Below are 102661 nucleotides of genomic sequence, written 5' to 3' on the forward strand. Positions count from 1 at the left end.
ATGGGGAAGGGAGTTGCTTCAAGGCTTCACAAACTGTTGACAGAAGGCAGACATGAAATGCCTCACTGAACCAACTCCAGGCCAAATAAATGCAAACAATTCAAAGCTAGAACTATCTGGCAGCTGCAGCTGATTTGAGAAAATTTTTTGTTGTGCCAGGAAAATCTTTTCCTTCAACAAGGTCGTCCCTGGAATACATTAGGAGCAAAAACACAGAACAATATCCTTGGTAAAGAGATTATTTTCTTGTCTGTAGTATCACTTAAGGTACTTTGGAAAATTCCTATCATTCAGGAAGGCTGAGGGAAGCCTAAGATGCTAGTTTGGGTTTGCTTGCCAGGCATCACCTGAAGGTGTTGGTCTGAACAGGTGAAGATCTACATCTACAGGTAAACATGGAATTCCATGGGGGAACATGAACATGAAAGCAGCAGGCGGAAAAGGGAAAAAGGCTACGATGTGCTCAGAAAGTATAAACACCCCTTAATCTTGCTGGGATTAGGGAACAGCCATAACCTCCTGGGCTAGGGTAGCTAAAGAGGCTGCAGCACATACAACTGTGCAGTCATAAATGCCCCTGGAAGAGTAGCATGGTGCTCATACTTCACCACAGTCTGTTCCAACAGAAAGTCCACCCATGAGACACCATGAGGTAAAGTCAGTCACTACTTGACACTGATATTTTTATTCACAATCCTGTTATGGAAGAGTTTTGCTGCCACACACTCTTTCTTAAAGTTACCACGCTGGCACAAAACAAAAATCCTCTATGGATTTTTGTGACTTGTACCCTTCTCAGAAACAGCTACTTCCTTGAAATCAAGTGTGACAAAAGTAGTTTACCTCCCATCACTGATGAAGGCTGTAATGCTGCTAATCTAGCTCTGGTTGGGCAGCTGCCTACACTCCCCAGGCTTTTAAGAGGGAAGCTGGTGGACAACAGACTTCTGTGTTGAGTGCTGCATCTGCACAGATCTTCATGTACCCTCAGTTCCATAACTACACATCTCCACAGTGCCCCTTTTCAAAGTGGTCTGACCTACATGTGAGAAGCAGTAGTGATTTTCTTGGAAGTGAATTTCTTGGTACAACTGAATGGTGCACTTTTATATTTTTAAGAAATATCTCTAATGAAGTTAGCAAAGTTGACTTTTAACTCTGCTATGGAGAGCCCAACAGTACACATTTACCAAAATGAAGTGAGTAAAGCAGCAAAATAGGTGAGGCTTTGATTTGAACAGCACATTCTAATTTGGGTGGGTGGCAGGGGAACAGTATCATCCCTTCTGGCAATCATACCTGTCCCACTTGAAGCTTCTATGCAGTTAAAAACAAAGTTTCACGAGTTATTTAATTTTCTCCATCTGCTTGGTGTACAAGACGCTGAGGTAATAAACCAGTTTAAAGTACAGATTAGTGCCAACAGCTATGCAGTTACCATTCTGTTTTGCTTTATTTTCAAACAGGCCACATAAAAGTGATGGTGAAGCCTCCCAGAAACCAACTAAACCCAGCTGTATTTCACCTGTGGACAGTCATTTTCAGGGGAGTTCTGGCTCAGCAGCAAGGATGGCATCTGCTTTGAAAGGCAAGACTGCATGGGCCCTGGGCTCACAGAGCAGAAAGGAGAGGCCGCTGCCTGTTCTCCCTGTGAGCCCTTTCCTGCTGCACTTCCCTTGTTTTAACAACACCTGTGACCAGCCTGACAGAAACCAAGGCCTGTGAAAGAGGAAGAAAACTGTTACCATGGAACCCAGGAACACTACATGTAGGGAGGAAGCAGCAGGTATAAAATGTGAGGAGAGAAAAGCCTTAGGTAACAAACAGATCTCTTAGAAAAAGAGGAGAGCTACAGTGGCTTGGGTGGGTATTTATGAATCACTGTAGTGTCCAGCTCAGACAGCACCATTCTCTGAGCACCTCTCTGAGAGATTATAATCCAACTATACTATTCCTGCTCAGCTGTTTACTCCACCAGATGAGAAAATCTACATCCAAACAGCAGAAACATGAGTATTAACACTGCCTTATAAAAAGTCCTGCCTCACAAGCTTAATTAGGTTTATTCCCACCACAAAATAAATTTAATACTTGATTTTACGTGATTAATTTTGTAGAATGCAGCATTTCTGTTAACCTTTACACAGTATGACATACAAATACAAGTGCTTTTGTAGAGTGATTTTAGAGATTATAGAAGCATTGAGTGTCTTGAAATTTATGAACGAACTTCCACCGAAAAATAGTTCAGTAGTGTAGTCAAAAGGTTAATCAAAACTGGCTTGAAAATTCCCAGTTATCAAAAATTGTTACTTACAGAAAGCAAAGCTTTTCCAATTTATCATCTATTTTGACTGAAATGTAGTCCAAACCTTGAATACAAAATCTAACATTTTTCTCTTTGAAACAGTGGGAGTTTATCAATATATTATTCCTCAGTGGCCTTGTAAGATTCAACGATTTTTAAGATGCTTCTGTTCTACTGCTCTGCTGCTGTCTGTGGAATAGGAGAAAAACATGAAACCAGGCAACTGGAACAAAACCATTCTTGTAACAATAAACTTGACATATCTGTAGACTCTCTTTAGTTTGATATTGAAATTATTAAAAAGCAGGCACTATATTAAATCAGAACCATTATGATTCAAGATTTAAGGGACATGACATGGATCACATTGCTACAGAAGTATCAAGTTCTTTGGCAATGATGATTCTGATGCCTGCAAGGCAAACACCTTTGTGTTGTTATAAGCTAAAATCACTTCAAAGAGCTCACTGATGTGTCCTCAAATGGTAAAAGCTATCAGTTAAAATGAAACTAGCAGAGAAGTTCCCATTATCCAGCACTTGCATTGCTTGGTCTGCATTGACCTAATATGAAACACATTAACTGCAAATGCTTACGACATTTTAAAAAGGCTATCACACTGTGTTGATTCCAGCCATCCCAGAAAACAGTACTTGGAGCTGAATATTTCAGCCCTGAGAAATGTGGTGTGACTGATAAAAAAAATAGAAAGAAGCTTGACTGAAAAAGTTGTAGATCATCTTAGGAGAATCAGTCCAGTCCAGAAGCATAGTTCACATAACATCGAAATTCATTGGCTAAATTTCGTGAGTGCTTTGGAATAAACTTGCACACCTTCACACCAAGATACTTTGCTGCCTGTTCCTCCATGACTGCACCTGCAGCAAAAACAAGTGGTATTCAATAAGAAAACAGTGACAGAATGTTTGAACTTTTTTAATAGCTTTTCCCAAATGCAATACATAAAGAGCCTGTTTTTTTTAAGGAAGGCAAGCTTAAAGCAGCTGTACTCTCAGCCTTCCTTAACAACAGAATCTCCTGGGAAACTTAAAATAAATCTAGAAGAACGGACGACATCCCAAGGAAATGAGTGTCCAAGAAATTTCATAAAAATAAGTAAAGGGTATCAGTGCCCTTTTTACAGAAAGCAAACTTGAACTCAGTCTGCTTGTTACATTCCAAGGACGTTAAATGGTAGGGAGCCATGGGAAATGCAAACAGATTACATCTACTCTTTCACTTACATAAACCACGGTGTGATATTTGCAGCTACACACTGAGAAATCACTGCTTTGAGCAGTAAGCTGAAGGACCACCTATCCATTCCAGGGAAAAACTTCTGGGAACCACCCTCGTGTGAGACTGCCATGTGCACTAACCAAGGAGCAGGCTTTCTACGGCCACATCATTTTAATTTTTCTTTATTTTGCCTGCATGGTTTCCTTCCCTCAAACTGCACATACAGAAGGGTTTTGTCCTTTGCCTTTTGGAAAGCTTCCCAGTTGTCTTCAGATAACAATGCAGTAATAACAATACAGTTTAAGAAAAGCCATGACTTGGGTAGATACGCATCACTTCTCAAACCAGCAAGTGCATCTTCCTAAAGAAGGACCCACAAATACAGATATCCACTTATCTGGATTCTGCTTTTATCACTGTTTTTTAATTCCTCCTGCTGTAATTCAGTGCCCAAGATATAAACAATAACTTGCACCTATGTTTGCCAATCTGAAATCATTCAGACTCCAATCACTGCTATTATACAGAGTGGCCCTTCTACAAGAAAAATTATATTTCTGGAATTTTGCTGGATGATCTTATAATTCTTCAAAAATTCAGTGAAATTCATAATGGCATAGGAAGAAAGTACTGACCTGAACCGTTAAAACCAACTTCCCTTCTGTTTAAAATAAAGGTTGAACTCAAGTACTCAAATAAAAAACTTAGGATACATATTCCTGCTTAAATTTATGTTAATTCAGCATAATTGAGTCAGCATTTGTCTCATGTAAGTTTGTCATTAGAAAAAGGTACTGAAGGGGACCCAATATTTTTATTAATTATACCTGTGCAAAGCAGAATCTTCCCTTTGGTGAGATATTTGATGGTCTCTGCAGTCTTTTGAAGACACTCCTCAGACAGATAGGGTGGATCTGCTATTACAATGTCAAAACTGTGTGGCAGGAGATTTTCAGGTAAGTCCAAAGGGTGGTTGTAATCATAGAAGATAAATTCTTCTCCATACACAGAAAACCTTCTGTCATACTCCAGTATACACACAGAAAAATCTTCACCATCCTGTTCTTTCAGTTTCTGGTATACACTTGGTGCACTAATGCATGCTATCCTGAAAAAACACACAGTAACCTGAAATTGTGATTTTAAAAGGCAAACAACAGCAGCAAAACTCTACAGCAGTCCCCAGAGAGGCTTTGGGAAAACGTTTTAAACATTAGTCCCAAAAATGTATTCTCCCTCCATTCTAACAATTAATTACTTTAGTAACAAAGTCTTAAGTATGAAAGTCATTACCTGTTTAACCCCATGATACAGAAAGACCCCAAAGCTTTACTACAGAGCAAGTCTTGTTTCAGAAAAGCATGGAAGTACACTCAAAAACTGAAAAATTACTGTTTATAGAAGTAGGAAGAAAAACAAGTTTCTTCCATCTGTTCTACAGAAACATAATATAAAAACTAAGAAAATTGTAACTAAGCCAATAATACACTCTGAAGCACTTTCTCAAAAAATTAAAAAGATTCATAGTAAACTTTTACAAGGTACAGCTTACAGCATTCAATGAAATGATTAACAGGAAGATCAGTATAAAGTATTAACTAAATAATAACAAAGCAGTTCTGCAGTATCTCAGTTGAACAAAACTGAAGCACAATGAGTAATGAATTAAACTGCGTGCTCTTGCCTACATATCAGAAACAAAATATTTGCAGAAACGACATGTTAAATCTACAACACAATTACTGAAACCTACCTGCCACTTTTTCCAGCTGCCAGAATAGCTTCCTTAGCCAGACATGATGCAGTTTCATCACTGTACCAAAACTGGCTCAGTTGCTGAGAAAGATAATGCACAATTACAAAAAACCATCAAATCTTCTGGCTGTGTTATGCAGAGTGTGGTGAGTCATAACTGAAGAAAACGACACTCCATAGCAACTTTTCAGTTCACAAACTGTAAAGCTGGAAAGGTGACTGTTTTCCTGACAGCCCTCCTACTTCTGTAATCTAGTGTTATGCAGCAGGTACCTTACACCCTGTGTTTCCAAAGCATGAACTTCAGTATCAGGAAAAGCAAGTAACCAAACCACTGACAAGGTATTTCGAAGCCAATGTGCAGATGCACATTATTTATGTGCTCTTAAATTGAGTTACTTCAGCAGACGAGGAAAAAAGGACCTTAAAAAGTGACAGTATAGGAAGAAAGAAAAGGATAAAAAAACTAAATCAGAATGGATCAGAAAAAGGAAGACCAAAAAACCCCAATGCAGCGACAAATCAGAAATCACTCCGTCACAACTAAAAACAAGCAGCAAAACAGCCATGCACAAAAATAAAGAAATAAAACACAAAACACATAAAAATAAAGATGCGAAAAGAAAGATCACTTGGTCTTGTTACACTATGTTTCTCTGTTTCTCTCAGACTCAGGGAAGAGTCTTTACTACTATCACATGCCAGGCTGGAGTTAAAATTTCCAGAAGGGACAGATGCTTCGCTTAGCAGCTTTATTATTCCTTCTACAAGTACTTTCAGTTTGTATCCCCCATGCACATGCAGAGCAAACAACCATACCCACATTTAATCCTAAAGCAAATCTCCCTACATGGATGTTGCCATCCATTAATAGGAACATCTTGAGTGTTCCCCTCTTTCATTTAATTTCATTATCCAGCCACAAAAGAAACTCAGTCAGGGCTACTCCTCTGTCTGTGCTTCATTCACTGAAATTTATAGCTTCTTACCCAGTCTTCTTCTATTGAGCCAATGGAATATTGATTAAACTCTTGGGAGGTCTTCATGCCCTCTCTCTGCTGCTGTTCCAAATAGAACTCCTGGAGGGCAGCCAACGTATGGGATGAAAGCTGGGGAACGTCATCATCATCATCCATTTTCTTAGATGGCAACAAGAAAAAAGAAAAAAATTAAATTAACCCTTTTCAGTGGTGAACGTTTTTCATAACAGCATAATCTTGTGAGGTAAAACAACTTCCACCAAGAATGCAGCTAACTAGGAAAACCTAACAAAAGGAAACTTATTGCCTCTACCTAAGTGCTCTTAAATCAGTGAGAGGCCGATTGGAAATAACAAGTCTCCACAGAGAATTCAGGAAGAGCAGCAACACTGTTCCCTTTGTATACAACATGGATTTGGCTTGTGTTCTTACAGGGAAGTTGACATTACAGTTGTTGGTTTCCTGTGGATTTGGAAAATCCTATAGAAATTATTCCCTTCCTTCCCAGAAATAATGATAGCTATTGGTCATTTCTCCCCATGTTCAAAAGCCACACGATATTGACTCCAAATGAAATAAACCAGCATTCTAGCTCAGCACCACTTGGTTTTAACTTCCATGCCATTAAAAAATTCCTCTAAATGCCACAAATGGAAAAGGAAAAGGAGTCATCAAGAAGCTCCAAAAGGACACGGTATGTACCAATGTAAAAGTACAGCCATTTTCAGAAAGGTCCTGAAGTGGGTTCTCCCGCCCAGCATCCCTGAGCCCTTTGACCCCAGGCAGCGCAGCGCCTCTCCCAGGGAACGGCGCCACCTCGTGGAACGGAGGTGCTGGGAAGGACTCGGCACGGGAAAAGTACTGGAGAAAACGGAGAAAGATCCTTCTCTCAGAAACCCGGCCTGAGATCCAGCACACGAGCAAAGTCTGTAACAGAGCCTGGAGTCAGGGATCCGCCTGCATCCCGCAGAGGCCACCGAGAACCCCCGGCCACCTGAACAGTGAGTGAACGTTTTGAGTCATTTCAAGGGGAGCTGCTCATGATTTTTCTTCTCCTCATTCCCTGCATTACAAGGAGAGCTCCAGAACTGGGAGTCTCCTCCTTTTCCCTTCCTTCTGCTCTAGCAGAGCTTTCAAGATGAAGTTTCCTGAAGCAGCTTCTTCCTGCTTGCTGGAAAACTGGTGCCTTATCCTGGCACAGTGAGATAACTCTGGCACAGTACACACCTAAGGAAAGCTCTGATCTCCACGACCTGGCTGTCCCAGAGTATCATCTACTGACCTGCTGGCTTTCCAGGCCAGGCTGGCCAAGCAGGGAATTGCTCACAGCCCAAAGACCCACCTATGGCATCAGCCTCGCACAAGAGAATTCCAGAGTCAAGCTACCTAGTAAAACCAAAATGATTATTGTCCCCCTAGTTTTTCATTCAACAAAACACAAACGCTTTAAGAATATTTACATTATTAGATTACATATAATTTAAGTATAATAAATATATTATCTAAATATATTTACATATTATTTATTATAGAAATGACTGTATGTCCAGAGAGACAACACAGTTTCTGGCCATAATGCTCTAACAATACACAACATTATGACCCATTTTAGGTCCTGTACAACAGTTTATTTTTGTTAGAACATGGTAGAAATTTATAATCACTTCTTAGCTCACAACATTTTTTTTTATTAACTGAATGATACATACAGTAATCTGGTTTGCTATTACCCCCTAAGCAAGAACACATCTATGCTTTGACACTAAGAAACTGAAACAGGTGCAAAGTTTCAGTTTTTAAGTCAAAAGTTGAAAATTTTTGATTTTCTGTTCACTGAGCACATACTGGCATTGGCAAGGATGAAATCCATGCCCATGAAATGAAACCCTCACAGATGAAGCTGATGAAGAATTTGCCATTGTTTCAGAAGATAAAAGGCATACTGCCATAGACATTTTTTATCTATTATTAATTTTTAGTTGATTTTCTTAATAGCCTTCCTTTTGGTTTGTAAATTAAAGCCTCAGGAATCAAGAATTAATTAACTGTGAGGTTTTGCAAGGAGAGGTAACTCAGAATATATGGTAGAAATATTACATACGTCTACTACATACAAATGCCTCCAAAATTCAATATATTTTTCTGAATGCACATACTGACTGAGGTTATTAGCATGGAGACATTCTTGTGCTTAAGAACCACGTCAGAAAATTCTTGAAGTGAGTTTATGTGTATAAGACTTGCAAATTCCTTTAAGAGAGACAGCTGGACTGTCTGAAATCCCGTAATTATCCCTTTCAGAAAGTTAATTTCTCTCAAGTGCAGAAGCAACCTTTAAAGTTCTGCAGGAGGATGGGAAGAAGCACAGAAACCCACAGCTCCTCTGACACTTCGGGAATCTTTATACTCTTGATTCCCAAGGCCCCTGGGGCTCCAGCTGACCAAGCCCTGCTTGCCCCAGGCCCTGGGTCCCTCCACATGCAGACCATGCTCTGTGCTCACAGACGCTCTCTGAAAGCTACAGAGGGAAATCAGAGCTCCAAGAACAGCTCAAGAACACTGCGTAAGGTTTAGAAAAGAAAGCCTCGTGGTGAAGTCCAAGTTCACCTAAAGGAAAACACCAGAAAAGGAGGTAAGCTCCCTCAGATAGTGAAACAGGAACGGGCAGGGCTGCGTTCATAGGATAAGTTGGAAAATCCGAATGCTGCTGGTCCCTATAGGGCCAGATCTACCCATAAAACAGGAAAAGTGAGGTGACAAATTGCACCATGTGGCCAGCAGGTAGGATGAAGGGGGTGGAGGTCCCTGCAGACTGCTTAGTCCCTTCTCCTATGCACAGCTCAATCTCTCTCTTATTAGCTGATGCACTGCTCACTAAAATGTCATCACTACAGAGCCAACACTCTCCAAAGAAAATAAAAAATTAAGAGATAAGAGCAGCACAGGAGACTGCAAGGCCTTGTCCACATAAGAAAGTTGTATGTATTTAACAAGAGTTTCTGGTGGTCATGTATGAAAAGTCTATTTTTATATTGCCAAATTCTAAAACAGAGGAAAAAAAATACTCAAAGTTGGAAGAAACACTATGGAAAAATAAACAGTCTTTGGTCCCTAGTACATTTATTTTACCTGTAGTTATGACCACGTGGAGAAAAGGCGATAAGAAACCAATAGGAAAGAGTGCTAAAAGGCCATGGAATAGAAATTCAACTGGAAAGCCATGCTGTTCATCGCTGGAAAGGAGGAAGAAGAGGACAGCGCTAGCTAGCCCTTTAGATATTTCACCAAGAATATAAAAAGCAACTTCAGAAAAGATCTTATTCTAAGAATAACCTTGATCAAAAGACAGAGAGCAGGAAATTGAGTTAAATCCAGTTGTCTGCGTATTCTCCAAGCTGCCCAAGTCAGTCTTTGAGACAAGCAGCTCATCATCCACTGGTGTTTGTGGCACACACCGAGAAGAGCTGGCCAGTGGTGTGACCCCGTAATGAAAATCACCTGCCTGGAGGTAGAGTTCTGATCTGACAGACTGGAAAGCCACTAAATGTCTGGACTTGTGCCCTGCTACCTCAACCGCTGGAATTTTACAGTGTGTCAAAGTGACACAGAAAATTCATGGAAAAGAAGCTCTCAAGAGGATTACCAAATACGCAGAAACTGCACTGGGCTGGTAAAGTCAGGAGGCCCGGTGGCTGCTTCACGCGAAAGGAAAATATTATTTGTCCCAGCTCCATTCCTATCCTTTTCAATAAGCAAGGCGGGGGCTCCGGCAGAGCTCGGGACCGCCGGTCTCCCCTACACGTGGCTGACGGGACACCGACGGATCCCGGAGAAGGCCCTTTCCTGCTGCTCTCCCCCGCATGTATCGATCGCTTCGAGGGCACCCTGCACCCACCCAGAACCGCCGGGGGAACGGCGGGACCCCGGCCAGCCCGCCCGCGCCTCGCGGTGACGGGTCGATGATGGGTCGATGATGGGCCGGCGACGGGCGCTGAGGGGGCGGTGAGGGGGCGGTGACGGGGCGGTGACGGGGCGCTGAGGGGGCGCTGAGGGGGCGCTGAGGGGGCTGTGACGGGGCGCTGAGGGGGCTCCGCGCCGCCCCAGCCCCGCCGTCCCTGTGCGGGAGCGCCGCCGCCCTCACGGCGGTCACGGGACACGCGCGCGGGAATCCCGGCCCGCGCCCCCGCCCCGCGCGCGCCCCTCGCGCCACTCACCGCCCGCCGGCTCTCTCCGCGCGCGCGCCGCTCGCCCCAGGCCCCGCCCCCGTCCCGCGCGCGCGCGCCGCCGCCGGCCTGGGCCGCGCGCCCCCTGCTGGGCGCTGCGGAAGGGGGCGGGGCCAGAGGGCTCCTGGCCCCGCCCCCTCGTCCCCGCCCGCGCCGGCGAATTCCCGGTGTGCCGGGGACGGGAACAGGAGCCTGAGCTGGGGGCGAGACGGTGACCGGCGCCCGGCCTGTCAGACTGGGCATCCAGACTGTCAGACACAGGCATCCCTCGAGTTAGGTGTCAACTGCTCAAAAGCCACGAGCTTCTGCCTTGCACCGCAGCCCAGCGCCCCAAACTGCTTTTCTACATTTGGCTTTCCTTTCCAGGCTTTCCGTTCCTATTAGGCATTAGCGGGCTGGAACAATTTCCCTTTCTTGCATCAAACGGAAATCGAGCTGACTCTTACATGCTTTCAAAAGATAGCAAGTTTTAAAATACCTTCCTTGCTTAACTTCATAAAACCATAGAACGGTTCGAGTTGGAAGGAACCTTAAAGACCATCGAATTTCAACCCCACTGCCATGGGCAGGAACACCTTCTGCTATCTCAGGCTGTTTCAAGCCCCATCCAACCTGACTTTGAACACTTTCAGGGATGATCCACAGCTTCACTGGGCAATCTGTTACAGTGCCTCACCGCTGTCACAGTAAAGAATTTCTTTCTAACATCCCATCTAAACTTGCTTTCGGTTTGAAGCCATTCCTCCTTATTCTGTCAACTTTTTATCCGTGCAAAAAGTCTCTCTCCATCGTTTGTGTAGGCTCCCTTCAGGTACTGGAAGACCATAATTAGGTCACCCCAAATCCTCCTCTTTTCCAGGCTGAACAACCCCAATTCTCTTAACCTTCCTCATGTGAGAGGTATTCCCTGCCTCTTATCATCCTGATGTCCCTCCCAGACTTGCTCCAACCGGGCAATGTCCCTGTGCTGGGGACCCCAGAGCTGGAAGCAGTATTCCAGGTGGAGTCTTACTAAAGCAAAGGGGAAGAATTTAATTCTCTGTATCTTTCCTTTGGTCTTAAAAACTCCCCATTTTCCTGTGTCGCATGTGTAGGCACGTTTGTCTGGCACCTCTCGTAACCTCATTGCCCCAAGACAAAAAGCTGACCCATTTTTCTTATTCCTTCTTTATAGTCTGGTGTTTGTAAAAAACACATACATAGTGTTGTCTTTCTATCATACGACTCTCCTATAAACCAGTTCATAGGAGGTTGTCCATCAGATTATTTAAGCCAACAGCAGACTTTCCTCATGTTCTCCAGAGCAAGAAGTTGTATCAGCAGTGAGCTGAGTAAGAAACTGCTGTTTTACCTACAACCTGCTCAGTCTTCATCTGCCACGTTTCACTGTGGCTGAACAGAAAGTCAGAGGCTCAGCACTGGCCATTAATGAACAGAACTATTGCTTTGGAAGACAGAAATACCAAGTTAATGATAAAATATTTTTGCAGCACAGCTTATATAAGCAGCAGACAATCAAATTTTCTTGCCACCACAGAATATGGGGATAGGGTTATTTTTCTTCAGATCTCCATATTTTTTAACCTCTCTCATGTGGAAACAAGGCTTTTCATAACAGTAGAGAACTGTGGATATTTTAATTTGGTTTAAAAGACTTCTTTGCAGTCTGGATCTGGCATTCAGTGCATCATTACCCACTTGGTCTTTGAAAGCTCTTGCGAAAAAAGTCTTCATCCCAGCATGGAAGACTGCCACATATGGAGGGCATCCATATCTGTTCAAGCTACCACCACTGCTGTTATTTAAGATTAACAAACCAACCCCTTTTCCCTGTGTTGTGCCAAGTGGCAATTGTCTTGATATTGATACCTGCATAGCATTACTGAGTGCAGCAAGAAATGTGGTTTAGGTACTACGGTGAAGTGACACTTCAGTAATTCTCCTATTTCATGCATGTTTGTAAGGCATTTTACATAAAAAACATTCTGCACAGGGCTGATAATGAAAGTAGAAATGAGACTGGGATGACACACACACTCAGTCCAGATTTCCCAGAGCAGCAGACTGCTCCTTGGCAAGCAATTCCTCCTCACCAGAAAGGTTAGACAGATCATGTAAGGACACATGGCTGTGTGGGGGCTTGGGGGTGGGCAGGATGACATTATTTAGGTTATGATATCAGATACTACTTGGCAGCAAACACAGCTCAAGGCCTTGCTTGAATGCTGTTACAAGACAGTTCTAGAAGCAAAGCTCCAAAGGAGCTCAAATGATCCTGTAGGAAGGAAAGAAAGAGGTTATCTTTTGCTGCAATTTCTTTGGATGCGAGGACAAATGAATCACAAGCACAGGAATACCTGTAAAGTGCACCCTGAAAGAAATTTCTTATTAATAATTGGGTTTTATTGTTCCCTAATATTTTTTGCAGACACATACTTCCAGTTAAGTTATCTCCCCTGTCCTTTTACTGACAGACTCATGTCACACAGCAGTGATACTGGTGTCCTTAAGACAAACCTGATGACATTGACCACTAATGCATTTGCTAGATCAGAAACAGTGCTTAAAAACACAGTTGTACCCTGGAAAGCAATAGCAACTTTTTACTCACAAGGCTTTTCTGTTTTGGGGGTTGAGTTTTTATTTTTACTGTTGTATTTTTTCTCTACTAATGAAATTTAGTTTTGTTCTCACTGTAGCACAAGCCATAGCCACATGAAAAAGTATAATCAGCTTTAATTAATATGAAAATAGATTATTAAATCCTAATTGTACAATCCTTCCTGTTGCCATTAAGTCTAAAAATCTTCGAATACTTTTTTCCAAAAAAATACCCCCACAAAACAAACCTCAACGTGTTTAGGGCTGGCAAATCAACTGCAACTGATTTGGAAGACAGCAAAGCACGCAATGCTTTACAGCCATACAAGGATTATTTCTAGTTAATGACACATAATCCTACCTTGGATGATGGAAAATAGCAAAGTGGAAATATTCTACTTGGAAAACAACCTGCAACACCTCCTCTTTGTAAGCAAAGCTTGCTGCACCTTTACTTTCACTCCCAAGCTGTTCCCCCTACAGATGGAGAATCAAATGTGTGTTGGAGCCCCGTGGAGTAGCTGTGTGGGCCAGGTGCACCACAGCTTCCCAAGACCTTGTGGCACAATGGGAGGACAGACTGTCAGTCAGCCTCTGAAAAGTCAGTCCATGAATTCAAGTGCAATAGTAAGCTTTCATCTTTAAGTAGTTCCAGGAGTCCCAACTCCTTCTCTATGGAGATTGAAATCTTAGAAGCATGTCAGTGATACAGGATCCCCACTACTTCTTTCCATTTTTCAAGGCTTTGTGTATCCCTTGGGAAAGATTCAGGATCCACAGAGGGCTACAGCTTTCAGATAGAAAAATGCTCTACATAAGTGACCGACCACTAGTCACTTAATACCACCTAGTGGTATTGACATTTTTAAACAGACTTTACAAATATTTGAAAAAAAACCCAAACCACCCAACCCTTCATCAGAATTACCAGTATCTATACTTCTGTACGTTTTCACATCCCCATAGATTTTACCACGGCTTCTAACTTACACAGTTTTCACAAAAAATGTCCCAAGATACATGGTAACAACCAATCTTCAACAGCATTTTCTGGCCCCAAAGCCTTGTCCTGGTTGTTTTTGCTTTTTCCCCCAAAAAGATGTAAGCACTCTCTCATCACAAGAAGCAGGAAGGAAAATATATAAAATATATTTAGCAAAACCAGTAAAATTAAAGTGGAACAGAAAATGCAGTCAAGTAGCAAACATGTACAGCAGCAGATTTTACATTTTTTCCTACACATACCTCCACACTTATTTCACACACACTCTTTAAGGAGAAGGAAGAAAATAGAAATCAGATAGTGAGTGCTATGAAAAAAACCATTTCTTTTCCTGAACAGTAAATGGGGTTTATTACTGCTTCCTGCTTTTGAAACTCCAATTCAGACTATATATATACCTCTAAGAAAAAATAAGAGAAGGACACCCTCTTCTCTGTCCCTAAAGCAAAATTACACTGTCCTCCTTTTACAGACTATACTGGTATCTTAAATAGTTACACTCGCAGGATCTAGACATTATCTGGCCATCTTAAGGGATGCAGGTAACAAACATTTTAACCAAGATACAAAACAGGTATCCAATTTTTCCAGCTTTCCTGAGGCTGAGTGAATTGTTTAAATACATGTGCGCTCATCAAAATCCATGTTACAGTACATTTTAACAGTAGTTTGTTAAGAAATCATGAAAGTGCATAACAGCCTAAAAGCAGGCAAAAAGTACTTCAGAAGAACAGTCTTTCCTTAAAGTGGCAGAAGAATATAAGCCTTCCCCAAAGTAGTGTTGATCTTGTGTGAGGACATCAGTGATCTTCCTAGAGACTCCACAGTGTGGTGGTGGGCTTTTGGCTTTGGGGTTTTTTTGTGAGTTACAACAATCATTTCAATGAACAGAAGACCAGTAGTAGTATTGGTGCAGTTCCAAAACTAAAGCAAATGTCCTGACAGCTTATTAAACCAAGTTACCAGTGAGGCTTTCAAATCAGTACTTGTCTTAGAACCCAGTGATGACTTTCACTCAGGGAACACCAAACACAGAGACGGGAAGCAGTCTGAACATGCCACAAATGTTAGCTGCAGCATCCAAAACAATAAGTTAAAGGAAATCAAACATATTTGTCTTTATGACCATTAAAAGTAGGCTAGACAGAGAGAGGAAGAAAAAGGGAAGAACATCACACCCACAGCTTTGCTTTACTCTAACTTGCAAAGGCAACAGCATGTCAGGAAAATCAAATCTGATACCATCTCATAGATGTTAAAGTGAAAACAGCTGTTCCACAAGATTCTGATATTGACAGCAGAAAAACTAGTACTGAATTATGTATCCATCAGAGTGGGTAGCTTCTTTGTTCTCTTTGGATATATAGATTTGTCTGGAATGTTTTCAATTAGAAAGAGGAACTTATTATTTAATTAAAACTTACATTGATAGCATCACATTTCATTTCAGGATTCTAACACAGTACTTTATCTTTCTCCCAACAAACTTGTTGATAAAATGGCAGGCTTTTATTAATCCCTTTCAAGATGTCATGGGCTAAACGTTATGGAACAACACTTGTATCTTGTGGATTGATTTATTTTTCTTTTTCTGGATAAGATTGCAAAGTTATCACTTTCTTCTCCTCCTCATTCCCTCTTCCAGTTCATGTACAAGCTGCTGCTTGGTTGGCTGTCCAGACAAATTCCACTTAGATAGGCCTGTGCCTTCCTACTTTTCTGCTTGTAAGACATGATAAATCACTGAAAGAAAAAATCCACCACCAACTCCAGCACTCACAATTGAAGTCAATATAAGTTTCAAAAAGGCAAAATTGATGGGGGTTGTGTATATTTGTGTATACACAGACAAAAAAAGTGTGAATAAAGGCTTTGTGCCCAAATAGTTCAAGTTTATTCCAGAACTCATATTTAATGTAAAGCAGAATAGTTCCATTTTCTACATGAGAGGCTCTTGGATACGCTGCTGTTAGTCTTACCAATTGCTTTCAGGAATTTCCTCAAAATTACCTTCGATGTTTCTGACCTTCCCCAAAATATTCACTGAACTAAACCATGCTGATATAAATATATAACTGCATAATCTTACTTTGAAACCAGCAAAATTCTAGTGATACATACAGCCAAGATATACAGCAAGCTGTCACCACCATAGTTGTTGCGTAGTTTTACTTTCAGGATTTGTGAAGCTTTTTTTTTGTTTCCTTTTCTACATGATGTGGGTGCATGGAAGTAAGAGGGGAACAGTAGAAAATAGCTGTAGGTTTATCTACATGTAATTGTACTATAGCACATTAGGAACTGCTGCCTGTAATTGAACTTTTCTGATATCCATGAAGTAACATGCCATTAGATGTTCCTTACATAGGAACAGATTATGAGCTTGGAGAACATTTCTGTGCCAGATACCATCATAAAAACTGTTTGGATTAAATACACACACACAAATTTAAGACCAAGAAAACAGGATTCCTTTTAAGTAGACAAATGCCACCACTAATAGTGACCTGAAAAGTCACTGTTAAAACTTCCTTTGGGAGATGGGGGAAAAGATTAATCTGATTACATATTCACAGTAATTTCTGGCAATTGCAGTCAGTGTGAGATACTGCTGTTGCACTCTGATCACACTTTTTTCTGCTGATGGACAAACTCGTGCCTTAAGTGCTGATCTAAACTATAGTTACTCCACCAACTTATAACCTAATTACTGTGTATTCACTGTAGCCAAAGAGCAAAAGGTGTAGCCTAAGGTTTCATAATGTTGCTATTTATGTTTCCACTGTAAGGAAGTATAACAAATGCTTTTTCAGGGCTTCAACACAAGTGAGATTTTAGAAAAATATTAAACAAGAATAAACACAAATCACACATGGCGAAAACAAAATAAAAAAAAAAAAAGTCTTTAGTGGAAAACAATTTTATCCTTTTCCTGCTTATGGACCTTAAAAATACACAAAGTGATCATTTCAAAATTGAAAATTCAGTCATGATAAGGCTCGATTACACAGCCATTTCCCAAGTCTTATTGCAATAAACTGTGAAATACTTTTATGCAACTTCATATCTTCAACTGTACAGATAAAACAATACTTGAAATCAACTAGCACTTCAATCCCTGTGTTTTTAATATATAAACTCAACACAGTATTGAATGACACATTTAAAATATTTACACATTTGACCAACAGCAGTACTTAGCATTTATTGCCTTAAAACTGCATGTTCACTGCATGGAGGTTTCTTACTTTGCACAAAGAGAACAAATAATACAGTTGTTTTCTTTTTCCCCAATTAAAAACTCCACAATGGTTTTATGGGAGATTGACATGTGTGGCAAATGCTGTTAGAGAGGTTTTTATCAATTTCAAGTATCAAGCTGTAACAGATTGGGAAATCACATGGGTAGTAGTATCTGCCTCTTGAGGTTGCAAGGGCCTTCCAATTCTGCTTAAGAACAGCTTAAAAGGACAGGAAAAGCAGGGTAGGGAATGCGAAGAAATGAAAAAGCAGAATCAATTTTAACTCACTGAAGAGAAGGGAAAGCCAGAGGTATGTTACTTCTCAGTTTCTAGGGCCTCAAGAAATCTCATACTAAAAAAAGAGTTCTATAAGATAGCTGAGAGTCTGAGACTCTAGAGGAAAACACACTTCATTATTTGCTTCATGATCAGTGCTAGCAAACATTAATCTAATGTACTGAAAACAGAGCACAATCTACTCAAATGCAAATTTATGGGGGGCAGGGAAGCAGGGCTGGCTCTTTAAATTCTAATTGTTATCATTAGGCTTTGGTTATACTTAGTGACTGGAACAGACATGGGAGAAATGAGTGGTGCTTGTTCCTTGCAGAAAAAAGTAAAAAACCCAAAAGTAAACCAAACGAAAAAGCCTACCACCACAAGCAGCACTTGTCACAAGCAGAGGCACCAAAGCCTGAATAATCAGTAACTGTCCTCTCCCTTTGTAGATCAGAACTGAGGCACACTGGTGAGGAATCTCACCTTATCTACGAAGAAGCCGCCATTTCAACTGGCTGTAATTGAAAGAATGACCATTTACAGCAAGCATTACTGTACTGCAGTAGATCAGTCATGGGAAGACTGCACCACTACTGCCTCTACTGGGCTTTACAATTATGAAAATCTTCTGTTTTCATTACAGTAAATCTTACACCTCACAAAACTAAAATTAAAGTATATAATATTTACATAGCATCTCAGATCCTCAATGCATTTTATAGGCATAAGCTAATCCTCACAACATCCCTGTGAGGTAGGTAGGTGTTAATGCTATTTTAACAACAACATAGTTCTAGTGACTTGCCAATGGCCACAGAAGATCTTGTGGAAAAACATTACAAAATTAAAGGAGCCTGGCTCCTACTCCTGCGCTTATATTCATCAAGCTACTTCCATAAAAAAAACACCCCTTCTTATGTAATTACTTAACCAAACCTGAAATCACTTGAAATGTTTTACAAGCAAAATGCTGCAAATTTGTATTTTTCAATAGTTTTACAGATCCCAAATTAGAATTAGCTTTCCCTTTTAAAGAACTAGATTTTAAATGGACAACTGACTGCTCTGAGCAAGCTTATTCTCTAGAACTACATGGCTTAAATATAAAGGGATTTGCCCAGGTAAACACTGGGGCTTTAGTGAGTTCTACTCACTATGAAAGGGATGACTCCAATTCAACCCCCTCTCTTTCAACTAGTAGGATTTGGACATGCTGAGAAAACAAGTTTCTCATTCCTGAGAAAAAAGGTGAGCCCTTTACCATTAAATTGTGAAACACAAACCTCTGGGCAAAAAAGTAGCAGATTCTGGTGGTAATTCAGTGAAGCTAATTAAGGCATAAATGCACATGAAAGTGGAAGTTTCATGCATCTAGTCCACTTCTCCCTGTCCCTGTGTATCTGTGCTTTCAACAAGGTTTTGAATTTTATGACTGAACTCGTCATGGTCATGCTTGTCAGCATTGAAAATTATAGGTTGAACAAAATTATTATGCCAGCATTAGAACTATTACAATGAGGAAGGAGCTGGCAAAACGGAAAAGAAGGTAATCTCAGAATGAAAACACTGGTCCAATAATATGTTTCTCAAGAAAAGTCTAGACAAATATATTTGTTACAATTATATCATGCAGCATTTATAATTGGTTTGAATTTCCTTTTTTCTTCCTTCAAAAACCAGGTGCATTTTTAGAACCATTATTCACTTTCCACTGTGAATGCAAAATCAATGCAATGATGCTATAAAACTTTCAGAATGCTTATGTGGAGTCAGCTCTCAGTGTTCACTACAAACAGTCTGAGTCTTTCCTGTGGACCTCAGTGTGCTTTCACATCCCAATTAACAGCAACTGGATGTGCAGAAGATGACAGAAGATTCTTTTTTTCTATTTTTTTTTTTTTCATAGAGATAGTGAAGTCAAATAGCTCAGGTAGAAGCAGTCACCAACCCCGCAGGAATATGAATGAACAGGACTTATTTCCAGAAGCCTTTGCAACCATTTCATGGATGTCACTAAGCAGAGACATCTTAGCAATGCTCTAAAAGAAACAAAATGTCATGAAAAGATCCCTGTTAAATATATGAGAATGAGAGGAAAATTAAAAAACACGAAAGTGTAACATCAAGCAGGAAATTACAAAAAACCCTGAAGCCTTACTAGGACAGTTTTCCTTTAACATATAATATTATTCTTAAATTAAGGACAAAGGAAATTTTTAAACCACCTTTAAAACTAGTCTTTGAAAGTGTGTGTTCATAATTGAGCTAAAGTCTTGATACTCAAACACACGGTGTCTCCACTTGTTACAACACAATGGGCCCGACAAGAAAAAGAAGGGGTATGCACATTACTTTTCCCAGAATACAAACTTAATTTGTGCTCCTGTTCATCACAATATGCAAGAGGATTTCAAAACTTTAAAGTTAATAAATATTTTAAAATAGTGAGCCAGCTTTAGGATTAATAAAACAATAATGACAGAGATAGTTATAAAAGAAAGGATGACTGAGTGTATCAGTCACTCAGTCAGACCCAAAACATGGAGTATTTGCTATGATCTCTTTGAAGATTTCGGTTTGGATACCTGACATTGAGCACATCATAACCAACCAGCAGCCCCTACTGCTGCTGATGTTCCCAGACTTCAATGCCCTCGATCTGAAAAAATGAGGTTTCAGAACTTCAGCCCCATCCAATGTACAAACTCAGAAAAACTCCAGAAGCAGTTTCAAAAACAGCAAACTCCAATTTAAAAATAAAAACTCAGCCATCACAACAGTTTGAAACAGACTGATCTGCCAGGATCATTGTATTTTGTGCAAGTGCACAGTCAAGAAATCCTTTAAAGAAAAGCACTAGAGTTTCAAGAAAAAAATGAGAGCAATACCCTTGTTCTAAAATACTATGCAAGTTATCTTAGAAATAAAGTACTATCTGGGAAGGTACACTATTATCTAAGAAGTTTCATGGTCACCTTGTAATGTGTAAATATGCCCTTGCCCAGTTTTCATATAAATTCAAAGAGAAAAGTATAATAAAGAGATGGCATTTTTTGCCTTGTGGATCCATGCTTGAGACACTTACGGATTTAACTTAAAAAAAAAAAAAAAAAAAAAAAAGGCTTAGATCACTTACAGCACAGTATTAGAGATTTGTGTCTGTTGTGAGATTCTGGCTATTGTGACTATTTTTGAGATGAACAGCTGCAGAATGGCACAGAATTGCAAACACGAAGTTATAAATAGCCATATAAAGGTGTATACCAGACTTTTTATATAAATTGTAAAAACACATGGGAAATATTTAACAGCATAATCTAGCAGAGATCTTAAACAGGAGGGCCCACTTCTGCCTCTGTGTATTTCCACAAAAATAATTTTACTAGACACGCAGCATTTGTGTTTGCTTCAGTTTCCTCTGGCTCATGACAGAAGACAAAGCAGGCCTTGCTTTCATATTCATGTGCTGCACTCCCTTGTTGGTTCTATATACTCAGGGCACTATATTCTGCTATGATAAAGTGCTGATATAAAAAACCAAGCAAGAGGAGAGCAGCTGGGAGAGCTCTGCAGAAGTGGGACCGGATTCAGCGAAAACAAAAATCTCCTACAGCACAGACTTCCCAATTACCCTTCCCCACTGGAGTCAGACATGCTTGAGTAAAAGGGTTTGATGCCCCTGTGCTAGCATAATTGTTTTAGCTAATGCCCCAACTTTATGAAGTTTGCCAGTAATTCACACCTTTTGGGTTGTTATTGCTTAAGCAAACAGTTCAGTGAAGAAATACATTGCAGTTGCATGCAACCCAGGTGAGAATTAAAACAGATACTGAAAGTAAAACTACACATGAACCTTGCATTAGACACTCATTCCAAAACAACACATCAACATGAAGGGCTGCAACAGATAACACAGCAGCTCAGTGCCAACATCCTAAACCAACTCTCAAGAGTCAAATCTTGCCTTAAATTTCTTACCTAAAGTATATGAGCTTTTTTTTCTTTTAAATTAAGGCAATGAAATGGCTACATTTCCTAAAGTTCATTTTAGGGGAACAAAAATATACACCTTTTTTTTTTTTTCTCTGAACTTTAGGCAGCAGAACATAATGTAAAAACCTGCATTGCATTAAACCTGCAATGTCAGGTTGATGTAGAAAAACAGAACTAAGTTAAAATACCATTTGGTTTTTCTTCCCCATTGGAACACAAACTCAAACTTTAAGAGAGGAAAAATAAAGCTTAAAATCAGCTAAACTGTTTAGAGCTTTATATGTATCTGCATCACACTCTAACATGATTTTGGGTAGAAAAGAAATCTGTATGTTCATATGACCACTCATATTTTAAACCAGTGCAGGGGGAAAGGCACTGCATTTATTTCATTGTGCCCATATCTGTTTGCGCATAAATGGAAAAAAATTCAATTCAGATTTTCTGTTCATTCTCTTCCACACCCAAGTATGACAGATTGCAGCTAACACATAATAGCAGAAGCTGATTCAAAGTTGACCTCTCCTATTCCATGATGTTACGTTCAAACTTCCAGGCTCTTTAGAATCTGAGATGGCTGCAAAGAACCCAGAGACAGGTACAAGATTTAGTCAGCATTCAGCATTTCTCAGTGCATTTTGCAGAAAGGGTCTAAATTAGGCATAGAGTTTTGTTGTTTATTTTACACAGAGAAGTCCACCAACATTTGCCATAAATTCTTCTAAACTCTTTAAGAAGGCCATCTTCTGCTTACGGTCCAGTGTAGGAGGAGTGCTGCTTGCAGTAAGCTTGTTGAAGGCATCTGCTAATCGCTGGTAAATTACTGGATCTTGTTGAGTTGATAGCAACGTTTCAACTAACTCTGAATATTCAGCCTGTTAAACAAACATATAAAAAAGATAGAGATATACAATATATACAACTTCTCTCATCAGGAAAAGATCCAGAATAAAGGCTGTGACAGAAAACCATCAGTATCCTCTTTACCTGTCCTCACAGCCTTTCACTTACCTCTAAACCAGATAAAATCCTTCATCCAGGATGGTATTTTAGTAAAGCTAAAGAAGTTTTCAAACCAAGGTACAATGCTTTGCAGTGCAGAGTAAGATGAGAATTTTAAGGCAAAGGGCCTTCTGGCTCTTTCTTAGCATAGGCTTATTCCTGCAAACTGGACTGCTTTTCCTTGATGCCTGTCCCATGTTTCATACCAATCAGCTCCTCTCACAGGTTCTCCATTTTCTAGGGTTCCTTCCCTGGGAGAGAGCTTAGACTCCTTTCTAAGAGTTTCCTACTTACTCTCATGCTTATTTAGACAGAAACAAAAGACAAAGAAACATGTCAAACACGACTAGAAAGACACTGCCAAGGGGCACACACCTGAAGCATGCCCAAAGGGACTGAGCTCTGGGAGCACAGGTGAAGGACACAGGAGTCAGAACGGCAGTTCCCTGCATTTTGCCCATGAGGGGTTGGGTGAGGGTAGACACAACAATATTTGCCACCTGTGGGTGGTATCACAGGGTCCTTTTCTCTTACATGTTCAGGAGTCTCTCTTTGAGGGTAAAGGGCTGCCAACAAAAGAAAGGATCTATAGGACAAAATGGCTTAGCACCATCTTTGCCAAAGACTTGCCAATCTGGCAGGAAGGGGCATGTTGAGGGATGGTGGTGCCAACTTGTAGATAAGTAAAGAAACAGAGACCACAAAGAAAGTGTGATGGGTTTAAGAGTGCTCCTCAGAAAAGATGAAACAGGCTGAAAGGAGGCCAACCTGAAATGCCTGTGCAGAAGTATGTTCAGCTTTGGAAAAAGAATGAGCTAGAGCTCCACGTGCAGGTTCAGAGCTGCAACGTAACTGCAGGCACTGATATGTGGTGGGACAGGTGGCATGACTGGAGTGTTCCAAGGGACAGGTGGAAGTTTGTTAGAGCTCTTCAGGACAGAAGATGACAGAAGATTGACACTTCTGTGAAAAGGCAGCTCAAATTAAAGGTGGTTTTCTACAGACTGGGCAGCAATCTAGTTGAGTGATCAGAGAAGAAGCAGTAAAGATGACATCATCTTCTGGGGTGAGATCTCATTACAAATCCCCAGAATAGGGCTTTTAGTCATCTTAAAGCAACTTGAGGAAGTTTCCAGATCAGACTTAGAAGAGATTATCTCCCTGACATTTGCTCACACACCAAATGGGCTACCCAAGGGTATGACTTTGCATCTGCTATTCACAGCTAGTAAGAGCTGGTCAGGGATGTGGTAATTACTGCCAGCCTTTCAGTCATCATTAAATAATGGAGTTAAGGATTCCCAGGAAAGCAGGAAAGAGGGCAGCCAGCCTTGGAATCAGAGAACCTAGACATTGTGTGAGCACTGTCACCTTCTCCAGGACTGGTGGGTGAGATGTGTGGGAGCAAGCTCTGAAAACAAAAAGCTCCAGAGGTGTGACGGGTCTTTAAGGATAACCTCTTCCAAGCAAAAGAATGGTCTGTCCAGATACGAGGAAAACAATGAGGACATTGATTCAGCTAAGCAGGGACTTAATGACTGAACTCCAGCACAAGAACAACACATGCAGGAAATAGAAGCAGGAACAGCTAGAAAAGAGGAAAGCAGAAACAATCTGTACAAGAACAACAGCAGAAAAATGAAGTTCAGCTAAAGCTCAATTTAGCAAAGGCCATCAAAGACAATAAAAGTAGCTTTTACCAGTACTTTAAGAGTAAAAGAAGAAACTGGGAAAATCTGGGTTCTACCGCTGAATGGAATAGATAATTTAATGATAGTAGACAAGAGGCAAGGATAAAACAATCAATGCTTTCTTTTGCCTTGGTCTTCACTGACAAGTTTTTCCAGACCTTTGTGACTGGAGACAGGGTCCATGGAGGAGACAAACTATGCATAGTAAAGAGGACCAACCCAGGGACCTCTTCAGAAATGTTGATGCATGCAAGCTCATAAGACCTGACAGAATCTATCCAAGGGTTCAGAAAGCTGGCTCGTGTTATTCATTACTGGTTGCTGTCTGTCATCTTCAAATGACTAAGAAAATCATGAGGCAAGTACTCCTGGAAGTTATTTCTGGGCATGTGATCATCAAAGGACCCAAGGGAATGGCCTGAAGTTGTGCCAGGGGAAGTTTATGTTGAGTATTAGAAAAGGTTCTTCACCCAGAGGGTGGTTGGGCACTGGAACAGGCTCCCCAGGGAAGTAGTCACAGCACCAGCCTGACAGAGTTCAAGTATTTGGACAACGCACTCAGGCACATGATGGGACTCTTGGGGATGGTCCTCTGCAGGGCCAGGAGTTGGACTCGATGATCCTCATGGGTCCTTTCCAACTCAGTATATTCTGTGATTCTGAGAACAGCTAGTATGGATTTACCCGGGGTAAATCATGCTTTACCAACCTGTCTTCTTTGACAAAACTACTTACATCTATGGCTAAGACAAATGCAGTGGATGCCTAAGGTAAGCACGTCTTTAGCAGCCGTGTACTGCACCCTTGCAACTAAGCTTGAATTTTATTGTTTAAATGGGTGAACTACTATATGTATAAAAACACACCTGTACCATCAGCCTATAAAGGATTGAGGCTAATGGCTCATGTTCCACCTGGAAACCGGTTCCAAATGGCGCTAAGAGCTCTCATCTGGACCTTATCTGTTAAATATTTTAGTCAGTGACCTGGAGAAGGAGGGGAGATACACTGTTCTCAAGCCTGGGAATGAAACCAAACTGGGGGATGCAGTCAGTGTGTTCAAGGGCAGGACTGATATTTAGAGACACTTATTCAGGCTGGAGCAATATGCTGACTGGAGACTAATGAAACTCAGCAAGGACAAATGCAAAGACCTGCAGCTGAAATAGGCAGACCTCCTGAGGATGCCCCTCTTTCAACCCAAATGATTCAATGATTTATCAGGCGCACAAGAAATAACCACTCTCCTTTAACAAAAGACTTCTTTTCAGGGTGTATCTGAATGCCATACCTGATGCAAACACACTAATGTGTAGAATGCTTCACCTGCTGCAGTTGTCATTTCTGTATTGTGCTTCTGAAGTACCAGCATATCAAAAACCATCTGAAATCGCAAAACAGGAGTAGCTGTGTAAGTGTAAACTTAACTTTCTACTTTATCAACATTTGCTGCTGAAGCTCATCTTTACTTCTGATAATAACAATGAACATGTATTACAAACATCCAAGGTTGCTGTCTGCTTTGTTGCCCCCTTTTTTTTTATTTTTGAATTTAGGTACCAGAAATTTAGAAGCCAAGTTCTTTAAGGACTTGAGTCTTGGCTTAACAGCATAAATTCACATCTCAAAGCACTGGAACCTGTTCATGATTTGTATTAACTGTTCTTCAGAGAAATATGACATCACTTGTATTTTTCTCCAAAACCTGCAGATATGCCAGAGAAATAATGCAAAAAGCCTTTCCTCTTCAAGAATAAAATACAGAACTTTTTCTCGAGTTTTGGAGACTCCTATAGCTCACAGAAAGTCAAACAGGGAACAGATCAGTAAAGAGTAATATAATAATTTTAAGTGGAAATTCAAAAATAAGGAATGAAACTATGTTAACTTAGAAGATACATAAAGACAAAATTATGCAAGTTTCTCTCTCAGCTTGTCTGATGGAAGCATTTAATGAGCAATTCTCTGAAATCCCAATGTCAGTTTGGTAAGAAAAGATGTCTTAAGTAAAACAAGCACACAGATTCCACAATTCCTTTGTTGCCAGTTAGTGGGAATCTGGTTGCTACCAGGTCACCAGGTCCAAAATTCATTAAAGTGGATGGTCCTAGAAGTAATGTACTGAATGTGATATTGAATTAAGAAAATGCTTAATTCATTAGATAATTGAATAAATGACAGCATTTCCTTTCTAGTTCCCAGCTATGCTCTTTTTAATGCCTTTTCTTTTAGTACTCTACCCAGCCTACAGTTCACAGAATTCTGGAAGCCTTCTGTTCACAGCTTCACCAGTAACTGCTAAGTCTGTCAATATCAAATGCAGAGCATGGATATAAAAATTACATTCCTAGAGGCTCAGGTCTTTTGTTTACTGGCAATAATGGACTGGTTCCCTCTACATCTCCATCATCTTTTGTACTCTAGTCTGATATCTTCAGTTCTTCATGCCCTCTTCTTAAGCTGCTGGGTTGTTTGGTTTGGGGTTTTTTTGGTTTTTTTTAGTAACAGGCTGTTTCTTACTATATATGTTATCCTGATTAATCTGGATATGATCACTGTTTGGCCTCTGGATGCTACCTTTATGCAAAAAACCAAAGTAACAAGAAACAGATGCCTTACCTTAAGAAAGTGCCTCGTTGCTAGAAAAAGGGTTGAATCTGTTTCTTGTGCTTTTGCACACTGTTCTGCTAACGGTGTTACAGCCTCCAGACAGAGCTGGCAAACCTCTGAGCTCATTCTGATAATGAGTGTTAAAGAATTGAAGTCAGATTTCAATTAAATTGTGGTCAAAATACCCAGCTGTGACACTAGAAAATATCCGAAACACTTGTATGTTTCAAGGTTTCTTTCACTACAAAGATGCTAATTAAAAAAATCAAATTTAAAAAAATGCTAGAAAAAGGGAGGGAAAAAAGGATTCCAACTTCATTACCTTCTTTTATTAGCTACATGCCATAAGGTAACATAAGCCACTCTGACATAACATTTTCAGAAAGAGTCCCTTATGGTCAAGCTCATCTGTTTCTGACACGTGCCACAGATTAGTGAAAATGGTACTCCCGTTATGAGAGGGAGAGCCCATTGGCACCCTGACAGGAAATGCTCTGGAGCCAGCCCAGTAGAACAGCAGCATGTTTTGTATTACCAGCTGAGAGACTAATTCAGGAATGGCTTTGGGATACCAGCTGAAGGCTTATGAAGTTACACACTCTGAAATGAAGTAATGGAGGAGGCAGGAATGGCTGCCAGAAAAAACTTATATGCTAAGCTACTTAAAGGCTGCACCCCAGCACCACAAGTCAGAGGCAATTCAGCTAATGCTGGAATCTCAATGGACACTACAGTGAAACTTTCAATCCCCAGAGAGTAGAGTAAGAGTCAAGAGTCAATTACCAATATATAATTATACAGGCATTTGATAATAGATATTGATAAATAGATACTGATAAAAAAAGAAAAAAAAGATATTTTCAACAGGTCCTTTTAAAAGCAACTTATATTTTTTTTAAACATTCCCAAGCTCTATAAAGGATACGATGACATCCCTAACTCCAGTGAGTACATTAGGCTCTTAAAGAGGTCCTCTGGAAGTTGTGGAATTTTCTCAGGGAATATCTCACATATGAAAGTGATTAATTTGTAATATTGATTACACAGGGATGGAAACTGTCAAAAGAAAAACATTGTATTTTTAGAATCAATCACCTAACTATTTTGACATAATTTTCAATTATACAAAGAGACAGGACTGATGATTTGCACTGAAAAAAAGAATTTTAGTAAGAAACTTGAGTCATTGGAATGGCTACAAACACTGTGGTACAATAAAAGATTACTAAAGACGAACAGTAGATGGTGGCAGTCTGGTATGTGCTCTATACAAATTACAGGAGTTTTATTTCAGACAGAGACAGATCTAGTCCCGTGGGGTAAACGCCTCATGAGCAACTGGAGCACAATGGAGGGGCTCCCAGGGTACATCCCTTGCCTGGCTTTGATCTACAGTGGACGCAGCCCCGGCGCTCAGCACGTGCTACTGGATGAGAGGCACGTGCAGAGGGGGACAGCTGAGACACCCTCCAGAAGTGTTCCCCTGCTTCAAACTAAAACATGAGCACAGTGCAACAATGAAATGCTACTGTCTCACTGCTTTGTATTTTACTGTTCCACTGACAAGCTGCTGATGCCTTCAATCGACAGCCATCTGTTTGCAGAAATAAATAGTTACTTATAACTCATGCTGTTATTTATGCTTCTTGTCACTTTTCTGGCACTATCAGAAAAAGGACTCTGTGAGCCACATTTCAGGTTTGGCTGTTGATCTGCACAGACTTGCTTTTAGAAGAAAAGTTTTGTTTAGGACCTTCAGAAATACATTTTCTCAGCTTAGAGTATTTCTTTTCAAAGAGCATTTAGAACTATGGAACAGTTATTTACATTTATGAAATCTAGAAAATTCGGCTTATGGAGGTGGAATACATACAGGAACAAATTCTGGGAATTCATTACTATAGAGCTTTCATATTCTAGCAGCTCCATGTAAAAAATATACTTACCTTCAGCAGATCTTGTGACATTAGAGGCAAAACTAAATTAACCCCATACAAGACAACATCTGCTGCTGATACAGATCTATTTGTAACTTGCCCAGGCTCATGTCCTCTAAATACTTCATCTGCAGAAAAGAAAAAATAATTTGTATAAAAGGAAGATTAAACATATTGAAGGAATAGTCCCATTTCTTTATAATACAGACATTTTTAAAAATAGGACTAGTCCCCTCTCTCCAAACAAAACCATGAGGCTCTGTATTAAAATAGAAACTTAGTGAGTGGAGGCTGTCACATCACTCTATATTTATATTCATTAGGACTAAGCATTTCATAATCACTTGTACCAGATGGCATGCTAAACCAGAACCCTTCAGATACTGAGGGCTCCCTTCCATTACAGAACATTGCTTTGTTTCTAGTGATAGCTGCTTCATGCTTGCACACATAAACACATAGTGAGTAAAATATTACTGCATTTTTATGCTTTTTAAATACATATTATATATTTACATACACTTTAATATCTTTTATGAACAGAAGGAGAAAAAAATGGGAGAACTAACAGAAAAAGTTCTGTAGTTTGGATGTTGCCAAGTTTTCTCCAGTTACAGGTTAAGGCCTACATTTCCCATCAACTGACAGTGACCTTACTTTTATAATCCCTGCATTGAGTCAGCAGCAGTATGTAGAAAACTCGCCATAGATTTGATCTCTGGGCATTGCATCTAGGTTTTATTCACACTACTTTGTTTCATGGTGTTTTCCACACAACTAACATCCAGATCTTGAAGAAAATACTTCACTATGCACCAGGTTGTCCATTCAATGGAAAAAGTCTAAATCTGGTTCTGTACTTGTGTGGTGCATGTATGATACAAAAAGTAAAATTATGTTCTGCATTTCAGAGTACAAGGTTCTCTCTTTCAACACATGCCTCAGAAAAGCAATGAATATCAAAACATGCTTGGTATCAAATTAAATCTGCTTGGGTTGTTATCTGTGCAAAGTGTATAGAACATGGTGAGATACAAATCATGCAAATGTGTTTTGGCTTATTCAAAGGCAATGCACCACAGCTAACTGCCAGAACACACTCAGGACAACTGCAGTTTTAAGTGGCAAACACATGAAAGAAAGTAACAGGTTGGGATACAAGAAGGAGCCCTTAACTACACCCACAAACCCTAAAGCATGTTGTAAAAGAGGAATACAGAAGGTGGAATTTTAATGACTTAGTATTTCACAGAAGTTGAATCCTGTATTAAGAAGACAACTCATCTGTTCTCTTGCACTACTTTACTACTACAACTTCTCTATGTGCTTTTTGTTATAAAACTGCTGGTACAACATATTCAGACTTGCAACATTCAGATTTCAAGCTGTTTCATACATCCATAATTTATTTTATGACAGTAATAATAATTTCAGATGTCAGAATACTGTGAAAAGATCTTCTTTGCTACTTTAAAAAACAATGTCCATATCCTGACCCAGACAAGCCTAAACTTCAGCTTTTACTTGACATGGACTGAACACAAGCCTCAAAATGGTTCTTACAGTTCAGAAAACAACATGTGGTTCATCAATTACCAATTCCTTAATACCTGTATCACTGAAATCTATGAATTCTTTAGATAGAAGATTAGTGAGAAGCTCCATAATAAGAAGGAGATCCTGGTACTGGTCTTCTTCTGCTGTAACATCTATCCGTTGGCGACCCAGATTATTCTTGGAATACACCTGGAGCAGAGTTAGGCAGGCCTCATACAAGTTCATGGCTTTGGCCTATAAAACAATGTTACATAATAAGAAAACTTCCATATGCTAAAAGTGAAACACTTCATTTTAAGATGGCATTAAGATGGACACACTTTAGTTATAGAAGTTCAGAGGCACAATACACTATTTGTGCATACTCATACTCCTCCAGATGAGAAAACAAAATTAGCCAATGGTGCAAAGATACAAGTGCACTGCACAAACTCAAAATTTTAACTGTTAACTTCTTGGGATCTATTAAATGCCTTGTCTAGAACTAAGTGTCTCTATGGTATATATTTGCCACACAGAACACTGCTGCAATTTTAGACTAGACTTCAGAGAAGTTTGATATTGTCATAAAAAAGTACTCAACAGCCTGTCCTCTTCTGTCACCAATGCATAGAGTTAGACTAGTGATGAACTGTGGTTAAATTTATTGGGGGAAAAAACCAAAACAGTCTAGATGTGCTGCTTTTAATCTTTCCAAGTGTATGTTTTAAAACAAAGGAATTCCTTAACGGATGTGTCCACACAGTCTTTCTTTCTCTCTATAAAAAATCACTAAATTTTATTTTATTTTGTTTAAGGAATAGCGCTGTATACACATTTACACACATGCACATGCAAACTCTGACCCCTCCTTCCCTTTCTACTTGCATTTACCTCTCCAAGATAGCAAATTTGTTTATGTGCAACTTCAACAAAGACTTCTATTATGAGATTAACAGTCTCTGGTGTGTTTTTATATACTTCCATTAATCCAATGCAATTCTTAAGAAAGTCCATTAGGAAATTGAAGAGAATTGCTACGTTATCGATCTGGGTAGCCTCAGCAATGCCGCAGAGTGCTTCTAATGTGGCAGTGATTTCCTGCTTCACTTCCTCCTCCTGACAGATCTGCTGAAAGTTTTCTTGGTTTATCACATTCAAGAATCGCTGCTGAAGTGGCTGAAGAACCTTGAAAATTTTCAGAAAAGTCACATTAAGATAAGCATACTATTACATGAGATGTGAGGTTTAAATAATTTAGCAAACTCATTGCTTTTAGCATGGCAGTACAAGAATCATTCACTTCCAGTTTCCAATGGCCCATTCATATCATTATCTGTCACATTAATGCGAACAGAAGTGGTAGTGGGTAGTGCTTCTCACTGTCCATCACAGCCTGCAGGCAGCTGTCAAAATGAGCACCTCCATAAATATTTTATACAATTTTGTAGTATTTAAACAAATGACAATGACTTTCTCTGGCTCAAAGCATTTGATTTCCTTCAGATTCAGCATTAGGGGAAAAGACTTTTACAGCTTATGAATGAAACCATTCAGATTAAGTTATCTTTGCCACATTATAATTCTCAATAGTGAAATCACTTTTGTCATCATCTGTATTTGGAAGCAATTTAGAAACTTCCACAAAACCAGTTAATTTTTTCTCCAGTTATTTCCATTGCCTTACAGTCTTACCTAAAAACACTAATTTTCTAGCTCTGCCAAAAAAAGCACATTTTGCTCGATGTGAAGGTTGATGCTTTACAAAGTCACATGGTGCTTCCTGATGCCAGTTCAGGTACTTTCTAGCATCAACCTCTCTAGTATTAAATATCCAATCTTTAATGGAGCCAGGGCACAAAGAGCTGGTCAAGACTCTACATTATGTTACACATTAGCTTTTTACTTACTGTCATTACCATTAAGTGATAACAGAATAATTCATAACACCATAAAATTAAAATGAAAGCAAGAAATGTCCCAGTGCAAGGGAAATTTTTAATCTTCTACAATAGTGTTTTTCAAACATATTGCTCTACTGTCTGCTTCACAAATCCTCCAATTAATTATTAGTGGTTTCTCTTTGGATTCAGATATTTAGATACAAGTAATGTCTACCAAGGAGAGAATAACTTTAAAAAATCATCAGTATTAAATATCAAAACATGTTATACAAATTGATTTTGTGTCACTAATAAAATTTCCTAAACTAACTTGTTGTATTGCTTGCTTACATGGAGGTAATAGAAGTATCAAAATAGCTTACCTCTGTCCAGTATTGTTGCTTTGTTTCTGTATCCATATGAGCAAAACCTCCTAGAACTAAAGCTTTCATTAGTGTTCTCTGCACAGAGCTAGACAGATAGTGAAGAGGAGGGCTTCGCCTTGCAAACTGTTTGGCTAAATTCCACCAGTTTTCACACTGAATAACTAAGTTTGCCCTAAAAGAGGGGAAAAAATTCATTAAAGACTTCACAAACTGTATGAACAGAGCACATCAGGTTTCTAGCAGTTGCCAGAAGTTTTTTGTTGCTATATTTTTTAAAAATTCCTTTATTCTGAGGCTAAATTACCTTTTGATTTTCATCTTACTAATGCCTCAGCTCTCAGAATTCTACAGTGTATACTCTGAAAATAGATCAATTCATCCAGAAGAAAAGCAGGAAAGTGCTTTAGTTTTACACACATATACACACAAGAGTTAATGGACATATTGCATGGATTAAAAGCTTAGTCTCATTATGTCATAATAAAATAAGCAATTTAATCCAAAACTAATTCCTGTGGGGTTTAATTTTTTTAAAAGGAAAAGTCCTCAAGCATTCAAAATCCTCATACTTCGGAACAGTCTTTCAGTAGACTGTGAATGCATGATTGCATGTATAATTGCATGTCAATTAACAGAAATAAAGCATTCAAGAACTTCCTGCTTCACAGTTTGCAATATCAAAGAAAACTTATTGAAATTTGACTGAATCCATAAATTCCTGTATTTAAAACAAAACTTAGGTTTACAAAACATATTTTAGACTGGCTTAGCCAGTATCTGAACTCCTAATCAACAAAAATTAACAACAGCATAAAAACCCTTACAATAAGAGTGGAGACCAGTTGTTTTCCTTTCTCACTGTTATAAGAGTGAGACACAAAAGTAGGGAAGGAGAGTGCACTTCTAAACAGTAATAAAAATCAGGTGATGTTTTGTCAAATACAGGTCTCACTCCTCAGCTTTTCAGACAAGTTTGCGGTGTTTTTTCCAGTTACAGTATGTTACTAAAGTAATTTGACTTACAGAGACATGAATATGAAGCGCCCTATATCTGGATTACGGTGGCCAAAAAACTTTAAAGGAAGCAAAAGAAACTTTTTGACTTCCAGAGGTATAGCAACTTACCGCTCTCTCCTTTCCACTAATGTTACTAGTAGTTGTACAGTATCATTTGCAAGGTCCTGCTCTGAACTCCACACTGCCAGGTTACTGATCACTTTTTCTAAAAGGTAACCCACAATCCACTGGGAACCCTCTGTATCAGCACCAAATGCTGTACTAAATGGCAGACTTATCTATAAGAAAAGCATTAAAATGAGTGAGTTTTACAGCAGCCAGAACCCAAAAGTGTATGGCAATCATTGTCAGCAAATTCTTTTTAGGCTATCACTTCTTTCCTACTTAAATTACACAAATGTTACATAGACAAAGGCAAAGAACACCTGTAATAGAAAAATCTTTGCCAAATTTATTGATTTTAAGCACAACATCTAAAACAAAGAAAAGTTTCAACCTTGTTACAAAAAAGGTTTGAATATGTATAGCTTTTAAGGCCAATGAAAGTTCAAAAGCTTTAATAATTAAAAGAAAGATCCCAAAATCACCTCCCGAAGTGTTTCCATAAATTTAAGACATAATTCCTCAAAATTCAGTGGCAAAAATTATTAGAAATAAACCTAGTTCTTGATCTATATAGAAATTTGGAGAAATTTTCACCTCAATTTTTCTGCATCTGCTTTCTGCAGATGGTTCCTTCAATCTACACATTTCTTAGGAAACATGTCACACTCTGGTCCTGGCACATTAAAATATGCTTCCTTGAAATTGCCTGTTCTCCTACCTTTAAATGCAAGTTTTTCAAGAGTGAAACCAAAAACTTTGTAGTAATTGTGCAGGGGCTTCCTGTCAGCACACCACTTACGCTTCCACCTTTAAGAACTCATGACTGAGCATAAGGTTTAAACAGAGGTTTCAATCACTTTCACATGTCAACACAAACTAAATGTGTGCATTTCCTAGACAATCTGTTCTGTTTCTTCACATTGTTTTTCACATGGATCTCCTTCTAACATGACCTCAAATTCTTGCCCAACTGGTACCTTTATGAATTCTTAGCTGTGCTATATGTATGAACTGAATCATATGACTCCAAATATTTACAAGTCTGTGTGATACTTATTATTGTTAAGGAGAGGCCTCCTGAAGCGTTAGTATCCTTAGTTGGTTCAATAGTGGAAATAAAGGGGAGGAGGAGGACACTTTTCAAAAATTAGAGCGAACAGGACCTCCTCAGGATGGGTGGCCTCTGTGAGCTAGCTGGATTACAGTTAGTTCGATAAGCAGAATCAAGATCAAGTTCTAATCATGATTAGTGCTGTCCAAGCACGGTAAGAAGTTGCCCTTTAGAAAAAAAAAAAACAATGTTGAAATTATGATATATACAATGAGAATGAGGAGAGAAAGTAGCATGACATTAGCTAATGTATATTACCTTGTGATGGTGTTAAATATCTAACTCAGAATCATGATCAAGAGCAATCACTGTATTAGGGATGAAATGTAAAATCTGATGGACAATCACAATTTACAATTTCACCGCAGTCAGTGAGTTTCACTCACTATGCAGCCCAGGAGCACTATATTATTTTGATATGGCAATGCCTTCAAAAAAATCACATTTACAGCGAAATGTGCAAGAGTTCCCTAAAAACTTACATTTCTAATTAGCAAATGAAAATCAACTTTCAAACAAATTCCAAAATAACAACCATATAACATTCAAAATACTTCAGCATTGCACCTTTAAATAGCTACACTGAATTCTACATTCACAGGATAATATTATTGCTAATACTCACAAATAAATTCATAAAAGTTATATCCTTACCTGATCATACAACTTTTCATCTACTAGGAGGTAAGTCTTTGCCCAGCGCTTGAGGAACCATACAATATCTTTGCCCATCTGGGGGCTCAGGAGGTGTGTGAGATTTGCCCTTATTGCTCTAGATTCTACTTCTGACACTCTTAAAATAGCAGATAGCAACCTGCAGATTTAAAATGCAAGGAGAATGCTAAGAGTGGTTTCTGGAGAAGGAATGCAACTACCAAAGCCACTTTAATTTTTCACAAAATACAACAGAAGGATCAGGATAATACAAAGCACTTCAAGTCTAATCAAGTAAAAAGCACCTGAATTTAATGTTTTTGAAATGCAAGGTGAGAGAGATAGGGAGAGGGAGAGAGAGAGAGAAAATAGAGCAATACACTCTAAAAAGTAAAAATTATGCTTTAAAAGATAAGATTTAAAAGAATCCCCACAAACATCATGACAAATGGACTACTTGGGAGTGCCTGAAAAGCTGTTTTCAAAAACTGCTTTTTCCTTCCTTGCACCATAAAGTTTAGAGATCAAATGGGTTCTAACTGTGGAGTGCGACACATACAAAAAAACAAATACAGGAATGACCAGTTATTTTTCTCTTATTCATTACTGCTAGGAAATAGTCTGAAATAGTAAATCATGAGGAGATTGCATTAATACAATCAGTCCATATAACTGCATTAAATACTAGACTTTGTGGTACATAAACTGAATTTCCTAAGAATGTGATTGCACACAAGAAATTTAGGGGCTGACAGTGGCCTATTTATTGAAGACATTTCAGAGTTATTGCCAAAGAGCCTCCAATCTCTCCTTATTTTGATCTGCTTTTATTCCCACCAGAGAATTAAGAAATCCTCTTAGTGGCCACTTCTTGAAGTGGCCAATAGTATAAGTGAGCAGTATTCAACCTTCTAAACACTAGGCACATATATCATTCCTAATGAAGGTCCGGTCCATTTTTTCTACCTTCTTCCCAGGAGAAAACATTTAAAGAACACAACAACTAATCAACTAATCATGTCAACTAAGAGTAGGATGCGGTCTTCTGAAGGGTAAGGATTCAAACTGAGGAGACCTTTGTGAACATCAGCCTTGCAAGAAGAGAAGGGAAATCTCTCCTGCCTCTTTTACAGGTTGACAGTGATGTGTGTACATAACTGACAATTCCTCATGCTCTGAAGATCAATTCTGCTGCTACTGCCAAGCTTGGGCAGTAACCCATATTCAAAGTAGAGAAGCTCACTGATGTTCTGAAAAGCATTTGCTTAAGCTGTATATGTGCTGAATGAATGTTAAAGTATATATTATCTAAAGATTTTGATCTGCCAACTTTTTTTACTTCAGTAGTTTTAAGGATTTTCTGTAAAAAAATTGATCAAAGGTAGGTTTTCAGCAGAAATATAAAAAACATTTCTGTATAATTCTAAGTCTTTGGCTCATGATGTCTGTTAAGACTATCAGGTCAGTCTTTCCTTTTTCAATGTTCAGTGTTTACATATTGCTTGCTTTTCACATTCATAGAAGTCTACTCACATCCTAGGTCTTTTTTCTCTGACAAAGCACTTAACACAATTCATAATACAGGATGCATCCTTACCTAATTACAGAATCGGTTCTGTTGTACCCTGGGATGGAAGAGGCCTTTTCTCCTGGAGATCCCAGAATCTGAAGCGTTGTATTGATGTCAACCTCAGCTGAATGTTTAATGGAATATTCCATTACTTCTGGAGGTATTAGCGGAGTCTCTCCCTGAGTATCATTAGCCAAGAGGTAGCCTTACATTAAAAAAGAAAGAGTGATCACAACTTTCTACCCTAGGTTAACTTATGGCTTTCTGATTGAAGAATCCATAGGCTTAACTGCAGACGTCACAGCAGAATCAAATGTTTATACAGACCTTGACTAACACTGCTTAAATGCATACAAGTTAATTAGAATCCTTACAGCCATTCAGTAGGTAAAGTCCTAAATTGGGAAGAAACCGAGACTGGAAAAAAAGCCCATCAATTTAAAAACCAATAAAAGGAGACAAGTTTTGCTTCATGTAAAAGTGCTACAGTCAATTTATCTACTTGGGGGAGGGACAAGACAACATTTTGTCGTCATTTTTTTCTTCTTCTGCTATGTGGTAGAAAAGCCTTGTTTTACAGCTCCCCTGCTGAGTCCATATCATTCAGGACTTCTGTTTTGCTAACATCTCAAATCTGTCAGTCTTTCAGACCTGAAGTACCCATGCTGTAACACAGTTTTCCTCACCTAGCAACTGCAGATCAGATGAAGTATGGGTTTTCTTACAAAACTCTAGTATCTAGATAACAATCATTCCAGTTTTAGTTGTAGTTTTCAATATCTGATTTCATAACCATCTGTGAGCTACAAACACCATCTCAGTGTTACAAATATATTATAAATTCATTCATGTCAACATCTGAGAGTAACTAAAACACCAGATCTGCAAAAAAGTCCCACAAATATTTCATACATTATGCATTTCTCCAAGCAAAGTACAGGCTTGGTTCTTAATAGGTTTGCAAACTTAAGCAATATACCACCATACAAAAATCAAACCCAAAAAGGCCTTAAATTCAAGAGGCTCTAAATTTAGAGTAAAAAGACTCTAAATTCCCCGAAACATAACATAAGGTCACAGATCATCAGCATTGAGAAGGTCTAGAACTTAATTCTCTGTCACCATTACCCTGATCTCATGTTGGTTCCCTTATTAAATCATGTGCACCCAGCCAACACCACTGATACCATAAACAGACTAATTTCTTGAATACGCTGACTGGTAAGACAACTCAAAAAATCTGTAACAAAATTAGTTGTAGGAATTTCCAACAGACATTGATGAAACCTTTACACGAGGTAATCATTGCAGATAACATTCCTGTTACTCAAGACAGATGACAGTAAGACAAGGACTTTGCAAGTCCTGTATCTAAGATGAAATCATCCTAAGGGATAAAATGTACAGTCAATCAAGAGTAGTTGATATACAGGGATTTTTTTTCTGAGGTGTTCCAGCTGCAATAAGACTACGAGAACAAATACTATTTAAAGTTTTCACTAACCTGTGACTAAAATAAGCCAATGAATATCCTCATACAGGTCATCAAGCACTTTATTGTCAATTGAACCTGATGCTGGTGAGGCAAGTAACTGCTGCTGATGTCTTTGCAACTGTCCATGGAGCCTTGTCACTCGGTCTTCTAACAAACTGTGGACAAATAACAAAGTAGCTTCACTGTTTTTACACTATTTTGGCAAAGTTAGGTTTTTCCCATGTGACAACTTTATTGATTTGCCTTCACGACTTTTTTTTTTTTGGGGGGGGGGGGGGGGGTGGTACTTACCTTGTGAGAAGAGGTATGCAGTGTTCTGCAGCAATCCTCCCCAGCATGCCTACACTGGCCAACTGGTCACAGAACTGGTCTCTGTCATCTTCCTGCAGCTCACTTATTTCTTCTTCTTCTCGAGAGGCCACACCATTGGCAGTCTTTGGTTATTTCAACAAAATTAGAAGCAACCAGTTAGGGTCATACTTATTAAATTCATTACCACCACAATTTTCTGCCTTATTTTGGCTCCTTCTTGCAAGGTAATTTGCATGTATGAACAACAGACTTGTACTAAATTAGACACGAGAATTAAAGAGTCAACATGGTTCATATTGTTTTAAAATCAGCATTTCACAAATTCACTGCCAAAATGCCACATTCAGTTCATCTGCTAATATTTTGATAGTTCTCAGTTGTCTGAGATCTTACACAAATCACGTAATAGGCAGTATTTTTCATGATGAACTGAATGTTAGCCCATTCATTAAAAGTTCTCCCTAACCTACTGTTTGAGGGGAAATAGAAGTTTAAAAACTACTACTAAATTAAAAAAAAGTACATTGAAAGTAAATGCTATAGACTCAGAAAACAGCAGACTAATAATCTTGACGATCTCAGTTTTATTTCTTGCTGATGCAGGAGTTGCACTGTTCAATTTCTCAAAGCTTATCTTGGTTGCATTATAAAACTATTTAAATGATAATCAGATCTTATTCCTTGAAGAGATGAACCATGATATGAAGAAACCAAGTATAAATATTAAAAGTGTTTCTTTCTTATCTCTTTAACATAAAATTTATGCAAGTAACTAAGTAAAATACAAGAGGCAGAGAAAGCCATCAGTCTGCTTTGTTTCTATAGAGGCTCTGAGAAACTGAATCCACACACAGGTCCTCATGCAAACTGCTTTTAACTCATCTTTTCTTTATGTAACCTAGCAAATCATTCTCTTTTGGCAACTTCAAAGTTGCAGCTGTTTACTGAAGGGTGAGCCTCTGCTCTTAAAGCAGAGACTGAAAGTTCCTGTTACTGCTTTGATATAGAACAAGAAGCATTCTAAAATGCCAGCTGTGGCTTTTAAAGGTTACCCATGGGATAAATTACTTATCTCACAGAATGACATGAATCAACCTGTGTACATAAGTTATGTAAAGACCGCCTGATATGAATTCAAAGCTCTCTCGTGAAATATTTCTCTCAGTTTTGGCACTGTTATTACCATCTGTTACATATTGAGATAGCAGAATTATGTTTTACATAGTGCTTTTCAGGATGAGGTATCTCTTGAGATCTTTGCACAGCATCAAATTAAAGGGAGATTTTATACAGTTATTGAATAGAATCTGTGCAATAACTAACTCATCCAACAACTTCATCCAACTTTCTGTATAAGAATCTATTTTAGTAAGATCCAGATTCCTGGCAAATAGACTAATCATCTTTCTTTCTCAATGGCTCAAGAGATACTTGATGTACCTTTACATTTTCTCTAGACAGTCAACGGTTCAAAAACTCAACTGGGAATTTATTTTATCCGAAAGGACCACATGATATTCCAAGTTTCTTCTACTTAGAGCACAGTCAGTCTACATTTTTTCAGATATTTATGCATGTCAGTTATATTTTGGAGACAGTGCACGGGAGGCAACAAGCATAAAAAAGGCCCCCAATTTCACCAAGAATTTTAACTAGAATTCTAATCCAGAAGGAAGGCCAAAATTTTAGTCACTGTATGCACTGATTTGAGTTACAAGTTTACTTTTTCCTAAGTGATTTTTAACTTTGCATTCTTTTAGTTCCTCTCCAGAATAAGTGCAATGGACTGGGAAATCACAACAGAGTAACAAGTTCAGCAATTTCTTTCATTTCCAAAGTCAGAAATGGAAATTCTATACTAGCTGCCTTGAGCTACATAATATATATGAACCAAAAGACATGGGCTAGTTACTGTATGTTATCATCCAAAACTACTACAATGAAGGCTTACCAAATTCCTCGTGCCATCAGGAGCAGCTAGATGGCACTGAATGTAGGAATTAAAGACTTGAACAGCATGTTGGGTAAAGAAACCTTTATGGAAATGTTTGTCATCTTGGACCAAAGTAAGCCAAGATTCCAGCAACTTATCATATGCCTCCATATATACCATGTCATCTTTGTCAAGCTGTAAGAGATGAAAAAAAAATCTTATTACTAAACTAAACCAGAGAAACATACTTATATTTATCATTGTTTTACAGATGTTCTTCTACTGTTGAAACAAACAAATAAACAAAAAAAAAGGATGTAAGGATAGCTAAGAAAATATCAGAATGAACTGAAGCAATGCATTGAAAAGGTCACTGCAGCTTTCATGCCTGCTAAGCTTTAAGAACCTGTCAATGTGTTTAGCTATTTCTCCTCATCTGATGTTTCATAGAGATTTATAGGTATTCCACTGCCTCTGAAATAAAAAGAGAAAAAACAATGATTCCAGAGGAAATCACTGCAAAATTGCAAGTGTTCAAAAAACCTTGTAACAGGTAGCCCATTTTGATGATGAATCACAACTTCTCATTCTATAAGCAAACCAAAACCCAATGAATTAGAACAGAGTAAGCCTGCACCTATAATTACTTAGTGCATTTCAACTGATGCTTCTTGCTTTTAATTATTCATGTGCTTCTATATAGTACATAAATTGCAAAAGGAAATAACTTCTCTGAAAAACAAAGTCCTGAGTTGCAGGCAAACTAAAGAATACAAAGAGCAGACTTTTTTTTTTTTGATGCAAGAATTGAACATTTGTAAGTACCTCCAACTTCAAAAAAACTTCCACATGACTGTGCAGATAAACAGCCTACTAAAATGTTGTCTTATCAAGTTTTAACCAACAGGATGGCTTACAGAAGTTACTCTGAGACAGAAGAGGTTAGTAAAATGGTTCAATGATGAAATAAAGAGATATTAAGGCCTTAATCATGCTCCAGACACAAGAATTCCTGACTTCCAGTGAAGTTACAAACACAGTTGGATGAACAGGCAAGGAAAAGAAAACACTGGCTGGATGACTGATTAAGAGGAAAAACTGATATCACATTGGAAGCATTCCAAGATAGCTTCACAGCATCCTTTTGTAACTGCAAAGCTGTCTTATTTCCAGAAGTTAACATATGGGACATACTGATGCAATTGTGAAAACAAAACCTGACGATGACAAGGAGAGAGGCATTCAACACTAACGCAAGCAATAAATTTAGGAAGGACACGTCTTTTAAAAACTTGGCTAAAGGACACATGAATTTATAGACAGTTATTCAGTCCTGAAGTATTTTGGCATGTATGTAATATATTTACAACTATAACTTATATATATTACATTTAATAATTTTTAATAATTGGGAGCATAAACAAATAGACATGTCTTTATGAACAACAAAATACCCTCAAATATAGCCAATCCATTTATTTGAAAAGGTAATAAGGAAGTGAATGCCATAATGAAAAATAATTTCACCACCTGGAGATATTCTCATAAGCAATCTAGGACTAATAAGTGCCTCCATAAAACAAATGCCCAAACAGTAGAAAGATTTTATCAATATTGAAACAATATGGTTCCAAAGAAACCCTACTAAAATATCTCAGTCCTTATTTCAGATTACCTACTGCTGGGCTACCAAAGATGTCATACAGGCAAATGCTGTGCTGTAGACTGGGAGCTGAATAATATTGATGGATCAAAACTCAGACCTTCAGGACAGGCAAAATAAGCCCAGTAAATTTAAAGCAAAGATGCTTAATTCCTCTTAATTTCCTCTATGGGAAACAAAAGAAATTTGGTCCTTCCTTCCTAGTTTGCTGACCCTTTGAAAAAAGAACACATTGAAAGTTTGTCAAGCAGCAACAAGCTGCAAAGAGTGGGAAGCCCAGCAGATTGGACTAAATTGAGAATGATCTCTGCTATCACATGATATTGGAAAAAATACCATGAAGGAGGAACAGTACATCATTATTAGTTTCTAGAAAAATAAGCCTTTGATACATTTTTTTATTGTGTCTTTTCATCCAACATCCTGTTCATACTCTTCACTAATTCAGGTGGACTATTTGATTCTACTTCTGCATAAGCATTAGTGTTGAGCAAGGCAGAGCATAGCTGTGGATGAGCATCCTCTCACACACCCAGTGCCATTAAGGGGAGAGATTACTGGTCCACTTTGACCTATAAAGGGCTGAAGCTTACTGTCCTCCCTCCACCAGTGTAGCTGGTTGAGGCAAATGTTTCAACTTCCTTCAGCCAATCTCACCAGCCCAAATTGCAGGCTAATGTGAAACAGCATTTAAACCTAATACTTGGATTGTGGGGTTTTCCCCATGGTTGAAAATCAGTACTAGATGCTTTGAAGTGGTTTGCAGAGTTTGATTTAGGATCCCCATATTTGACAGTTTTCATAGCAGGTCTTCAGCTAAGTGGATTCTTTGTGCCTGATGGGGTTTCTGCCATGTTCATATGGTATATTCTGCTGGCATATGAACTAGCAGAAGTACGGGAAAAACGGTTTTACCAACTGACAAAGCTTAAGGAGTACACCTGCCTGCATTCTGCTGCATTTCACACTTCTGAAAAGCCCCAGGAATATTATCTGAGGAATCTACTCAGCCCAACATACATGGTATTTTATATGTCAGAAAGCTCTTAATTTACAGACAGCACATGATCTTGCAGAAAGTATCACTGCATGCATTCTAAAAGAAATTCGGGGAACACATTAGCCATGGCCAGGACATTTCTAAGCCAAAAGATTGTTTTCAGGGATGCAAAGTAATACTTCTATAGGCACAGCACACAGTATCATTGCACCAGATAGTGGTACAAGCTAGTGTAAGCTCCTGCTAAGAAATTGTTTTAAGTGGCATAATGTTGAGCACTCTTTTCATTAATTATGACTCTGTATTCCAGTTCTCAAGTAACAAGATGCTGAGGAAACGACATCCCTCTAGTTCCTTTGAATTTAAATGATAGCTGCCTATGGTTTTGATGAATCTTATAAAGGCTTCATGAGCATTTCTATATATATTGGTAAATGCCGAATTACGTATTCAATATTCTACTAGAAAATCTCGAAAACACACAAATTTTGACCAATGAAGTTTGGAAATGAGCTTTATTTTAGTTTCTAAATTTAAACACCAATTTTTTGATTAAGACATAAAAAAAGTTTAAGTGAGCACTGGGCCAAATATAATACATTTTAATCTTGCAGAGAAGATGATCTAATGTTCTGCAATGAATGCTAGTTAATACACCTGCACTCTCTGGTGAAGAAACACGTCCATCAGCTTTGTAACCAAATAATTCTGTAATTATTTTCAAACTCATTCTGTCCCTACACCAAATTGTCCAAATAAATAATATATCGTTCCTCATGATAGTGGGTAAATATTAGTTAGTATCTTGATAGTCTCATTTTAAATCTAATAGCCACTGCACATAAAGAGCTGAAATGCAAGATTATTTGCCTTAATTCTTGTGTAATTTTCCTTAAGCTTTGTGTCCTTGGTAGTTTTTATTTTAATGCAACTTTTAGGAGCAGAACACTCGGGTTATGCCAGCTGCTCTTTAACGTTACAGATGAAATTTGAAAGAAAAAAAATCCTCTTAATTCCTGTGCTAGATTTGTATGCACAATTACCATTTGAACTGTGTCAGTAATGAAGGTATGATCTGAACAACTTAGATGTATGATGTTAACCACAGATCTTAATGGCTACACTCACTTAAAACAAACTCTTGACTCAGAACTCTAGGCAGCAGTTAAGTTTCAGTCTGTCCATATGTTCATGCAGTCATTTTAAACTTTCAGGACTGCAGCTTGTTCATTATCTACAACAGCAAGTCAGCAATACTTTAAGACTTTAACATTTTCAATTAATCCTTACACCTCACTTAAAAAACTGAGATGCACTTTAAATCGAAAGAAAGTCTGAAAGATGCACGCAGTGTGTAATTAAGTATTACACTGCATGAAATAAAATCTTCTCATATGTGATTTCAGAAATGTCTAGGACAAAACTACTGACTTCACAACAGTTATTCAGTTATTAATAAAACAGCCGAATTCTCATGTCACTTACGCTTATCATAAATACAAGTGAAAAGGGCTACCCACTTTCTTGAGAGCAGCTACTTACCACTTCTTCCAAGGCAGCGCTTCTTCCAAAAGAACAGGTGAGGTGTGCGAGGCAGTTAACAAATGAAGAGAAAAGTTCATTTGGAATGGCCGTTAAAATATTGCGAGGAAATACAGTTATCAGATTGCTGATAATACTGGAAATTCCCACTGCTTCAGAGTCTTCTATTTCAATTCTATAGATAGAAATAGCAGTTTTTTGCCATTAAGAAAATTGCTAAAAGGGAATTGGTTCTGTTGATAAATTTTCAATCAATAAATCTATTTCATAATGAGCACCACCTACTTTAAGCTGCCCTTTTTCAATTTAAGCAATCCAACAGTCAGCACAAATTATATCCAGAAATAAGCAAGCCATACCATTTCTCCACACAGATATGCTACAGTCCAAACTAAATATTGAAAGATGCCATCTAAATTTAGAGAGCAGGCATACATACCCATTGATAGTATTCAGTAATCCCTCAATGAAGTGTGCCAGGTAATCAACTTGTGAACCTTCATCAGGAAAGACTGGCCCGTGCAAAGATGCCAGCTGTGCCAGGCACTGTAATGAATCTTGGGCCATATCTGTATCTTCTCTGATTTTTCGATGTACCTTTCAGGAAGTGAGGTAGTTAATAATACATGAAAACAGGGTGTTCTTACAACAGTCACATGGCTCTCAATCCAAAAGAGCACACACCAAAAAAAGCTTACTATAACTTCCACTCAGTCTGAAACACAACAGTTTCTGCAACTCCCTAAACCATAGCAAACATCAAGATCGTGACTCAGCTCACACAGTCTCAAGCCTTAAATTAACTCACTGAAACTAACATTTAGTTAAAGCTCACCTACATGCTGAAAATTGAACTATCTATTGAATGTTATGTCTTAAAGAGAGAAACAGATGCCAGCCAGTCAGACATGCTGCTCCTTCTAAAAACAGCAATAATGACAGTCATCTCTATTATGCTAACTATGCCTAGGCTATAGAGTCTTGCTAAAGTTAGTCAACAAGTTCAATCAAGATTATATAGATGCTTCTTTAGCAGAGGTAAACACTGAAGACATATACAAAAACGAATGCATCACTTCCTTGGCAACACCCTTATATTATATAAGGCCAATAGTAATCTTCCCACATTTGTGCAAACTGTTACGTCATTATTTGGGTTGTTGAGATTGTCCAGATTTGAATCTTACGACTTCAGTAAACATAGTCTCACATACTTATTTTCATCAGTCAAGTATGGATTTAAAAAAATTATAGGCTCATGCCTATTTTTTCACAGAAGATATATTGAGTAAATAAACAAATGAATATAGAGTAGCTTTTTCATCCAGAAGTGAAATTTAGCTAAATTATTTCAGCAATGTTGTATCAAAAAGTACAGTTAAAACACTAACCATTTTTCTGTGGTGTTACAGTTGCAAGTTCACCCAAACTCATAACTAGTTGGATTAGCTGCACAGTTAATCTCTGAAAGATCAAACTAGCAGGAGAAACAAACCCTGCAACATAAATACGCCTCCTAATATATGTCCCACGTGAGGCTGAGATTAGAAATGAAGGCTCTCACTCTTAACACAGCAGTCCTGCCAACTTTTGCAAGGTTATTAAAATTTCTCAGATCAGATAAAAATTACTACCATTTACTTACATTACTTCAAAGAGCAAACTACCACAGCAAGCCTCAACCACTGCAAATCAGGAATCTAAAACCAGAATTGACAGCATACCGCCCTGGCTAGCTTTCATTCAAAAATAATAAAATACAGGCAAGCGTTTACTAGTAAGTAAAATGCAAATGTATTAAAACAAATCTGCATATTATTAAAAATATTTTTCTTATCACAAATAAGTAATTGTAAACCAATCAAGGAAACAGATATGGAACTCTGACAACTTCATACTATTAAATGCAGAAGGGTTAACATGTAAGCCAAAAAGTTATTTGCATGTGGAGGTTCACAGCTGACAGTAGCAACTGTCTGGATAGTCTAGACAGCTGTTCAGATTGTGTGTAGCTGCTGAGAGTTCTGCCACTGATTTTTTTCACCTTTTCAAAACTGCTGGATAAACTTGCAGTAAAAAAAAATAAAAATTTAAACTTCTTGAAAATACTATCAAGTAAGGACATGTATCCAAACACATACTGTCAAGCAGCACTGGAGAGTTACATTTACATTGTCTTATAACAACTTCATCCAAGTTTTGAGCATATTTCTCTGCTTTGCAAAAATGAAAAAAAAGCCTGAGAATGCCGAGTTCTCAGATCCCAAGAGACGTAACCTAAGTTAAATTGCATAGCAAATGAATTTATAAGCCAATATATGTTGCTGCTGCAGTAAGTCCTAGCTGAGCGATGACTACAAATTTCTCCCAACAGTTGTAAAAACAAAACAAGTCCTATCAATTTAACATAGTGGGGCTTTTAAGTTACAGAAATTGTGTACTATATTCCCCTCTCCCAACACTCCTTCCTCCTTATCCCTTCTAAAATATTCTACTTTAATTTTCGTGGATTTCCTTTGTGCTGAGGAAAGAGATGCAGAATTCTGTACGCTAAAAGTGGCTAGAAAACTACAACTACATTACTTATTTTCAGCTGTTCTGTCGAGCAAATGCTTTAGTATCAGTGAACACACACTGCTTGTTTGATCTTTTCTGAGCGCTGTTACACCTTATCTGAAAGATTATTACTCTGCTACTGCTCATCGTGCTTGCTTTTGTCTGATGAGTACATGTCCAGAAGTATTAAACATATAAAAGTTGAGATAACTATAAACCTTTTTCTGTTGCTAGTGATCATCAGTTTAAAGCAATTAAAAGGCAAAATACAAATTCAGCACCCTAGGAAAAAGACAACTCTGTCTGCTTCGATAAGCAAGCTGAAGTGAACAGAATCAGTCCTACCTGATGCAAAAGGAAGAGTCCGACAATACAGTTTTAGAACAGGAAGGAGCTGCTTTCCCTGTGGTCTGGACTATGAAAGTTGAAGAAAGAAACTTACTGTAAAGAAAAGCTCCATAACTCTGCTGTCCAGGAGGGTCTCGCGCCAGGATTCTGTTGGCTTTAGCATCACATTTTGTGAGGATTCAAACATAGCTATATAATGTCTGCCCAGTTATCTGGTGTCAAGGTCAACAATAACATTCCTACTTGGCTTTAAAAAAATCCTAGATACAACAGGATCCATTCACAAAGAATGTAATGGAAACAAACTTTAAGCCTCTTCACATACACAGCATAATTCATGCATGAGGCCAAGGAATAAAAGGTATTAAGTATTGAAAAAAAGAATGCTCCAGGAATGTTAGATAACAGTTTGATCATAATTATGAGACATACCATAGCGATACGATCACTTTGATAACCAGGGTGTCTAATGTGACACAGCGAGAAGGGAAAAAAGCAACCGCAATAAACAGGTGTTAAAATTTATGCAAAATAGGAAATAATTTCCTAAAAAATTTTCCTGGCAGCTTTTAAAAAGGCCTTACCATAGCTAAAGATAGCTCATTGAAATCTATATCCTATTTTTCTAAATAGCCAGATATGTGTCACAGAATGCAGATATGTTAGCCCTGCCTTTATCTACATTTTCTAATCATACTGAGAAGAACAATAGCACAAGTCAGCACAAGGCATCATCGTATTCAACATGAAAAATGTGCATGGTGTAAAGACACAATTTTACTGCACTCATTTCAGCTCTCACTGTATTTTGTATTTTGGCATAACTCAATTTACAAAATTCTGCAAATGTTCTAGTACAGAAAAAAACAGAGACATGAGCAAAACCATTTAGACAAACAGGTTCAATTATTTGTCAGTCTGATCACACAACAGTTTTTATCAAAAATTTTTGGAAGTATTTCCCTTTGTGACACCACTCATTTGAAGTAGTAGTTGCTAAGTTAAAGTAGTTTTACTAATGTTCTATTTGTCTTACTTAAACCCTACATTATCCTCTTTGATCCCTTTCTAACCCAACCGTCAGAGTAAGTAATAGCATGTTCAGCTGCATATAATTTACTTACTGATAATTAACAGCATTACCTTTTGTAGTATAAGTAATCCAGTACCATAAAATGTGTATAAGAAACTATTTCTATGTCTAGAATGAAATAAATTTTACAATGGCATAATTCAAGGCAGTGGATCCCTTAACTTATGATGGGTTTTGTTTAAGGGAACAATATTTAAAGCAATCAAGTAGTTCAATACAAAAAATTGTGCCACAAAGTAGGATGCATAATTTCAGTTTGTTTATACTTGCCTTCTGAATTCCATCACAAAACAAAATTCCTAATGACACTGTGCAAAACCACATTCCAAAAAAAATGGACTTTTTCCACAGTACAGTAACAAGTGCACCTTTACCAGTGGTATGTGTCCAGGACTGTTATACTGCACTTTATACTGCATAAAAACAATATCAGGGGTTTTCACATTAGTGCAAAATAAAAGCAGTTTCACAATTTTCAAGATTACCAATGTGTGTCGAACTATACCAGATCTGAATTATTTCAGATGGGGAAAAATAGAAGTCACAGAATTTTCTACTTTAGTTCCACCTGAAACACTGATGTAATTTAATTGGTCAAATATGCTTTGGTTTTACCCACTAAAAAAAAAAAAAGAAAAATGTGCATGAAATTATCACATGCAAGCATCCTTAATCAAGAGTAATATTCAAAATTAAAACTAATCTGGCAAATTAAGCTATGCCTTTTCCCCCTTCTATTTGGAATGCTTTAGTCAAAAATAGTATTTTAAAATTGCTTACTGACAAGAATGTCCTTTACCTTTGTGGGTAAAATATCTGTTCATTGAACATCACAAATTATGACTCCACCTATCATGGACATCTTGCAGCCATTTTCCAGTGTGTACTACATATAGGCAGGCATTAGCAGAAGCTGACTGTGGAGATGCTGACTGCCACAAAGTACTCCAGCTTATGTTGTGCTACAGTTTGGTCTTAGTAACAGCAGTCTAGTTAGGCCAAACCTGAAAAAAATGGCACTAAATTACCTCGTACATAGGTGTACACAAGACAAATGCATTCTTCATCAACCAAAGATGAAGAATGCAGGTTCTTTGCCAAGACTTACAAAGAAACAAAAAGTACAGAATAAGCAAAACAGGTTTTTTTCTAAGCACTCAAGCTTATGATTTAGACTTACAACACATCTAAATGATCAGCATAGATTAGTCTGTTATGACATCCTGGAGAGTTTGGTGGGGGTTTTTTTGTTTCCAGAATGAAAAACAATCATAAACAACTTCTGGTAATAATACAAATGTTTCTAACATTCTTAGGTCTACTGAGGAATGATTAACTTTTAATAAAATTCACTTTGAATGATACGGAAATCCAGGTTAAAAAATAGCTTCCAGAAGTATGTCAACATTTCACTCATTTTGCAAGACTTAAGGCACTGATTCCTTCTGAGAATTGAATCTTCTGCATGAATCAGGTTATTCAGTGACTGTGAACCAAACTCTACTAAAAATCATAAGAACATAATTAGATGCCTTAATGTATGATAAGGTCTATATGCTGGCTATTACTGCCTAGAGAGGAAGACAAGAAGACCATAATGTTAAAAGAGATTTTCTTTCACCTTTGACTCTTTTTATGCATATAGACATTAGCTCTATGCTTGGTTTTGTTTCACAAGTTCGAGAAATACAAGTAGTTTTTTCAAAATTATAAATTTTTTATTTTAAAACTAATTTAGAAAAAATAGTTTGAAGTTTTATGTGCTTCTTGGAACACAAAAATAAAAAACTAATAAACGTGTAGTTTTCCTCTCACTCACAGCATCTGCCCCAGGAAGGGACTGAAGATGAATATCAAAATATTTCACATCCTAGTAATCAGGGATTAGAATATTGTACTTCAATACTTCAACAAATTCCAGTATCTGAGAATGAATCCCATAATCTTTTTCCCAAAAGAGGCAAGGCTTATTCTTCCATAACACACTAAGTCTGGAACTCAAAAATCAAAGCAAAGATTTCCTCTATCAGAAAGTAGTATTTGTAAGTTTGTGCACAGAAGTGAAGTTTCCCTCCATCTCAGAAATGGAGGGAAAACTCCTGGAGTGTTAAGGTCTGAATATCTTTCTTAAAAGTTATTTTAATCACTTTACTTTTGTTGTTTGAAATATTCCTGTACTTCGTGCCAGTCATAAACTTGCATTTTAAAAATAAAAAACTGCATTAGAAACTCCATTGCCCTCCAGTGTTATTGTCAAATACTCATTTTATCTGGATTTTTAAGACCTCTGGCTTTTTAGCTAGTGAGCCATGCACATGGGATGAGTCTAAGGAGCAACTGCCTAAAACTGCTGCAGAGGCTTGCTGCCCCCTACGGAGAAATCCTTCACAGACCTTTCCATACCTCACACTCCTGGTAAACACATCCAGCATCCAGGACAAGGAGCATATGCTTTAATAGTATTAAACACAAGTATTCCTAACAGTCACGAGAATGAAACAATACTTTGTGTTGGAGACACTGGACTCAGATTGCAGGAACAGGAGTAGGAAGTGCAGGAACACCCATGCTAATTTTAAACCTGGCCAATTCCAGAGCCATGCCAGTACCAAGGCTCATGACCACCCATGCGGATTCTGCAGTTCTTGGTACATTCTGCTGCTACAGTTATGAGCTTATGATATGCAAGCTGATAATTTCCAGCCTAACTGGCACTTAAAGCACCCATGCACAAGTGACTGCCACACAGATGTGGCTCAGGAGTCACACCTTTCCACCACACACCAGCTGCCACCCAGGGTGCTGTAACCATCACTGCCAAACTGGAAACTTAAAAACCACTGGGGTGAGAAAATAGAACATAAGCTCCCCTTCCCAAAAAGGGTCATTCCTGGTCTCTTTTCCTCTTATGATATTAATGATGTTATGATGTTCCTACATTGTTAATTGATGACAAAATTCATTCAAGAAAAGTTAAATGATAAAAGATTAATTGTTAAAAAGTTCAATATCAATACAAATACGTTTAGTGCAATTATGACAGAATTCAGGGGATCTTCCAATCTTCTTGGGTTTGCCCAAAGTTGCTAGAAAGGACTGACAAGAAAACACAGTGTCCTAAAAATAATTTCTAAACATCAGGGATTACCAAGCCATGTCAGTTTCCCCCTAAAAATGAGTGGTAGGTAATTAAATCTGATATGCAGCTCTCTTAAATACAGCTGTGTCATTTACATCGAATTTTGCTCTATATCTCAAACAGCAGACAGGACAGCATCTCAATGCTTCATTTTTCAGGTAAGAACAGACTGATTCAGGGTAATTCCAGGCTGCTAACAAACACAAGGCCTATGGAAAGCAGCTGAAGAAATCTATGTCGTTCTCCTTGGTACAGGTAGAATTATTTCTGTTGCTGTGCAACAAATCAAACCAGGGGCCAAATCCTACTAAAAAAAACCCCACCACATTTTTAGCCAGGTGGTTCCCTGCTCAGCATCATCCTCATGGCAGGTTATAAGGCAGGATGCCTTTTCAGCAGCAATGCCAACTTGGACCATTCCTCAAAACCAGCCTTGAGCCTTGAGTTTTCTGTGTGGTTTTCATGCACTTCCATTATGCACAACAGATGCTACCAATCTGGGTTGGACTGAGTTCAAATCTTAAAAGTCTGCAGAACTGTATGGTTCATAGAACCTCACAGACAGGTGTCTCATTCTGGCTTGAGGTTTAAAAGACATTTTCAAAACAGAGACATTAAGAGCTTTCTTCCCTTAACTGCATGACCAAGGAACACAAAAATGTTCAGATCAGAAAAAAGCTTCAGTCAGTTAATACAACTGTCATGGCATCAGCGATTCCAATGGAACAGCAATGATGTGTATAAGTAGAGTTCAAACCACTAGGTCTACATAACCTGCATTTCAAATCCTCTATTCTACATTCACTTGAAAATTTGCCAGCTTGCCTCCGAGCAAGTACAGGCACTAAAACCAAAACAAGAACTAAAGCTCAAGTATCTCTTTATTCATGTACTATAATCCATACACTGAAGAATAAGGGATAAGTACTTCTATGACAGGTCCTAAAGACAGATAATAGACACCTTTCTGTAGATGGGAGACAGCTGCACACCATTCTTATGTTCTGTTAAAGAACTTCTACATTTGAGGACGTTCAGCCAAAGTGCATTAGAACATGGCTGCCAGGAACAGAAAAAATCCCAAGGTAGACAAAAGAAACATCTTGAAGTAAAATGACAGAAATTGTAATTACATCCTGACTTCACAAGATGTGTATGTTCATGCCAAGGTGTATTAAAACCCAACAACATTCAGCTTCTTAACTGGAGACTTTGGGTACTTGCAATGTACTAAAAGTCAGATTCTTGAAGGAACTTTCGTAAAGGAAAGACCCGTACTTTTTAGTACTGATCAACTGTATTTCCTTAATTGGTTGAAACATTCATTTAAGTTAAAACTAGTTCCATCTGAGTAAATAATGTTTAACAATACCGTAACAGCACTGAAAAAAGAAACTGTGCAGAAGCCAACATGCCATGAGATACTATCTCTGAAGCCTCCACAAACACCGGGTAAACTAATATCTCAAGGTGGCAGACAAAAATAACAATAGATGATTGCTGGAAAATGAAATGGGAGAAACTGGACATGACTGAAGGGAGGCTTCCTAGGTCACTGTGCTGTGTCCCTCCTACTGCAGGCACAACTAAAAATACTGAGTTGCAATCTGAAATTAAGTAGGTTCCAGAGTTTCTTCCTTTATTACTCCAATGAGGTGAGTATTCCAGAATGCATTTTTCATGGTAGCAATTGACAATGCAGACTTACTACAGCTTTTCTTACAATTGGTGGCAATGCTGTCCAAAACTGCATTTAACAGGGCAACACTTATAAAGTTGTTCTATAACAGCACAGAACTCTGAAGAAGTGGAATGTTTTGATTCAATTTAACAACCTGGGGATTTGAAAAACATGCCACTTTGCAATAGCCACCATACAGTAAATGCACATGTATGCTATTTCCTTTTTTGGAGATTCAAGAATCTTGCTAAATATTACATAAATATACTGCAGATTACTGTGAGGCTGCAGGGAATACTGAGAATCAATACTATCTTGCCAGGGGAAATACCAACTAAAGGAAAAAAGATCTATCTGAGAATACAATGGATCATTTTACTCCATGCTTCAAGTATTAAATTTATGCCCATTGCTGTCAAGATTTGGAAAGAGGACACCAAAAGGACTCCAACCAATCAATCAACACAGCAATTCTTACATTCTTATGTAATATGCTATCTATTTAGAAACTACAGCCAAGCTGTTTCACTGCCCCTGAGCTAACAATCAACAGTTAAAGAGGTCATCTTAAGGAAAAGATATATACCACAATACAATCAACATGGCACTGTAAACCCCAAGGTTACTGAATCTTTGGCAGCTAAGACCACCTTTTCTCAAGGATGACTGAAGATGTTCCAACTTCTGTGAAAACAAGTTGATACATAAATAATGTAATTCTTACAGCAAAATGAAACATCTGATGGTAGAAAACAAGAAGATGGTATCAGGTGGATCAGAAATTACAAAAATATTCAAAATGGATCCATTAAGAGCACTTAGTCCATCCAATCTCCAGAAATGGCCAGAACTTGTTCAACAGCTGTAGTATCTAAAGTAGGCCAAATAGCAGTAAATATGATTAACCTTAAGCAGTAGTATGGCTTGCTTTGGTATTTCTAGTAACATTTATTTACTAGCACCTAAATCACTTCCTATTATATAGATGCGTAAAGGAAAGCTCAAATTCCAAGGCTCCACATGTTGAATGTGTCTATCTCTCTATCTGGGTCCATAAGTGCAAACCTTAACCAAGGATAAAGAGCTCATGAAGAACTACAGCCTTCATTTTTGAAGATCCCAGACATACCAACAGGTTAGAAGTGATTAAGAGCAGCATTGCAGAGAAGGAGGTAGGACTGATGATTGATGAAAATCTCAACACAAGCCACCAATGTGCACTCACAGCCCAGAAAGACAACTGCATCCTGGGCTGCATCAATGAAGAAGGAGATTTCTCCCTCTACTCCACTCCTCTGAGACCCCATCTGGAGCACTAACTACAGTTCTGGCATCCCCAACACAAGAAGGACATGGAATTGATGGAGTCCAGAGGAGGCCACGTAGTTGACTGGAGACTGGAGCACCTGCCCTACAAAGACAGCCTGAGAAGGTTGGGGCTGCTGAGCCTGCAGAAGAGAAGGTTGTGTGGAGACCCCGTAGCAACCTTCTAGTGTCTGAAGGGAGCCTGCAGGGAAGCTGGAGAGGGGTTCCTTCTCTGGAACTGCAGTGATAGGACAAGGAGTAATGGGCATAAACTGAGAGGAAATTAAGGTAAGACAGTAGGAAGAAATTCCTTCCTGTGAGGATGGTGAGGCTTCCTTCCTGTGAGGATGGTGAGGCACTGGAACAGGTTGACCAGAGAAGCTGGAAGTGTTCAAGGCTGGGTTAGATGGGGCTCTGAGTGGCCTGGTCTAGGGGAAGGTGTCTTTGTCTATGGCAGAGGGGCTGGAAATGGATGATCCTTAAGGTCCCTTCCAACCCCTCAACATTCTGGGATTCTGTATTTAGGACTACATCGGAAGTTTGTGCAGAGACAGACTAAAATTCAGAGGGAACCACCACTGCACAATACAAGAGCATTTCCTTCCTATTTGAAATCCCAAATCCACTTCCAAAGACTTTTATAAGGTGCAATAATTTGACTACAGTCTCCATTTTACAGGCACCAGCGCTAAATTCCTCTCTGAACCCTTGCCAAATCTTCAGGGATGAACAGAAGTGGGATATTTACTTTTAATCCACGGAACCTTTCTTAAAGCAAATAAAACTGGCACTCTGCTTTACAGATGTGAATCAAGGAATATCCAGTTTCAAATAAATTTATTTTTGCTGCCTGCTGCATAATGAACTGACTAAAAGAAAACAAAAACACACAGGTATCACCTTCTGACTGTCACACCAGAAAAGCAAATAAAATCCTTCAAAGTGAATTTGAGAGCAACATCAAGATTCTTGAAGTATGTGTAACTTGGTAGCAATTTCAGAAGTTTTAAGAAAAAAGTTTATAAACCAGCTTAAAAATTTGGCTCTTGGAAAGTTTGCTAAATTTCTTAATGGCAGTCTGGCTATTAGAACAGGTACTATAATGATTTACTACACATGCTGTCTAAAACCTCTGTTAAATACAGAGTGTGATTGAGTATTTCTACAATCTTTTCCTAGCCTCTTTTTTGGATTGAACATTTTAATATATTTTTTTCTTCTCTCCTTCACAAAGAGCCTTTATCTTTGATTCCCATTTCCTCCTCTACTTTCCAACTCCACATTCTCTGGACTAATGATCAGATATCACAAAAATATCAAAATGGAAGCAATGGCATCTGCGTAAAAGGAAGCTGACATTTCTTTTCTCAGCCATCAAACACTTTTTTTCAGGTTGAAGAGATTGCACATTCCAGTATATACCATGTTCTTTCACAGGGAGTTGGTTCATCTGCATGCATATTCCTACATGATGGGGCATTTGCCTGTCTCTACCTCTCCTCTGAGGGAGAAAAGTAGAAGAGATCAGATCTCTGCATAAAAATTGAACAGGGCTCAGATTCTCCATCATATGGTTCCACACTGAAGTAGCATACTGCACATTCTCCGTTCCCTGCACCAACCAGACAGACCATAAACCTGTAAAAGGTGGGTGCTCTGTATGCTTTCTCTTTTATGTAAAACCGTTTTAAAGACCAACAGCAGCTTCCGTATGTAAGCATCTCTTAGCAAGCATGGTGGAGACAAAAAGCACTAATAGAAGAAAACATCAATCAAGAACTAAACACAAAGCTTGTAAGTTTTATGTTTTACTCTCCTTGCAAAGACTTGACTCCTCACCCAAGAAGTTATCCAAGCCAAGAGAAACAAAGAGTCTGACATGAAAAGGATATAATTTGGAGGAAGGAAGTTCCAGCTTAAGACCTGATTGGCTAGTGCAAGATAACGCTGAAACACTGAAGACATCTGAGCATTGAGGTTTTCACGCCTGCTGAATTCCTGAAGTACCTCTACTGTGAGCATGAAGATCTGCCGCAGATCGTCCTCCTACAGTCAGGATGAACACAATACATTCAGTATCTTGGTCATTAAGGAAAAGCTTACCAACAAGAAGTACTTTTCTAGAGAGAAGAAAAATTTCCAGTTTAACCCTATTTTTATTAAAATACAGGAAATACTCTGAAATTGCTGGTGAGAACCCCCCCCCTTTAGTCAAAATTATTTGATTACATTCGCAAAGACTATGAAAAAAATGCTCACATAAATACTAGTCAAAAGATAAAAAAAACAATATGTTCTTAAGAAGTGGTGGAGAAAAGAGTTGGTCTTTGGCATGAAAGAAGTTGGTAAGTTGTCCCACAACAGTCAGTTTAAAGCAATGCCTTCACATAAACATTTCTGACTGGCCAAACAATACATCTGAGACAACCAGACTACACCATCTGCAATAATATTTTTAAATACATACATAGCTCTCCTTGGCTTTAAACCAAAGCTATATTTAAGACTAACATTGTTCCACAGAGTATTCGTTTTGTTTGCAATTGGTAGCCAAGGAATTAAAGAGTCCAATGGCATAAAGATCTGTAGCTCTACATTCATAAAATGGGCACAAATGGATCACACTTTTTTGATACAAGTTTTTAAAAAATACATTACCAATTCTCCTGGAGTACCCAGTATCTGCATTATTTGCAGCATCTGCCCTATTAAATGCTTTAAGGCACACAGTGTACCTGACCGCACCTGGCACAATAAAGTATTTTTGCTTCTCAATATTTAAATTTTAGAAAGAGAGGTAGCATATATCAGTACAGAACTAGTTTACCTGAAATATACGTTTACAGTTACCATGGAACTCCATGCTTAGTCCAATGTTGCTGGTTTTACTTGAACTTGAGAACTCGCTCAACAACGCCGTTAGAATGGAACAGGCCAAAGTTTGCTATAAAAAAGGAAGGGGAAATAATATAACTAAAAGATGTCCAAAAATGCAGTAGCACCTACAGTGTCCTTTATCTTTTTATTAGCATGTTAATACAACTATTACTTCAGTTCCTTCTAACACAAACTAGAACAAGTCAAACTTTCAGAAAAATGGATCCTTGGATGAACCATTTCTGGAATCATCAGGGCTCCATCCTTAGAAAAGAAATTCAAGCAATATAAAAGCTGACATCTGTGTGATCATCATTACAAATGCAACTAACTTATTGCAAACCATTTCCTAGCCTTGCCATTTACTTTCCCAAGATTCCCTGTCCATTCATTTCTATTGATCTCTAATAGTTCAGGTCACTCTGAAGTTTGTTTTGCCCCTTCTTTGCATTTGCTACACTTACCATGTTGGTATTTGATCATGATTAACTTCATAGCACCAAAAGTGATACAAGTTGGTCAAAAACAACACCTGCAATAACACTGTCTACTACATCTTTTCCCTCTCTCATCATAAGAAAAAAGAAAAGAAAAAAAACAAAAGAGAGAGAGAGAAGAATTTGCAGAAAGCTCTTATACTTGAAAGGTCTTGGATACATCCCTCCAAAGCACCACATCAACAAGCTTCAAAAATAACCCTTAAAACTACTCTATTAAAATTATATCTCTGAAGTGATATAAAAATTGGTGACAAAAAGGCATGTTAATTTTAGAGACACGGATTCATGAAGACTAAAGGTTTAAGTACCTTTTGCATTCTCAAAATTTAAGATAAGGTAAATTAAATGCCCATCTAAAACATTACTTAAAAGCTAACTTCCTGTACGAAACACATGGCTCCAGCCTTTGTCGCTGTCTTTGAAATATAAAAAAGAGCTCTTTTTCCTGATGCCAAAGTGCAGAAACCATCATCACCAGTTTAAATACCTTTTAACTGATCCTTGCACACAAAGGGGAGCAAGCATTGCACAGTGGAGATGCAAGCAGTACTTCAGACTTGTGCTGTACACTACTGTAACAAGCACAATAGAAAGTGTATACCGCTGAAATGAAACTACTTTTTGTTAGAGATGTTCTTTACAAAAAGCTCCAAAATTACTGGCTATCCTCCCAGACTGTTTGGAGCCAAGGTGCCAGGGATGGACAGAGGGATAGGAATTGTTAAAGGGTCATGCATGCCAGCAAGTGTCCAGGGGTTAAACAGAAATATGCACACTACCTCTGAACACCCGAAAGATTAAAGTGGAGATGATACTATTTATGCAAGCTCATACAACAGCTGAGACCAGTGCCATCCACCCACCAACTGCAACATCTTTGTTCAGAAATGCCTCTGAAGTCAGTACCTTGACCCCCCCAGACAACTAGTTATCTTAGTCAGTAAACACTAAATTAACATTCTTACTTGCTAAAATGTTCCAGACAGATCAAACATAGTAGCTTTGTGATAATACACAGGTTTTCTCTTCCACTATGCAATAAAGCTGCATAAGTACAGCTGACGAGCATATTGCTTATCAGTTTCTAAGTAAAAGCTTTCCCATTTTAAGAAAATAATTTATTTCAAGTGGATGATTTCTCATTTACAGTCAGCTGTCAAATAACACATATGACTAAAGAAGCATTTAGCCAGTGAAAACCAGCATCCCAATTCAAACTACTCCAGTAAAAGTGCAACTTCGTCACTTCTATACTAGAAGTATTTCTAATTAGCTCAAATACTTCAGTATTTTATTTCCAAATCTCTGTGCAAGGTATTCACACAATAAGTATTTTTTTAGTTAGAGAAAATACAGATTTGATCTAATATTAAGAAACCTCAAAACAGTAAAAACTAGTATTGAGTATTAAATCCAACATTAAAAGTTCCACATGAAAAGAATTAACCCGGGTAAAAAAAAAAAAAAAAAAAAAAAAAAAAAAAAAAAAAAAAACCCCAAAACCCTATCTGAAAAAAAAAAAAAGAAGAAACTTACCCAGAAAACCTAAGAAAAACCCCTCAAATCTGACTTTAGAATAATGCTTCAGATCAGAACACATGTAAAGTTCTAACATGACTCTCTAAATAGTTTTAAAATATAAGTTTTTATTTGATGTTTAAATTATTGACTCCATCACATTTTTCAGCTTGAAGCAGCCACAATGTAAGGACATCACGAGCTGCAATTACAAATCTATACACCCGGATGCTCTGTAACATACCCTGGTTACCAAGTGGTATCAGTGGCTCCAATAGTACAACAACCAGGCTAAAACTACACTGCTTCTGCTTTAGCATGCTAAGATCTTGACATGAAGCCACCATGCAGACCACCAGAGGACAAGCAGGGCAGTGAGGCAGACTACCCAGCATTTGCAGCTGGTTGGCAATTACGGGAAAATTAATCACCAAGTTCTAATGGGCAGAACAATAGGAAAAAAAGTTTGTTCCCACTGTGATTACAAATACTTGATATTAGCTGTAATATAAGCAACTTCTTTTTTCTCCAGTTTTTTATATGTATATAATAATTTATCCTTTCTCTTTACAGAGTCATGTGTTACTGCATGGTAAAAGTGTGCCACAGATTTTTTTGCGTGCTTTTCTCCTGATTTCAGGAGAAATTTAAAAGGAAGAAGGAAGGTTAAATTTTATGACTGATGGTAAAGATATCTCTTTGAAAGTGGAAAGAGCAATGGGTACAGGTAGGCTGACTGAATCTGCTAAGGGCCCAGTAAAGCAGCTTGAGCAGTGACATATCCCTGATTTGAATGAGAGCTAGTTCAGACAGTTCTGGGACATCAGTACCCACTTTGAACATGACAGGAGAAAAGTGATGTTACTAGATTTACACACCTTATTCCATCCAGCAGGCTAGCTCACAGCAAATACCAGGGCACACTGCATCTCTCTGCTCTACTCCCTCTTACTTAATTTCCAGCATCCCATCAACTTCCTTAACTTGGTATTTCAGTACATAGGGTGCAAATCCTGCTCCATTCTCTCACCATCCCAAGGGCCTCATATGCAATATTTGCACATCCATACGCTTCTTTTTCCATCTGTACCTGCACTTACCCCTTGCATCCATAAGGAATTGTAAGCACTCTCCTACATCCAGGTCACCAGGGCAGAAGACTAAAGAGAAGATACTGGACAGTAATTTAAAATTTACTGCAGCAACAGGCTGAGGTGACATGGCTTGAGACTGATTTCCTAGAAGGCAGGTGCCAGCCTCCATGAGTTTATCTTTCAGACAAGAGCAGAGGAACAGATCAAGACAGTAACCTGTCTTGTATGTCAATGTCAAGTATTTGCACAGAGCATTGCCAAACCACCACTGCTTCCCAGAACTGCCATAGTTAGGAACTTATACAGGCTGCTTTGCATAGCAGTAAGAGCCGTTTTTGTAAGTATTAACAAATTATTAGCTTAGGAGACTAATTGCCCTGCCATCTATTAAACTTCACTGAATACACAATAATATTTCAGAAACTCTGGAATAAAGCTCAAGTAAATTTTACTAAAACAGAACTTGATTTTCATAAAGTAATTTTACTGAAAGTTAACTAGTAATATTTTGAATTACATTATTTTAATATACAGATATGTTTGGTGTGAAGACACTAAGTACCTCAATATAGGCATTATCAAAACAAATATTTCAAAACTTTGAAAACCAACAATTTCAGAGAAACAAATACCAGTGTGATATGTGAACTAAAATTTCTTCCCCTTACATATAAGAAAATTGAATGCACCTAACACGTATAAAATTCTAGGCTGGAGGGTTCTGGGGTTTTAGTGTTTTGCTTTTGGAGGTGTGGTTTGTTTTTTTTTTGTTTGTTTGTTTGTTTTTTTTTTTTTTTTTTTTGTTAGTTTGGTTGGTTTTTTGTTGTTGTTTTTGGTGTGGTTTTGGTTGGTTGGTTTGTTCATTTGTTTTCTAGTGGGGATTTTTTGGTTCCTCTTTAAAAAGTTTTTTTTTGAGATTTTTGCCACAGCACAGAAGAGATTAACAATGCAAGTTAGTAACACCACACTGTAATAAGTAGAAAATGCACATGACTCTGGGCATCATATTAAAAGCCAGATCTGAATGTCTATTGTGCAGCAATGCCATTAACTTCATACCAGTAAGAGTACACCTCTGAACCTAGTTTGACTCACTCCCTAGCAATTTCACTAGTTCTGCCACAAGTACATACCCAAACAATAAAGCCCATCTAACAAAATAAAATCCTTCTCTTGTTGAGACAGAGGATTGCCTCTGAGAATAGCTTGGCACTCACCCCAGTTAGCTTTATTACCAGGAATAAACTTTATGAAAGATCGCTATACATAAAATAGACTCTCAGCTGCTCAAACAGAAGATCAATGGGACTTGTGATAAGAGATTAACTTGGCAATCAGACACCCAGTAGTAACATCGTTTTAGTGGTTTTCTTTTTAAATTACTTTAATAAAACACAGACACTACAGAAAGACCATGTGTCATTTTTACAGTAAACAACATTATGTATCATTCATAAAACTCAGATGCAAAAGGTAAATACAACTTATTCCTCCAAATGGAATGTCCCCTGTAAAAGAAGCTAAAGCCGTAATGTTTGAAGGGATTTCACACTTGTGCCTGGGCTGTCCATGGAATAAATGAAGTGCTTCATTTGAGGGTAGTTAGGTTACAAAGCATCTGAAAGGAAGAAGAGTTCAAATACAGCCTAGGAAAAAATCGACATGTGGTACACCAGCTCTGCAGTAATAAAGCCAACAGACAAAGCAGAATGAACTCCAATACTAAAATTGTTTCCTTGTTTTGAATTCAGAGCAGAGATACAATTAGGTTGTCAGAGGTTTGATTAAATAATTCACTTTACTACAAAACCTAAACTATCATGCAGTCCCTTCTGCAAGTATCATTTATACCTACAGAAAAAGCAGTAACCATATTTAAAAGAAAGGTCTTTCCTGAACAGAGTAAAAATCGTAACATCTACCCTGTTACATTAGATCATTGCCAGCCTGAATATGCATTTAGAGGACTTTTTGCTTCCACACGTATAATGTAAACTCTGTTACTGAAACCAAAGAGAAGCCATGTGAAGATTTAAGAGTATCCTCAAACTATCTAAATGTAACTTGCACAAGAGCAGGAAAAATCAAAGAGAAAATGTATCAGAAGCAGAATTTGCTGTGTTGTTCCTAGGTGATAGAAATCTGTAATGAGAATGTATCAAAATCAGTTTTACTAAATAAGTTGATAAAGCAAGGTTTTCTTTATAAAGGCAATAATAGACTTCTTCTCTAATTTCCTTGAAATAAGCACAGCTGTTTTTGCTAACATTTTCAGAGTATCTAAATCTCCAAAACAAAAGTTGCAACTCCAAATTGAAAGGTTAACAGGATGAGGAGAGGGCCAAAAGAAACATCTTTATTTACACAGAATAACTGGGACCACTCCAACTTTTCAGCTTGGGAGTATTGCAAGGTGGGTGGAGGACCCAGTGGCTGAAGTAGTGGCTCCCAACCAAAGAAAGCAGAATATATTCGAAGAAATGTAAGTAAGCACCAGGACCCACTGATTTTTGCCTTTTCCTTCCCAAATGAGCCAACTGGTGGAAAAAAGAACAAGGATGGAATGATAGGAATAGGACCCACAGCTGCAGCTCTGTGCAGTCAGCAGTAAGGGACTGGCTGGGAAGTGCACTCCTTTCCTCTCATTCTCTTTTCTGCCACTGTGCAAAGACAGATGAGCAGCACTAGGTTAACACATTAGAGCTACAGCAGCACAATAGGGGAGACCTTGCTTCCCTTCCTTCGGGGGAACCAGCCAAACCAAGGGAAACCCCCAGGGGTGAGCTGTGAAAGAAAATCAATTCCCCTGTGAGTCACCATGGGCCAGAGGAAGATGATCTTGTGGCATGTGAAGCATGCAGGCTTTGAACAAAGAGAAAAGGGAAGTAGCAGTCTTTCCTAATAATGGAAGAGGTCCAGGCAGAGCTTGCTGGAGCACAGGGTGTAAAACATGCTTTTCTTTGTTTCTCTGGAGACAGGCAAAGTTGTGAAGCAGAAATCAAGAGGAAAAAAAAAAAAAAAAAAAAAAAAAGTAAAATTCCCTTTAAAGAATAGAAACAAGAATTGTAAATGCTAAATAAATTTAACTAGTTATCCAGACAGCCATTATAATGGATAGATTAACCTCAATGAAGATGAATGCCTAGAGTTTTGCTTATTAATATTTCCCACTGCTCACATGAAATCCATTCACAGCACATCCCTCAGAAGCTTTAGGTAATCTGAGGCAGCTGGATCTTCCCTCATACTCAACTAGGAACACTGGAAACCAGAACAACAGATTTACAAATTTTCCAAGAGAAGGAACTGTTACAATTCCAGAGTTTTTCCAGTCAATCTTGAAAAAAAAATGTAGGCTTCAGATATGGAGCTTTATATTAAAATACATTCTACTGTATGCGCTGCAGGTTTTAAAAAACACAGCATCTGTTAGTTCCCAGTCCCACATCAAGTCTATAGCAGCTGGACCCCTCTACATCTGCCTACACACATACCAGAAGAAATCAATATGTCATCCATATCTTGGTCTGGTTTTAAACAAAATCTATCTGATTGTGTTCACATGCAGACCAGATCCTCCCCCTGGGAGTCAGTCACTTAGCTGCCAGGATTCCTGTCTTTCTGGCAGGGATGAAGGACAAATTAAATCCTTCAGCTGTGCAAAAGCAGAATATTTTAACACAAGAAGAAAAGGCCAAGAAATTGAAGGCATTTATAGTTGAGAAGAACTTGGCCCCCACAGTTCTCCAAAATCTTGAAACTGGTGATAAAAACACGTATTTAGAATTTTAGGATTGGCTCATGATACTGTGTCTGCTGCCAGAAGCTCTGTGCCCCAGAGAGATGAAGATTTTGCAAAGAGATACTGAATTTGCTGTGAAAGAGAGATTACAGATTCTCCTTCACAAGTAGAGGGATGGCTTGTATCGATAATACAGGAGGAACCAGGAAAAGCAAAACCAAGAACTCCAAAGCTAATCTTCATCCTCCTAGAGGATTACTACCTAAACTCAGTTATAAATAAATAGGCAGCCAGACTAAAAGTTTGCTTTTCCTTCTCAGACAAGGTTTCTTCTGTGAGTTTCATAAAGCACCAAATGGCAGAGAACCAGCAGCAGAAGCCAATACTCCAGTTCTAAACCTGGCTCTAACCATACATCCTTCCCATCCCTGAAGTATTAACTCTCCTTAGTGTCCTGTTATTTCCTTAACACGTACACTGTGTTCCACTATTAAAAGATTACTCAATACTAAAGCCATTTTATTACTCCCATTGCAATTCCTCTCCTTATCTTCCTTCCAACCTCATTTTTTCATTCTCAACAGTTCATCCATCAGTCTTGCTCACATATCAATTTGCCACTACATACCTTCAAGTCCTAGACTTCTGTGAAGATCTTTTTAACAAATACTTGAGAAATTGAGTTATTAAGCACATCATTACTAATCCTCCAAAGGACACACACAACAGACGCTACCATCTACATTCACTGCCCTCCTTATTACCCCAACTATCAAGTTGTGATCCCGACAAGATATTACTCAAAAGTCCCAAAGATTTCATATAGCAGGACTGTCTGATGATCACAAAGTTAGTACAGACATCTGACAGAAACTGGGTGGAGAGCTCCAGGGAGTGGAAAAGGTTAAGTACCTATGTGATTCTTGTAAGGTAAAGATCTATCAAGAAGCTTCACAGCTAACAGGGAGGGTAAAGTAAGCAAGAGTAGACAAGAGAATGCTTTGCTTTTTTAAAATGAACTTTCCCTCAATTACAAACTGCTGTAGAAAGCCATTACCTCAGAATACTCTGAGTTGGAAGAGATCCACAAGAATCATGTCCAACTCTTAAGTGAATGGTCCATATGGGGATCCAATCCACAAACTTGGTGTTATTAGTACCTTGCTCTAACCAATTATCAGCAGCTAAGAGCTGCTGATAGCTCTTGTTTGAGAGCTTTAAACATATTTAAATATGAAGTGACCTGCTGCTGACTTCATGTATAGAGAACCTCAGGCAGGACAACACAAATGGGTACATCAAAAGATGGTCAAAAAAGTGGAATGATTCCTTCCACAGGGAAGCACAGAGGACTAGAAAACACCTGCTGATGTCTTTCAATACCTACATCCTAGCCTCTTCCCTGATTTGAATGGAGGCCTATATTTACAACTAACTAATATAAATGAACCTCCAGAAACATCTGTGACAATGCATGGCACTGTCCTGACAGCACATCTTGGATCTTGTAAGCACCACTCCCTTCAGCATGTGGGCTTCACAAAACACCCTGAAGCACCCTTAGCTGAAACTCCTCACAGCAGTAAGGCAACTGCACCACTGGGGTCCCAAAGGTATGTCCCTGTAGCATACCAAAATATGGTATGCTACAGGGACAGTAGTAAAGAAACAAAACCACCCAGCTATATTTGAAAAGATAATACAACTAATTATTTATTATTTTAGTTAATTGTTCCATACAACCTTTCAAAGTTATATAAATATATAAGAGGCATGCCCTAACTCCCTTCGGAAAGCACTTCTGGCAGGTACCATGCTAAAACACCATTTTATTACTGCTTATTATTGCACATGCCAGTCCTGGGTGCCAGTACCAGAGTCTCTCTTGCAGCTAAGTCTCAGAAGATTACAAGAACATTTTCATGAATGAAAAGTGGTTTGTAATATAAAGTGTCACACATACATGGGAGCATGTGCTTATAAGCAGTTTGCCAAAGACTAACAACCATACAGAATGCCATACAGAAAAGACATTTCAGCAGCATCTTTTTTTTTTTTTTTTTTTTGGCGGCTAATAAGTCTTATTAGCACACCAGAATAGAAAGCATCATTATGTATCCTACACAATTTCAATACCATTCTTAAAACTTGAGGAAAAACCATGGAGAAATTAATACTTGTGAAGAGGGGGAAATAAACGGAAAATGAAATAAAGAGAAATGAAAAACTGAGGTCAATTTGGCAGTGAGCTGAACTTGGAGAAGAGTACCGCTTCCCCCAGCCAGAGCTCCTCTGCAACGTGCTCTGCCCTGCAGCATGCCCAGGATGATATGCTTGGAGCAGGCAGTCTTAGCGTGCTGTATGCTGTAGTCAGTGCAGTGTGTCTGTGGACAGTGCATGCACAGAATACAACCGCACAAGCTGAACTACGCATTACTTAGTTCAAAGGCCACGTTTCTATTTACACCACTTTTGTATCTTTATGTTAACATCCTACAAATTACATGAACATACACAGTGTCATGCATAAAACTTGAAAACCTCAGCTGTAACTCTGTTTTAATAACCAGACTATGTTTCGTAGAAAAAGGCATTAACTCAGTTCTTCTTAACAAAATACCCATTTCAATCCCAATTATGCAGAATCAAAAGGCTAAAATGGTTTCCTTAAGGTAAATAACTGTGAAATTAGGTTTTACAAGACTGGAATTTCCATACCCTGAAGCAATATTACTTGTTGCTCAGAGGTGACATACTATTTTTAGGACCATGACATGAGCTGGATTACTTCTAGTACACTTTGATTGAATTTTCAGTTAAACTTTTGCCACTCCCATCTATCTAGTACAACTGCTGCTCTAAACACTCAGCAGTGTCATGAGCCAGTTCTCTCAAGGCTTCCTCTCAAGGTTTTCTCTTTGAGAAAAGCTTCAGTTAAAGTTTCAGCATGGAATCTATATACTCTTTGATTTTCATTTGGTAGGAGAAAAAAATCACCTCTCTTTAAGCTCTAGTTACATGCCTCTATTATGACCTATTCTAAACTTATCCCCTGGCATAGCAAACGGAATTTCACTAAATGCATAGATAGATATTGGACACCTTGTTTCCACTTTGAGCTCAGTATCGAAGGTAACACTTACCCCTAGTAGTATGACATTAAATCAAGTTTTGTATTTCCATTCCATGTTTTACTTCCTCACACCCCTTTCTCTCCACCTACTTGTCTCCCAAAGAATAGCAGAGGCCTATCTCCTGCTCACAGTCTATTTTGACAGCTGAGCCGCAGCAGAGTGCAGCATTGCACAGATGGAAGGGGAACAGTGTGCAATGAACCTCTCAGCTAATGGAAAATGGGTTTTAGATCTTACTATTACATTAAAGAAAACCAGAGGAAAAAAGAAAACAAACAAATAATAATTTAAAAAAAACCACACCAAAAAAACCCCAAAACAAACCACCAACCCACAACTAGGATACTTAAAGCAGCTATTCAGAAAAACATTCCTTAAAAATATGGTCTCCTTGCATACCAAAGAACTACACATACTACCCCTAGCCCCAAAACATTAAAAAATCACCGATTTGATAAATGAGTGAAGAGTTATCAACTTAATGACTAATTGGATAAGCAACGTATAAAATATTTTATAGCCACTAAGTATATACCATAAGCTGCTGATACAGATTGCTTAACCTTTGAAGAAAAATAGGAAGTACTTACCACAGTGGGGTTACCGCTGCTGATCAGCTGGCTGACTTCATGAAAAATGCTTTTGCAGTCGATTGATTTGTCTAATGATCCCCGTTTCACTATCACCGCTACTGCTAATAAAATCTGCTCCCGAACGTACTTTTGAAGGCTGCAAACAACATTGCACAAATGTATTTGCAAGGTAATTCTGGACATCAAGGCGCAATAAAATTTTAAACACATTTCTTTTTCAAATACTTTGTGTGAATTTGTAAGGGAAAGCTGACAGAAGTTAAGACTAGAAGACAAATTATTCTTAAAACGATCTTGCACTGCTACCCAGGGAAAATGATAACCCGGACTTTATGCAGAATCCTACACGTTCAGAGGTGCGTCTTCTATACTTACTTAGGCCTTTGTAAGACATAGGTTAGAAGGAATGTTCGCAGCGACTCAATGCTAGCTTTTTCCAAGAGAATCCATTCTCTTACAACTGCTTCCATTATCGCTGTAGCAGCTTGAAAAAGGACATAGTCCACTTTACTAGTTTCTGTGGGGAAAAAACAAAGGCAACTTCAGTATTAGAAGACGTATTCAGCTTGAATGTGTTTCCAACAAAAAGAAAAGCAATTTACTATCATTTTATTATTACACAGAATACCGATGCTATGAAAACAGAGAAGGAAATTACATCTCAAAAGGTGGAGAAATAATCAAGAACACAATTATCAAATTGTCCAGTATTATTCAAGTCAATGACCTAGGAGCAAAGTTGTCTGCACTAGGAGGCTGGTTCAAAGAACCAGGAATAAGAAGGAATGAGAATGCTAATGCAACAGAGGAATAAAATAAACAAGATGACAGATCTAGTTTCAATACATTAATTAATAAAAGTGATTAACCTTACAGACATGTCAAAGTTGGATATTTCTGTGCTTGCCTTTGAAACCAATAGTGCATAAAAGTACATGTATTTCATGGGTAATAAAAAAGAAGCAAATCCACTTACACTTAAAGATAACATTTGTGCTTAATTATCCAAGCAAAAATTTTACACCATGCTGTATTTAAAGTGTTCTGCATCACATTCAAGTTTCCAAATTTATTCTGAGATAATCAAAATGTAGTTTCTGACCACAGTGTAGGAATCATTTGCCATTATTATCTGACTATGGCATTATTACGTATACGGATGCACTAAGGAAAGTATAAAAGTATATTAGAGAAAGATAACAGTTTGGGTGACTAAAAAGTAGAGAAACAGTTTGGTGACTACACCTAAACAGTTTGGGTGACTACAATTTAAAGAGAAACGCCAGAACAGTAATATAATTTCTATGATGCTAGAAAGCTACAGAGATATTTTTGTTGTTGTTCCTTTGCTTTTAAAATTTTTAACTTGGAAGGAGCAGGTAATATCTCAGAAGCTAGTTTCAAAACATTCTGAGTTCTGCAGAAAGAACTTTCAGAAAGGGTGCAGCCACAGGGTGGCAAAAGCATAAAATATGAAATGATGAAATAACATTCACAAACAAGAAGTAGAGTTTGATTTATAGTGGTTGACCTGCCAGGACTAGAAAAACTGTGTTTGTTTGGAAAAAACCTCAGTCATGAGATTAAGGGCTTTAAATTACTACAAAACAAACTTTCTTCCCCCAATTACATCCACATAAATTTATTATATACATTTCCTTTATATGCAAGTTCTATATCAAAGATAGCAGCCAATATGCTAAAATATTTTAAAGCAATTTAATCAGGGTCCAAATCTAAATCCACACAGGTAAACATGCTTAAATCAAAATAAACCACATTTAAATCTACTTAGCTTAATTTGGAAAGCTAAGTAACTGCTTAAGTAAAAGACTAATGTGTATGTCTAACACACATAAAAACAAACTGAATTATTCCTGCATTAGGGAATTTTAATTCTGGCACTTGTTACCATGGGTATTCAGCTTTTCTAACTGTGCAAAGCTCAAACACACATACACCAAAAAAAGATAATGTAATTAAAAAAGGACAGAGTTTCCCTTTTGTGCCGAGTCCCGCAGCCGCACAACTGCCACTGCTGACAGCACAGAGCTGCAGCCCCAGCCTAAGCCTCTAATCAGCCAGAGCATCACAGGAACTCACTAAAGAAAGGATGGACAAGCTTTGCCAGTGCACTAAACAGCTATAAGCTTACAGCAGAATGCAGAGCCTTGCGCTTCCTGGGTTCAACTCCAGGTTTCTAAAGAACAACATAGTAGTGGCTGCTCCCTTTTTCCAAATGCTCACCTTCTCCATTTTTCCGCCTGTGTTATTCACACACTCTTCTTTCCACAAATGACATCCTTATTATATCTCTACCTCCACTCCTGTTCCTGCCTTGACCATTTTTTTTCCTGCTTCTTCTTAAAGCCATCTACTTGGTCCTCTGGTTCCAGACCATCCCTGCTGCACACATCCCTTCAGTAAACTTCAACCCTTTTATTCTTCATAATGAACAGCTTGTTTCCCTTCCCTAGTTCCTGATATCACAATCCCTACCTCTTCCTCATCTTCCAAACCTTAACTACCTGTTTCTTTCTGTCCAGACTCTACAGATACTTACTGAGGAAGCACAGTTTTGAAAAAGTCTCAGTATCCTAACTGCCTACATTCCCACGAAAAACCTGCCCCAGGTGGAAACATGCCAGCTTCTCAACAGTGGTAGCATATGAACCACATATGAAAGTTTAAGGAAGTAATATTTCTAGACATCCAAAAGGTATTAAAATCAGCATCATATTCCTTGCAGCCAGCCACATTTAGGATTTCATTAAATTTCATTATTGATTTCTGATTTATGCTGAATGTATCACTTAGATCCAAATTGACTGCAAAGTTACTTAAGGATGTTTTTGCCCACTTAATTTTCTCTAAAAATCACTGTGAAAACAAGAAGCATCTATTTTGCTGACCCATCAAGCAGAAAGTGTGATTGCAGTCTTCCAAACAGATGACATTCTACTATAATACACTAAACCCAGAAGAAACTCATTTGTAGAGAAAAATCTTGTTTGCAGAGTGGATGTAGGAAAGGAAGCACATGCTAGTCTACGTATCACAGTATAATATAGGAGTAGGTCTGCAATACTGGCATCATTATATGCATGAAATGTAAGTCTCCAATCCAGTAAATTTAGAAATAACTGTTAAAAATTACTGCAGAATGAATTAAGTACAAACCAAATATTTTCAACATAATTCCAATATTTCTCTGTTCATTCTGGTAAATTCTTTAAAAAGAAAAGTTGATTTTTGTGGTTTTGGCATGTGTTCTTCTGTGTAAACTTTGAGGCTTCCCCCCTCAGGTCTCAGAGTCAGCTTTCACTGAAATTCCCCCTAACCTGTCCCCAGCACTCACATCTGGTCAACACCACAGGGCCAAGCAGCAATCTCACATCTTTACTGCTCCTGGAATTTTTTGATTTAGCTGCCAAACTCTAATAAGTCTCTATAGCACCTGTAAAAACATTTATCTTTTATAACTTGCTACACAACCCCATTTAGAGCATGTCCATTAAAATCAAAGAAATTTCTGATGAAGGGTGGTATCTGCCTCTTTCCTTTCTCCACAGGTATAACCACACAAAATTTCAAATCAATACTGTCTTCCTTCTACCAGGTAGACAGAAACTTTTCTAGCTTTTTCCTCTTTTCGTCCAGCTGGGCTGTAAACAGCAACTAAGTTGTTCAACAGGAAATAAACACTCATTTCAGCACCCATGCAAAATCTGGTAGAAGTGCATAAAATTGCATCGTTAGCTGATTTATTTGGAAGCAAGCACAAAGCCAAGTAACCACACTACTGACAGCTGCACAAGCTGCACAGATTAGACCGTATTATAATAACCATGTTGCAGAGGAAATATATTAAATCAGTTCAGAAACTTAGCTACACGATGTTACACCTTACAGCTTTGAAACTGAGAGAAATAAAACGAAGGACAGTAATAGGCTTCACTCTCCATCAAAAAGTACCTTTCATTAAAATCAAAGCTAATGGTCACAGTCCCAGCTGCAAAAGAACAGCACAGTTCCAGTTATAAAAGAATGTGCACGCCTAACTTCATTTATTGAAACTTACCCAAAATATGTTTGCAAACAGCAAATGGTGATTTTGATTTTCTAAATGATAAGAATATGTGCTCAGCATGTTGGCGTTGTTCATTGTTGACCATGGAAGGTGGTGCCTGAAAGAAAAAAAACAACTATTGAAGCATACTAAAGCTCAAAAGCATACTAAAAACAATGTCATGAACTTATAAATGTTTGTTTTGTTAAACACCAAAACCAAGTATCTCTTGGCAAAATTGCTTGCTCTCAGGCATTATCTCTTCTAATACACCACTCTGTATTTACATTGCATGCACACAGGTGTGAATATCAAGATATGAGGCAGAGAGTGAATAACTTAAAGTATAGTTTCCTAATGATGTTTCTGAAGAAAGTTAGAAGTCAGATATAAATTCAAACCAATCCTTTTTCTATTCAGACCAAAAATACCACTGCTCATCACTAAAAGCTGATAAGCATGCTCACAGTCCTGGAAGCAAAGCACTATTTTTTCTTTAGTTCTACATTTGTTTTAAAATATTTAGCTGTGTAATAAATTCAAGGGATTTAAGATATGTTCTAAAATAAAGTATTACCAGGAACATACTACCCTCTAGTGTTTAATATTAAATTTGACATCCTGAGGGTGTGATTGAAGAGGCAAGTAAGCCCATTGGGGAGTACTGTGGTGATTCCTCAGCTTACACCCATACCTATATACACCCATCCCATTATATCCTGGGCACCTTGGCTGCTCAGGTAACATCTGCTGCTCTCCTGTTGAAAGCCAGCTCCAAGGTTGCTCCTACCTGAAAATGAACTAGAGGCAAAGCATGAAACCATGCAATAACCTGAACCCCTGTGAGGTACCTATGGAACACTGCACTGCAGCCTCACCTCACCAAGCAACCCAAATACCCCCCACCACCCTACAAGGTAAAAAGAACCATGCAGAAAGTATCAGCAACTCACAGCACCACGCTGCTCTCCACTTCTGCCACTAATATTCTCTGACTTCTGCTACTGGGGATTTATCTGAACACACACACGGCATGAGATACTCTTGCAGGGGTTGATACCACAAACAGGGTAAGCAACACTGATTCTAACCTTTGAGGAAAGAAGCATGCACACATGTAGGAAGATCACATCCAAACTGCAGAGCAGGATCAAGGTGACAGTGCAGGTCATTGAACTTCAGCTGAGCTTCCAAACTGCACATTCCAGCCCTGTCCCTAGCAGTCTGAGAAGAACATGTGTGCCACCTATCTTTCAGTCATGATTTATATCCAACGCTTCGGGAATAAAAGCATCAAGACCTTAGCATCAAGACCAATGCTTTTAACATAAGTGAAATATTTTCCAGTACATAAACCACAAGAAATCTGATTTAACAGACATTTCTGTGATGTACCCTCAAGTCTCCTGCATGCAGCAGGAGCTGTTCCTATTGGGAAGAGCTGTTCACGTTTTCTGCAGTGTGAAGGACTGTCCTCCTCTACACGGACGCTAGCTACATTCACTGCAACAGAACCAGAACGTCAGAAGAATGTTTGGAGCGGGTTATCAAACATGCAGGAATGACCTACACAACAACAGCTTAATACACACTTCAGTCAGAGCTATGGCAAATAAACCAAATCAATTGAAAAAAAGGCAGTTCCCACTTTTCCCTCCTCCCATTGTATGGGCAAGAATTTGTGCAAATGCACAAAGAACCGGAGTGGGAAAGTGATTACCAAAATCATCCAAGATGTTTTTATCTGGATCAGTTCTCCAGTCTGGTTCACCACAACCCAATACAAAAGCCTAAACCAGCTTTGGTTTAGGGACATATTGGATGGTGACAGGCTGCTTTTTTCCCAGCACCAGTTATCATTTAACATGCATTTAATCTACAGCCTCTGTTGCTGTGCAATGCCTGGGAATAATTTTAAGTCTCAATAAACATGCAGCTCTGCCCAACAATATTTCACGAGAATTAAGAACAAAATTTCTTGAGACAAGTGACTGATTTTAGAAACTTCCTGTTACCAAAAGGAGAGGTCCTACTCCTTTCTTGGTCTCACCTGCATGGTCTTGTTACCTCTTTGCATGATACTGTCCATCAACTAGTCCACAAAAGAAAAGAGGATAGAGGGGAAATCCATGGGCAAGGGGAGTGAACATTTGTCACCCTAATAAGTATCAAAAAGCCAGACCAGAGCCAGAGCAATGATGGGGAGAAAAGGAGTGGAGTGACATTTCCCTTTCAACACTACTGACCTTGCAGCTCACAGCCCTGCAGTCTCATGAAGCATCACCAATTATAGCCATGATAGAATGAATCCTTCGGGTGTAACAAAGCATAACTTTTTGCAAGTACAGAGTCATTTACATTCACATCCTTAGAGCAAGAAGGCCAATACAGGGCTACTTGATCCAAAACCAATTTTGCATTAACACATTATATTTAAGTTTACAGAGATGCTACCTATTTTCACTGTTTTGTTATCCTTAAGAGCATTTCAGTGATATCAGCTGCAAACTATGGCAGCACCAGAAAAAACAACAGAGAAGTTTTATGGGAAATATCTCCTTTATGCTTTTAACAACTAGAAAGTAGACCTCTTGCTTTATATTGTATTAGCTCTTCTACTTCTCTGTAGTCCAGTTATAGAAGACCTTTGACACCTTGGAAAGGCATATGGTACACCATATTCCTGTATTAATTTTTAAAATTACAATAACTTAATAACACATTACAAACTTTGACTCTCAGAACTGTCCAGAGCAGACAAGTGCAACAGTTAAGGTTTGAACCGTACTGTAAAGCCACCAGAGGGAGCTTAAAGCTCACAATCTACTGCCTTCACTGCGTTCAGACAATATTTATCTGTACAATGAAAGTAAGTCCAGCTGGTTTTGCTTCAAAGAAAAAGCCACTATATACACATTCTGTGCAAATTTCACATTATAAGAATACTGGCTTAGGGAGCTCAAGAGCCCTGTACCCTGCTGCCCAGCACCTTCTTGGCACAATAGGGTTAGAAACATACCCAACGTATTCATCATGTTTGGAAGGTCCCCTAGAGCACACATGCCCATTCACTGTGTTCTTTCTAATTGTCTCCTTCAAACTCTGCCCTACTATCCAACTTACAAGGAATTAAACCACAGCAAGGTAAAGAGCAAGTTCTTTTGGCATATTGAAACCATTTGCAGCTATATCACTTTCCTTTCTGTACTGTCTGAGATTACCTCTAACCATCTGTTCTCTCTTTCATCCTGCAAGTTACCTATAAAAACTTCTCCAGAACAATGATCATCTTTCTGATTTTAGCATAACAAGCTACTGCCCCGTAAGAAGAGACTTCCTATATGACATAGTATTATAAACAAAATTACAACCTTTTTAACTACCAAAGCTGTCTGGATACAGCTGGGAAACTGAAAAAAGACAAGTCTAGAATCACTGAAACAGACTAGCGCTAACACTTGCAGGACCACTAAACTTATCTGAAAGCCTGGACAACTTCTAGGAAAGTAAAGTAACTGCAGAAGATTGGAGACCAACTGTCATGGAAAGTACACATACAACCAGGAAACATCTGTTGGTGTACATGTGTAGAGAATAAGGGCTTTGGGATTTTCTTTAATTTTCAACAGGAGTAGTTAGATGTATACAGAGGAACTGAACCTACACATACGTATTCAGAAACATCTGCTTTATAAAAGCACTTCCTACCTCAGTAACATACCTTTTAAAAATAGAATATAATTATGACTGACTTGCCAGGATGGAAAGTGCCAAGAAGTTAAAGTAATGGATACAAACAACAGATACAAATAGATACAAAGAAAGCAAACAGGTTGCAAACACAAAATATTCATTAAAACTAAAGTTGAAGTCACCATGTATTTTTCTCTTAACTGGCTGAAGAAGTAACACCACATCCACATTTGAAGTCTGTTTTTTTAGCTTCTCTTATCTGAAAACACCCTTTGCTTTAAAAAAATAAATGCATCAAATTCCACCTTCCCAAGTGAGTCTTTTCAGGCAGTTTCATGTAAATTATCACAGATATACAAAATACAACTTTTTTTGATCATATGTTAGAAGTTATATTATTTTCCTAATGGTTTTAGACCACAGAATATAATTGAAGAATCACGTAATAGTTGGAGGGGACCTTTAAAGGCCATCTAATCCAACCTACCACAGGCAGAGACACTTTCACCTTCCACACAACCAGGATGCTCAGAGCCACATCCAGTTTGGCTTGAACATTTCCAGGCATGGGGCACCTACAACTTCTCTGGGCAACCTGTGCCAGTTCTTCACCACCCTCACTGTAAAAAATTTCTATCTTCTTACAAGGCCAATAAAAAAAAAACCACTGAATTGGCTTCTGATTATGAATCTTGACCTCTTCAATACCCTCAACACCTTGTTGAAGTTGATTGTTTAGTAGTTTCTTCTAATATCAATGTGGATTCCAGAGAATATTACTTATTGCTTATTTAAGACACTGATAGTATCTTAAAACTAACAACTTCTACCATTCAAGTGACAACATTATTTAATAAAAATCTACTCCATTATTTATATTAATAATAATATTTAGCTGACCAGCTTGTATTAGTACTTCTGCATTATAATTTTGCTAAGAAAAATCCTGGCCATGATCAAATATACACATAACTAAGGATGATGGGGTGAGTAGCATTCATTCCTTGCAGGGAAAAAACTTGCTAAGACAAATTTTGATGTTTCACTTTTGCTATGGCAAGACAGCACTGAATACAACCAAAGTCAGCATCTTCCTACAATTACACTGGGGGAAATCTGCAAATTAGCATGTCACAAAGAACAGTCACGCACTCCTCCAGACTTCACTGCTTGGGAGAACACAGAGAGAGTACACTGGAGTGTTTTAAGCTGACACCCACAGTATTCCCACCTACAAAAAAGGTCCCCTATGAACAGGGCAGCCTAAACACTAGCAGGATTATGGAAAGGCAAACATGCCTACTAAGAGAATTTTCTTGGTTAAAAAAAAAAAAAAAAAGAAAAGAAAAAAAGGATAAAATTGCTTGTACCTGCTAGTACTAAAGCCAAGTAGGAGCCCCTCTTGCCAAAGGCAATGTTTATGTCTGCAATAGAAATACATTACAAACTTGACAACGGCAGAAATGAAGATGATAATTCTACTGAAGAGTGACTTCATAAAATTCATCACAAACTCTCCAAACTGAGCTTCCCAGTATGTAGGGGAATTATCCCTTCCTTGCAGTCAAAAGGTACAATAAAACTGTTCCCAAACTCTGGTCTGTGGGTCACTCTTGGCTGATGAAAACCCAAGACAATCCTGCCCTTCAGAATGGTGTCTAGACTCTGTGCTGCGGAGAGCCTAGAAACCCAACAGGGAAGAGCTTAGGAAACAGATCTCTATCAATATACAAGGATAAGCAAAAGCCACCACAGATGGCAACGGCACTGCTGGGTCTGGACTTTGCTGACAGCCACCATCAGGCAAGACACGCTCAGAGAAGCAGGGAATAAAGGAAGCCCAGATGGCTTGCCAACATGTCCCAGCAGGCAGGGAAGCCAAGGAATCGTGAGGCATATGCAAAGGAGAAAGATCATAAGTGAACTTGAGAAGCACATGCAGGGGAACACCATGTGATGGTGATAACATAGCTGAGGAGTACAGGCAAAAATAGAAGGAGAAAGAGGAAAAAAAGGGAGAAATAACACAAGGGCACATACTGCGTTTAAGAGAGCTAAATATATTACTCCACCCATGTAAGCAATTGTTACAGCTGCAACATAATGAAATAATCAAAAAGTCATTCAATTTTAAATTAGTGCTCTTCTACTAAGATGACCAAAACCCACTAAAAATAGATATCTGTACCTTAAATAACAAAAATACTTTCAAATAATTACTCCCCAAAAGAGTTCTGCTGTATAAGCAATTTATACAAAAGAATCACTCTCAGAGTAAGCAGATTTCCAAGTTTAACTCTACCAAAGTCATATCAAGCAGCATGCCCCAAGACTGAATTACCTGACTTCTGTGGAGTCAAGCCATAACAAGTTTCCATTCCAGTTTTAGCAGTAACACTTTTCAAGTGTTTCAAATATTTTGTCCTACAATATATCACAGCACACTCTAAAACTGTCACTTGTCTTATTAAAGTAGCTAATCAAAGAGATTAAATATAGGGGTGAGGCACAGAACTGGACAATTAGCCCCACTTGTTCTTAGATTTTCACTCTACTTCTCTTGCAGACACTGATACCTAATGATGCAAGGATGTCTTGTCCTCTCATGAAGCAGATGCCACAAGCTAACAATTCAGACTAGATGAAGATGCTCAGCTCTGCAACTGCTTTTCAAGTAGATCAGATGTTCCAGCCTTGGGCACAAGGCCAGAAGGAATTCAGACAACTGGTATCAAAAGCAGTTTCTGCTGTCCCAGTCAGATCTGTCACGACATGACTGCCTAGCTTTGAGTAATAGCTACTACAGAAAACTCAGCTAAGCACAAAAGACATCTCAAATTACAGTCCAATGACTTCCTTTACACTTAGTATTTTGAACAATCATTTAAATTACAGCAGTAGCTCATCCTCCAATTCAAAAGATCCTCAAGATTATTCGTAAAGATTGATAAGAAAGATGCAACAAAAAACTTCCAAACAGACCTGCACTAGAGACAACATGGTGGAGATTTAAGACTTTCTGAACAAAAACTCCCTTTGATTAAAAAAAGAAAAAAACAAAAGTAATTACAATTTGAATTACTTAAACCCCAGAATGCCCAGTATTTTTCAGCATATATTTGGAACAAATGTGTGACTGCTGGAAGAATTACCTCCTACACACCTACTCACTCACATCTTGCTTTCATGCAGAAACCTAACAATAGGGGAAAAAAGACAATTTTTTTCTTATGAACTTTTGCTTTGTATTTTGAAGCTGGAATACATTATTAAGTCTTTCGCAAGTAAAAAACAGGAGACAAATTGTGGTTTGTAATAAGAGCTAATCTCAGTTTAGTCATGTTCTTGTATAAGATACTATATATATATATGTCAATTCACTAAGGAGCCAACGTAAAGCATTACCATTAATAACAAAACATTTTCTGAGATAAGACTTCTCTCCAAGGCAAGCAACGAACACTACTGAACTTTTACTTCTCTGCTAACAATCTGATCCACAAATATAGACTATTACAGGCTCTCCACTGAAATTACCCTTCATTTATGTACACAACCCAGCTAAATCTGAGAAATATCTGATAATGGGTATTTAGCCTACAGTAGTCTGGCTGTGGACAGTGAGAAGATGAATGCTGACATGAGGCTACTGTTCTAACATTTCAAAGCACAAATGCGGTCTGACCTGCAGTTCTGTTTGGCAAAATAACTTTTCTAAAACATCTGATTGACTGATGGCAGTGGGAAAACCCACATGGTCCCTTGAAGTCTGTAAGATCCAACAAAGAAACAAGAACTCAATCCACGTATGCCCGAGAAAGCTCCATCAATACAGAAAGTGTGACTCACTATGTAAAAGAAGGACAAAGATAAGAAAAACATCATAACTACACAAAACAGTTACAGAAAACCCCATTGTTCCAAATCCAAACTTTTTCAAAGCATTTAACGTTAAATAAAATCAACTCACTTTGACTTCAGTAAAAATGGCACATCACTACTATAGTAGCACAGGAACCCTAAAAATACATTACTGAAGGATACAAAAAGTCAAAGTGCCCTTGTAACAACTGCACTCACACTATCTTCAAGTCCTGCCCTCCTGTTTCCTTTCATTGTGTAAAGGCATAATCTTCCTATTAAGAGACAGGAGATTTAGCAGAAAACAATCCCCCATGCATTCTAGCTACTCCTAAGGTATCACAGGGCTGCTGGTGGCTGGCCTTAAATTCTGAGAGATAGCCAATTTGGCAACACCATGATCCTCTGAGTCCATCTCCTAGAGCTGGAGTGAGCTTGGCCTCCTTTTCCTGAAGCAAAAAAAAGAAGAGTTGGTGGAAATGAACAAAACTTCTCCCTCAGCTCCCACCAAGCTGCTTCTCTCTTTCCCCACAAGGAGGCATGGAAGATACACAGGTAATAGGTGGAAAGGAGTCTCAGCATCAATACACACCACAAACCTCATTGCAGGGTGGACTATCCCCATGACAGGTCCTGGTTCTCCAGCAAGAGATAGGATCCTAGCCTATCCACAACTTCTGAAATCTTGATTGCAATTTGATCATAAGATTCAAGTAGCTCACCTCTGTATTGCTCACTTCTGTGCCTATAAGACAGCACAGACACCACTTAAAAAAAATGTGCCAGAATAGTGACAGTGAATTTCAGTACTAAGTTTGAAGTAAAGAAAGTAGAGAGATCATAATGGTTCTACTAGACAGGATATCGTAATAATTCTCGTATTGGCAATACTCATTTTCCAAAGTTTATAACTTGATATGTACATAATATATGACCCATTTATCAGGCTGACTATACATCAAAAACAGTCAGCATCTGCTCTCCTTCAGCAAATAAAGTTTCATATTGTGTGTGAAATAGATCTTATACTACCTATTTTTTCCTATTGTCCAATTTCAAATTATACCTGCTGAAAGAACAGCTATAACCACCCACTGCTGTAAGGGTGGCATTACTTTTCCTTGCATGTATAGACTTCTACAGTAAGCACGTGCAGTGGAACATTACAGACATCAAGTCAAAAAGCCATCACTACATGAAATATTTAAACTGAGACAGTGATAAATTTTGATTTCTGAATGTTTTAAGCTTTGACTCCTATCTAAAAGGCATTTCCTCCCACCAAGCTAATGAAGAAAGGCAGGCACACAGGGCAGCCAGTTCCCCTGCCAAAATTCAGACTTCAGCACTTCCTCCACCATCAATCTTGTTAAAATGTCAAAACCATTTTGTGCTCTAATAGTTGTTTAGGAAGAGTTGATTAAAAGCAAGATAAGGAAGTTTTTACAGTTTATCTAAATTTGATGTGGAAAACTCCTTTGGTTTATTGTACTTTCAAAATGGCACGGCCTAAAAGGCCTACCTTTATTAATGACTTTTAACTGTTAGGGAATTAATGAAAAATTACAGACACAAGTCAAACACACAAGAAGTACAATATCTGAATCATGTAAGAAAACAGGTAAGATACAGACAGATACAAAGTACAAACAAGAGGTCAAGGTTTAGCAAAAAAGAGGAGCAGAATAGAGGCCAGGGAAGAAAGTGCATAACCTGCATTAACTGGAAAAGAAGAAAGCCAAGAGAAATTGTGAAACTGAAATTAATTTTGTGAAGAGAATAAAATCTTTCACTCAAACCCAGGAAAGATTATGAACTTTCACTGAACACACCTCAAAAAAGATCCTCCCCCAGTTTGCCCATACTGGGAAACAGCAGAAATCCATCTAGAATGGTATATAATTGAGACAGTAAGATATCTGCTACTTTTACCTTGTTTCATCACTTTGTTCCGCCCTTGGAAATACAGCCTGAACCACGATACTGAATAAGCTACACATGTCTGTATTCATCCTCTGACATATAGGAGAGCAGACACATGACTCATATTTTGAGAAAACCTCTTCTAAACATGAGTTTTCATTACAAAGTTGGGGGGGTTTAATTCCATATAGAAATATTTTGGGATTTCATTTAGAAGATGCAATTTTCAGGACTCCATTAAAGTGTGTGTTGAGTTCACCCTAAGAAACCTGCACAGATTAGCCAAGTGTCAAGTTCTGAACAGTCACAGGGCTCCACATACTCACGCCCCACTGAAAAATTATCATGAAGAAATGTGGTCATAATCATATATTTTAGTCTCAGCACTATTAGGGGGAATATTCCTGTAAAATGAACAGGAGACTAGCTCCAGAAACAATACTGTCATTTCCCTTGATATTAGAATTTAATATTTATATATTCCCCACTAAACAATTCATTATCCTGAAGCTATCCAACATCTGTTCCAAATCCCACTTAAGAAAACCTCACAAAATAAAGGGTTTGCAGCTTACCCTCCCTAATTCTCTCAGGAAGAAGCACATTTGTTTTTGTGCTTGGGCTTTGGTGGCTGTTGTTGACAGGTGAGGAAAGCACTATTCATACTCTCCTCACCAGAGAGGAGTGTGCCTGTTTTGTAAACTAATTTGCACATTTCCTCAATAACAAGACAAGATGTAGCCATCTGGGAAGCTACCAAGACTATGGTTCAAAGAGAAGTCAAACAGCAGCAACATTATTAGCAAAATAAACAGTAAAAGCTGGTGGCCCAAGAGATGAAAAAGCTAAACTAAATGTGAACAGTTAAGACCTTGATGAAAAACAAAAAGCAAAACAAAATGCTGATGCAGAAAAAATGCAGAGCTCTCTTTGTACTTAAGATCACTGAAGGTTAAGGTAATGCTTTTCAGCCACAGCCTCAACAACACACAATTCAACTTTAAGGTACCCAGTATCAAGTCAGAAGCTAGCTGCACAGGGGGAACATATTCCTTCTCCCCCCATAGGGCTGCAGTCCTGTGCAACACAGACACAGGTTCCCACGTGGGGATTTCCAGTTCCGGTACACACACATACACAGAGATGCTGTGGAGATGTCCTCCTGAAATCTATCAGTGACAAATGTCTCTTAGATGAGGGTTCCTCATAAGAGGAAACCAACTGAGTTGTAAGGTGAAACCCAGAGCAGGCAGGGTCTGCCAGCACCAACAGTGACTGTGTGAAGCCATGGCAAGAAAAGCAGCTGACTTAAGGGACCAAATGAATGCCATGACCACCAAATACAAGACCAAGCTGCGGCAGATCAGTTTTCGGGAAGTTCATAACATAACCCTGAAGACCACTTCCTTGCAGAACCAAACGAAATAATCAAAAGAAGAGCCTTTGCTGCTTGCCCAGTGGAGAGAAGTGACACATGTAGATGCTAGACCAGAGAGGACTGACACTTAATCCCACATCACCAGCTTGGATACCTTCCACCTGTCCCCAGACAGGCAGTGCACAGAGATATGACTTTTCTTGTGCTGCGACAAGACACAGGTTCTGCTGTAACTCATCAAGGAGCCAGAGGGGTTTGCGCCGGTACATTTGTTTCTGCTGCTTATTAGCTCTGATACTGTTTGCACACCATCACTAATGCCACAATTAACGATAGTTGGAACATTGTTTCACAGTAATAAAGAAAGTATAACTGAGTGTTGGTTGTCATCCAATTGCACTACTGATCTTTGCGCAAACCAATGCTTAAGTCCCAGAGCCCCAGACGCTCTGTGGCACAGGTCAATGCACCAGCCTCTGGAGTACACACAGCTACTGGATTTTTACACTCCATGTTAATGATGCTGCAACACATTTTTTGAATTCTGCAAACTGTCCCTGCCCTCTTTCACACACTGCTGGAGCAAAAACCTATGCAGCCAGGATATTGACTTGTGATGTGAAAGAGTCAAACTCGAGGTCCTTTCAAAGCAGCCTGAAGAAGTGATACAACATAGCTCAATCACTTCCCTGTGTCTCAAAAACTATCAGATTCCCCATTTCCGAAAAACTTAAAGAGTTGAGGAACATACCACTCACTCCAATGCAATACCACATACCTTTTCTGCAGCTCTTCAAATTAACAGATTTCAAAACACATTTGTGAAAAATCTAGTATTATTTTCCATCATTACGACAGGATCCTAGTCCAAGTTGACAGTAAGGAAGAGGGGCTGCCTCTCCAGAACTCCGAGGCTGTGGTGCTTGGAGATCTTCCATTCCTTCCAGCCATGTTAATTCCTCTCTGCTCCTAGACACACACTATTATCCTGTGCTAGCTTTGGCAACTGGCAAGTCCTTCTGACAGCCAGCCCAGGTCACTAACCTAGCAGATAATCAATCCAGCAAAAAGACAAGTAATGCTTTTCCTCTGCCACTCGGTGTTAGGCTGGTTTACGCTCCTGTGAAAATATAGCCTATGTCACACTTACAAGCCTGGGACTGCAGATGTTCTTCACGCTATCCAAGGCTTTTGAAATCCCAGGGAATGCCATCATAAACTTTAAAATTCCATGGCAAAACACCTTTCTGCACTTCATTGATTTCACAGCCACAGATTAATTATACAAAGCCTTCAAGAGACCCTGGCATAAGGCAGATTTTCAACACTACCACAGCTGTGCCTCTAGCATTTTGCACAGCTGCACTTAACACAGCTGGCCTGAGCAAGACAGAGTGAAACTCATAATTTCAGCAAAAATCATGATATACCTTTAGCCCTTCTCCAGATTCACATTTGTAGTTTTGTAAATTTTGAATTTAGTAGGCACCACTAAACCAACTTCTTTGACTTACAAAGTAACAACAGCAAAAACAACTATTCACTTGCTCCTACATTAACTTAAATAACTTTAAATGTATTTTTCCATTAAAAAAAGAAATCAGCCTTGATTTGAAAAGAAAGAGAATTATATATGCTACTTCCAAAGTGGTTTAACATCATTTGACCAAATTTCTTCCAGGAGCATAGGCAAACTTTCTCATCTCAGTCAAGGCAGAATTGTCTTTAGTGGAACACAGTGAAAATTACTTTAATTAAAAGACTCTTTCCCCCTGAATTCACTATCCAATCTGGTAGTTCATTATGTAACCACTCAGGTGGGTGCACTATTATCCTGTCTTTTGGCAGAGCCAAAGACAGCACTGTAGAGCAGCCACTTATTGTTATGTCTCTGAAGTAGGAAAGTTTAGAGTTTTTCTTTTTGGGAGACAGGAAAAGAGGAAGAAGTGGGACTATTTAAAGTATATCCTCCTGTCAGTTTTTCTTCATTCCCTAAAATCCCTATGTAACAACTACTCCCTGTTCAACAAGATGTTTTTGAACTTCAAAGTCCAAAGGATCAATGTCTCCTAGAGCTCAGATCTGACACTTCCCTTGTACACCACATCTCCCAGCACATATGTGGGTTTATGTCACTCATACACCCCACTACACATCAAAATTGCAGAGATTTTATGTACACCTAATTCAGACAGAGTTTTTAGAATCAAAACACTGTCAGAAACTGATGAAAAGAAATTATTTTACTTATCTGCTTGTGACAGGATCAGCTCAACTTAATAATCAAGAGGATTTCTTCCACCTCTCCATAGGGAAAGCTGTTAATTAACTGATGAACACAGATTAACATAACAACGATAAGACTCTCAGGAAGCAGGTTAAAGGGAAAACAGCAGTAGGGAGTACCTGAAGAAGAATAATCCAGATGGAGTTATGAACTAACGAAGCTCCCCAGCAGATGAATGTAGAAGCAAGTACACAGTACTTATATCGATTACTCAGAACAAAATATAGAAATATGCCAGTGCAATGATGACTCGTCAAATGGGTGTGAAACATATTCAAAAAGACAAATACTCCCTCTGTGAAACAGTCAGGAGAAGTAAACCCTAAGCACGCATAATCCCATTTCACTAGATTTTAATCTCATCAAACATGCTGTTTACTTTTCAAAGATATCAGAATCTATCAGTTCTCACTTCTCCAATCTCAACTCTTCACTTTAGTACAGATAAGCTCCATGCACATTTGTTCTCGGCTCCCAGATAGGAGTTTCACTAGCACGGTGCACACTGCATGTACTTATCCCCCAGGCTGTAATCTGAACTGTGTGCCTGTAAAATGCACCAACTATATAAGCTCTTAAGCAAAAGAAGAAAAAACTATACATATATATGACAGACTCTTAAGTTACTCGGTACTGTAAAATGATCTGGACAGCTCGGGTATGGTTCTCTGAAAACACCACCTTGCTGCTCTGAAGCAATAAAGAAAAGTACAATGTTAAGTACTATTAGGAAAGGAATACAGAAGAATATAAAAAGCTTACAACCATCTAAAATCCTCAAGTACCTACATCACAGAATTCTGGTCAGTTCATTCAAAAACAGTATGATAAATCTAAAAAATTACAGAGGGATGATTTGATGTATGGCGGAACAGCCCCTATGAAGAAATGGCAGAACCCTTCAATTTAGCTGAGAGATGACTGGAAGATGCAATATGATAGAGAATTATAAAAACCACAAAGGATACTGTAGAAGAAAAATCAAAACATTTTACAGTTATTTCTCATAACTTGAGAGTTAATTAAATTATCAAACAGTTGCCTTCACTCAAACAACCATACAGGTTTTTTTTCCAAAAACACTCGTAAACCCCATTACATTCTGACAAGAGCGTAATATATATACATACATATACTAAATAATATATTAAAAAACTAAAAGAGAAAAAAACATTCCAAAAAGAACTGGACACATCTATGAGAGAAAAACAATGATAACATCTCAAGCTTTTGAAATTTCTAATTCAAATAACGTTAAGTGTCCACTAGTGGATCCTCCTTATTTTTCAGACCTCTCTAAATCAGCAGCTTGAGGTGGCCACTGGAAAAAACCATCAGAGCAGAAGTTTTGTCTATTCTACCCATAATATAGCACACATCCTGCTTGTTTTATGGGTGATGACTTGGAGGACTTGAACAAATCTTCTAGCACTGGAATGATTCATTTGTCTGATTTCTTCCAACAGGCAATCTGCCATAACAAAAGCAGAGCTAGTCCATCTTTCCCATTCAACATTACTATGAGCCTGCTTCACAGTCTGAAAAATTGCCTTGCAATGAAGACATATTGCAACAAGAAACTGAACTTCCTTGCGGACTAAGGATTGCCATGGCCTTTGTGGAGAACAGACTGGCTGGTTATGTCAAGATGTGAGACACTGGAGAATTGATGAAGCTGATTGAGCAAATCCACAAGCCAGGCCACTTGTTCATCTTGCACCTGGGCTTGAGCAAGGCTTAGTACAGAATGGTGCCTGGGCTGAAGCAGAGGCCCCACAGCCCAGTGTGGTCACAGTGAAGAGCAGCAGAGCACCCACATCTCTGTGCCAGCCCTCAGCCTCACTGCCCCTTCACTGTGCACAACAAGCCTTGGTTTAGATCTGCTCCTCTGGGGAGACGATGATGGGAGTAAAGAGCTGGTGAAGGTCTGATGGCCACCACTGCTGCCTCAGCCGTGTGGGGGAGCACACAGGAGTACCACAGGTCTGTGCTGTCTTTTTTTAGCCACAAGACAGGTAGCTTGGCTTGAGGAAGGTAACCAAGGTTTACCTCAGATGAGGCAAACCTCATTAACCCCTTGTTTAGATATTAAAAACCACACCCACCAATATGAAAACAAGAAAACAGATGTGTCCCCACCCCTATGATGGCAGCAACAGGCAGCCAAAGATTTTTAACCACAGTTATTCATCCATTTGTCCAAGAAGTATAAAATTGATATTTGAAATCCTCCACTATGGAAGGACAAGAATGCAACCCCACTCTACAGAGAAGTGGATAGGCTTGCTCCTCTCCCCAAAGCAGGGACAACTCTGTGGTAAGATTTGTGTCTCTGGTTGCATTGGAACTTACCTGGGAGCACTTGTACACAGAGCTATGCACTTATACTTTGTAGGTCTAGTGCAGTTATCAGCAATCTAACAAGAACTATAATCTGCTGCTTCAACAAAACAGAGTATTCATGACTCCACAACCATGGAAGTTCTTATTCAATGTGATCAGACTTTAGTGCCTAACTGGTTATAAATAAGAAATTAAGCCTATCTGCATCCAGCCCCTCTGACCTCTGAGATCTAGTTAGAAGGGAAGGGGGCTTATTTCTTGACAATTTCATGCACTTACCACAACAGGCCTGATTTCCAAGAAAGGTAGGTCAAAAAGAGCCAACCATACAAACTGTCATGGTTGATGATAAAAACAATCTGGTCTTACTAATGTGCTCCCATATGCTCTTATTCTGTAAGCTTATTCGAACATCTGAAGGTGAAGTTTGTAGGACTACTATCAGAATACCCAACTCGAGCCTGAAATCACCCTCAGAATAGCAGTACACATCACCAGGTGGTACCCTGAGAAGGTGGTGATGTGAGAATCCACATTACCCTCCCTCCCCACACACAATACCCACACTTTGAAACAGACCACAGTCAAAGCAGAACATTTACAAACTTTTAAATAAATAATGGGATTCTTCTGCAAAAGCCTTTGCTCAAATGTTCTTTGAACTTTCTAAGAGCCACACCACATGAATAGCCTAACACGGACCTCTGGACCTAATTTGCTCAATCCCCTGCACAAGAAAGAACTCGTTTCAAAGTTAGATCAGGTTGTTCAGGGACTTGTCCAGTCAAGTATTAAAAATCTCCACTGATGGGAGATCCCATAGCCTCCCTCTACACAGTCTCCTCCACTGCCTTCACCAATCACACTTACTGTGATTTTTTTTTTTTTTTTGTCTTCTCTCCAGTTGGAATGCACCCTTCTGAAACTTGTAATCTCTTCTCTATTCAGTGTGCAGCTCTAAGTGAAATCTGGCATTTCTAATACCAGGAGAGTCTGAGTTAACAAGTTAATTGTACAGTGAAGGTGTATTATACACTTGAGCCAACCTGACAACACACCACTAGCAGGGGCAGACCAGCTCTGTACGTGTCCAACACTCTAATTTCAGTGCCTCTGTGCTACCTCTGCAACCTAAATGGCTGCACAGATAGCCAATACATCTTGCTAACCTGACAGAAATCCATTCCCTTGTTTAATTCCTATGTCATCTCAGCAATATTAATATCTTCTGCACAGGGTCACAAGGGAGAAAGCGGAGCTGCAGGTAAGAACGGAGCACCTCTTTCTGGAGGGAGGTGGGGTGGACAAGCAATAACCTGTGAATTTATATTTAGGTGTCAGAGAATATCACATGCTAGAAAATTTCAACCTGCTTTAATTAACTCTCAGCAATAACCAGACAGTGTTAGGCATATTTCCTACTTCATCCTCTCACTTCTGGGATGAAATTTACTTTTTTTTTTCCTTAATAATATAACCAGTGTCTTCTCTAATCCATGAAGACAGCTATTAGAACAGTGCTTATCTAATACTAATTATATCTGGCAATAATTACTATCTGAGCTAAACAGAACATAATAGATAGGTGATACATGGTCAGAGGACACCAAACCAGTAGGAAATGGAGGAGGAGTAAATTAATTCAGTTCATACAGATGATGGTGTATGGTCTTCACCAAGCTACAGTCACACAGGCCAAAGGTGGATACCAGCCTGTGGCATGGAGTCACTTCACAGGAAAGCACTAATAGGGGTCTTACTTCAGGTAAACACCATGCAGCTTTACTAGAAAGGAATTACGTACCAAATTTTTATACAGCAAATACTTTTACACACATTAAAGAAAATAGTCACAGCACCAGCCTTCAAAGCCGTATTTGGAGCTAATGACAACATAACTTTCCTCTTTTATAACAATTCATCAATTTATACCAAATTCCAACCCCTTCTCAAATTAAGCCTTTTGAATGTGAGCTACCTAGAACCTGTTGAAAGGCATTACTGGTAACAAAGGAAAAGCATTTCCATGCAGCTGTAGAAGAGCTTGGTGAGAGAAAAGATTGAATGTTTCCAGTTTTCAAACATGGCACATCATGGTTTGTAAGGTCCATAAAGATTAGCAATTTAAGAGATCAGGACTTGGGCATACTTTATCTGATATCTAAAAAGTAATTTTCCAAAGGCAAACTCAACTAACCCAAAGCAATGAAAAAAAATGATGAAAATACTTATCAAAGATTTAGAGAGCTCACAGTAATCCATGCTTATCCTTAAGGAAAGTTAATTAAACACATTCAGGTTTTTTTATTAGCACGCCATTATTCTCCTCAAGGCTCAATATTTCAATTTGAAATCAAGACAAATATCAAGTAAACCACCACCACTCCCTGCTCTGTGTTTTGAAATGCTGAAACACCTTTGATGCATCCCTAGCCATCTGTATTTTGCAAGGATTGCCACTGTCTCAGCTGCAACAGACTGGCACAAGAAAACTTTGCTGAATCCCTCTGCAGCTCCCTGCCCAGTTAAAACCTTCTGCCATCTACTGTCAGACCATTCACAGCTCTGCCCTTTCCCATTGCTTCAGGTATGGCTCCACTGCCAGGTGCCGACCTTGACGCAGTGACTTCAACACTAGCACTAGGTTCATCACCCTTCACCCCACAAGTCCTCAGATTTTTACATAAATACCTAAGTGATCCCAGCAGTTTCCTTGATCAGTTCACCCCTCCCATCTGCCACACAGAGATAACTTCCTGCCCTCAGCACCAAGCAGACCTTTCACCAAACAGTGCAGCCCTCTGGCTAAATGAAATTCAGACCATCACTGTCCAGGCGCACTCCTAAAACACAATCAGGCCCCTCTTCTCGCACAGTTGCTAATGAGACAGAACAGGGTCAGAGATCATAACTCTTTCAGTCTCTCGAGTCTCATGTCCACCTTTGTGAAGCACCTGCTGAGCTGCACTCCTCTCCTGCATCCCTCCAAAGACTCGATTTCTGAGAAGGAACATAGGGCAATAACCCTAAACAGTTCTCATGGCTCTCCCACATCCAAAAGCCTGCTTAAAGCCTGATTCTGGGTTCTCACCCTCATGGACAGCTTTACTGAATATCTCTTTTTTGTGCAGCTTCCTTGGTGAGAGCCATCTAACTAGTTCTTCTCAGTTTGGTGTTGTCTACGAAAGTTCTAAAATCAGCTGTGAAAAAAATAATACAAGAAAAAGCTAAATACCACAATAAGTCAGGTTTCATATTGTCAGAGGCTGTAGGGAGGAACGCAGAAATTCAGTAAGGATCCTAACATCCATGTGCTTGCAGACCCAAGACATATTTTTACCAGCAAGTTCAGCAACTATTCTTCAGCAGAAGCACAAACACTACCATAAGAAACCTGCACCTTTTCACCGTATGAAGGTTTTTATTTACTCTACAGTTACTTGCTTTTCCCTCTCAGTGCTAGCAGGGATATGCTAGGGAAACAATGCCCACACAAGTCACATTTAGTCTTCAAGCACAGATGCAAGACATTGGAGATGCCACTGCACATGCTATTGGTTTGATACTGAAAACTACTTAACTACCATGCTTCATTCCACACACGTGTTCTACTACGCAGTAATACTTACTACTGAGTTTCCGTACGCAGACAAACTCTCCTAGTAATTACTGCATTTGTGTTATTTTTAAAACAGAGATACATAGACCTTACCAGAACATCTAACAATCTACACAGGCATGTTTTGTAAAGCATGCACAAATCAAAAGCGGCTTAAAGCCTGAAACCCATCACTGGGAGCATACTTTGTGAAGTATTTTTCTAAAAGGACGAATGCTTGCTGCCAAGCTATTTACCTTTACTACCCTGCCTGGAAACACAGTCAGGATTTTCAGGCTTTGACCTGACAAGGAGTAACATGCCTATGCTGATGGGACAGCCACGAGTAAAGCTGATCACCTCTCACTTTACAGTCAGGCTACTTCAGCGAGACATTAAAACACATTCATTCAGGCTCTGGACACTGATTAATTATTGGAATCAGAAAAATTTTGCTACTATTTCTTTGGTTCTTTTGAAATCCCATTAATAGCAACTCCTTACAAACTTCTATCAGAATCACTTTTTGGTAAGAGAAATTCTGTGAGGAAGGCTTTCAGACATATACAGAAGATCTGCAACAAAGAACCTGTAAACTATACCAGACAACACAGAGCTTTTCATTCAAACAAGTCTTTTACAGGGATGCAAACCTAGGATACTTCAATACCAATGGTCACTCCCGGTATCCAGCTCCTTTGCGTTTCTGATCTTTGCCAATTATGAAAACAGGATAACACACAGTCAGCAGGGACAGTTAACTGATAATTAAACAGACCAAGTGCGAAGCTCCACTAATGGCTTTGCTTCAAGGCGGCAGCACCGTGAGCCTCTGGCTCCTCGGTGCCCCTCCGCTTAAAGGAAAACTCCGGAACCGGATCGCGCCACTCCCGAGGCCGCCCCACGCCGCGCAGGGTGCCTCGCTGTCCCCGCCGGGCTGGGGACGGGCGCGACCTCCCGCCGCTCGCCCGCCGCGGGACGTGCCCGGGGCCGCGGCCCCCGAGACAGGAAGGGAGAGCTGGCCAGCGGCAACTTCGGCGAGGGTCTGGGCGGCGGACGGTGGCGGTGCGGGTGCCCGGGGCCGGACACCCCGCAGCCGGGGCGGGCAGCGCGGGGCGCGGGCAGAGCCTGCCCGGGGCGACGGGGAGCGGGCGGCACATGGAGGAGCGGCGCGGCGTGGCCGGCCCGGCTGCGGGGCCACAGGCACCAGCGGGCGCGGCGGCGGAGGGACAGGAAGGGAGGGAGGGGGCCCGGCCGAAAGGGGAGCGGGACGGGGCGGCGGAGGCGGCGCGCCCCGACGGGCTGCGCCCCGAGCCCCGCGCCCGAGGGGCGAGGGCAGCGGGAACGGAGGCGGGGAGGGGAGAGGGGGCCGGCGCGGGCGCCCCTTCGGGGGAGAGGCGGCGCTCCAAGCGCGGCGGTGCCGCCGCCCGCCTCACCATGAGCACTTTGGCCGCGTTCTCCAGCTGGGCGATCACCTCGGGGGCGCCCCCCGCCGCCGCGGCCGCCGCCGCCATCATGGTCTCTCTTCAATGACGCGCCATGCGCTGCATTCTGGGGCGAGGCGGCGGCGCGGCCAATCCCGGCCCGGCCCGGCCCCGCCGCGGAAGCGAAGCGGCGGCGCCGCCGCAGCGCCGCAAGCGCCGGGCGGGGACAGCGCCGGCCCCTCGGGAGGGACAGCGCCGGCCCCTCAGGCCCCTCAGGCCCCGCCCGGCCGCCTCCGCGGCGGGCCCGCCCCGCTGGGCAGCGTGCGCCGGGACCCCCGAGCCGCCGCCGCTCCCCGGTCACCGCACTCGCCCGGCCCGCGGTAACTTAGGGGTGGAAGGGGCCTCTGGAGATCATCCGGTCCAACCCCCTGCCAAGCCGGGGTCACCCAGAGCAGGCTGCGCAGGAACGCGTCCGGGTGGGTTTGGATTGTCTCCAGAGAGGAAGGCTCCCAACCGCCCCGGGCAGCCTGTTCCAGTTCTCTGCCACCCTCCATGGAAGGAAGTTCTTCCTCATGTTGAGGCGGAACCCTTGTGTTCAAGTGCGGCCATTGCTTCTCGTCGCGTGGCCGGGCTCCACTGGAAAGAGCCGGGCACCATCCTCTTGGCACCCTCCCTGGAGAGTTACCTGCAGTTCCTTGTGCTTCCCCATGAGCCCAGGTGCCAGCGCGGCAGCAGGCGCTGGTTGCTGGCAGTCCCTTGTGCATTGCAGTGCTTGCAGGTCTGTGGTGGGATGAGAAGCTGAGTTTATAAAATACAGCTCAGAAAGTGGTGTGGAGGGCAGAGGGTGGTCAGCATCTTTACAAATAAAGTGGTTTACAGCAGACAAAAAACCAAACAAAAAAACCCCACCAAACCCACACCAAGCGAACAAATAAAACAACCCAACAATGTTTAAAACTGTGCTAAAATGCCCTTTCCTCCACATAAATCCGCCTGGAGCTCCTTTCATGTGGTTGGTTGTGAGTCACAAGGTAGTGTCAACTCTGAAAGATTTGCTGAAGTGAACGCTCTTGTGCACCTATAAAAACAAAAAGATTCTCAGACTATGCCTTCACTGGCATTTCATTTTGGTTAAAGAGTTGGTCTTTTAAACGAATCGGATGGTGTCCACTTGAGCTTGCACGCTGGAGCAGACTTGGAGCTTTGATACCTTCAAGTGATGCCAAAATGGAAGATCTGCAATTGCCAAGGAGCGTTCAGGCCAGATGCCCTTCAGAGCACGTCCATCCCAGTGCGGAGCACTGAGCACCATCAGCTGTTGTGTTCCCCTGAACTCGCTGGACCTCTCTGCTCTTAACAGAGTCAGGTGTTTCCAGCCATAGTTCTCTCAGCCTTGGGCAGGCATTAGCTGACCTCAAGAGCTGAATTTATGCAAAGTTTGGAATTTATCAGCTAACTGAGCCGGCTGATAGCAGTGTTGAATGCTTGTTGGTTGTTCACATAATCTGAGTGTCAATGGACAATGTTTCCATGCAGATGTATTACAATGTAATAGCCAAAGGTGGAAGAAGGAGTCAAGGAAACCAATGACAGCAAGAAATTCATCTTTCCTGTTCCAAAGAAAAATGCAAGTATTTTTCTCCGAATAAATTACAGCTTTCAATGCTGAAGAGGGCATGGCAGTGCTTATTACTAGACAATTTTAAAAGTAGCAATGGAACCATGTAAATTATTGCTTTTGGGGTTTACCTAGGAGGTAGAACTAGAACATTGCATTTCAATGTAACATTCAAAGCTGAAGAATGTGGGAAGATCAGCAGGGCTGCACTGAAAGGAGGGATAAATATACAGAAAATTGAACAACAGTCAGAGATGGAGCAGTTCAAGGGCAGTGAGAGTGTGACAGCACACTCAAGTCCTGGAGTGTTTTTATTGGGCAAACAGCACAATGTACAATGAGTTTCACTCTAAAGAACAGACACCAGAGTTAAAGACTTGGAAGTCTGTGTACAAAGAGGTAAAATATCAAAAAATCCCAGAAAGGTAGGAAAAAAAGGTATTTTAAAGAATTATGTGTTCAGCAAAGGACTACTTCAGTTTAGTATTTCTGTACTTGTAATGTGTATTCAAAATGAGATTCTTCAACAACTTTTTCAGCATGCTCAAAGGTCCTTCATTCTCCTGTAGACTTGTATGTTTAGCAGCGCACTTGAAAAGCCATGACAGCAATAGACATAGAATAGTATTTTCGAGTTGGGAGGACTCAAGATGTCTCTACACACACCTTCTGTTCCTTCAGCCTTCTGACCAAGTTACTTAGGGCTTTGTTCAGCAGGGTCTTGAAAACCTCCAAGAATGGAGACTGCACAACTCTCTGGGTAACTGTGTCAGTACTTGATTGGTGTCAGAACAACCTCTTTTTTCCTCTTAAATCAGAATGTCCACATATGTCTGTAACTTCTCATCCTGCAGCTGTGCACCTCAGGAGAGAGTGTTACTGTATTTTCTTGGAGGAAAACTTCTGGGTTCTCTTTCAAGCCTTCTGACTGGATGCAGTTCCCTCAGCCTTTCTTCACAGAGCATGTGCTCCCACACTAACTTGACTGCCCTCAGCTGTGCTCACTGCAATTTGTCAACTTCTTTCTCATAGTGCAGGCCCCAGAGTGCAATGTGGTTTTTCAGACATGACGTAACAAGTGCTGAGTAAAGAGGATTCCTACTTCTTTTGATCTATTGGCTGCATGCCTGTAAAAACAACCTAATATGTCTCTATAAAGGTAGACTTGCTTATTGCTGTGGTGTTCTGCTCACCTATGTTTAACCTGGTTCCTGTCAGGCCAAGTAAAGTGCATGGCTGGGCCTTAGCTGCCCTGACACCCTCACCTGGGACTTCAGCATGTGCAGTGCTGTAGGTTTGCCTGTGCCAAGCCCAGTCTCCTCTCATCGTGGCTCATCAGTTGTCCTTCCTCAATGGTCCTGTGTAATATATAGCCTTGTCTCCAACCCTTTCTCCTGCACGGATCTTTACTATGACTGTGTCTTCTACTGTTTCTGGTTTCTCTCTCTGTCTGGACTCTGGACATGACTCAATATCTTGCCTTGGCTTGGGCTCTCAGTAAGAACTGTCACCACTCCAGCCCCACCCAAATCCTATGGAACTGCACCCTGATTGGTTAGAGCACTGCCCTGCCTGTCCTGTGGTCAACCTCAGCTTATTTATCCTCCTTTATGGAGTGGCTCTGCTCATGTTGTCCTTGCCACAGTCCACCAGGATTTCCAGATCACTACTTTGGTCAGACTTCAGTCTATACTGCTGTGGTGGTTATTCCATTTTAGGTGAGGTATGACACCACAGGATCCATGTGCCAGTTCCCTGAATAGGAATAGTGGTTTGATCAATCTGTACCTATCCCTTCTGCCCTGAAGTTGTCTATTTGGGCACACTCTAGCATGCTCATTAAATCCACTCCTCTTTCACAAGTGGTATGGTTTGTGCAGACAAAATCATGCATTTTACCATATCATCATCAGGTATATCTTGTTCTCATTTTGAGTGGGAGGACTGAGTGGAGTAATCTCCAGTAAAAATTACATGTTCAAGTAGTCACATTTTCTCTCAGCTATATTACAATCTTAATGTTCTCTTGGCTAGTCTTAGAAAAGCTGATTGTTCATTTATCTTGTCAGAGTGAATGCTGAAGCTATTTCTGCTGTTGGCTAAAAAAGATGTATCACATTGTTCCTTCATGCTTTCCTCTTTTGTGGTGCTAATCCTCTTAAAATAGTTCAAAGTTTTGGACTCATTGCCAGAAAGAGTGTTGTTGGTAGTGGAGCCTGGGCTTCCTGCTTTAGCAATCCTTCTCTATCTTGTTTTCTCCCACAGCTGAAACCAGCCAACTACTGCCAGTTTGGGTGAAAGATTAAAATGTTAAGGAAAATGAAACAGCAGTTGGTTGTTCAAACCAGTAACGAATTTGGATTTGTTTTGAATGTGTTAATCAGTCCTATGCACACATACAATAAAACGATCAAAGATCTGCTATAGTCAGGAGCATCTGACAAAGTCCAGTGCAAGGACATAGAGGTGACTGAGCAGTGAGCTAGATGAGGTAATCCACTTCCTAGTCAGTAGGGAAGTGGATTACTAGCACAAAAGCACAATGACAATTGCAAGCATGCAAGTGGCAAGCTTGGTAAGGAAATAATCTTTCATCACTGGCTATGTAGAAGCTTTAGAAACTATCCTCTCCTATCAGGACCTATCTTGCCTTATTTTCTGTGCTCAGTTTCCTAAGATGCTCCTAAGGTTGATTTCAACAGTGTTCAAGAGATCTCTTCCTACATAGCCTGCAATTTTTTTTCTCAGTATACCTTGTTTTTCTGGCCAGAACATCCAGTTTGCTCCCTTTCCCAGGCTCATTTTTCCTAACACCTAGCTTGACTGAATGGATTTCTGCAACAACTCATTCAATAGATTCTGTAAATAAATTGCAATTAAGTTCTGCAATAAATTCCTGCAATACTTCCTGATTTATCACTGTGTTTTCATCACTGCCTAGCAGAATTCTATTCAGAGTACCAGTTCCAGTACTCACTATTCCACTTGTGGTAGTCTGTGATGCCCATCTCCAGTGACACAGACAGTCTCCCACCAGACACTTCAAAACAATTCAGATTAAGTCCTTCAGACAACCTGGCTAGACTTCCATACAAATGTCCTCAGTCAAGTTACCTGGGCACAGTAAGCCACGATTACCCTCTGGAGGAAAAGCTTCTACCAAAATTACTGTAAGCAGGTTTGATAGCACTGCCCAGTGCTGTTGGTCACGTGCTAAACAAAAGTAAGCAGTACTGCAAAGCTGGATTACATTCATTCAAGTAATTACATTACATTCAAGTAATCAATTTCAAGTTCCCAGTTTTGTTAAGAATTAAGTTTGACAAGGAATGCAATGTGTCATAGATGAGTTTAACTGGGAAGAGGCAAAATATTAGGTATTTATGTAATAAAATACACATTGCAAGGCTAGGTCCTACTGGAAGCAAGATTCAAACCAATTATTAACCATATTACATAGAAAAAGATACAGGGGCTAAGAATGAGGTTATAGAGAATTGGTGTGCAGTGTAGTTGTGTGTGTGCAAGAAAACTTGTGACACTATCAGAGCAGTGAACAGCCACAGTGGGCAGGAGCAGCCACAGTGGGCAGGAGCAGCCACAGCACACACCAAGCATCAGTTGAGCTGCCACAACAGCAGCCTGCAGAAGGGGAGTTCAGGAGAATGTCAGACACACAAATGACTGAGTCACACCCAATATTTGTTAAACTAATATTCTGCCCAAGAATTGAGGCACACACCTTGCACTTAAACTGACTTTTCACAAGCAGGTCCTTGCATTGGAATAGATTGACACTGGATGGCAAAACGTCAGTAGAGTTAAAAAATGTAGGCTAGGTAGGCAGTTCTACTAGATATAGACTTTTGGCATTTTGTGATACTCATTCCTGTATTTGAAGCTGTAACAGTAAGAGCTTAAGCATTGTTTAAGGCAAGTGAGTGCATTAATTGTTTTAGAGGAAACCTGCTGTATTTGGGTTTGTATCTGCTTACGTTCTGTTTCTTCCTGACTCCACTTGTCTGGCAACAATCATGCCGGAGTTAGCACTGCAGTGTGCTGGGAAGGGGAGAGCCCAACAGAACAGTCACTAAGTTTAGCTATTTTGACCTTTAGAGTTATCTTTAGGATTTATGACTGGTTGATCAGAATACGTTGCTTATGATTCACACTTGGAAGCTTATCAGTGATAGCTTACACTAAGTATTTGGAAAATATGTATGCTTTCCTCCACACAGCCTCTGTGCTGCCTCTGCCATGGACTTCTGGAGTATTTGGGAACACTTCCCTAGTATACTTGATGGTAGGATGATAGCTTAAGCTAGCCTGTTTCAACTTGTCTGTAACAAACACTTAAAAATCTTCATGCAGCAGGTATCCATGTTGAAGGATGCAAATGCCAGCTCAGACAGCCAGCTTACTGCCTCTTTCATCTCAAGGCTGTTGTCAAGGCAAACTTACCAACCCAAAAGGGATCAATGCAGCACCAGCATATTTTAGGCTACTGTCTCTAGACACTTGTTTCATGTAAGTGTCATTCACTTAAGATTGAGTCATTTGTGATTAGCATAGGCTCAAGTACTGATGCTTTAGTCTCGCCTCTGAAATGGTTCTGTTTTGACCCTGCTCTATAGATGTCTGCAAAGGGCTTCCTACTCCTATTAGTTTATTCCTCAGGTCATCTGCTTAGGAGGCAACTTTTCCTTCCTTTCAATTACTTACACATCACAGCCAAATTGTCACTGGTCCTACATAACAAGCAGGGACCTAAGTGGAAATCATCAGCAACACCCTTAGGTAAGACTTACCACCTTAGTACTAGGAGATTCCTGGACCAAATTTGGATGTGTGAGTCTCCCTGTGTGTTGTAGAGGTAGAAAACAGTGGGGTCTGGAGAAGCTGACAGCTGATATTTGTGGTAGTTCACAGAAGCTGCCAATGAAGCCTTTAACACAAACACACACACATGTGCACACCCACAGGCTTGTTTTACTCGTGTTTGGAAATGCTTCCATACTACTTTGGAAGTTTTCCCTAAAGGACATTTGACACAAACTTTTGCTCAAAAATTTTCCTCCTGGCAGAAATACCATGAAGTACTCACAAGCTGGTTCATCATCTAGCTGTTTCCTATTTGGAAGGCAGTTGATGGAAAGCGAGATAACTGCTCAGCTGACCAATCCTCTGTACAGTCACCATAAGTGTGTGCCAGGTAATGAAATCAATTGCAATAGAGAAAGCAAGGTCCAGTCATTAGCTGTACATAGGCCATCTGAAGGTGGCTGACTTAAGAAGTTGCAGCAGAAATATGCAACAGGACTCATTAATTTCTCTTTATTTTTGTCCCACATACAGAAGAGGCAAGCAGTAGAAATACCTGCTGACAGATTCTCCAGTAACTGAAGGTCCATGGGCAGAATGATCATTGCATAGAACCATTTTTCTGCTTCAGTTTGGGTGTGTAGTTTGCACCAGCTCCCTGTAAAGCTCATCCTAAGAATGAGGAGATTTTTCAGCTTTGGCAGTTCCAGAATAAACTTGGATTTTCAAAGAATTTCTTTCTTCCCTTGATTTGTAGGGATGGAAGATGGCAGTGTACCTAAGAAAGAGATTCCTGGGTGACAAGTTTGTATGAGCTGTGGCCTTCACTCTTACCTGCCAAGTTTGCTGTGGGGATAACTACTGGCACCCTGGTTTGAAACCACTGAAAATCTTGCCTGGATTTTGCATGTCCCTGCTGCCCCCTGCAACACATCACAGCACTGCACTGTTAGAAATGAACTCTTCTTGTTAGCCTCACGTGGATTTGACTGTTTTATAGTGATACATCAGAAGTGATAAGACTTCTAAATTCGAGCCACTCACTTTGCAGACTCACATGCAGCCATTCACAAGATGATAGTGTCTAAAGTGAGTCAATTTTCTTGTCCTCACATCTCTTGTTGAACAGCTGTTCCAGAGTTTGACTTGGCGAGTTGTAAATCCTTCTGACTTCCAGCTTATTTACTTTCACTGTATTTGCTGGCACATAGATAGACATTATTCTTTATCCCAATTAGATTTTCTTCCTTGCTTCCTCATGTTTACCCTAGGTATATTTAGAATATTATGTTACCCTTATTCTTCATTTTGTGAGTTCATATAGAATTAGAAGAGATTTTCCCCATAAATAAGTTCCTTTCCATAAATAATGCTTTTTATATCCTGACATGTATTGATCTTTCTCAAAAAATGACCACTAGAATGGTGATACTCCACATGACATTTTACAAGGCCATTGCTTTTTCTGTAGCTGTTGGAAATGCATAGATCAAGGTGATAAAATTGTCTCCTCTAGTTTCACATTTGTATCATTTTAGTGGCTTAGGCATCCCCAAACAGCTGAAATATGCACATAGGAATACACATATGTCAGGAATTTTAGAGGGCCAATCCCAGAAATCATACAGTATCACCATTTAGTTTTCCCTTTTACAGTGCTGTTAATAATCTTTTACTGAATGTGCCTGAATACTATTTGTAGATTTCATTAGCGCGCTCCACTTTTTGTTCTCAAGCCATTTATAAAAGTATTAAAATTGGATCTATTTATAGGCTCTCCAATCCTCAACATGTCCCTTTGCAATGCAGTCTGTATGGCAGAAATACCATCTCTGTTCTTCAGCAGCAGCCCCTCAGGGACTTCACCATGGATTTTCTTAGTACTAGAATCAACTCTGCATAGGGCAATTAATTTAGACAACAATAAAGAAATCCCTAATCCTTATTATAAATAAGGAACAGGAATTCTCCATCTTGCAGGTGGACCTGGAGGTCTCGGGCAGCTGTATACGAATTTTAGATTATATCCTCATGCCATGTATGTGCCTACCTCCTACTTATTTAGCCAGCCCTTCCTAGCAGGAGTTCTAGAGATGCCCAGCCAGTCCCTCTTTCAGCAGCTAAGATCCCTGACCCTGCTTTGTCTTCTCTGTTTTGAGGTTTGACATGGTAGTAAATGGGTACCTTGGTGGCCAACGCTGTAAACTTAGCTGGAGAAAGTGGTTAGCAAATCCTTTTACTGCCACTCAATTTCTTGTATGAGCATAGGAGAACTAGGGGACAATTATTTGAAGCTGCTTTTCCTAGTTAAGTTTCCCTTTGGTCACCAGACATGGTGTTTTAGGAGGACAAGTCTCTCAGTTTGTCCCTTTTTTTCAAGGAGAGGTTTAGCAAGATCACAGTTTTTCCCATAGATATCTCACCTTAGTTAAGAGTTTTTGCCTGGAAGTGGCCAGAGAAGTCCAGGTGACTGCAGCATGCTGCTTGCTTACCAATTACATGCCCAGTTTTAATCTGTCCAGTTGAGGTTCCCTGACTGCACTGCTGAGACACTGGATCTACTGCATGACAGCTGTAAGCGGCCACGGACAGGAACATGTGAGGAAAGTTGTCAATGGATTGATCTTCATGGCTCTTAGATGCTCCTCTAGACAATCCTTTATCCCATTTTCCTTCCAGTACAATCCATTCTAATTCTCTCTTTGGTAATTTCTATTCTAATTAATTTAGGCATCTTTAGTTTAACTAATAATTTTTGTGTGACAATGGAGCAATAGCTTCTGAACTCCAGAAAATTTAACCTGGAATAAAATAATGGTTTGACTCTGTAGTTTTTTGTTTCTGTAAAACAAATCAATAGCTATGTAGGCTTTCCCATTCTGGATCCGACTTTATATAGATCTAATGACTCTCTTGTCTTGTAAAGAAAGCATATTAGTTAAGCATTTTTGTGTCTCTTTTTAAGTATCAATTCAACAAATTTGTCAGACATATAT

The 102661-nt window shown here is 39.3% G+C and overlaps 2 protein-coding genes across 2 annotated transcripts; both read right to left on the reverse strand.

The window, feature by feature from the left end:
* Window positions 1–666: 666 nt before the first annotated feature.
* EEF1AKMT1 (EEF1A lysine methyltransferase 1) lies at window positions 667–10538 on the reverse strand. Its single transcript, XM_066313047.1, has 5 exons — window positions 10497–10538; window positions 6292–6441; window positions 5301–5383; window positions 4375–4655; window positions 667–3186 (listed from the first exon to the last, which is right to left on the reverse strand). The coding sequence occupies exons 2-5, from the start codon at window positions 6436–6438 to the stop codon at window positions 3059–3061; spliced, it is 639 nt and encodes a 212-aa protein (XP_066169144.1). The 5' UTR covers window positions 6439–6441; window positions 10497–10538; the 3' UTR covers window positions 667–3058.
* A 6475-nt stretch (window positions 10539–17013) lies between these two features.
* Window positions 17014–93319, reverse strand: XPO4 (exportin 4). Its single transcript, XM_066313048.1, has 23 exons — window positions 93239–93319; window positions 72732–72837; window positions 69026–69167; window positions 68648–68786; window positions 58020–58136; window positions 57085–57238; window positions 48069–48181; window positions 45510–45667; window positions 45071–45245; window positions 40884–41060; window positions 38912–39054; window positions 38630–38775; window positions 37153–37330; window positions 35556–35715; window positions 33794–33963; window positions 32666–32840; window positions 31294–31587; window positions 30474–30654; window positions 28873–28991; window positions 27852–27982; window positions 26936–27053; window positions 25608–25700; window positions 17014–22498 (listed from the first exon to the last, which is right to left on the reverse strand). The coding sequence occupies exons 1-23, from the start codon at window positions 93317–93319 to the stop codon at window positions 22301–22303; spliced, it is 3468 nt and encodes a 1155-aa protein (XP_066169145.1). The 3' UTR covers window positions 17014–22300.
* Between the last annotated feature and the right edge of the window lie 9342 nt (window positions 93320–102661).

This window comes from Sylvia atricapilla, chromosome 2 (genome assembly GCF_009819655.1).
Source record: "Sylvia atricapilla isolate bSylAtr1 chromosome 2, bSylAtr1.pri, whole genome shotgun sequence".
Taxonomy (NCBI): Eukaryota; Metazoa; Chordata; class Aves; order Passeriformes; family Sylviidae; genus Sylvia; species Sylvia atricapilla.

What these genes read in the sequence shown, in the direction of transcription:
- EEF1AKMT1 (XM_066313047.1), bottom strand. Translation starts at nt 6,438, where the DNA reads ATGGATGATGATGATGACGTTCCCCAGCTTTCATCCCATACGTTGGCT. An exon ending in GCAGCTGGAAAAAGTGGCAG is followed by an intron (nt 4,656 to 5,300) that starts GTAGGTTTCAGT and finishes GTGTTTTTTCAG; the next exon opens with GATAGCATGCATTAGTGCAC. An exon ending in GAAGATTCTGCTTTGCACAG is followed by an intron (nt 3,187 to 4,374) that starts GTATAATTAATA and finishes TTTTTGCTGCAG; the next exon opens with GTGCAGTCATGGAGGAACAG.
- XPO4 (XM_066313048.1), bottom strand. Translation starts at nt 93,319, where the DNA reads ATGATGGCGGCGGCGGCCGCGGCGGCGGGGGGCGCCCCCGAGGTGATC. An exon ending in TATGTCTTACAAAGGCCTAA is followed by an intron (nt 68,787 to 69,025) that starts GTAAGTATAGAA and finishes TGTTGTTTGCAG; the next exon opens with CCTTCAAAAGTACGTTCGGG. An exon ending in GAACTTCCTTCCTCCAAATT is followed by an intron (nt 48,182 to 57,084) that starts ATATCCTTTTCA and finishes ACACCAGATAAC; the next exon opens with TGGGCAGACATTATATAGCT.